The sequence below is a fragment of the Scophthalmus maximus genome, chromosome 3 (assembly GCF_022379125.1).
Source record: "Scophthalmus maximus strain ysfricsl-2021 chromosome 3, ASM2237912v1, whole genome shotgun sequence".
NCBI classification, from domain to species: domain Eukaryota; kingdom Metazoa; phylum Chordata; class Actinopteri; order Pleuronectiformes; family Scophthalmidae; genus Scophthalmus; species Scophthalmus maximus.
In genome coordinates this window covers 16,730,080-16,874,258 of record NC_061517.1, presented here as the reverse complement: position 1 = coordinate 16,874,258, position 144,179 = coordinate 16,730,080, and the positions used below count along the sequence as shown (strand labels likewise).

Sequence of the window (144,179 nt, the reverse complement as noted above, 5' to 3'; positions counted from 1 at the left end):
ATGGCTTCCTTGACTCCTCTCAAGCCATCCGTCTTCCCCGTCTTAAATGTGGACATCGGTGTATTTGAATTGACGAAGCCTCTTGGATGAGAAGTGAAACTTCTTCAAGAATCTACAACCTGGATGAATCAGAATCTCTGCAGATATGTTTATCTTTCTCATTCCTCATTAAATGTTTTCTCTCTTTCTTTTTTTCTTTTCCCACTCAACATCACCACCTCGCAGGACTTGGTCAAGTCGTTGGCCCTCCTGGAGAGCATATTCATGTCTTCCTACCCCAACAGAGAGGGGACACTGCCCACGCCTAAACCTGGTTGTCCAGGCCTCCACATGGCTGCTCTGCAGGCCTGGTCCCTGCTGGTCACCCTCTGTCCCGCTTCCAGACTCACTGTGCTGCTCGACCTGTGAGTATGACAAAGTCTGTGTTCACAATGAAAACAATCCATTTGTTGAAAAACGGGTGTTTTAGCATTCAGAGGAACAGGACGAGTATCAGCGAAGTCTTTCTGGAATTTATGACCACCTCCTGTGTACAAGCTTTAGGATGTGTACTTGAAATGAGAGAGACTCTGACTCTCCTCCACTTCCATTACTCTCACTTCCACTCACTTCTGTTAATCTTTAGTGACATCACATTTTGACTGATGGTGTAACAGCTATTCTCTCTCTCTCTCTCCCCATTCTCCCACCTGCAGTCACCTCCCCAAACTGCAGGCGTGTCTGCAGAGCAACGACGTCAACTACAGGATCGCAGTGGGAGAGACGATCGCCCTGCTGGTGGAGCTGGGGCGGGACATAGACGAGGTAAACACACAAACATGATAACAGTTGTGTACCTGTTGGACCCGGCACACAAAATGGAGGAAACACACAGGCTATGAAATAAAACGTGTGTGTGTGTGTGTGTGTGTGTGTGTGTGTGTGTGTGTGTGTGTGTGTGTGTGTGTGTGTGTGTGTGTGTGTGTGTGTGTGTGTGTGTGTGTGTGTGTGTGTGTGTGTGTGTGTGTGTGTGTGTGTGTGTGTGTGTGTGTGTGTGTGTGTAGGAATTTGAGGTGGAGGACAGTGAAAGTCTGTGTGAATGTCTGAAGAGTTTAGCAACAGACGGCAACAAACACCGAGCCAAGAACGACAGGAGAAAACAACGCTCCATCTTCAGGGAGGTGCTACATTACATAGAGGTATGTTTTACAGCTGGAGAGATAATCTTTATTAATAATGATTTTACATCGTATTAGTGAATCAGTCACTGAACATTTTCAACTTGTGCACATCTGCCCCAAATTATTTCCCTAGGAATGTAAACATCACTCATGTATCCATGTCTTTTTTTGGGCTTTGATTATGTGATGTCCCCTCTCGTCTCCAGCAGAACGAGGACTTCACGGTGGAGAAGATCCGGTTCGGAGTGGAGAGCGTTTACATCGACGCCTGGATGAGGAGAAGAATCTACGATGCCTTCAAAGAGATCCTGGAGTCCGGAGTCAGGCACCACCTGCAGGTCAGGAAGAAGAGGGGTCTGCTAATTTAGTGATCCCTGCATCTGGTGGCTAGTGCGACACGACCGCTTTTGTGCATTACTTCTATTGAGTGACACTAGTTTGAGACGTGTATGCTTTCACACTTCACATTTTTTTTCTGAATTTAATTTGTTTTGTAGATTTATAGTGTGTTGAGTTCTCTCATCCACTGTAGTTTTCGGCCTGTGATGTCGTTGCTGTCTTTTTTCAGGCCTCTGATTGGCCAAAATGATTTTGTGGGAGCGGATGAAGCCATTTTATTTATTGTGTGATAATTTAGTATAATTCATTTGATAATTTAACATCCAGCACTTTTGCAGTACTTCTACTGCAAATGGTAACAATTATTGGCTTATTAGAAAGGCAGTTGGAAAAAAAAGGAACACTTTGGACATTCATTTCCATAAATTCTGTTTATAATTGTTGTGTTTTTTGTTTTGGTGCAGTTCAACCCACTACTGAGAGACATCTTCGGCCTCGGTCCCCCCCTCATCCTGGACGCTACCGTCAAAAGCAACAAGATCTCACGATTCGAGAAGGTAACAGCATCTCTTTTGTCCTTGAGTGTCAATCTGCAGACACACACACCAGGACAATCCACATTCACGCCACATCCTTTTTGAACTGCTGCTGAAGCTGAAGTTCACAAAGTCATTCTGTGTGATAATCCCCTGAGACATATTAAAACACGACAATCTGTCTTCAACAGCATCTTTTCAACTCGGCTGCCTTCAAGGCCAGGACGAAACAGAGGAACAAAGTCAGGGACAAACGGGCTGACGTCATGTGAGAGAAGGACGGGGTTAAGGGATGAGATGGATACAAAACGATGCCTTAAGTGCTCCAGCTGTCCGACACACTCGGCAAACCCCCAAAAAGGGCTTTTTCACCTGCAACTAAATTCTCCAGATTCAAGATGGCCACCCTTTATTCTTTTACTCCCGTGGGCAAAGGAACTTTTTTACAATTGCTCATTGTTTCACACAGACCAACTGTAAATCAATGCTAAACTTCATTCCACAGAAGAGTAGCTGTTCTGTGCACATTTAATGAGATCTTCAGATGTCAGAAAAGGACTTTTGTACAATAAAAAAACCACAGAGGAAGTAAGGTATTAAGTCTCCCTGTAAGAGTCGGACATTTTGAAGCTTTCTGGTACATTTCAGATCTGTGGAGGGGTCACTGAAACCCTCTTTGGTGCTGATGGTTATTGTTTTTAATACACTGCTTTAGCTACTGCCCTGTGGTTTGACAGGTCAGTCAAATCACTTTTTTAATCCTAATTTCTGTTGCCTTGTCCTGGACGTAACGGGTCCTGGTTGAGCGGAATGTTCTGTAACGAAAACCAAAAAAGAATCCACAGGAAACTCTTCTTCTATGGGCGGAATTGTTCCTTGCCTCCCCCTCATTCGTCCTCTTGTCTCCACACAGTCACCACTACAGCTGCCAAACCAGAAACGGATTTTAACAAACAGCGCAATTTAGAAGAAAATGAGTGTGGTGTTTGTGTGCAATTGTTTTTATTGAATTTTATTTAACAACCATGAGGTAAAATAAAAACAAAAACAGAAAATATGCCTAATTAAAACAATGAAATCAATGAGCTAATATTGTCATAATTTTATTCATATTTTTGAGAGGACAAATACGTTTTAACCATTTCTGGTGGATAATTGTAATTGTCTTTCTAATTTATTCTAAAGAACAGCGGGAATTTTTAAGAAACTTTAAAACTGCTATGAACTGTTTACAGATACAATTATGGGAAGATTACAAGTATTTCTATTTTTGGGGGTTTTATTGTATTTTAATGCGGGTTTGGTGGGTCATACAATCTATCCGTGTGTGTGTATTGCACATAAACTGTACATAAGGATTCATGAGGAGACAGACATGTACTTGAACCATTAGATGCATTTGAATGATCTCACCTCTGATGAGCAGTAGACACACACACAGGCCTCTAACCAGAGCTGCTGATCACAGGACTTTGGTGGTGTTTATCCTCGTGGTTGGGTTGGCGTCTCAAATCCATTTGAATTAGATTCAAAAGGCATATTTAAGAGCTGCACGGAAGTCTCTGTACCTTGTTGGAAATTTCCAAGCTGCTGCTGAGACTCCCCAAAGTGTCTTATCAGTAGTTCTGGTGCTAAGGCCCAAGGGATCATGGATGTAATGAAATAAAGAATATGTGACCACTTTTCTTTGTGTCTCTTGTGGTGGTTGTGTTTCTATTCTGAAAAAGACTTGATTTAAGGAATGTTTACACACTGAGATTAATGAGGTAGAAAGTAATCAGGTTTTAATTTACCACAGAGATAACTTGCAGAAAATGTTAATGCTAGATTAAGACAAACTGTAGCACGGGCTGATTTATTCAGAGATTTTGCAACTTGACAGATAAAAACAAACCAAAAAAAACTTAATGATAAAATATCAACAAAATAAAACTGGTGAAAGGGTCCAATGTGCTCTCTGAAGCTGACACTGGAAAATAATGATATGACTCCACTGTTAGCAGTGGTGGAGAAATAATTTAAAAATGTGCTTCACAACAACCAAGACAAATCAATAAAAGGAGCAGAACAACAAATCTCTCAAACATAATCAGGTCATACAGGGGCAAATCTGAAAAACAACAATAACAACTTCTCTTCCTTCTTTCCTCTGCTATCATTTCATGATGATATCGCTGGTAACTAATAAATGTTCAGGAGGAAGGATTTGATGGCAGTACAATCAGTTTAATATGTATTAGAAATTAGTAATATATATATAGTTCCATTGGATCACTGTGTTTCTAATCTTAGATTTGGTTGGATTTTCCACTTGCTTCAATGTCTTTGGTGAAAAACAAAGCAGCTGTCAATTCTGTAGTGCCGTGCTCCAAATGTCATGTTTTCACTTAACTTACATTATATTCCTGTTTTTTGTGTTAATCCCTGGTGTATGTTTCCTATGTTTATTTGTCTCTTATCTACAATCGTGTGTTTTCATTGAGTTGAATTCTTACTGTTTGTATGTATGAATGTATGTATCAAATAAAGTGAGTTTATGAGAAAAAAACCCAGTGGTCCTCTGCCGCCCCCTTGAGGCCGCTCTCGTCCATCACACCCCTCCGCCCTGAACCGAGGTGGTATCGTCCGTTCACGGGATCAACATGGAGGCGCTGCCGCGGTAAAGTCACCGTTGAGAAATGTCGACTCGGGTCCCGGGGAGGCGGTGAAGTCCCTGACGGGGTCGAGTGGAGGAGGTCACCAGGCGACCTGCTGTAGACCGGACCTCACCTGTCGGAACCGGCCCACACCGTCACCGTGCTGCTGCCGGGACATGAGTCAGTGCCACCGGTCACCTGCACTGACTGGTAGTTCAGGTGCGTGTGTCTGATCGTGTGTGTGTGTGTGTGTCTGATCGTGTGTGTGTGTGTGTGTGTGTGTCTGGTCGTGTGTGTGTGTCTGATCGTGTGTGTGTGTCTGATCGTGTGTGTGTGTCTGATCGTGTGTGTGTGTGTGTGTCTGATCGTGTGTGTGTGTGTGTGTGTGTGTCTGATCGTGTGTGTGTGTCTGGTCGTGTGTGAGTGTCTGATCGTGTGTGTGTGTGTGTGTGTGTGTGTCTGATCGTGTGTGTGTGTCTGATCGTGTGTGTGTGTGTGTCTGATCGTGTGCGTGTGTCTGATCGTGTGTGTGTGTGTTTCTGATCGTGTGTGTGTGTGTGTGTGTGTGATCGTGTGTGTGTGTGTGTGATCGTGTGTGTGTGTGTGTGTCTGATCGTGTGTGTGTGTCTGGTCGTGTGTGAGTGTCTGATCGTGTGTGTGTGTGTGTGTGTGTCTGATCGTGTGCGTGTGTCTGATCGTGTGTGTGTGTGTGTGTGTGTGTGTCTGATCGTGTGTGTGTGTCTGATCGTGTGTGTGTCTGATCGTGTGTGTGTGTGTCTCTGATCGTGTGTGTGTGTGTGATCGTGTGTGTGTGTCTGATCGTGTGTGTGTGTGTGTGTGTGTGTGTGTGTACAGCAGCATGGAGGCCACACAGATCACCGGGGTGTATGGAGAGGTCAGCGGCCTCCCTGCGCCTCTCTCTGCCCACGTGAGTGAGGAGCAGCTCCCGGAGCAGAGGGTCTACACCGTGACCGCAGGTGGGCTTCCGTTAAAACACACACACACACACACACACACACACACACACACACACACACACACACACAATAATACAGTTTGTATGACATCAACTGCTTCAGCCAATCAACGTCTGTGATGTCATCACAGAGCGCGAGCCTGGCCCAGACCCTGGCCCTGACCATTTGACCTCCATGTCTAATCCTAACCATCTTGGACTGAAACCCTGAAATGCCAGAAATTTAAAATCCTGTTTGGATGAAAAGAAAAGAAGATTGAATAAAAATACGTAAAAATACGAAAAGTGATGTACTAAGATTGTCATCAAATTATGGATAAAGAATCTCAAAACTCACTGAAACTAAAATCCAAATCATGAAGATCACAATGTTGGACAACTTCCTCACTGGAGACTGAGCCCTAGCGTCGGGGGATATATATATGTTTTGTTATGTAGATGATAAGAATGGAGAGTTATTGATCGATGTGCACTGGCCAGTGTTTTGCCTCGCGCTCCCCAGTTGATGATGAAGATGGGTTTCACAGCATAACTGGATTTTTGTTGAGATGTTTGAAAAAAAAAAAGACTCATGTCCAAGTTGAATGTCATTTTACTAAGCTGAGTGAAAAATTGACATATTGGTCTGAGGGCGGAACAAGAGTGTTCAGCGTCCCCGTGTGGGGAATGTGAATAGACTCTGTGAATTTCTCCAGATTGTTTTGAAAGTTTGAAACTCGACCTGAAACTTTTGAACAGTAAGAAAATTTGTGAATCGTCGGAAATCTTGTTCCGGGGACCAGAAAGAGAGTTAGGTAAATTTCATGACGGTGGATCTACACGACCTTCTATCAGCACCGTCCTCCTGATTCTCCTCTCATCGGCACTTTAACTAGGATCCACAGGTGAATCTCACAGAACGTTGGAAGAGATTCCAAACGGCCAGCCTGAAAACAATCTCTCTGCCGAGTATCGGTGACCTCAAAAGGCGCTTTGCTACTGACACCAGTGATCATGTCCTAGAGGTTTAACAAGGGTTACAAAGTCCGGCCATCTGTCTCCCTCTGAGAATACCACCCACCCTGTCTGTTGTGCAGTGGCAGTGGATTGGGATTTCAGGGGAGGTGGGGACAGACACGCACGTCCCGCTCATAACACCACATGTTACCACGATTCAACTGTAACGGTTTGTTTAAATGTCCCGCATTCTTCAACAGATTTAAAATAAAACAGATTTGTATTATTTGACACATTAGAATTAGAGCCAGATGCTGACTAACAATATCAATATTTGAGGATTTGAGAACAGTCGAATTATGATATGCTGGGCAATTTTTTTTAACATAAGCACAAGACATGAAAAATATACTTTTCCAAAGCATAGGTTAAGTTTGTCAAAGAGTTGGTAAGGTGATTACAAAGGTCAGATATTTTAAAGCTAAAACAATGAATGTAATAATCAAAGACGATATTACATTTCAAATTTTGTTTTTCTAGTAATATCTTAAATGCAATTGCAGTTTCTTTTTTGCATACCTGCCAACCCACTCTGTACACTGATAGATATCTAATCTCTCTGTGATTGACCCGTATCTCTCAAATTATACCGTCCAGACAGATAACAAGGTGTTTTCTTGCCAAAATCCCCATTAGATGTATACAGTACATGTTGTTCAAGATGCATTGTGTGTCTACAATTTCTCTGTCTACCAGAGTGGAGTCAGAGCGACCTGGTCCGAGGCTCCAGACTTCGCTACTCTCAGCAGTGGACTGTGATCGCAGACGCCGACGACCACAGGCGCATCAGGACCGTCCTCCCTCCAGGGTCCTGTGCACCAGCGTCGGGAGAGTGAGTTGTCTCCTAATTCAAACAAACGCAGGGACAGTTTCAAATCTGGGTGAGAAAAAGTAAAAGTTTTGAGATCAAAGGCGAATTGGACGGCAGCTAAAAGAGCTTCTGTTTGCGGACCTCAAGTGGTTTAACTCCTGGCGTTGCTGCAGCGATGTCGCGGTGTATCCCACAGTGCACAGTGACGTCACTGTTGTGTGTGGTGAAAGGTGTCGCAGAGGTCAAACTTTTAACCAGAGAGGACGGTGAAACACCACTTTTCAGAGAGCTGTTGTCTTACACATTTTGCTGAATCAAAACCGGAGCTCTTATTTCTCTCCGCTGCTCAGGTTGCTCAGTGGACGCTCTCCCATTCGAGGTCAGAGGGCAGTTGTCAGGGAGACCGGTGGCCACCAGCTCCTTGAGGTGAAAAAAGGGGGTTCAGTAACATTCCCTGTTAGACTGGTGTTTTTTGACTGACTGTTGTTGTTTGTGGTTGCTGCTGCTCAGATATGGGACTGCAACGGCCTCAGGAAGTGCCTCAACCTGACTGCCCTCAACAAACATGGCCGAGTATATGACGATGGTGAGAAGTGTTTTTGTATATGATCTGTTTTTAGCCCTCATATTGTTGTGGGTTCATGTTCATGTGTGTGTGTATAATTACATTCAATTATTTGTGTGTGTGTGTGTGTGTGTGTGTGTGTGTGTGTGTGTGTGTGTGTGTGTGTGTGTGTGTGTGTGTGTGTGTGTGTGTGTGTGTGTGTGTGTGTGTGTGTGTGTGTGTGTGTGTGTGTGTGTCCGTCCAGCTCAGTTTGGGTGTCTGTCATGGTCAGAGTGTGAGAACAAACTGCTGTATGTGGCAGAGAGGAGCAAGAACACATCAATAGGAAAACATGAATCTGCCAATGGGAAGGTATTTTGCGCGCACACACACACAAATATGATGGAAATGATGACGCAAATGACGGCTATGATTTGAGATAATATTAAGCAGAGTGTACAGTGAGTCCAACAGAAGTGTAGAACTTTTTGTATAAGAAAGAGTCAATGTGTAAATGTCCTGTCCTTCTCTCCTGGCTGTCATTGTGCCTGAACAGGACAGGAGTGTGTACTGTGAGGACTGGGGCGAGGCTCTGACCAACAAGAGCATCCCGGTGATTTGTGTTGTGAACCTGCAGAGCGGCACGGTCGCTGTGCTGCAGGGCGTGCTGCCCGACATCTCACCTGGACAGGTGAGGCGGGCGGAGAACGTCATCGACAAAATCAATCTGAGCCAGCAGGATGTAGAATATATATATATATATATATTTTTGGGGACTGTAAGTTTGCTCAATATCCCAGTGTCTGTTTGTTTTGAAGTAGAAAAGCAGATGAAATGATTCGATGTCTTAAGTAATTCCGATAAAAACGAACAGCTGGATGAGCTCTTGGCTCTGTGTCCCTGCTACTTGTGAATGTCTTTCCTGTTGTTAATGTGTGTTGGTGTGTGTGTGTGCGTGTGTGTCTCTCCAGGCTCTGTGGGCTCCTGGGAGTCAGTCGGTGTTGTTCGTCGGTTGGTGCCATGAACCTTTCAGACTCGGACTGAAGTTCTGCTCCAATCGCAGGTTAGATGCAGCAGGTGCTTTGTTTTCTGTGTTTTGACAAAAAAACCCTGAAAAAAATTACACTACAATAGTTATTATCTATTTGTTATCATTCATGCTGAATCAAAACGTTTAGTCTCTATATAGAGTCTCATTCTCTTCACACTGTGTTTCAGGTCGGCGTTATTCAAGCTGGACCTGGACGGATACTGTGGTGAGTGTTTTGCTTTAGTTTGTCCCCTTCGTCAATTAATTACGCTCATTCATGGAATCTGATTCCCTGTATGTCCCCATCGCTCCGAACCAGAGTGTCTGTCAGGGTACGACCTGTCGGTGTCCTGTCCGAGGTTGAGTCCAGACGGGTCCACGCTGATCTATCTGCAGGGCCAAGTGTTCGGTCCTCACAATCAGTGCCTCAGTCTGCAAATGGTACACTCTCTCTCTCTCTCTCTCGTCTGGGTGTCTGTATTTTTGTGTCTTGTTCCTTCTAACAAGAGTTAAACAGTGGCTGTTAACCCTTCACAGCTGGACCTGAAGAGCGGGAAGACGTCCACACTGTTGGATGTTGTCAACAGACCGCAGGCTGGTAGGTTACACACAACAATATCTTGTGTTGTGGCTCGTGGGACAGCACAGTAGTGTTGGTCCAACACTTCTGTTTCCAGACGTGAAACATCTTTCCCAGACACTTTTTGTCCTTGTGCGTCTCTTCCAGGTGAGTGTGCAGGTGTTTATGAGGCTCTGCCGGCCTGCTGCTGGTCTGCAGACAGTCAGAGAGTGTTGTTCAGCAGCGCCCGCAGGAACTGGAAGGTAATGACCACTCCAGGGCGCCTGTGGCTCAGGAGGTAGAGTTGTTCGTCCACCAACCTGAAGGTTGGCGACTCGATCCCATGCTGATGTGTCATGGGGCAAGACACTCAACCCTAAATTGCCTCTGGCTCCTCCGGCAGTGTATGACTGTGTATGAATGTGACGGAAGAGGCGTTGTGAATAGCAGCGCTGTATGGATGTGTGTGAATGGGTGAATGTGACTTGTAAAGCGCTTTGAGTGGTCTATATGACAAGCAAAGCGCTATAAAAAATACAGTCCATTTACCATATATATTAATGGAATTTTGGGAAATATGCTTTTGTGTTTATTTTTCCTTCTTTTGGATTCATCACATCATCTTTACTCTCTCCTCGTCTCTCAGGATCTCTTCGTGGTCGACAGAAGATCAAAGAAAGTCTCCTCCCTCTCTGATAGTAAGAGTCCATCCTCCCCTCCACCGCTTCTTCCTCCTCCTCCTCCTCCTCCTCCTCTTCCTCCTCTCGCTCTTCTGTCCACATCTCCATCTCTTTTTTTCCCTCCTCCTCCCTCTCCTCTCTTTCATCCTCCCACTCCCCTCTTTCATCCTCCCAACTCTCCTCTGCTTCCCCCTCCTCCCCCCCCTCGTTGGCCTCCCCATCCACCCCCTCTTCTTCCTCCTGCTCCCCTCTCCCCTCCTCTCCCACCTCCCCCCTATCCATTTGCTTTCTCTGACCTTCCTCCTCCACCTTTTCATCCTCATCATCAGGAGCACAAGAGTGAACTGAGAGGTAGGACAAGAAAAGAGACATAGTGCCGCCATCAACATCCTGCTGGAAATGTTCAAACTAAAGGTCAAAAAGTTGCAGAAACATCACTTGAATGTGTAATGAGGTGGTTCAATATTAAAGATTCATACATGAATATAATTTATATGTTATAGCCTTTGTTTGGTTTTTATTAATACATAACACTCAGAGCTGCAACAGTTAATCGATAACTTAATTTATCGACAACTATTTTGATAATCGATAGTAGTTTTTTTGTTGTTTCTTTTAAAGGAAAATTTCTCTGATTTCAGCTTCTTAAATGTGAATATCTTCCGGTGTATTTTCTCCTCTACGACAGTAAACTGAATATCTTTGGTGTGTGAGCAAAACAAAACATCATGTTGGGGGTTTGGGAAACATGATCTACATATTTCACAATTTAACGGCATTTTTTGGACCAAACAACGAATCCATTAAATCGAGAAAATAATCGACAGATTAATCGATTATGAAAATAATCGTCAGTTGCAGCCTTACCCTCATTCATTTTGCTGACGCTTTTGTTCAAAGCGACTTACAATCATGTATATTTGACTCATTTAACAATCAAAGTTAAAAAAAAATAATTCAAATGAAGCTTCTGCATGTCATCTACATCTGTGATTTCGGTATAAAGCGGATTGACATAATATCATCCACACCTGTGCAAAATAATGTGGGTACATCATGTTAAAGCCCTTTAAAAACTTTATTGAGACCTTTTATCTCTGTGATTGTTGCTGCTCTATCGTTTTGCTCCTGTGTTCTTTCTTTTCTTTATCATTTCCTTCATTTTCTTTATGACCGTCTCTGTTGTTTCCATTTTTCGCTCCCTGTCCGCCATCTGCAGGTCTCTCTGATGTTCCCAGAGTATATGGCAGCTGGAAGCTGCTGACAGTCCAGAGGGACCTGATGGTCGTCTGCTGCTCCAGCCCCAATACACCACCCACTCTGGTCAGACAGCACCCACATGCACACGCACACACACAAACACACACACACACACACACACACACACACACATACACACACACACACACACACACACACATACACACACACACACACACACACACACACACACAATGTATATAAATAATGTTTTTTAACGATATGGTGTGTGTGTGTGTGTGTGTGCAGAGGGTGGGTTTCCTGCCCTCAGCAGGTGAAGCTGTGACCTGGCGAACCCTGCAGCAGCCCGTCCTGACCTTTGACTTCCATTGGACCATTCTTGATATTTCACCTCCACCTGAGGAGGAAAACACAGATTACTGTGAGCTTCTACAATACTAAGACTTGTTCTGATGACAAGCTGATGTCCTCAGCTCTAACTGTCTCTCTCTCTTACATCAGCTGCTCTGGACTTTGGTGCAGTCCTGGTCAAACCGACTCACCCCGTCCATGACGCCAGTTTACCTCTGGTCGTCTTCATCCATGGTTCGTGTCCACTTTTTTTTTTTTTTTTGTATTTCTGCTGACTTGATGGAAACATATTAAAAACAGACTATGTTATATCACAGTTTTGCTTTTGTGTGTTTGCTCTCCCAGGTGGCCCTCACTCCCAGTTCCCTGCAGAGTGGAACGCAACCACAGCTGGACTGGCTAAACTCGGCTTTGCTGTGCTCATGGGTGAGATCCCTCTCTTACTCTCAGATACACACACACACACACACACACACACACACACACACACACACACACACACACACACACACACTTAAAAAATGAGTTTAGCATTCTGGGAAACATGTCTATTTTTTTGTTGTTGCTGGGAGTTGGATGAGAACATTGATACCAATCTCATGTCTGTCTGTTAAACATGGAGCTATAACCTGGAGCTGCATAGCGACGACTCATTAATTTGCCTTAAATCATAACATCAATGTGAATTTTCTTTCACTTTTTATTTACTATATTAATTATAAAATAGAATATATTCAAGAACAGATTAAACCAATCCGCCTTTTTAAAGAAAAAAGGTAAAGAGTAAAGCTCTTAAATTCACATGATCAAAGCCTTGAGTGTTCATGCCTCATCATGAGTCATCTGTCTTCCCTTTGTCTCCCTGTCATGCGTCTCTCTATCTAGTTAACTACCGGGGATCCACAGGGTTTGGTCAGGACAGCATTTTGTCCCTGATTGGTCAAATTGGAAGCCAGGATGTAAAAGACGTTCAGGTACGGGCTCTTCCTCTTTATAATCTGGCGGGAAAAGGACAAAGTAGAAGGTTGGCAGCCTTTTTCCAGTCAGCACTGTGTTCCTCCTTCATCAGGATCAACCTGTAAATGATTTGATCTCTGTGACACACTGTCTTTTTTTCACAGAGGGCCGTGCTCACTGCGCTGCAGAGCGACCTTACCCTTGACTCCAAACGCTTGGCCGTGATTGGCGGTTCTCATGGGGGTTTCCTGTCCTGTCACCTGGTTGGTCAGTACCCAGATTTCTACAGAGCGTGTGCAGCCAGGAACCCCGTCATCAATGCTGCAACCTTACTGGGAACCAGTGACATAGTGGACTGGTGAGACATGCTTACACCCCACAGCTCCTCTACACACGATGCACACAAGCTTTATCTCCACTGTTCATTGTTCAGACCACTTTTGGGTTTGAATCTTCTTCTTCTTCTTCTTCTTCTTCTTCTCCTGCATCAAGGCGCTACACCAGTGTCGGCCTTCAGTACTCGTACGACCGGATACCCACCGCCGAAGCCCTGGCTGTTATGTTGGAGAAGTCGCCCATCACACATGCTGCTCAGGTCAGACACATGCTCACTTTAAATACAGACTTAAAATCATAATGTACACACATCCAGCATATACTCTCAGGCCAATCTTTGAAAGCTGATCTATTGTTACAGCAGGGGAACGTCGGCCTCTGGGTCATATGCGGTCCACAAGACTTTTTGATCAAGCCTGTGAGAAAATCCATTCAAAAAAGTGATTTAGAAATACAAAAAGCAGCAATTATTTCTTTCCCAAGATCTAAAGCAGTGGACTAACATGTGCCTCAGGCTGCTCCAGTCTGGCTCTCTGCCTGTCAGGTCACGGTCAGGGTGAAGGAAACACAAACATAGCTGTAATGTGTCATCACTGACGAGCAGCATGGCAAAAAAAAAGAAAAGCAGATCAAACCTTTCAAACCTACCAAAATTCCAGCATCACCACAGCTGTAAACATGCCGCTTGACTGGATGTGTTGCAAGAACAAAGGCTCATGGATAAAGTTGACGCTCAAAACATCATTCAATTCAATGTCGTCTGACAACTAAAAAGCTGAAACCTCATTCAGAAAGAACATTTGTGAAGGAACGGGACAAAGTAAAATTGCGCATTGTGTGCAAACACTGTGCATATTCTTCTTGGCAGGTATTAAAGCCTGCAATGATATCTGAACATGTTGGAGAGTTTTCAAAACACCCTCAGGGTCCGTCAGGTTCGGTCATGAAAAATAAACAAAAGGAATTCAAATTATTTGTTTGCTACTTTTAATGTGCCTGACATGAAATCATGGAGCTGCATAGCTAAAAAAAAAGAAGCTCTCAACGAAGTACAACAACTTCCCTCTAGTTGAGCTCTAACTGTATGTACGTCCTGAGGATTTTCCCACTCTGATGAGAGTTTGCATCTCTGTTTGAGAAGTTTCAAAACTGACTTTTTCAAAGACATGGTTCTACTCAAGACTTGTGTTCAGTAATTTAGTGTGGCCCCGAGAAGGATGTTCTTAAAATGTAAATTGCCCTTCATAGGGAAATGGTTCCTCTCCCTGGTCCTACGGCCGCATCAGCTGTGGTGTCGTCTGTCCTGCAGGTGGTGCTAGAGGACAAAAAGCCAGGAGGTCATAAGGATCCAATGTTTCTCCATAAATTCCATAGAAATCTGTCCCTTACGAGTTTGATATTCTTTTTGTACACTTGAATATTTTGAGCTGAATTAGCCGGACACCGGACCTTTTTATAGACCAAGCCACTGCAATGAGTTTTAACAGTGAAGTGAAGACCAGGAGTCAGTTCCATAGAGAAACTGTTCTTGTATGTGTCACTATACATTTGGACACAACAGAATCTGTCTATTTTTTGTGCAGATCAAGGCCCCAGTGCTGCTGATGCTGGGAGGCAGAGACAGACGAGTGTCTCCCCACCAGGGTCTGGAGCTGTACAAAGCCCTGAAGAGCAGAGCTTCACCCGTCAGGTACAACAGATACACCAAACGTACAAGTCCCGACAGTCCAACATAAGAACCCGACTGCAGAGGTTTCAATTCTACTCCAGTAGTCCTGTTGCTTTGCCTACCGCCTGTATATCAAAAAACATATAATACATCATAGCATTAAGACTAATAATTGTGATTAATGTGGACCTTATTTCTGCCAACTGTTCTGTTTGTCCTTCTAGGCTGCTGTGGTTTGCAGAGGACGGACATTCACTGTCCAGAGTGGACACACAGGCCGACTGCTTCCTCAACACAGTGCTGTGGCTGCACCAGCATCTCTGAGAACACACACACACACACGCTGCTGAACATTGTTAGAAAATTGATCATTTTCTAGTTTACTATCACAAACGTTGACACACGTCTGCCTTACTAACAAAACCCATTCTGTATGTTACAGTTTACCAGATTTTGTAAAGACATCCCAAAGTCTTTGTCATCGTATACAGTAAATTTACTTTACACAATGTCCATTAGATGGCAGCCTGTCCTCTTTCGAGAACGGCATACCGCATAGCAAATATCATATCATCTTAATCACTCAGCAAATATGCTATGACTTAAAGAATGAGTTCAGAAGTCCGTGTGTTTCATGTAACTTAGACGACCACATTTCAAAACGTGACATCTGAAGCCCTGTAGCCACTCGGCCCCACTGCAGAGCTGTAAACCTCCCAAACCACTCGAAATCTAATCTGGAGCCGTTACCAGAGGCTCTCGACCACCTTCCTCACAGGGCTGCCCGGATAAATAGTCTACTGCACTGCTGACCTTCGAGCCCAGTTTATTTTTGCCGCGGTGATCAGCTCCTCACTCGACTCCCTGAAACACGAACATCACAGATTTCAATTCACCGCTGCTCAGCATCCCTGGCCTTCCACGCGAGGGCGATTTGCCAATTACATCTGGAAGCTCTGTTTTCCTGAACCAACTCTGTCCTGCTCTCGTTGTTCAAAGAAAAGAACAGAATCTGATGAAATCTGGGACGAGGAAAAGAGGTGGCCGAGACATTGGCGGAGGAAAACAAAGCCTTGTCACGTGTTTGTCACTGCTTTGGTGGCCTTGTCGAGACTTCACGGAGGCCTTGAGAAGTCACACCGCTTTCATTTCCCAAACAACACGAGTTCCTTCAGTTGATACTGATACAGATTCAATTTAACAGATGCAGATTTTGGAAAATGAAGTGCCCGAGATAAGACTTGGGGGTGGTTTGATCGCTTCCAGAAGTTTCCCCTCAGCAGTCGCACCCTGTTGTCCCAGACACAGCGTCCGTATCAATTGTCCTCTCCACCAACACGTTGCTCTGTGGCCTTGACTGCAGCTGCCGCCTGATGGCGTCACTGTGATGTGGGTGTTGGGTGAGGTCACCAATTCGAGAGAGGGACGGAGATTGTGCTGACGAGGAAGTGACCGATAGAAAAGAAAAGAGGATCGAGACGGAGGCGAGCGGGTTTTCCAGCAAATGAACGAGCCAGAGCGATGCAGAGGTTCACGGCGTGCCTCTGTGGCATTCTGCTGTGTGGGCCGGGGGAGACAGAGACGAAGCTTTGTCGAGAGCTGCAGACAGGGGAAAGACTCGCGCTCATGCTGAGTGCATGTAGGAGGTAGACGGACAAAGGGAGGAAAGAGGGCAAGTGTGTTTTCTGACTCTGGGGGACAAAGAGCCTTTTGGAGTTGGTGTGTCTCCCCTCTCCGGCCGGCTGAAGAGAAAGTAGAACAGAATGGGACACTGAAGCCTGAGCGTGGTGCCAGAGGGGAGCTCGGAGGAACACGCAACACACTGCACTCTTTAGTTTTGCATACAGGTGGAAAGTTTGCCGTTATGGTGGCACCGGAAGGAATCGGCAAGAGCATCAGGATTGCATCCTCAGAGTATTAAGGGATACCAATGTCGTGGCTGTTCACCAGCTGCTGAGGAAACGGCTGGCCTGGATTCGTCTGAAGGAATCTCATGTCGTCGCACCAAATAACACTGGATATCTTGTTTGCTGAGCAGTAAAAAATGACCTGTTGAGGGTTTTGCGCAAGGATGAAGTGTTGCAGTAACTTCTGGACATCAGGAGGCCATCTCCTGGCTGTAGTATTTAGAGTTTACCCTGACCCCTGGTCGCACTGCCATGAAGCTACCGTTAAAGAGGCAGCAGACAAATTTGGTGCCCCTAGTGGTCCCCGGTGGCATTACGGTTTGGCCACTGTCGTAAAAAGACGCTGCAGTAGCGCGATGCCAGTGAGGACGCAGGTCCTTTTCGTCAACGGCGCTTTGGAGAGAACGGAGGCGAAGGAAGAAGTGTGTGCACTGAAGCTCCCACTTGGTTTGCTGGCTCCTGGCGGTAACTAGCGGCAGCGTTGGCGTCATGGCTCAATGCCAGCAGCCTGGCTACTGTCCAAAGCAGAAAGCAAGCAGAAAAATACAAATTTCAACAAATAACCACGAGTTGAGCATGCGTTAGGCTGGTTACGTTATTAACTGATGGAAACAGGATAGTTTTTTCCATCACTGCGGACAGATACTGGGAGAACGCTATGCTCGTCCTTGTTTTGGCCACACGGTGGGTGACTCAGTTAGTCCTTTTTCTGTTGTCATCACACTGTGCGATCAGTTTTACCATTAAAATGACAACTTAAAGACAAAAGGTTGTCTATTTTCACTTTAACCTGAAGTTTTATAATCGGCCCTGAAGGCATTTGAATTAGAGTAAGAAGTGAATGTGTCCTGTCGAATGGTGGAGGGTGGAAGGCTCTTGTTTAGTGCTGAGAGACTAAGACCCTCCGTAGACGAAGTCTGGCCGTAATCCTCGACTGAACTCAAATCCTCTGTGAGCCGTCGTACTGGTGGAAATGAGCCTTGGAGACCTCATAAAGTTGTGGGGCTGCGAAAGAAATGTATTGTGCTGTTGGGAGTCCAATGTTCAAAGTACAAGGAATAAAAAAAAACCCACCCCTGCACATTATGTTTGACTGGAATAGGCCGTAATTGGGTTTGGATTTGGTTTTGACATCATATGACTTTTATTCTATACTTCTAAAGGTCTGTTCACACGTTGTAATGGTAACTTCTCATCCAAAACCCCCGAGCCATGTTCTTCACCTGTGGACGTGTGCCAAGACTTAAAGTGCTCCAATGTGAGTTTTCTTTTTAAAGAGGCAGCGTGTGTAAAGTCTGACATGGTTCAATAAATCGTTGTTGGTTCCTCCTTTGTCCCCAGCCCACGGACTCTCTTCCTCCCCTCCGTCCGTTATTGTCTTTGTCTTGTCCCCAAGCACGTGAACACTGGCTTCAACTGGGGGAGGCAGTATTTTACCATCTCTGTTCCAATTCAGCCTTTGACTGTTTGAACAGGGAGGGCCCCGCTCAGGGAAGGAGGGACGCTCTGCCATGTCAGCAGTGCATGTGACGTGATCTTTTTAAAAACATTCCTTGTCATTTTCTCTCTCTCTCTCTCTCTCTCTCTCTCTAATCCCTTCCCTCTGTCCATCTCTTTCGTTCTCTGTCTTCACCTGCCTTCTTTCTTTCTTTCTTTGCTATGATAAATTCCGATGGATCACCACAGAATCGTACGTTTGTCATGGGGATTCATGGTTTTACAGTGCAGCTGGCCTGGACTGGGATGACCTGGGCGTCTATAACAGTCGGAGCTATTGTCTAATGTTGTGAGGAAGCTGTGGTGTGTTGTTGGCTGTGAGGTTTTTCTCTAAAGTCTTCGGTTAGGTCTGGTTTGTGTTTGCTTTAGGATTAAATTAGTGGTGCTAAAACTTATTTGGCATGACCACATTTTCCCTACATAAACCTCCATACTACTAAGGGACTGACGGTGGGATCTGTCTAACCTTCCAACAATTTGAACTCGAACCAGAATTTAATAATACAACAGAAAAGGTTTTGAGGAGTCACTTGTTACGTCTTTTGTCTTTTCTTTCAAACACCTGAATGGAAACACCAGAGGTTTGGATGATAATGCAAAACAACTTTTTAAGCTGGGATGAGATGGAAAAGTTGGTGTATCAATGAAAAGAAAAGAGTGCAATGGAAACAGATCCACAAATCATCACATACATGAAGCCTTAACTTGTGGAAAAACACATTATTTCCTTTTGATTTTCTCCAAATGTGGCTGTAATTCATGGTATATGTGGATTCAAATTTGACTTCTGATTTACAGAATAACTTAAGATGGAGTGCATTTGCCCTTAAATGTTCTTCAACCATGTAGAACAGCTAATCTATTAATCGTTATTGTTTTCCAAGAAAGCATTATGACTATGCATGTTTTCCTCCGTACTGTACTGTAAGTCCACAGTATCCGGCAGGTCATGGGAATATTCCCCCTCTGGTCTCCTTTAGTTGTGAGCCATCTGAACTTCATCACACACAAACCTCTTTCATCTCTCCTCCTCCATCCACTTGGCTCGCCTCCATCTTTCTTTTGTCACATTTATCTATCGCCCTGTTCCCATGCTGTGCGCTAAGCCACTTTTTTGTACCAGAGCCATGCAGGATCATATTGGGGGGGTTGGGGGGTTGGGGGGGGGGGGGGGGGGGGGGGGGGTTAACCGCCATTTCTTGGCTGACAGTTTGGGCCTTTCGCTCTCACAACTTGCTCCAAAGACGGACAAGACAGCTGCAAACCTGACACGGTCGATATCGCCTCATGTTGTTGTTGTTGCGGCTGCTGTTTGTTCCCGTGGCAACTATGGGGATGTAGGTGCGAACGACCTGCTGCTTGGAGAATCTGTGATACGACAGTTTGTTAATATGTCCCATTCCTTCACCTGAGTGTGCCGACGTGGGACGTGAGCGTTCATGAGGGTCTGAGGGATGATAGAAGAAAGAGGTCAACCACAGTTCATGATTCCGCTCTCCGGACCCAACTTTCCGGAGAAAGTACTCCTCAAACTTCATATCAGTGTCAGGACTCGGGAATGAGAAATATTCTAAACAAAAGCCATGAGTGTTGTTCAGACTCCCCCAGCTGTGAAAGGAACACACAGACTTAGAAAATATAAAACACATGAAGTTGTGTATCGACCCTCTTTTGTCGCCTGTAACCTTTGCGATAATTAAGTTGTCACCTCATCACCTGCCCCCCCCCCCCCCATTTTAAACCCCTTTCACCCATAACTCATCTGCTGTGAAGCCTGACATGACCCCATCAAGTTAAAAAAATCATAACAGCTGTAACTGTAGAAAAACAAAGTCTTCACTTTTTGTGCTTCCAAGTGAACGGACTCTCTGAACTCAGTCGGACGGCTTTGACCCTCTGATGTTGCTGTAAGATCTGATGTCAGCACGTAGGAAACCCCTCGCTTCGTCCAAACAGTTTGAAATTCCTTTGCACCTGCCTTACCTCTCCGATGCTTTGGTGTTCCCCAATATTATGACCCTGATTTTCACAGAATGCATTTACTAGATGCAAGTGCACATAGCTTGGATAGTTGCACATTGTCTCTGCTTGTCCGTCTCAACTTTGGCCTTTCTTAAACTCATGTCACTTTTGCAGCCTGTTAAAGATGAAAGCTAATAAACATGTCTATATACCCATGAAAAAACCCCCTTAAAAATCACTCATTACAGATAAAGCTGCACTCGACCCTGTCACTTCTTTTAATTCATGTTATTGTCACATCCACTATTGGTTGGTTGAATTTTTTGTCTTGGTAAAGTTATTGTTACTGTTGGATACAGGAGTCACTGAGGCAGATTTATTTGCAGATTCCTCATTGCAAATACTCCAACTTTTTACTTAGTAACCACTGTATTGGGATAAAATCTCTCCACTCGGACATAAATTCAGCCCACGTCAGGATCTTGTGAAATATGAGACAATTGATAACTTGAACTTGAACAAACTTGATTTATTCGTGTGCTCACATTAGTGTCAGCCATGATAGTTGTTCCTTATTGTCCCTTCTATATTGACATATCTGAGGAATGTGTTATAAGATCAGTTAATGTTTTTTTGTTAATGTTCATCCTGATGGATGCTGCTACAGTCAAAGTCTGATGACTGTGGTTTTTTTGAGCACAGTCGGAAGAAATGGCTAGAATTTAGTGGTCACCTGACAAACTCCCCGTACGACTCTATCAGACATGGACTCTAAATTGTGCCCAGACATTTCCTGGAGTTCCCATATGAAGAAGGAAGCAGGAGGCTGTGCAGTCGGACGCGTTCACAAAAGCAGGAGCATTTCCAGAACATTCAGGCGAGGGGTGGCGCCCGGGTAGAGCGCCCACCCGCTCACCGTGAATCCTCTGGAGGTTTGCCTTCTGCATTCTCACATGGGGTCATTCAGGCATTTTCTGGTCTGGAAGGAAACGTTTGGGAAAACGTCTGAAGCAACATATGGGGATATTTGTTTTTTTCTCACATGCAGCCTCTCCAGAAAATGTCTGGACCTCGGTGCATGTCTGAACAAAGCTCAAGACAAACACTCAGGGGGCATTGCGTCTGTTAACATCTTAACGTCTGTCTGTGAGTGTGTCACGTATTCTGATCAATACCGCTACAACCGAGCAGTCATCTTGTCAGCAAGGATTCCATTTACCGATTATTAAAACCTTCATTAAGTCGTGTTTTTGGGGGGGCATGTTTGTGCATGTTTTTCCGACCTTCGGAAGTTTTTTTTTTGTTCATTTCAGCCTTTTTTTGTGTTTGTGTCAGCATGTGTGTGTGCGTGTCTGTCTATACATGTGTGCAGATTGTGGGTGTATATTAATAATCCATGCAGTAGAGCATTTTGTAATGCGCGATGCATTATTCATTGATAAGAGATGGGATGCTCTTTCATTAGTCAAACCAATTGGGATCCTGCCATCCTGGACTCACCTATCATTACACTGCTCAGTGATTCATACTGTGTGTGTGTGTGTGTGTGTGTGTGTGTGTGTGTGTGTGTGTGTGTGTGTGTGTGTGTGTGTGTGTGTGTGTGTGTGTGCGTGTGTGCGTGTGTGCGTGTGTGCGTGTGTGCGTGTGTGCGTGCGTGCGTGCGTGCGTGCGTGCGTGCGTGCGTGCGTGCGTGCGTGCGTGCGCGTGCGTGCACTATTGTGTTGCGGAATATTATTTTGTCTTTAACTATATACAATGGATAGTAAACGTACCACAGGAACACATTTTAATGTATTTGCTGCTGTGTCCGTGTTAATGGATTTCATCTACATGTGCTGTCAGAAGGTTGTCAAATCCATATTTCATATTAGATAAGTGCCTTGCTCGGATGGTATCGGGGACCGTGGATATAAAATCCTAAAACGCATGCTGCTCATTAAAAGAAACGTGTGAAATGCTTTTAAAATATAAAAGCATAAATGTGAATTATATCATAAATATAAATTAACTGACTGAAATTTTACAAATAGAGTTAAGATGGTTGCATTCTGGTGGCAGATTTTGAGGCATTTCTAGAGCAAATGGTGAACCAGATCATATTCACACGATATAGACTCCACTGACATCAGCAATATTGATGAACATTCTTTTTTTCCGACTCTATAAAGTTAAACAGTACATCGTAGGAGGGACAGATGTGGATATAATCCTCTGTCGCAGAAGAGGTACAGTGTCCTCATTTATAATTTTCAAGGCGAGTACATTTTTTCAAAACGTATTTCATTCAGGACAAATCTTTGTCAAATGCAACAAAAGCCACTCACAGTCGTTCATGCCTGCACCGTGTAGAGTCACAGGTTTGAATGCGATTTCTCGCCACTGTCCGTCTCTTCACCTTTGTTCAGTTTCGGTTGACTTCCTCTTCTCGTGCACCACGTTGTGTCTTTCGTTTGGTCTGGCTGGAGATTAGTCTGCCATGTGCTGCACAACACTTGATCCATTAGCGGGGTGTTTGCCAAAGGCCTCCTGCTCCTTATGGGGTGGATCGGAGAAAGAGGGAAGTGCATGAATGTGTGTTTGCCCTCTCATGCACTTCCACGTGTGCATATGCATGTGCCTGTGTGGGTCTGTGTGTGTCTGCGTCCCTCAGTGTGGCTGGTGTACGGGTGGCTTTCAGACAGTGAGGGTGTGTGAGAACAGCGTGTGTGTGTGTGTGTGTGTGTGTGTGTGTGTGTGTCTGTGTGTATCTTTCATAAATGCAGGATTACCCTGTTGCCCCTCTCCGCACCAAAACAAACATGCAGGAGTTGAGTCCCACTTAATGAAACACACACACACACACACACACACACACACAGTATGTGTGTCACGTTTCTGCCCTTACTTTGTTCAACCTTTATTAAAAAAGTGTGTATAAGTGTTCAACCCTGTACACCGTGTGTATGTGTGGGGATGTCCATCCTTCTTCAGCTGGTTGTGTGTGCGTGTGTCGCAACAGCGTGGTGTTTGTGTATTGTCTGCTGTTGGTAAAGGGATGTGTGTATGTGTGCGTTGCGTCAATGTCCCACCTCATGTATATTCATCGGCTGCTGAAACTTTACTGCAGTTCTCATCGAGCTCTCCACACTTTGATCTCGGGATGCAAAAAAAAAAACACTGAGTCAGGGAAAAACTGAGGCTGCACACACAAACCCAGTGCTGCACACCGCATGGACACACTCCACTGCTACACACATACTGACACACAGGCATGTGCTCTTACCTCGGACATTTAAATTTAAAATTCACACTTTTAAACACATTGCTGTAATTGCTGACTTGCATATGAAGCCAAATTACTCCTAATGAAATATCTGATACACCATATCCTTGAATCAGAGAACCAGAATTCACAAAGAGGAAGAGAACAGTTTCAAATTCCCGTTTGTTATTCTTGCATTTATGACTTTATGTCCATGTTTAGTTTTCAGTGGGGAGCAGTGGTGGCCTGTGTCTCCACTCCCAACACACAAAACCCCAGACTTTTTTTTTTCAAAGCAATTTTCAGAGCAATTGAGAAACGCTGTGTCGTTGTTGTCGGACACATTCTCCCCATACTAGCCGCAAAACTGATCTCTGGGGACTGAGATGTCTGTTTGTCAGTAGACCCGCCGCTCTGGTCCAAACTGAAACATCTGAACAAACTCCTCGATGGGTTGCCATGGAATTCAGGGCAGAAATGTAAGACCTTTCTCTGCGGTCCTGAATGAACCGTCTCGAAAAATATATTGCATCGATTGTCATGAAAACTGATGCTCATTCACGTTCACCTCAGAATGAACATTAACCACAAATGACTTTATAATGTGAATGCCATGTTTCTACTATTTGCCTCACAATCATCGCAATGAAAGATTTAATAGTTGAGTCCTGTCTGTGGGCATTACTTTTACTTGTGAATTGTTTTGGCATCTGATACTGGACGTCCCTGATGGTACTTCATCGTCTCACCTGAACCTCAAACAGCACGTGACAAGTTATGGAAAGTAATGGTTCGTTATTGTCACAACGCTGTGATGAGAGATCATAAAGACATGATGAAAAGATCATAAGATTTGTTTAAAAACTGAGAAAAATGTACATTGTTAAAATGTCAAAAGCAATATAAATCATCTATTGTATATTTCATTTTTGTGTTGTGCTATAAAAGTGTTACCAGTGATCTGCAGATTAGTCTTAGTCTCTTAGTCCGTGATTGATTGCTTCTATCTCCACCCACATCTCTCAGGTACGTCGCTAATGTGGTTGTTATAATATTCTACGATTAGCATAATTGCCAAGAGAATGTTTTTATAACATTTGCGTGAGTAAAGAGTATGAGTAAAGTTTTGCAGGATGATCTGCAGGTTTTTTTTGTAAGTTTGTTTGTCCGTCTGTGAATTGTGTACACATTGGATTATTAATTTGAGTACATTTTCATACAGAGGAAACATCACCCTTTCAATATTGATAGTTTCCCCCCTGTTTCTGAGGTGAGTGATACACAGCCCCAACAATTCTGCCTACCTACGTTGTGAACTGTGATGTGTTAACGTGTCTTAATTAATTCACTCACTTATTTAAACTCCCGACCAATGCGGTTAGAAACAAACGACAGACTTTATTTCTTTCTAAAATCGCTTACTGCCCCTCTAGTGATAATTTCCTTTTCATAGGCTGTAGTTGTATTTACAGCAACATTTTCCTGTGTGTGTGTGTGTGTGTGTGTGTGTGTGTGTGTGTGTGTGTGTGTGTGTGTGTGTGTGTGTGTGTGTGTGTGTGTGTGTGTGTGTGTGTCTGTGTGTGTGTCTGTGTGTGTGTGTGTGTGTGTGTGTGTGTGTGTGTGTGTGTGTTTGTGTGTGTGTGTGTGTGTGTGTGTGTGTGTGTGTCAGATAAAACTCTATATTGAGATGAATAGACCCCGGGCTTGTGACCTTTTTATATTTAGTCTATGGTTGTCCCTGGCAGCCGGCATGAGAAACCCTGTGTCCTCAGCATTTCGGTGTGTTCGTCTGTCGGCGGGGGGGGGGGGATTCAGTGAAGGTGCCCGTCAAGCTCGCTAAACAATTTCCAGCACTTTATGCATTCCTGCTTTTCGCAGGTCCACAGGCACACGCACATGTCCGCAGTAGCCGTTTTATCGATTGTACCGTTTGTCAACTGTAACTGGAAAAAACTGCTTTTTTCTGCACCCGACTGTCTGCGAGCAAGGATTTCAAAGGTCATGGAATTCACGTTGTTTCCTTGCAAGGAGTTTTATGCGATCCATGCATGGAGAGATGGGGAATTTGATAAAATACCTGAGCAAGTCATAGACTTTTGAACTCGTAGAGTTGTTACGGCTCGAAATCACATCATCGATGTGCACTTTCCGAGATGCCACTGAACGAGGTGGTAAAGCGCTCCCTTAGAAAACGGCAGCTGTGGCACACGTGGTGCAGAGAAACCCACCGACATATGGTCGTGCTCGATGATCATTTGTGTTGCAAATGGATGGATGGTCTCTCGTTTCTCCTGCAAGATGCTCACTGGTTCCACCTGGCAGAACAGCGCAGGGTGACAACCTTAATGAGGAATAAATATTGATACGGGGCAAATTAATGCAGCATTGCACTGGGAAGCATAATGGAGGTTTGTCAGTCTGTTTTTTGTCCCATTCAATGTCCTAAATTATCATTCCACCCACGCTTATAGGTTAAATATGTGATTTTATGTCCCATCTGTTCACCTGTGCCTTCTGCTACATCCTTCCCTAGAGAGCAACCAGCATGAACAACAAAGGTCCAATAATGGGGATCATGTAAGGGAAGTTAAAAGAAAAGATGAAATATTAAAGTAATACAGTGAAAAAAATGTGCCTCTGTCCCCCTGAATATCCTCATAATAACGATGTAATGGAAACAAAATCCCCAGAATACCGTTTTCCTACAATAGTCCATAACTTTAGAGTTGAACAAAGAGGTCAGGTGAACCCAGGGCCATTTAAGGATGGTGATATTATAACAGACCCTGCTTTATTTGATTCCACCACAGGCACATTCTTCTGGAGCACTGGCCCATGTCTCTGAAACCATTGTCAGGCCCAGAGCGAAATGTGTCCTCTGCTGCTGCCGCGCAGACTCTCCGTCCTGCCGAGGAGATTCTCCTGTTTGTGTTTACTGAAGTGTCCCTGTGTGCGTGTACACTCCGAGAAGAGAAAGGGAGGCTGCAAAATAGTTGCGCGCAAAGTAGATAATAGCCCCCGAAGCATGCAGCCTCTGCTCCAGCTTGTTTGAAGTAATTCCTTGTTTAAAAAGTAACTCCTCGTCCTGCCTGTTTCACATGAACTGACAGGAGTTGTGCCTCAGTCAGCTGCTAAAGCCAGATTCTCCGTGGTGGTGGTTCGAGTTTCAGTGTGTGTTCGAAGTCATCCGCCTTCAAAAAAGTTCAATTCACAGATTCAAACTTTAATGTTACGATGAGACCGTGAGGCCTCATCTGAACTTCATATATAAATCTCTTTTGTGAGAGCGGCTGTAGCCATGCGATCCGTGTGAGAGCTGCGGCTCAGCTGGTTAAGACAGGATGGTTTTTTTATGTCTGCCCCCACGGGAAGAACGATGTACAGTGGGGTCCAAGATCTGAGACCACTTCCCCAGAATGGGTTTCATTTACATCCAAGTGACAAAGACCCGAGTGGCTGTGGTAGTTGTGATGGGAGCAAAGGAGGAGGTGATGTTATTCTAGGGTCTAATGTTACTCCCCTACGAAGTTGTGTGGCGGTCAACAACATGTTCATTTCCTATTTACAAGCGGGAGTCAATTTAAAAAATGAAATTAAATGGGCCCATTCCACGAATCTTTATTGTCTGGCAAAGGGGTTATTGCTGAAGTCCAGACATTTTCCCTGAAACTCCCCGGCAGGGCTGGGTGTGAGAACGTAATTGTCCGTGAATGTTGCTCCGTTCAAATGTGAAAGGCAAAGTTTGTAGAAAGGTGCGGGCTCAGTTTCCCCCGGATTGTCACGGAGTTCATGTCTGAGAACAGCTTATGTTTGCTTGTTTGTTTGTCAGCAGGATCAGTTGAACAGATTTCCATCCAACTCGGTGGAAGGATGTGACGTTGGCCAAGAAAGAATCCCGTAGATCCGGGAATTTTTAAATTTCTTTCTTTAAAGTTACAAATATATTTTTTCATCTAATTCCCAGGGAATAATTCATGGCTCTTGATTAAAACCAAGTTTTTTTTTTCCACTTCATAATAAAGGTTCACCTGTTTAAATGGCAGTGGTTTATTTTGGAAATTAACTAAATACTAGCCCCAAGACTTTAAATTGATTTCAAATACAAAATCAAATCTGCAGTTATGCAAAAGAAATAGCAGCTTCATTACTATCAACCTTTCCAAAAATAAAAAAAAAATGCCATGTGCTATCTGATATGACCTACATTTACAGTGACTTACATTTTTCAATTAACACGTTGGACATATACAGATCGCATTCCCTACTCTGCTTTTCCACAATTAAAAAGCCTTTCTGCCCTCGAGTCAGCGGCTTCCTTCCCAAACTGCCGTTTGTGGAACACATGACCTTCTTCTCCCTCCGTTCTTTTCTGTCGTTCCTCGCTCCATCCATCACGCCTCTGCTTCCTCTGTCAGTGCAGCGAGCTGTGAAGAGATTCAATGCTTTACAAACATGACCTGGGTGTGCAAAACATCCATATCCACCGCCATCCCATGCCCGTACCTGCCTCTTGTGTTTTGCACCGGGACAAGAGGAACGATCGAGAGCATAACCTTTAAAATTCTATTTGTCTTGAGAAGCTGTTGACAGAGGAGCTCGAGCGGCAGTGACACAGTTTGGTCACAAAAGGGAGCACTGTCTGTGCTTTGGCTTGTGGGTTGCAGAAATGCGCTCACATCAGTAGAATGGAAACCTACATAATGTAAAGCTGTGTGAAAACCAAATATGATGCTGATTTTATGGCCGGTGTAATTACATAGATCATAGGGTCGGTTGAAAAACATTAGTGGACTCAAATCCATCGCCGGGCAGTGAGGTTTGAGGTAAAGAAGTGACTGAGTTGAAACTGTTTCACATTCAGCAAAAAAGTATCATAAGAGATCGCAGAAGAGTGATCACATATCATATTCATCTTCAACATACAGATGAATAACATACAGATGAATAACGCAGCTGTGTGAGTGTTTCTCTGTTCTGCTGTGCAGGCAAACACTACCTTGTTTTGTGAGTTACCCAGTTGAACTAAACCGATCTCTGTCCCCTGATTGGGTTAAAATGCTGTTGGACTTTCCTTCTGTTTAGTGATAGGATCAACTTACCTGAGGCACTTTCTGTGCAGTAGATCATGTTCCTTCCCTTGGATTATTACACAAGCATATTATGTTGTTGTGGCTGTTTATGTTGATATTTTATAAAAAGTGTAACATTAGACACAAGATACTGATCTGTTTCCAATGTAAAAAAATGAGCTTTACTTCAAAGAACAATGTCCTTTATTGTCCTGCTCTTCAAGCTCTTTTTCTCCCTTTTTTTGTGTAAAATTCATAAAAAATATGTATTTTTCCAGCCTGTATTTTTCATTTTATACAGGACAGGGCAATAATAATAATAAAAAAGAAATCTGGGAGTGTATTTGATCAACGTGGCTTGACAGTTTAAAGAATTTTTCGTGAATGAATCAAACATAAACCTTCAAAAGGAGGGGCACAAGAAAAGTGACGGCCCCCTCCCACCCACTGGGGAAACTACACCCATGTTTCCAGTGCAACAGTCACTTGAAATATATGTATATATTTATTTTTCATAGTTATTTTAAGCAGAAATAGACAATTGTTTTGCTTGAACTTGTCATTATAATTTTAAAACTAATTGCACAGTGTAATGGAAATAGAAAAACGACACCACCTGCGCTTATACATGTGCCTATAAACCTTTCTTTCATTTGTGTTATTTTCTTGGGCTTGGTTTTTGCATTTACGGCACAAAAGAGTAAAAGCGAGCAAAGACTGACAGTGAAAGGAGAAAAACATTAAACAAGAGTGAACCTCAGACGGACATTCACTCCATGTAGAGAGCTCCGGGACTTGGGATGCTTCAATAACGACATGCAGTTTGTCTTTCTACTCCATCAGTATGTTACACAAACAGCTTATTAACTTATTAATAATACTGGACGTTTAACTCAAGGTTATTTGATCACATTAGGAGTTTTATGTTTTTTTTTTCTGCTTTGGACAGTGGCCAGGCTGCTGGTATTGAGTTAGCCATGACGTTAACACTGCCGCTAGTTAACGCTAGGAAACAGAAAACTAAGAGCTTCATTGAACATATTTCTTTTATTCTCCTCCGTTATCTCCAAAGTGGTGTTGACAACTTCCTCTGGAGCTCTGAGGAAAAGTTCCCGCGTCCTCACCGCCGTCCCGCTAGGGGAGCGTCTTTCAACGACAGTGACCAAACAATAATACCGCCTGGAACCACTGGGGGCACCAAAGTTGTCTGTGGCCTCTTTAAAGAAAATCCTTCACAACTTCCATGATGGTGTCAGACGTGGTCAGAGAGATGAGAGATTTGTGACCAAAGTGCAAAACCTTAATAAGATCACTGTCTCTCACTTTCTGAACAATTAAATCCCATTTAGACTGAAGCCAGGTGACCGGGCTTGCCTGAACCTGCCCCAAGAGAGCGGGGATGAGCTTGGATGAGATTGAATGACAGAGGAGGACAAGATTTACTGACGGGGGTTAAGTAAAAAGGGTTCCCTCTTCATTTTCTCCCTTCAACACTCAGCTCATTATCTCAAAAGCTGAAGATTTAGTGTGTGACAGTCTCTCCGTTCCTCCCTCCTCGTCTTGCGCCTCGCGCCGTCCTTTTGCCCCTCAGTTTAATTTAGCTGATGTTGCTCTTGCACCCTTCTGGCTGTGCTTCTCCGTCTGACTGCTTCCTTCCCACACTTTCTGCCCGATTCACCTCCCTCTTACTCCCCACAACCTTTCCCCGGAGGAGATAAGCAGTAAGCCTTTTACAGTACGATAGCTGTAACCACAATTTCACCCCACCTAGTCTTATCACAACCAAAATGAATGACTTCACTTTGAACTCCAACACAACTTCCCCAGTCTCCTAACATTACATATATATCCCCCCCCCCCTATATTTGCACATGTAATTTACATTTGAATGCATGTTTCTACCACCCGGGTCATGTGACAATGTCATTTAGTGTATTATTTGTGAATAAGAAACTATTTCTGAAGGGCCCCTCTTCAATTTGAGGCCCCCTGAAAAAGTTCTCCTCCCTCCTGTGGATGTTGTTGTGGTATGCAGCTGGTGAGCCAGAGTGCCTCGGATGGAGAATCTTTCCCCTTCGCCGGTGACGGAGATGAAATCGTAGAGGGCCGTAGAGCCGGAGAGCTGGCAGCGTTGATAGGAATCAGGTCGAGGAAATGCAGGTGATCCTCCAGAACCCACATCGATGGAAAACTCGACACCAGCACCCGCAGCTGAGAGAAGGAATTTGATACACACCTAATACACACACACACACACACACACACACACACACAACAGTACCTCAACACGTCAGCAACGCAACAACTGACACAAGAGGAATGCAGCGCCGGACTTATTCAGGATGCTGACCCAGTGACTGAGGACAACACTGCAGCTCACACCTCAAAAGCTCTTACACCATTCACTATTGTTTTTCAGTACTTTTCATCCAGGAGTAACGTGGATGTTGAATATATGTATATATATATTTGATGAATCGAAATTAACATTATCGTCTGATCGTTTGGTTTTGATCAAATCCCTTTGTCTTTTGGCTGCATTCATTCATTATTTGAACTAAGGGGAACCTTCATCTCACTGACCTGCTGAAGTTGAAAGAATCTCCATTTGACCTTTTTCTTCACTATTCTCTGTGCAATTAGCCATCCATCTCTGTGTCACTCTTTTTTAATAGATCATTTCAAACATACACTAACACGACAGTTTAATGCATTTTATCTGTTTGCACTTTGATTTCCACATCAAAGCCAGTCTGCAGCATCTCCGCCTGCATGCGACCGTCTGCCAAGAGAAACCTGTTGGTGTGTGTGTGTGTGTGTGTTTCCTGCATATAGCTATTCATGTTTGCAGTTGAGGGCTTTGTGGGCATCTGTGCATGAATCATTCATAACAAACTCAATATTAACCACAAAAGAGAAGGGCTTTCATTTAATATCAACCAGAGGTAACAGATGCTGCGCTCCAGTCGTCGCTGGGAAGTCTTCTTCTGTCAAAACAGGCGACAGAACTTGTGTCCCATTTACGTAAAGAGCAGTTCTGCTTTTATTTGTCCTGTCGGACGTGATGGATGCAGGGTTGTGTTTTTGGGTCATTTCCTCTCGCACACTCGCACACCTACTGGGGGCCTCTCTGTTGTGGTGGAGTCCTGTGTTCACGGGGGTTGTTGACACTAAATGCACGCGGCCTGATTACAGGCATGGTTCTCTCTCTGCTCTGTGCAGTGTGTGTACGTGTGGATTAACGTTTACCACCACGCGAAAGCAGTATCCTGATGTGTGTTCTTGCGTGTGTGACTTCACACCCACCCTCTGAAACTCAGATGTCAGTGTTACAGTCAGTGTACACTGTAATTATCTCCGGAGTTTCCCCGGTTATTTTCGGTGCGAGTGAGAGATGCTCTTCGTGCCGAGGCGTCGCACCTGCCAAGTTGGAAAAATAGAGTCTTTCCGCCATCACTCAGCTCCACTTTATCTTCTCCATTTGTAGCATATCGCACACCTTGTTTGTGTTGCGGCTGGCTTCCCGTGTGGACACTTGGAGTGCGTGGGAGGTGTGTATCAAGATAAGATGGTTGCACCTACTTCATAAAGCTTATGATAGATACTATGAATGTTATCATTCTTCTGTTAACCCTAAAGTCTCCTTCTTATTTACAAAAATGAAACTCATAGCTCGTCGTGACCCAACAACCTTTCAACAGAAACACGTACTGGCTGCTCGGCTGCAGCACATTGAATAAGCATGTACATTTAACTGCGAGTGTCCCTTTCAATAGGACTGCTTACAACACACTGTTATTAAAGCTAAGGCACACAATTGTTTTTGTCTCTCAGACCTTTTGTCTTCTTTTTAATAATGAAAAAAAAACCAGACAGACAGAAATACAGATAGATATCAGGTGGAAAATGGATGGATGGAAAATTAATTTAATTAACTTAAAAACCCACAACTTGAGCCAGTAGGAACTCCTCAAACATCAACAACAGCTTGAAAAGTCTGGTGGTCACACATTTATACAATGTATACACTAGTTTGAGATATTTCACGCCAACCAGCCTAATAACTAGCCGAGCAGCATAACCATCCTTGGAACAGTGCAGCTGGTGTGGCGACGCAGGTCTAGGAATCACTGGCGGAGCAGAGATTGCGTGTGATGCGTGCGTAAACGGCTGCGCAACTGTCTGTGTGTCAGCTGAGGACAGGTATTTCCTATAGCAGCGAGCCAAGAGGAGTTAAAGCAGCGGAGGGTCAAGCGCAGGCAAGATGTGAAAAAAAAATATTGGCAGAAGAGAAAAGGAGGGGGGAAAAAAAGAAGGGCCAGAGGAAGGGATTCAGAGAGAACTGATTTGAGCTTTTGCATTAGTATCCAGTGCAACACAGTCAGGGTTTTAAAATCTTGCACAAAGGATGAAGTTAGGTTGTTTTGCCTAAAAAACCGAGCACCTTTCAACCATAGGACAGGCGTGCGTCTTCATCAGGAAGAAAGTGGGATGAGTCTGGGATAATGACAGTGAGCGAGGGAGAGGTTTTTGAAGTGACTGGAAACCACCTGGAGACCGATGGTCACATTTAGGAAGGCGGAGGCATTTTTTTTCCGCGTGTTTGTGCACATTCATGTGCACGTTGTTATAGATGGAGAGGCGAATGCTGCGAAGAGGTGTGTGTGTGTTTGTGTGTGTGTGTGTGTGTGCGTGCGTGCGTTCCTCTTATTGTGGCTAGAGATGAATGTCGAATCTGAGGTCATTAGAGGGGGAACAACACTTTAGCTGACAGACTGTGACCAGCCGGGTTCGCCTGCCACAGTTTGTCCTTGGGACACTGAGGCAGGAGATAAAGCACTTAGACAGCTTTTATTATCCCACGCGAACCAATTTCTCCCTCGCCTCGTCTCTTCTCCTTCGTGCAGCTTTCCCCTCCATTGTCTGGAGAACATCTGAAAAGCCATACCCGCTGGCACTATTGGATACCATTCAAACGTTCAACCTACCTGCCTTCTTCTTTTACAGAACAGTGATCAAAGGATAGGAGGGGCCTGTTTATTGCTTATTTTCATGTCAGTAAGTGTCATCTCTTATATCCTGTCAAGTCACACACCCTAAACTGTAGATGTCAAATTTTGACAGTGACACATTTCGGGACGTTTGATTTTAGCTGCTTTTAACAAAAGGGAAATGAATGAGGAAGTGTTTGCTTCCTCACTGCTCTCTTCGAAGAAGCGATCTGAGAGACCCATTGAAACTCTGAAGCCTCCGACTAGATTTCTAGTGGGATAAGTATCTCGATGATTCTGCCACAACTACAGCCAATCGGAACGCAGGGCAGCGTGAGATTTAAAAAAGGCTTCATTTGTGTGCAGGATGACACTGAAGAGCAGGAGGATAATTTGGACTTTGAGCGGTCTCTTATGTGGGGCCGATATCGTGGCAAAATGATTAATGTTTGTGTGTGGGGGGTTGTATAAGTGTTTCTCAATCCGTGTGTGCATAATCAGATTTGTAAATGTGTAAAAGGATCTGCAAATCAGCTGCAAGGGCGGTCCGACATCGACATAGAGCTGCAGACAGAGGCTTTTTCCTGGTGACAGATCGTGTAGTGTGTGACCCCCTGTTGCCAGTCAGTCTTGTAGTATGAACTCGTAAGACTCCCAATGTAGTCTGAACTTGGCTTTACACTCACGCCATATGTTCTTTACGTTCACTTGGAAACACTTTTGCTTTCACTGCTATTGAATGACGACTCATTGTAGGGAAACAATGCAGAAACCCCTTCACACACTGTAAAAGGTTCCCTCATCTTTAAACTCGTGTGGGGCATCGTTTCATGGTAACAGTTCGTGTTGAGGCTGCAGACAGCATTGTAACACTGTGGTAGACTACACAAGGGCACTCGGAGCTATTTACCAGGGAAACAGTTTCCCACTATTATGGGTTTGAGTGTGGAATACAGGAATAATCCTCCTAATTCAGCCCGGAGATAAGGGTATCCGCTAAACAAAGAAGTTATAATAATAAGGCAATTTCTCTGGGGAAATTCCCACTAAGCTTCTCACAATCAGAGTATAATTCCATCATAAGAGTTTGGAGGAGGGTTTTTTTGGGAGCAAATTCACCACCACCACCTCCTCCTCATGTCCCCTGGTCACCTCATGGCCCCCCTGCTGTCCTTTCCTCTGATTGGATCAGCCCACACTCTGGTTGGCCGGTGACCTTGTGTGCCATTGGTCAGTTTTGGGACGCAAGGTATGAAACCATCAGCGGAGCTTCATTAGGACTTGGATGGAAGTCGCAAGTAGCCATGCACGCACGCATTCACACACACACACACACACACACACACACACACACACACACACACACACACACACACAGAGGGAGCCATTCTTGCCATTCCCCAGTCTTTCAAAGAGCTTAGTAGAACTTAAACACTTGACATGTGAGGATATTTATCCAACAAATAATCCTTTTATTTTTTATGGCACAATCTGTTTTTCGTTCTCTCTCTCCCCTAAAGGGGAAAGGAGAAGGAGACTGTAGAGGGATGGAAGGACACTGAAGGATAGAGAGGGGACAAAGAAGATAAATGAGACATTGGCATTCAATCTATTTTTATAAAATGTAACGCTTCAAATACTTTTGCCATGTATCAATGTTAAAAAAATGACTATTCACATTGTCAGTAATAACAATGGACTTAATATATACTGATATTGTGCTGTTGATTGGGCAGGTCCACTTACTTTACATGTACGGTTTATCTTACTCTGTATTTTATGACTTCTTGCTCTAGGGTTTGTTAGTTCGGTTTGTATCATCATTTTTGAGGTGTGTTTGCTGTGTGCGCTGCCCAGTTACTCTCGCAGTGTGTGTGTGTGTGTGCGTGTGTGTGTGTGTGGTTTTGTGTGTGTGGATGTGTGTGTGTGTGTGTGTGTGTGTGTTTGTGTGTGTGTGTTTGTGTGTGTGTGTTTACAGCTGTGTTTGCAGTACCAGGGAAGCGTTGGCAGTCATTTTTGCCACGTGGAGGTGAGCCAACTCGTGGTTTGTGTGCTCTGAGGGTGAAGTAGCATCATGCAGTGTGCCACACCTTATTTAACCCACACGTGCGCGTGTGCGCACACACACACACACACACACACACACACACACACACACACACACATGCACACACACACACACTCACGCACACATACACACAAGCTGGCAAACGCTGAACTGACTTTTCATCATACAGATTTCCAATGACTCATGTTCATACACTAACTGTAAGGTTTTTTTTCTCACCTGTACTTGCCTAAACTTATCATCTCCCCAAACGTTAACCTCAATTATATGCTTAAAAAATGTGACTGAAATGCAGTTTTATACATGTTTATTATGGCCCTTAATTCAAAACATTACACTGTTTTGATGAGTTAACACAGCAACCTAACAAGTGCCAATTAAGTAGCTCCTCTTTCAACCAGCGAAACACAGAAGTAAAAGTGCATTTGCAGGAGCTCATTTAAACGATAAGTCTGTACCAATAAATCTGTTATTCCTGTCAGCATGCATATAACTGCTGAAGAGAAATAGCATGCAATCAGCGGTCAAACTTATTTTCAGTGAAATCAATTTTCAGGCCACAGAATCATATTGTTCAGGTAACAAAAAAAGAAAACGTGATTGTCAGCTGACAGGAAGTTGGCACTTGTGAAAAGCAGCCGTGTGCAGCTCCTCTCGGCCTTGATGTCTGTTTGTGATCTTTTGCACTCAACTGTGTGGAATAATCTGTCATTATAAGCAGCTCCCCATAACCCCCTTGTCCCTCCTTCACGTGAGAACGTAGATTAGTCACCAAAAGAGAGTTGGAGTATGTACACAGACTCAACAACACTGAGTCTCAACACAGCTCAAGGTGGAAGGATATCATGGGTAGATTACTAATCCCAGCCCCATTGTGCGCTTAATCCATCTTCTCTAGATCTCAGCGTGGATCAGCTCCCTTAGACACTTCAAGGAACTGGCTCTCTGTCACCGCCCTTCAGTTGCCGCGGTGACACTGTCAACGCCTGTCAGTCACCGCGGCGACCTGTCAGTTGTCGCAGTTAGTGTGCCGCCGTCCTGTCAGTCACTGCTGTTTGCTTAGTCGTGGGGATCAGACTTAGTGTTTACAGGCCCCCCGAGGTCACCAAGGGACCATGACCTTTGACCTTGTGCACCCTAGATATTTTAAGGGTGTCTGCATGCTTCTGGTTTTCATTCTGTGTGTTTACCTGTGTTTTCCTCCCCCCCTGTTAATTATACAATAATTTTGAGTCACTGAAGTTGAACTTGACCTTTATTACCTCCGTCGACGAGGTAATATGATTGGTTCAGTTTTGTCTGTCTGTTTGTTTGTTAGCTCAAAAGTTTATGGATAGATTTGCATGAATATTCGAATCAAAGATAGGTCAGAATTAAGGTTAAATCTTCAGAGGGATTCAGATCTTTTTAGGGAGTAGCATTTGGAGCTATTAAATGTTCTTGAATGTGTTCGACACGTCTTCTCGCCTACTTCAAATGTGAGAGGTTTCTGTTCTTGGCACTGCTGGCAGCGTCATCAAATCCTAGTCTTGTTCCCAACACGTTAACTACATGACTTGCTTGTGGTTGATGTTACATGTGGACATGTCAGTTTTATGAGTAGGATCTTTAATCTCGATTGTTTGTTTTGACATGCGTATATTATTTTTAACAACATATGTACAGTACATGTGTCTCTGGGAGCCCGGATATGAGGGTGTGTTCTAGGACATCAAGGTCCTCGATGAGTGTTAGCAAACAGACAGGCCCTAACAGTGGCAGCCTGCAGGTACTCTCTGGACATGTCTCCCTCCGTCTGTCTGTCTCTCTCATTGCTAGAGGAGATTGTGGTTTAAAATAACTGTTTCATCTTCTGAGAAGTTCAGGTGAATGATATCAAATAAAAAAAGTAGCTGCCCTATCATTTAGGCAAACTGTGATAGTTGCAGTGTCAGTTATGCCACAAAAATGAATTGATTCATTTAATTTATTGATTATAAGGATAGCACAGATTCTAGTGGGAAAGGGGAGAGAGACTGGGGGATGACACACAGCAAAGGGCCGCAGGTCATAACTGAACCTGGGCCACTGCGGGGGACTCGGACCTCATGGGACACCCGGAGGAAAAAAAATCAAAACTTTGTTCCAAAGAGGAAAAATATTTTTTCACTAGTCCACAGATGTTGATGTAGCCATATAGTAGGTTTTGCTTATGTTATTTGGAAAGCTGTGCAATGGAGCTGGGAAATGAGTAGATCTAATTTTCCAAATGCGTCTTCTCTTGTTTTGTCTGTAAAAGTATTTCCGTTGTTGTGTTTCTTTTTCTCCTATTCATGTTTCTCATCATGAAACCATTTCCAAGTTAACTTTCATTTCATTTAAATCACTCTTTGTTTCACCCTTATGTCCAACATGAGGGAAGAATGAACCAGGCCACACACCAATGTCCTCATGGAGAGAGAGAGAGAGAAATGGAAACTGAAGGAAGGGACGAGTGTTGAACTGTAAGGCCGAAGACCATCTCCCAACCCACACTACACTGGAATGTATTGCAAATTATGAATAATTGAATGCAAGGTCAATGTTTGTGTCTTCCTTTCATCATGTTGGTGACTATTTGTATAGTGTGTGCATCTGGACATGGGTCAGTCATGCTGTGTGTGTGTGTGTGTGTGTGTGTGTGTGTGTGTTTATGGTTCATGTGTTTTAAGAATAGATTTTATATCAGGCCCTGGGGGCAGGCAGGCTTATGCAGATCCTTCTTTACTGCCTGGCTCATCTCTCCGGCCCCTAACCCTTAACCTTCGACCTTTAACCCCTCACCAGATATACTGACAGCCAAACAACAAGTTAACCTCAGGGACTACTGGTTGGTAAAGGACATTGTGTGTGTGTGTGTGTGTGTGTGTGTGTGTGTGTGTGTGTATAAATGTGTGTATAAATTATGATCCTACGTCAAAACAAACAATATTATTTTATTTCAATTCATGAAATGTTTACTGATTAAGGCCACATTTATAAGTACGATAATTTATTTTGTATATATATATATATATATATACAAGTGAAATTACAAGTACATCAGAGACAAACATCTAGTTGTCCCCAAATGTTTTCTTTTCTTTTCCACCCTCCATCACTTCTCTTTCCTCATTACCTTGACATGTGCTTCCTCCCCCATGCTGTTGGTCCACGTTAAATGAGTTTCGAGCGAGCTGCCCCGGGGCAAGAAAAGCTCACAGGTAACCTCAGCCCCATCTTTCTTCCTCCTCCTTGCCTTCGTGACGACCCAACAGGTCCCTACCTGTCCAGGTGAGCCCATTGCCCCATCGCTCTTACACCTAACACTGTTTTTCTCTCTTCACTTTGTTTTAAACTTGAAAAGAAAAATGAAAGATATCTATGTAAAAAAAAGTCCAATGGAAGTAGAAAAAACCTTACAGGTTGTTGAACAGTGGAAATGTGATATAAATGTGAGTTAACCCTTAATAGTTAAATAAAGTTACATTTTAACATTTGAAATAAAATGCATGAAGAAAAATGCTATTACAAGTATGTCAAATTTGTTGAAATGTCTTGAAAAATAATAACAGACATAACGGTATGATTACAATATATGTGGCTATATTTGAATACATTGACGGCAAATCCCTCGGTGCTGACGGTCTAAAGATGAGACACTGAGTGTAAATTTCAACAATGAATAGTAAGTGGTCTTCCAACACACCTTTATTTCATTTAATCCTCGGTGATACTGTATTCGTATTGATGCGTTGCTTCCATTAAGTTATGAGATTTCAAGACCAGAGGGTTAGGGTTAGGGTTAATTCATTAACATCTGCTTTTGAAACCCGAGGCTGCTGCTGCTTGAAGTTGCAACCTTTCTCCAAACTTTTCCACGCTGAAGTGATTCCATCCGTGATTGGCGTCTGGCCTAAAAACAGTGTAAAACGATCTGTTTCCCTTCATCGGACGTGCTGGCTGGAAACCGATTCATCAAAAGACGGTATTTTCCTCCAGATCTAGTTTCTAGCTCTTTTAGATAAAACATTTAAGATTCATTTGATGATTGGCATGTGGCCTAGATGAAGTGTAAGTGGAGCCGAACTCTACCTAAACAACCTTTTCTGTTAAATATCTGTGACAAATACGTGTCACAAATCCTGTTTTGTTGCTTTTCTTTGGGGGAGTATTTCACATGTGGTTAAACTTCACATAGAGACATATCAGTAACATACTGCAGGAGATCTTGGCGGGGGGGGGGGGGGGGGACTGAGTAAACCCCTCTTGTCCTTGGTGATGCTGTGTTGCTGCTGGCGACGATGATTCATAAGCCTGCTGAAATTTGACAATATTAAGAGATAAAACAGAAGTCATATGGCTTCTTTTTCTAACTTTCAGTTGCCAACCATCACAGGGTAGGACTATCATGCTATCACGTCTATGTGTATATCTTTGCTGGATTAACTCCCCCCCCCCCATTCGTTGAATGTCCCCATCCTCGCACACCCATGAAGCTTCTAGCTAGTGACTGACTTCTTCACATTGATGCAACGGGTTCACAGTCTGCCAGCCTGGCAGCCCCAGTGTCAGGTGCCCAGCTCTTGGCTTGCTCGCGTGTATTTTTTTTCTCAATGTTAATGTGTAACAACAACCAAACGCAGGCCACGTGCCATTGTTAGTGTCAGGGAATGTTCTTAGCAGATGACACACGGACAAAGATTTAAAGTGAATGCACTTGAATGAGCGCCCCACCCCTGTGATCCATCATGTTCGCCCTTCTCCAGCACGGTGAGATTTTACAGTCCTGTCAGTGCTGAAAGGTTTATGGCGCCTCGTGGCTCAGCCCGGCTCATTCCATGATGAAATAACTTGGCTGAGTGAGAGGATGCATCTGAGCAGGGTCACTGGGAAACGGGAGGAGGGATGCACTGACCTACACGTGTATGTACAAACACAGATACGCTCAAGCATTCACATAAACTTAGCAGGAGCACATGAACACATGTTCATATACTGTACCAATCCCGACACACGTATAGAGAAGCATGCGTACAAGCCACGGCACGTCCAGCCTTACAGAGGCCCGTCTGAGCAGGTCTGGAATGTATGATGTGATGAAGTGCTCAAGATACTTTACACTCGATTATTGTTCATATTTTAGTTTTCGTGCGCTCTCTCCTCCTCCATTATTTACTGCATACCTCCACTTCATATCTATTTCAGGTTCTACCTCAAACTTTACTTCTTGACCTTCTGTCTCTCTGCAATTGTTCCGACCCGCTCTGCTTCCACACCCTCCCGACATTTTTCTTATTCTGTTTCCCTGTCTGCTTTTTCATTATAGTTTTGCTTTTGCACACACACACACACACGGACACACACACACACACACACACACACGGACACACAAACACACACACACACACACACACACACACACACACACCAATGAGGCTGTGCTAGGCTCAACAGCCTCGGGGTATGAAGCAGAGGTGAAGAAGGGGGAGCAGAGGGAGAGAGGTAAGAAAACAGGAGAATACCATTACTTTTAGTTTCAGAGCAGAGAGAATTGAAAATATTGATGCATTTTTTATTTATTTTACACACAAGCACTTGTTTCAAGCCTTCATTCAGCAATAATCACGATATTTCCAACTTACTTCAGTAAGATTGTCTGTTAAATTCAGTCATAAATTGAATCATTTAAAGCTTGTGAGAGGTTGCTGCACCTCGTGACTATGTGACGTGCTTTTCAAATGTATGTCTACATGCCATGCATTTGTAATCCGGCCAATGAAACTACAGTATTACAAATACACTCAGTTACATTTTTGCACAGCTCGGTGACTTTTCACACCCTGTAGTTTGAGGCCACGTGACATAGTTCGTCGTATGAGTCGGGGGACTTGTTGGTGAGGTGGTTATGAATGTGATTTGGTACGTGAAACACTTTTTTAAGTTACTGTTATATAGTATGCGACAATCTATGGTCATACATCGACTCACTCAAAAGAGTGTCACTGCATCTCGCCAGGCCAGCAGATTTCTTTATATAGTGCGTTGTCAGAGTGGGAGAGAAATATAGGAGGAAAAACCAACTTGACATGAATCTTGATGTAAAGTGCTTCGTGACACTCGTTTACACTGGAGGGACTGTCCACTCCATCCCCATTAAGTACTGTGTGTGTGTGTGTGTGTGTGTGTGTGTGTGTGTGTGTGTGTGTGTGTGTGTGAGAGAGAGAGAGAGAGAGAGAGCTGACTGCTGCAACAGCATGACCTATATTTAAACTCATAAGGAGTGATGCATTTTTACCAGCTCAACTTGCGTGTGTGTGTGTGTGTGTGTGTGTGTGTGTTGGTGCGTTGTGTGGTAGAGGCTAAGGATATCATTGAAACTATGACCTTCAAATTGATAGAATTTTACAAACATGTTGTCCCCTGTTTCCTTCCGGATTGAAAAAAAAGGTTGAAACCTGTTTATGTCAATGCAGGTCAAAGCCCATGATTTGTTGATGCAATGCTAATGTTGGTCTGCACGTGTCCTTACCTCAGCAGCAAACCGTGGGTTCTGGCACTGGGCCTTCAACGTCGCAAAGTCAGAATGTTTTAAAGATGTGAACAGCTGTCTCAATAGATCTGGGCCCATGTTCATTACGCATCTGAGAGTAGGCAATTCCTCATACAGTTTCAGTTTTGGACATCCATATCAAGCTTCCATACTGTTCCACAACCTTGGTCGGGTTTTTTAATCTGTTAACCCCGATAACAAAGAGCCAGTTTGTCTGCTGCAGATATGCTCCTACGGGTCGTAACCCCGTGTAGATACTGAGGAGAAGATGATACAGAAATATTTAATCAAGATGAATTTTATTGTGGTTGTCCTCAAGTGATGGTCGCCTATTGAGGCCATGCGGTGTTATGACAAATATAAAGGATGAAAAAAAATGGACAGAAAGCAATAATAAGACAGTGATATAAGGAAGTTCTCTGTCAGTGGCTAAAGAAGCATTGCAGTCCATCGCGCTCACAGACTCGACATGACGTCTGTGAATGTTCGGAGTCTGTCTATAACAAAGCAAACAGTGTAAAAACACATTATGATAATGAAGCTGATTTGTTATCTCGTTTTTATATTCATCTGATGTGCATGAACGCTGGCAGGTGTAGTGACTGCCGAGCCGCCGCTTAGCTTTTCACTAATTTTACATATTGTGAGTCATGTGTGGTTCACTGCTCTCAAACACACACACACACACACACACACACACACGCACATGGATGCACCTAAGACAGGAAAAGTTTCTTTTGAGAAACGACCAAAAGAAAGTGGAAAAAAAAAGCCCCGACCAATGTTTGTTTGGAAAGGAAACGAAGCAGAGCAGAACGACCGGCTGAATGGGGAGACAGAAAGAGAGAGTGGGGAGGTGAAGGCAGCGGCAGGAGAGGAAAAGCAGCGAGTGATAAAGGAGAGGCAGGAGGTGTGTGTGTTTTAGGGGTGAGAGCAGGAACTTTGGGGTCAGACCTCCCCCAAGTAGCTCCACAACAGCAGCAGGAGGAAGACGGGGGAGTTGCAGGCCACACAGACCACAATAGATCATGACAAATCACACATTCCAAATTGCTTCCGATCTGAAGAGGGGATGAGTTGCTTGGCTCTTTGGCTGTCCTGGTATCTGATGTTTTCATTTCTGAGGCCCTCTACTGTTAAATGGCTAAAAGGGGTCATACTGTCCTTCGTCTACATAAGAACCATCCGCGATGAAGTGGCTCCTTTTCATTCCTCTCTCACCGGGAGACAGATAATGAAAGAACTCTGCTCTGATTGTCCCCAACTGTTGTCCACATGGAAGACAGACGCCACTAGATAAAGCCCAAGGAGGTTACTATGGTAACTCTTCTGTATCTTTATAATATATAACATATCTATATTTAGACTATCAATGTATGAAATAAAGTAAAGCCATAAATCTCAGCATCAATCAAAGTGTAACTGGAACCACAAATGATCCTCTGAGACAGAGGATTATAGTTGGGCAAAATTAATTTAAAGGCTTAATTCCTCATAACATATTACATGCAAATATTAATTTTATCACTGATGACACAGCAGCAAAAGCGCTTAGTTACATTACTCGTTTCAAATCATTTGAGTTAGCACAGCTACGTCAAGGTGTCTTGAAAGAACTCCAATGCCAAAGTTATTACAAACTAATCATTCTGGGTTAATCTGAACCGAAACATCACATTTAGTGCAAGACATGGTCAAACACATTGATCATTTAACGCGTCAACAAAAACGTCGACTGGATCGACAGACGTAAAAAGACAAGAAAAAACTCACTTGAAGAGAGAGGAACATCAATCACTTCATCGCGGATGTTAACTATGCATTAGTAGATTCTTGCCTTTTAACGAAGACGACACATTTTCTTGTTCGACGTCTCTTTTGCTCCAGACACAACAATGCACACGTGTGGTCAGAGGCTCTGGATTTCTACACCTGCACGGGTCATTTCTTTCACACTGCAACGGGCAGTTAACACTGAATGAACAGCACTGAATGGACGTGTGTGTGTGTGTGTGTGTGTGTGTACACCGTGCACACACACACACACACACACACACACACACACACACACACACAGCTGCTCCTGTGTGTTTCTGTCATGGTGTTCTTGCCACAATAATGTGTCTGTGTTCAAGGTGAGAGACGTGTGAAGTGTGTTGGAGCAGAGGGAGATAGAGTTTGTCTTCACCGCCGCTTTACAAACACTGTGAAATATTTTAAAACCGGGCAAAAATCTAAATCTTTCTGCAGTTCCACAAGTAAAGCCTCAGTGAAAACAGAGCCTTAACAAGATGAATTCATTAAAAGGTTAAAAACACGAGTAGTCAAACATGTATTAGTCTCGCATATTAATGTAATGTAATCATTAATTTATGTTTGCTCTACATGCAGCGCAAATATAGCAGTGGCCTTGGACGTGGAAGAGGCAGAGAGACGCAGACATGGTGCACATCGTTGGAAGGGCAGCAGGATGCCGTCTGAATGATAGATAGGACCGAATGTAGAAATGAAATGAAAATGAGTTTTTCAAGGACACTAATCTGTTACCCGGCAGGATAGACTGGTGTGAGGGTTGAAGGAGTAAAAAAAAAAGAGGGTTAGAGGTGTAATGAACAATTGATCTTGGAGAGAGGAGAGGAGAACGGGGAAAAAAAGTAAATTGTGAAATGGGCTGAGGACGATAAAGTGAAGAAGTCACCCTCGTGGCAGAGGAGGGAAGGGGTAACAAGTTGACACAAAAGAAAACACACACACACACACACACACACACACACACACACAAAGTCTAGATGTGATTTTATTCGGCACATAGTTGACTGCTTTGATCAACATCATTAAGGCAATTGTTCCATCCCTGCTGGCTGCATAAGCGATAATAGAGTGGCAGTTTTCATATTTTAGCCTCTGGTGGTGCCTATTAGAAGCAAAGTCTTGTGTAATACAACATAGTTACGTAATGTAGCATGAACAAAGACAGATACTTTTGACCTTGCCAGCTAGCCACACCTTCTTCCATTTAGTTTGCAGATGCGGGTTGACGGTATTAACCACATTCATCTCTTCACTGCCACGGCATGTCCTGATGGGCCGCACAGCAGGTAAAAGTGAACTGGTTTGAACAGCCTGTTCGAGCCCTCCACCTGCGCTCATGAAACTGAAGTTACAATGCAAATCTTTATTCTTGGATCATAAATCAACACAAGGGAACAAGAAACACAGTCCCTTCAACTAGACAAAAATGGGATACATAGGTAAGAAAAAAAATTTAATATTCTATAAAGTGTTTTACACAATTTAATTTGACACAAAGTAAAAGATTCACTTCTTTGACAAATCTTCATCCCTTGATGGGACAGTTCATAATCATAGTCATTGGCCCTGAAATACTTTTTTTCCCCATCCAGTAATTACATGTATTATGAGCGGAAACAGACTTTAAACTTGGCATTATGATGTTTAAACTGATTGCACAGTGTAATGGCGATAGAGGAAGGACACCATCCACCCTTCTATTGGTCCCTTATAAGTCTTGCTTTCACCATGTTGTCCTCTTGGACACCGGCTTGTCACGCCACCGTTAAAATAAACTTTTAAAATGTGATGAGCGACTTTTCTGCATGTGTAGAGGTCTTGATGACGTGGAGTCCTCCCAACTGAACTACTTCTCAGACCCAGAATCAACATTTAGTGGTCAAATGGTTTATGAATTACTCTTAAAACAAAGCCTTGCCCCTGCCATTGTTTGGACTGACACAAGGCCTATTCTTCTCCTCGCTACTCCTCGTTTGGAGCTACTTTTAGCCTTTTGGTTCATTTTGTGAATACTGCCCCAAATCCAGATGACTCACATGCTGTAGTCAACACATGGTCACCGGTCAAACAGAAACCAGGGAGTGAGGCAGAAGGAAAGTGTGAGAGGGGAATGGAAGAAAGAAATTGGGGAAATACAAAGAAAGAAAGAAAGAGGACTGGGGAATTTCTGCCATCATTGTTAATGGATGGAGCAGGCAGACATCTGCTTTAACCATGGGGGGGTCACCGAGCAGGTTAACTGTTAAAACGCAGAGATGCTGCCATATGGAGAGGAACGGAGAACGGAGAGGGAGTGTGAAAATTAGGCAGGACATTGACTGTTAAAACACACCGGGGTTGCCATATGGGCAGAGTAAAGAATGAATAAAAAGCAGGAAGAGGAAAAGAATAATGAAGTCGTGGAACTGGTGACCACGTTCACCCTCTGAAGCCTCCTCTATGAGTTATATTCATGGGACATGGAAGCAAGCGCATAAAATATCTTAAAAGTTCAGATTCAGATTATATTATTTTATCAACAGAAGATTGAATTCTTGAATTGAAGTCTTTGTGTGATATTATTAAGGATGTGCAGAATTATGGGTAAAAAATGAAGGCTAAACGATGTCAATACATACACATTATATAAAATGAGCAGTTACACATTCAAGTGCATCTCCGTATACAACTTTATTCCACTATAACTTCAACAGTCGGGAATCTGGCCTGTATCACACAAAGCGCAGGAGAGGAAGAAAAACAAGTGGAGGAGAGGAGAGAGAAAAAAGGAGCGAGGTCGTGTCCGTATTTTTCCTCTCACCGCTTTTACAGGTGGATTATGAAAACAATGTGATGCACCGCGTCGAGCGCAGGAGTGAACAAAACAGAACCAACACGTGGAGAGTTGACATAGAGGAGCAAAGAGTAAAGAGAAACAATGAGGGGAAGACAAAGGGAGAGAGAAGACAAAAAATGCCATGGGCGATAGAACCGAAGAGAAGAGAAATATGAGAAGAGAACTATGAGGAAAGTAAATGCCGGGAGCTGATTCTTATTGCAGCAGGAGTTTTAGGAACGCTGGCCAGTTTTTTTCGGCTATGGGGGAATTTTCATTCCAGTTTCACTTCCACTACCATGGTCCTTTGAGAAAAGATCTCGTCCCCTTGTCCACACCTGATCTGCTATAACTGAGCAAATCTCAGGTCAATACAGAGCGACGGGCCATGGACACGCCCGAATCACAGGTCAACCACATGCAAGGAGCACGAGGCCACGGTCAGTCTCACCTCTACGCTGATCTGGCTCCGACCAGCCGAAATAGCAACAAGGCCAGAAATAAATGACATTTGGATTCGTGTTTGATCCGCATACAAAGTGGCCAAAATGTTGCCTGGTGACTTCGCTGAGTTCAGCCGAGCTGATTTGACATATAAACCAAAGGACAGACGGAGAGTTTAAAAAAAACACACGTTGGAAATAAATGATGGAATACACCACCATGTCCAAAACATCTCTTGCCCCAAAACGTGCAAAGCAAACCTGTCGAGATCCCAACATGTAGTTAAATACATGTATGTGGGTTGTGTTGGCAGCCAGACGGGGGTGAGCTGTCATCATCTGCGAGGGGGCTAGAAGGGAACTTGCAGTGAAGAGGAATGTGTCTCGGTGGCGGATGGTGGTGCAGGTGGTTCATCTTCAAATGAGAGGTTGTTGGGAAACGGGGGCGGCCCTTCCAGGAAACGTCAGGAGCAGGTTTTATAGGTGTGTGTGTGTGTGTGTGTGTGTGTGTGCACGCACGCACACAAAAGGTATGAGGGTCAACACATGATGAGTACGTTTCACTGGCTCTCACGTCTAAAAAGGAAGTATAGGGTTTGAGATATGTTTTACAATGGAGATCACTGTGTACTTGCTGCTGGTTACCTCCACCGATGAGGTTATGTTTTCACCGGTGTCAGCAGGATTAATCAAAAAAAACCCCCTCCTGAACTGATTTCCATGAGACTTCGTGAAAGGATGAGACACGGGGCGTGAAATAAGCTATTCATTTTTGGGCCGTATCCAGACAAAGGGGTGGATCTAGGTATTTATTTTCACTTTCTTTGACATTGTGAGCGTTTTTTTGAGACTTAATCAGATTTCCCAGGGAACGATGCGTGGATCTGGAGGAAAAACTTGGTGTAGCTTGATTGAATTTAAGGGGATTGTTGGGCCTTGGTGGTGGTACGTGCTCTGGTGAGGGCCATTCTAGTATTTACACATTGGTTCAGCCCAAAATTTAATCCTTCAGTTCTCTTATGTATTTTACTTGTAACTTTGATCCTTTAGGCAACATCTTAGCCACGATAAGGATTAAGATGTGAGTTGCCATTTCTTATCTCAACAGGCCGTGCCCACAATGTAAATCTACTTTTATATTAGTCACCCTTGCCTGGACTGTAATACAACTTTGCCAAGTTGTTTTCAAAGTGGGTTGATGGATGTTGCTGGTAGTTTTGCTTGATGACCTCTTGTGTTAGAAAATGCGGAATATCAAGTTGATTGTTTGAAATTTGCTACATTTTGCAACAGTATATGGAAATTTGGTTGTTTTATGTGAAAATCGAAATGGAAGTGAAAAAAAGAGATAATGAATGAAAAAACAACTTCTTTCCTCCTACTAGAACTACCATTGTATACTGTACATGTATACTGTATGAAATACCACACAAGAGTCACCTTATGTGTCAAAATTGCGTCGACTTGACAATGGCCGGTAATGGTTTGCAGTAAGAAAGATAACTGTGTGTTGAAATTGGTGTGTTCTTGGAAGACCTCGGGAAAAGTACAACAGGAATGCAATATTGGATGTTTTTGTCGAAGTTGCTGACTGTGGACAAATAGTGGCTCTCCAATAGGAAGCTACTGGAGCATGTAACAGCACCATTCAGCAGCAGATTAGTGTGAGTGTTGAGGTCATCTCACAGTGTCAGGTCCTCTACAAGACCACCTGAACCAATCCACACACATTTACTGTACATTTGTCAGTGTCAGACACTTAGCTTCTGTTAACCATGATAGTACTGTTCAAATGTATTCCCTTTTTTTTTACACACTGAAAAATAGTTGGAGTTGAGGATTCTTTAATGTGCTATACATTTTTGTTTTTTTGCGATATTAAGTAAGTATGAAAGTATTAAAGGTTTGTTTATTATGAGTGTAGGAAGAGTATCATTATGTCTTAGGGTTAGGGTTAGATAAAAATGTGGACAAGAAAAGTGAGTCACGGGAGAGTTAAATTAAAAAATGACTTCATGCCCCCCTTTAACAACAATATTTACAAGTAGGTGAATAAGAAGAAACGACAGAGACATATTTTTAGCGCACAATTTTAAAATTCTAAGACCAAAAAAGTACATTGTACTTGATTAGCTATAATTATTTATACTTTCCATTGCTGGGTGAGACGGGGTGAAACGAAGGGTGAGGCGGAGGCTGCTGAGTGAGGAGTTTCCAGAGGACAGCAGCACCACTCACATCATGGAAAATACTGGCAAAGACAAAGAGGCTGATGGGAAGAGACCAGGAAAGGTTCCGGCCGGGTGAAACGGGGAGGAGTGAGGTTAGTGAAAGGTTGCTGACGGTAGAATCTCTCCAGAACGGAACGGGGCTAAAACTGTAGCAGCGTCGCTCGCAGCGTGGAACAAGGTGAATGAGAAGCCAGGGACGGACACATCCAGCTGGTCCTGAAGAGTGGCACGGATGCACCGCAGTGAGGCAGAGTCGGTGATTCACAACACAGGGGCATCAGGTAACACAGTGCCACTCTGAAGAACACACAAGTGCTGCTGTTAAGAATATGTTTGCCAATTATGGCAGTATGATCAGCCAGAGCCACAGCAAACCACCCACAAGAATCGGGAATATTGAAGGCAGTAATCATATACACCGGATAAGCTTATTTAAGATAATGTACAAAGAAAAGATGCACCATGGATCCCAAGTGGCAACCCACCGTGATGTGACCCACTGGTTTGTGTGCTGCAGTAACCAAATTTGGAGGAGTGGGGTGTGGCTGTAAAATTATTTGGGGGGGAAAAACAACTTTTAAAAACAAAATTCTCTAGTAAACAGTAGTAATTATATCACAAGATATTATCTTAAAAACTGAGCAGCATGGAACTACCAACTCTTGATACTAACACGCCGACATATAGTCTTGAATAAGTCTTGGAATATCTATTATTATTTTCCATTTTCTGAATCCAATAGATACAAATTGAACCACGCTGTATGCAATAAGGAAGAAGATTGTGCACGGTTTTGAATGTCATTTACAGCCAGCAAATCTTCTTTTTTTTATTTTGGAAGAGATTAGAAGACGAAGAAAAGAAAAATTAAAAAAACTAAAACATGATGTAAAACAGGGCGGTAGTTTGACAGAGGAAAGGAAGCTAATCAAAAAAAAAATAGGAGGAGGTGAGGATAAGTAAAAACTATGTTAGGATAGTTGATGGGGGAGAAGAGTTTGGGTGCCAGGAGAGGATCTGAAGTTCACAGCGAGGGTTTCATTATGTTCTGGGGGCCACAGACCTTTTCAACTGCAGGAAGAGGTGAAGTGGAACAAAAGGGGGGATTGAGGGAAAGCTTAGGGAGCAGATGAAAGGATAAGGCACGACAGGAAACCAGAGCCAATTTAAAAACTTATTTGATGGACAGTGCAATAGATGGAGGAAAGGCATGCAGTTTCACAAAGAGTAGATTTGGGAAGGTAGAGAGCAAAAAGGTCAGAGAATGAAAGGTACCCCCTGCTTTGAGTGTTAATACCGTTAAATGACAACCAATAATGGCCATTTAATGGTGGTGACAACATGTAAGTCCAGAGTTTATGTTTGTTGCTAATGTGTCAAATATTAAAGGAAATCAATAACATGAGCCGCAGCAATTTGTAATGGTTTAGACAAATAATGTCATCCTGCCGATAGAAGTGTGTATGTCTTAATTGTTTAATTATGGTGACTTATTATTATCACTGAAAATATCAAGTGCATCAAGAAATGTATTTATTTATTTATTTCAAATCTGAGATCTGGACGGCCAGTGACATCAGGACATGGCATGTCACGAGCAGCCACACACAGGAAAAGATGACATTTTTGAAAAACTGTTTTTCAGACCAAATTCCATGTTAAACGTTAATCCTTTTTAGCCGCTGCCAGATTATACACCAAGTCACTGTAAGAAGAACCAATACAAAAGAAGATCATATCTTTGTTACAGTTCTTTTTCAGATGCCCCCTTCACCAGTCAAATGCTTCAAAGCGCAGCGTTTTACTCCATCACGTTTCCGCCGGGCTGATAATCTTGAAAGATTAAAAGTAAGTTGCTGCCTGAGGACTGTGACCGTTCCTCACTTCCTGCAGCTCTCCATCCTGTCCCCTGTGCTTATGTACTCTGCAGGTGGGCTTTTTGCAAAGTTGATGGCCATACCATGTTGGAAACGTCAAAAAGGAAATGCACGAGTATGACTGTACTGTGGAACTTTGTTCTTTGGCTATGGCTCATTAAAAGCAGGAGGCTGCCACACAGACTCATACAAGAGGTGTTGGTGTTCTGGATAAAATTTTCGGGCCTGTTAAACTCCAAAAAGGAAACGATTGTTATGGGCTCTTGTTAAGCAGTTACAAATCTGTCATCCGGTGCTGCATTTCCGAATTAAAAGCTGCTTTTAGCTTTATGTGGCGAGTATAATATGACACAGGTGCATGTGGGGCTGCAGGCAGGGAACAAGCGTCCTTGAGCGAATTATAGAGATGAAGGGAAATGTAGGGTGATATGAAGGAGGCGTAAAATGAGTTGCAGCAAGAGCAAAAACAGAGAGACTCTTTCTTTCAGTGCATCATTGTTCCCTCCACTTGCTGGAGACGAGATAGAAACGGTCAGTCTCATTGGTCAGGAATGAGGTGGGTGTCTGTGACTGATGACTGGCTAACACCTCTGTGACACGCTCTGTCTGTATTGGTTTATGATCTTTTTTTTGTCATATGTGATGAACACTGATATCGAGGTGAAAAATTGCCAGATTCAAGGATTGTCTCTTCATGACTCTGAAGAGAGCCGCTAGGAAATAATCTTCGTTTTCAGAAGAACGTGCTTATTTTCTTTAGTTTTTCATTTGTTACTTGTTCCGTGGTGTTATTGTGTCATTGCCAACCCAAATGGACCTGAGTGTCAAAGTACAACTGCGTTTGAGGAAAACACAAAAAAAACGTTTCGCAAAACAAAAACAATTCACCAAAAAAATGTAGCCAGATTAGCCAGATAACGAAATCATATCCCGGGTACCCTGATGTTGCTTTGTGGTACCGGCTGATGACATCAGTGTTAGTACTGTCTGTCTAGACGCTGCACATCGCCATGACAACACAAGTTCTTTCTGTCTTAGTCAAAGTTTGTTTATTGTGATCGTTGCTTTCTCCCCTCTCCGTCTTTTCTTCTTTTTTCTTCATCTACACAACTTCTGAGGAAAAGTGTGAGTGAGTGACTGTGATGGCCGCTGCTGCTGATGATGATCTAAATGCCTTTAATATTATCCACATGGGCCACCTTAAGATCTGAGTAGCTAATGAATATCATTCTCTGATACACATGAAATGTATCACTCACTCCCGTTCTGGCTTTTGCGACTCTGGGATCCCAGCAATAATGTGGTTGTGTGTGTGTGTGTGTGCGTGCGTGTGTGTGTGTGTGTTTGCCGTCAGCTTTTGATGTGGAAAATATGTTGGTGTTTGCTTCTCTCTGTGATGGAAACTTCCTCGTGGTATTTTACAGCGGTCAGTGGATTGCATATTTTGCTGTACAGCCGCCACTTAACTAAGATAAACAGTTTTTAATTGAATCATCTGTTGTTCCGTCCTGCTGTCAAACAAAATTCATTCTTGTGATTTCTGATTGAAGGAGACTTAGTCTGAAGCCTTTTTCAGCATCCCACTGAGGCACTGATCCTATTAGATTCTTTCCAGATTCCGATGAAAAGGTATAAAGATTGACCTGGAGACTTGTGACGCAACCAGCGGTCCCAGTGGACAGTCCATAAAATACCCGCTCCCCACCAAGGCACGCCTGCTGTAAAATTGCATTGTGACAATTTTACCTTTAGTTTTTCGCGTATCTGTCTCTAATGGAGTGAGCTTTAGTGGAGCAAAAAGTTTCCCACCTGTTTCTAGTCTTTCTGCTTAGCTAAGCTTACTAGCTTCACGTTAACTGTACAGACACATGGGTTGAATTGATCCTCTCATCAAACTCATGGGAAGAAAATAAATAAGCATATTTCCCCAAATTTCAAACTATTCCCTTGAATGTTCAAAACATTTGTAGAACAGAGTGCAATACCTAACTTGGACTTGACAAATCCATGTCAGAGGATCATCACTGTGGATTCAGTTGCTGCAGTTTAGTGATAATTTGACTTTTCAAGGATTCAAGACCCTCACTGAAACCCACTCTTACGGTCGGCACCTGCACTTTTCTCCTTTGCCTTTTCTTTTTTTCTGTAACGCTCCTGCAGGTGTGTCACTTTATGACAGGACTTAGTATTTAACAGTAGCTCTGTCTCAACGCTCACCTCCGGTCTGCTGGTGAGGAAATGAGGTTGGAGGGTTAGTAAAGATCTGACAAAGGAAGCTTTTAAAACATGTAGCGGAAACAATATCTTGACATTGACGGAATTCAACTTTTGGCTTCATAGATAAATACACCACGACTTACCTCATCATTTATAATCTATACTTGTGTTTTTTGTTGCCAGTTTGGCTCATGATCTTTGAAGTTTTTTAGTCCTGATAACCATTGCACTGAGGGCTTCTTCTAAACTGCTGAGTTATTAACCTTCCAAATGTTGACTCAGCTTTCTCTCTGTTTAGCATAAATTGTTGTATACAATACAATACAGTTCACTGTGGTTTTCTTTGCCTCTTCCCTGACCTTTGGATGTATTATTATCTTTTAAATCCATGTCCAAACTAAGACTTTATTTCTTGTTAATCTTGAGGTTCGGGGATTAATCCATCCAGTTCATCACGTTGTTATACAGTTATCTTATCCTTGATTTACATTCTATCGCTCCACTCTCCCCCTGTAAAAACACTTCTGTTTGTGTTGACAGAAAGTGTGTCTGTGAATCCAGGTCTTTGTCTGATGTGCTGGCGTGTGTGTGTGTGTGTGTGTGTGTGTGTGTGTGTGTGTGTGTATGTATACTCAGGCGAGATGTCTGGGACACTGGCCAGCAAGTCCCTGGTTCTGCATGTGTGTACAGTGTGTGTGTGTGTGTGTGTGTGTGTGTGTGCGTGTGCGTGTGCGTGTGTGTGTGTGTGTGTGTGTGTGTGTGTGTGCATTTAGACAGAAGTAAACGGCCATGACTCTCAACCGTCTCTCCAGGGGCCTTACATAAGCCTATTTAGCCTCCTGAGGGGATCCTCACCTTCCTCCTCATCTTCCTTACCCCCCTCCTATTCACTCTCCCTCTTCTCGCTTCATCCTACCAACTCGCCCACTCATCCCTTTAGTACGCAGACTTCAGCAAAGGGTTTTACCCGTGCTTAAGGATTTTTTTGGGGGCCAAGTCTGTAATCATGTCTGGCACAAGTTCCCAGTTTGGAACAATGGTGATGGTGAATCCCCAGTACGCCTATCTATCTGTCTCTCTGCTCTACATCTCTTCTTCTGTCTCAATCTTTCATCCGATCCGTCTGGCGCCCGTTCTTTTCCCCTTTTAGATCACTTGTCTTATCCCCTCTGCGCACATTCAAGTTCTCCCATCCTCCATAAACCCCATTCATCCTACATTTGCCTCGATCCTCTCACCCAACAACCAGCATTCACCTTCCTCTCCTCCCTCCAGCACTTAGACTCAATCCTTCCAACCCCTCCTCTCCCTGGGGCAGCCCCATTCAATCCCTCCATCCAGCTGCTCCCTTATCTCCTCCCTTTTTTTTCTCTTTTGGGTCGTGTGAATCCCTACTCAAGTCTCCTTTTCATATCTCTGAACTTATATTTTTATTTGTCATCCTTGCATTTGTCCTCATTATTTTTTGAGGCCATCCAAATGTGTATAACGGTTTTATGCCCAAGGTGACCTGACAGCACGAATCAAAAAAATAAATCCATATTTGTTTAACTATTTCATATGGTAAAGAGGCAAAAATATTTGAGTAACATTTGGTATGTTTGCTTTGATTATTGACAAAAACAATTATTTTATTATGGTAAAAGTTGCTGATTAATTTTCAGTTGATCAACCAATTTGTTGACTAGTGATTTATAGCCATGTCTTTTATTTACAGAATGCAAATCGAGAAGTTCAATAGTCTGAGTGCCCTTGAGTGGAATACTCCAGTAAAATGCGTAGTACACAGCAAGTTAGTTAAAAAATATAATGGAAACACTCATTTTAGTCTTTAAAATAAAGCAAAACATATGTAATAAATGACAGATGCTGGATATATTGATTCATGACTGATTTATTTTCTATCACCTTCCAACTAGGCAGTAAAGAAACACATGGATATGCTTCATTATAAAATAAAAGATAACAATTTGATAAAATGGAACAAAGCAGAAATAAAATAATAACTCTAGTGAGATTTATAATGTAATAAATTGAAAATGAATGTATAAAAAACAACCACAAATATAATTTAACAATAGGCAGAACTGTACAACAATGTGCGGTACACAAAACGTAAGCACTGCTTCTCACTTCTTTGTTTTAACCTTGGAGACAAACTGTCCAACACCTGAGACATCCGGAAGATTTACAATGTAGCTTCAGAATAGGAAGATTTTTTGACCCAGCATTATTCACAGCATTGCAAAGAAAAAATTGCAGTTGAGCTAAATTAAAACAACTACATCTACATCAACTACTGGAACCACACTTTAGTGTACAGCTCTCATCACATCAAGGATTTAAGTTTTATTTGTGTCCAAACAATTATACACAGAAAAACCCCAACAAGACAACAACCTTATGAATCTTCATGTGGAGAAAAGTCAGTTGATGTGAACAAACATCGTCATGAGCAGTGGGATCCTCCTCGGCTCCAACTCCTCCTCAACAAACTCTGCACATCTGGTCTCTGTGCAGAGCACACATTTCACAATACCAACAACAATTACTTCGGTAAAACTGTTCTTTTATCCTAAATGTTACTTTTCTGTTTTCATTCATTCATTCATCGTCTACCGCTTTATCCATTTAAGGGTCGCGGGGGGTCGCTGGAGCCAATCCCAGCTGACATTGGGCGAGAGGCGGGGTACACCCTGGACAGGTCGCCAGCCTATCGCAGGGCCACACACAGAGACGGACAACCATTCACTCTCACATTCACACCTACGGTCAATTTAGAGTCTCCAATGAACCTAACCCCATTCTGCATGTCTTTGGTGTGTGGGAAGAAGCCGGAGAACCCGGAGAGAACCCACGCATACACGGGAAGAACACGCAAACTCCACACAGAAAGGCCCTGGTTGAACCGGGATTCGAACCCAGAACCTTCTTGCTGTGAGGCGAAGAACCTTCTTGCTGTGAGGCGAAGGTGCGAAGGTGCTAACCACTACACCACCGTGCAGCTACTTTTCTGTTTCCCTCAGATAATAACAGATATGTGTTTCCTGTATTTGGATCCAGTCTGATTTCCTGTGAACATTTTGATTTCACAGGGAATCAAAATTCAGCTCCGGTATTGGCCTCTGGTTGCGAGTTGACCTCTGACACAGCTGCTGTCACAGCCTCAAAGTACCTGAGAGGACGTATGCTGACGCTGGATGATTGTGTAGATTGACTGAGTGGCAACCAGAGTGGTTGAGGGGTAGTTGTGCAGAAAGTGGTTGTGATCCTCTGTGTTTGAGAGATGCTTCAGTTCCTCTTCAGCCGAGTGATCTCCTGCTGCAGCGTCCCTGAGGCTCTTTGACTCGACCCACTCATAGGGATCTGATCAGCTGCCTCAGTGATCTGATTTGCTCAGTGAAGATCTTCTCACTGTCCTCCATTTCTTGTTGAAACTCCTCCATGACTTTCTTAGTGTCATCAATTATTTTTTGAATGTTTTGCCGATTCACACCAGGATTTCTTTGCCCCTCAGTCCTTTCTGCTGCAGCCGAGACTGTGTCGTAGCATTTATGTTCATCCACAGAGCAGAGACAACAGATACACTGCTGGCCAGTGTGGCTGAACATCTTCATCATGCAGATGTTCTCCTGGAGCTTCTTGGTGGGGTCCACCAGCTTGTGCCTCTTTAATGGAGGTACATCGTAATGAGGCTGGAGGTGTTTTACACAATAAGAGGCCAAACAAACTAAACAGGACTTGTCAGCTTGCAGTTTCCTCCCAGTGCAAACATCGCAGGCCACATCTTCAGCTCCAGCATAGCAGTGATCAGCAGGAGCAGCTAGGAGCCGAGACTTCTTCAGCTCCTCCACTAAATCAGCTAACATGATGTTTTTCAACAGGACAGGCCTCGGTCTGAAGGTCTGCATACACTGAGGGCAGCTGTGGATTATCCCTTCATCCTCTATGTCCCAGTGTGTTTTAATACAGCTCATACAGTAGCTGTGTCCACAGGGAATAGTCACTGGATACTTCAGTATATCCAGACAAATGGAACAACAGATGAATTCCCGCTCCAGCTGAACTCCTTCCTGCGCCATTTCACCTCTCAGTTACGAACGACTCTCTGACTTTCAGTATCTTAGAAGTGGACATGTTGGTTCCCCCCATCTTCAAACTGTAGAGAAGGAGACATGTTTCTTTCTTTCTTTCTTTTTTTAAACACACAAACACAACCTCATCCTGAAGGTAATAAACTCTATGTGGGATCTGTGGGTTTAAAGATGCTTCCCCAGTTTTTCAGGATCAGCCTGAAAAGAAAAAATAGTTCAGGTAAATGATGTAAGAGCAGAAGCATTTATATCTATGGTCTTGGGTATGAATGCGTTAACTGGAGAGGCCTTAACTATTGTGCCATTTGATTTATTCTGCCCCCCGTGGAAAGGTAAGTTAGACTTGATGCTCATCAGACAGACAGTGGTCATCACTTCCTATTGTTTTTAAGAAACATGACAATCTTTTGCAAACGTTATGCCCCTGAAAAACAGGGAGAAGTAATCACAAAAGTGAGAACTTTACTCTAATAAAGTTGTGCAAAAATACAAAAATAGTAAAACAATTTACAAATAAACATCTAAAGGAGACTCTTTTTCAGAAAGTACACACCATTTTAAGTTCCAATACTATGCGCAATATTTCACTTGAGACAATTGAATCCTCACTTCTTTTTAACTGCATCATTATCGTTTTCATACAAAAAATGTTCAGCCATTTTTTCGGCCCTCTTCTCTGTCCACAGTTTCTACCTATAAACTTCATTCGAAAATCAAAACGTTGAGCTCGAACAGGACATTCCAGCGTGTATTACATTTTTTCATATCTGTCATACTTTCCGAAATATTCAATTTTTTCCAGGTGCCGTTATTGCTCCATAGAAATGTACGGAGGGAAAGTACAAAGTTTTCACATTTTCCCACTTATGCATTTTCAATTCTCATCTACTCATTCATACTTTCAGCTACAAACTCCATTCAACCCTTACAATGCTCCACATCTTTCAGACATTCAAGGTATCGTTCAACTTTCAAATCCCATTTTTGTGCTCTTTCACACAATGTGACTGTGTCGGCCTCAGACATACCTCAGAAATTGTGCTTGTCTTCACGACTGGTGGTCTTGGTCCGGTTTTGTATTTTCAAATGTGGTCAATTAAATCTAGTGTCACGCCTCTGAGTCTGCTATAATTCAAATGTGATTCTGAGAGGATTCACTACCTGTTGTATGCGATGAGATCACAGATCACAGGAGCATGTGTGCCTTTGATCCTTTGACCGTTGACCTTTGACATCACATTTGCATCATAATGGAATGTTTTGATTTGATTGTCTTTATTTTACAACTGCACTAAATTTGAATCCCCCCCACCCCCCACCCCCCACCACACACACACTCTTGTTTCACTTCAGCCGGTTTCCCACGGTGCAGTGTGAGTGTATTTGGTCTGTGAGCGCCAGGCTTATCTGTCTGTCCTGTCATAACAGCTCTGTTTGTGTGTGGTATGCATGGGGTGAGGTACATACATGCGCGCGCGCACACACGCACACACACACACACAAAAAACTTGGGTACTTGGTCCTAACAAAAGGTCAAAATGGCCTCACACCAGACTTAATTTTACACCAACAGATAAAGTAGCAACACTAAGTGACAAGATCTGAAATTATCTGAAAATTCTGACACACACACACACAGACACAAACGAACACACACATACACACTCCAAAGTGAAAAATAAAGTTTAGCACATTCACTGACCTTGAAATTTTCTTTCAGCGTTTTCCGTTTTGCTTTAGAATCGCTCACTGACCCTTTGAGTACCTTTTGTCCTTCCATGTGTTTCTTGTATCCAGAGGTGTTTTTGTTGTTGTTTCCTGTTTTATTTTGAAGTCACTTTCCTCGGGTCTCCTCACTTCCTCTCCCCCCGTGTCTTGTTTCTGTTCTCTTTACTTTGTCCTGTGTCGTCCCGCCCCTGTGATTGCCTGCACCTGTTCCTGATGTGTTTCACCTGTGTCCAATCAGCCCGGCCCTCCTTGTGTACAGTGATTCCCTTTGTCTTGGTCCGTCTTGTTCAGAGCTGCCTCCTGTGCAGTGTCGTTTCCTGGTTCTGGTTATCTTGTCGTTTTTTTGGTTGCCCGTGTTTTTTCCTCAGTGGATTACTTTTCTTGGCTTTTTGTTATTTTTTTCCCCCTCTGAACACTGTAAGTCACTTTTTAGTCTTCTCCTTTTATCCGATCACTTTGGTTCCTGCATCCTGCATTCTGGTCCTGCCTCACCGCCACACCTGACAGACTTCATGTCTCTGGCCGGCGCTGCCTTAGGGGGATGGTTCAGTGATTTTGAAGTGGGGGAGTTACTTATGCATAGTTAATATGTTACCTGATGGAGATCAGCGATGTCATTTAACGGAGTTTGGAGGAGAAGTGGAAGTAGCGTCCCACTGCGGCAGAGGGGACCACCGAAAAATGTCTTTTTCGCCACATTTTTGAATGCTTAGCTAAAAAAAAAAAAAAAACGTTCAATTGTACACTGGAGGATGTATTTTATCGCTGCTTCAGTTTTCCACCAGACAGCCATATAAGTTTGCACCTTTTTTTCAAGCGCACTTCGCCGCGAGTTGGCACAGTAAATACCTGGCCGAAGTACGCTTGAAAAATAAGTGCAAACTTAAACGACTGTCTGGCGGCAAACTAAAGCAGTGAAATAATTCGTCCTTTGGCGTACAATTGAACAGATCTTCTTTTTTTTTTTAAGGTAACCTTTAAAAATGTGGCCAAAAAGACGTTTTTCAGTGGTCCCCTGTGCAACAGTGGGACGCTACTTCCGCTTCTCCTCCAAACTCTGTTAAATGACATCACTGATCACCATGTCCATAAGGTAACATATTAACTATGCATAAGTAACTCGTACAACCCCACTTCAAAATCTACTAACTGATGGGAGAGCAGTCAAGATGTGACCCAGGATAATGTGACGGACATCTTTCCGTCTCTTTTGCTCCTTCTCTTTTTACCTTGCCCACTGTATTGAGATTCTTATTTTCTTTCTCAGTGGCCGTGGCCTGCAAGAACCGGCGGACGAATTAAATTGAAGATTGGAGGACAAAGAACACTTGCAGATGAAAAAGAGGAGAGGTGGTCGTGCGAGCGAAGAGGTGAGTGTTGAAGTCACATAAGAAACTGGTGCAGGTGAGGAGACGGGCTGGATGTGAAATTGAGGCTCATAGGAAACAGCGACGTCAGGGAAAGTCCACAAGATAATGTTGTGCCATCCGATCTCACTTGGCAGTGAAGTCCCGTCAGCATTCCTGCAGTACAGAAGGAATTTAAATCGCAAAGTGGGAGGGAGGGAGGAAGGGAATCTGAAACGTATCAAGAACAGTTTCAGAGCCTTAAAAATGACATCTGTTACATTTGATGGCAGGCCTTCGTCTGGGGAAAATGTCCACACGGCCAATGAAATTAAGAAAATACAAAAAATCAGTAGCCTCTGGTAGTAATGGTGAAAGATGTTGCAGTGTTGTTGTTTAACAAAAGGCTGCATTATTATATTATCATACAGTTTCCCATTTGACTAATAGTAAACAGGTATCAAAATACCACTGTGTCAAACATAGTTTGTCTGTGAACTCAAATTAAACATTATTGGAAAAAAGTGGTGATGTGCAAGAAAAAGGAGAGAAAGTGGTTTCAAAATAAAAATGAGAAATGAGAAATCATTCGTGACTCTGGAAATGGATTGAAGAATTTTCATTGTCAATATTGTGCACTTGACTTCTCTTTACAGAAGCGCAGTACGATAGTCTTTTGACGGCAGCGCAGTCTAAAAAGACAGGTGTAGGTGAGAGGGAGAAGCAGAGGGAGGAAGGCAAAGAGTTTGCAGAAGGAGGAGGACATGCAGTGATGGATGGATGAGAGAGGGAGTGTACGTGGAGATAAAGAGGTGTACTGTGATGGACAGAGTTGAACCGTCCAGTCTACCAGAGCTTTGGAAAATAAATGATAACCAACCCAGTGGAAGTCATTACGAGAGGCGAGGAACAGGTCTTGGCCGAAAGCTGACACAGTTCCCAAAAAATCTGAATTACACACAAAAAGAAACTTGTTTGTTCAAAGTTATCTGGTGTGTATTTGTTTCAAATGTGTACAGAGACAACCAAGTCTCTTCACAAACAGAGTATTGTATTTATTGCTCTTATATCAAATTAACTCGGCTCATGAGAGGGAGTGTAAAATAACTCAACATATGACATGACGTATGATGAAGAGGACAGTTTAAGGATGATGTGGAGTTAAAAGTGGAACCGAGGAAACGTTTTGAGTATATACGGAGACAGAGGAGTAATTGAGGGGAGAGGAGGTCAGGGCAGAGGAAGGGTTAGATACAGGAGCTCCTGATTACACTGTTTGGACAGGCAGTTTATTTAATTAGAGGGGCTGCGTGTCCTGAGCGATGGAGGGAGTGAAGGAGGACCAGCCGGGCGTGTTTACCTACATGCGCTCCATGATTCCCTTCCTCCCATGAACGGGAGGACCCAGTCATGGGTGGAGAAATGCGAACATGAACGTTTGATGTAAAAGTCTGATGATATGCTTGTTTGTGCAACTATTTGTACCACTAAGTTTTTCAGCAAATCTCTTGTTTCCTTAATTTCTTATACTAAATAACCTACTTTGTCAGCAGCAACTTTGTTAGGAACAAGGGAATATATATTTTTTTAAAGGAAGGAAGAAACCTGAATTTCATTTATTTATTTAGGTTTTTCTTTTAACTTGTCGCCTATCTGAAGTTCATCAGTTTGGTCAAAAAGAGTCAAAAATATCCTTTCACCTCTTCAAATTCTCTCAGCTCAGAACTTTTGGGTCATCTCTGGCAGTGTGTAGTCTGTGTCATTCAGTCCTGTGCTGTGGCTCACTGGCTCTCGATATTGTGTTGACCCTTCAATCCTGGGAGGATCGCCCAGAACTCTGGGATTCATAACGGTGCACAGGGAACAGTTTGTCCTTCTCTCCCTCCTTCTCAATTTTTCTCTGTCTCTCTTTCTCCCTCACACACGCTTTCTTTGTCTTTTTCCTGGATCTCTGTTTCTTATGGCACAAAAATGTGTGTGAGATGAGAGAGAGAGAGAGAGAGATTGCTGCGGGCTCAAATTTCAGAAAGCCAAGTGTTCTCAAGCCCGGCAATTACACACATTGCAGGAAAACATACATGTCACACACATGACCTCGTAGTCCGACCACAAGACTCACGCTTTGTCACAGTTTCCATAACGTCTATGCACATGCAGCATACCTTTTGGTTGCCACCTGTCACTCCCATGGAGGCCTGTATATATACACATGCACAAACACACACACACATACACCAACACACATGCACACACTCAGCGAGGTCAGGTGGCTTTTCCATCACCACAGCTGTGTGCTCTCCGCAGCAGTGAAATGATTTCAGGTCCAGTGTTGGCAGGCTTTGATGAGTCTAACACACCACTGAGTTCTGGTGCATTCTATCTGCCTACAAAGGCTCTGACAGACGCCTGCTTGACGCTTAATAGGCACCACAACTGCACCTGCTTGATGTGTCACACACACACACACACGCACACACACACACACGCACACGCACGCACACACACACACACACACACACACACACACACACACACACACACACACACACACACACACACACACACACACACACACACACACACACACACACACGTTTCCTATATAGATTTACAAGCCATGGTAGATAACAGTACAAAGAAAAATGTACTGGGTTCCCAGTGGCCTTGAAAACGTCCTTCCTTGGTGGCAGAAGAAGCAACACAAAGGACTTCAACGTTTTTTTGAAAATAAACGGATAGCTGGAGAGAAAGTCATTATTCTAAACAAGGGACATTAGAAGTAGTCCTATCAGACTGAGCTGTAATTTGTGTGGCTGCACACAACATAAAGACCTAAAGCTCAGTTTTTAATCAGAATGCCTTAAAGGGGCAGTAGGCAATTTTGGATAAAGCTTGTTTCGAGCTCTGGCCCGGCCTCGGTCCTGCGACCTCGGGTATAGGAGTCCGACGCACTAAACACTAGGCCACTAGGCCACTAGCAAGCAGGTCTCTTAAGATGTCGACGAGTAATGTTTACAGACCGCACTCGAATTGTTGTGTGTCGCGGTCCGCACCATTTTTTGTTTTCGATTTTCAGAACCAGGGCTGAGCTGAAAACCCGGGAATATTCACAGATTTTTACAAAATGTGTATCGCTTTAGAATCGCGTACTGCCCCTTCAATCCAAAAAGACACTTGTTTTGACTTAAAGACCAGACCTCTTAAGTCAGTGAAATCCTATTGGCTGGTCAGTCAGGGAGTGTTTCTCATCCAGTGCTGATGTGTTGAATCATTTTGTATAATTATAGGTTAGCCATGGAAGAAAAATGAATTCTTTCCGGACTGTTTGGTCTTCTGTCCAATGTGAGCTTCATTTCTCTTGGTCGCAGTCCTAAATATAACCAGTCAGTGGGTTTTCTTGCTAATGGAGTCTTCCCATATGTAACTGGTACAGCCAATAATACTGGTCATGTTGGACAGTTTTGGTTTAACAACCTTAACAGCCTCCGGAATTTTTTTAGAGTTTTGGTTGCAGTCCTGCATGAGACCCTCTGCAGCATCTGTGTTTTGGTCAAGCAGGAAGCTATAGGAGTGTTTTGAAAAGCAGAATCTATCAGCTCTTCTCTTCTCATCCTCATGGCCTAAATCATTAATGAGGTGTGTGCTACTGCCTGCACCTCTCCCCGGTCAGTCCCGGGCCTGCTGTGTGTGTGTGTGTGTGTGTGTGTGTGTGTGTGTGTGTGTGTGTGTGTGTGTGTGTGTGTGTGTGTGTGTGTGTGTGTGTGTGTGTGTGTGTGTGTGTGTGTGTGTGTGTGTGTGTGTGTGTGTGTGTGTGTGTGTGTGTGTGTGTGTGTGTGTGTGTGTGTGGCGCAAATCCCCATTTTCTGTGTGAGTGTGTGTTGGGTTTAAATACCTTGTATGTCTGAGTGTGTAATGCAGCTGTAAATTTTTCCATGTGCATTATAACATGTATGTGTGCACGTATTTTGTGCATGTGTGCACGCATGTGTGTGTGACTGAGTTATGCGGACTCTGGGGTCTTTGAAGTGTAAAGTAACAGGCCTTTTTAAGTTTTGGATGTGAAATATTTATTTGAGCAGGAGTGCTGCTTTGGGAGGATGAGTTGAGAGAAAGAGAGAGGAGGACAGAGAGATTGACTTTAACCGTTTGAACAACAACAGTTGTGGGTCTACCCCTAGGTCTCCTCCCAGTTGGACGTGCCCGGTAAAACTCAAAATAAAAGCGCCCGGGTGGCACCCTGACAAGTTGCACAAATCACCTCCACTGACCCTTTTCCATGCAAAGGAGCAGTGGCTCTACTCCGAACCACCTCCGGATGTCCGAACTCCTCACCTTATCTCTGAAGATAAGGGAATTATCCTGGCTAAACTATCGCGAAGGAATGATCAGGTAAGGCAGCTGCCATCCTTTGTTTATGTTGGAGAAACATCCTGGGGCACCTATTTCCCTCTCACACAAATGTCTATGCTGACAGGTTGCCACTTAGTTTGCAAGCGCCAACGTAGGGCACTGTCCCACTACACATACACAATTACCACCATTCCACCATATTTGATTATCTCCACCTCCCCATTGCCTCACGTATTTGCATTTAGGGTTTAAGTTTCTTCAGTGTGGGTTCATGTTTATCGAATATTGTGTGTCTTAGGCTCTGCCAGGGGTCGTAAATTCAGAGGCAGCCCTTAAACAAACTTCCTTAGATTTTACCCTGGGGCATCACACAAACAGACCCGCCCAGCTAAAGTCAGGTGTGTGTTATTGTTGCCATGAATTGTTAAAACCTGGAAACATGTCTTTGCTGAATTAGCCTTGATTTTGCAGTGATTGTTTATTATTTCTTTTCAGGTATCACATGTGGTGTTGCACACAGAATACTCTCAATACTCACAATCATGACAGTAATTTAGTTATGGAGAGAAGGTGATCTTGACTGTGCATGTCTCTCTGTGTGTGTTTGTGCGCGCGCGCTTGCCCGTGAGTATTAAAGGGTAATCTGAGCAATTTATTCGACAGCACAAAGGACAAGAGAGGCTGAGACCTTTATTGAGAGCCATGTGTACTTTGTGTACTTTGTGTGTGTGTGTGTGTGTGTGTGTGTGTGTGTGTGTGTGTGTGTGTGTGTGTGTGTGTGTGTGTGTGTGTGTGTGTGTGTGTGTGTGTGTGTGTGTGTGTGTGTGTGTGTGTGTGTGTGTGTGTCCAGACATTTACATTGACAATAGCCTGTTGAGACCTGGGAGGAGACTGGCTTCGTTAAAAGAGGCCTTGAACAAACAGAGAATAGAGATGGAAGGATAGAGGAGGGAAGGAAGAGAGGGAGGGATGGAGGCGGGGGAGTATTAAGTGGGGTGTAAGAGAAAGGGAGTGTGAAAAAATGGAGGGAAAATGTGCAAATGAAGGAAATATGTATGTACAGAGTCATGGGGATGATGGAAAAAAACACCAGACTCACACATTTGGGTGTGTGGATGTAAAAATAGAGGGAGATAGAGGTTGATGAACGAGAGGATAAAAGAAGCAAAGACTAATTGGAGGCGGGGAGGTAGAGAAAGGGATTAGAGAAGCTGGGAGGGAGGGAGGGAGGGAGGGAGGGAAGGAAGAGAGGCATGGAGGGGGGGAAATGAAGTAAGAATAAAAAAAAAGATTAAAGATGGAGGAATGGATGGAGCACAGAGGGAGGAGACAAAAGAAGGTTGGACTGAGGAGAGTGAAAGAGTAGGATGAGAGGACACCGGGACTGACCAGTTGGATCAACGATGGAGGGATTCAAAGGGCATGAGGCAATTTTAGATGAAGGAAGAAGAAAGAAAAGGAAAACCACAGGCTTCTCTGAATAAAGGTTAACGGACGGAAGACAGAGGCAACAGGGTCAAGTGTGTTTGTGTGTGTGTGCGTGACAGAAACACAAAGAGACAAGAGACTTTGCTTTGCCGTTGCTCATGCTTCCCTGTTTCTGTGTGAATGGAAAAGTGTGAGGGAGAAGGGAATGTAGCCGATGTGTGTATGAGGGTGTGTTGACGTATTTGGAGTAATAAATCAATAACTGATACATAAATTATAAGCAACAAAATTTCAAAAGGCACCAGCAAAAACAAACCATTGGAGTACTCAAAGGCTACAGGAGGGAAAAGCTGTGCGGGTCTTCACTGCAGTGTGCTCTTGTGTTGGGGGGTTGGAATTGTGTGTGTGTGTGAGTGTGTTTCTGTTGTTGCAGTGGAAAATATGTGGCAGCTCAGATGCGGAGCATGACATTTATACGCGCTCATGTCCGGTTTGTGAGATCAGGGAGTGGTTACGACTCGTCAGACTTTGTGTACTGTACATAGTTTATACAAAAGACAGAGAGAGGAGGAGGTAAGTAACCAACCAAAACAATGGAAACCATGTTGAAGGAGAGTTGAGGCACGTTTTACAGGATCTGTTTTATAATTATGTTCATCAAGGTTGTGATATTTTGTAGATCTTCTTGTTTACTTTATGGCCAAACAAGGAGGAGGGAGGTGGTTTGGGGTGCAAACACACATCAACTTTTGAGCGCTATTTATTTGTCAATCTATTTGTCGTAAGTATGTAGAAACATCACGTCACTCAACAATGACAACAATGCCCATTGTTTTTAACATGTTTGATCCCACTGACTACCAATGACACATTTCACTTTTCTGCTGCCCTTGACCTTCTCTGAATGAGTTGTCCTATTCACAAGGCAGCCATTGTCTCCCATTTATATCACTACAATATGTAAACCACCTCATGTTAGCATGTAAGTTTACCCATGTTTCAGTTCTATAAAATACAAGTGGTAATGTATTCTTGGGGTGAGATTAAGAAAAGTCATCATAGGCAAGGTTGTGTTTTAAAATTAATGGAAGCTAATGGATTCCCAAGTAAATAAAATAGTTAATAGCCACAGATCATATGCATGCCTTTATGTAAGGTCCATAATTGCAAAAGATATGGTTAAAATCCAGTTTTCACCAATAGTAATTCATATTTTATTTCAAAATAGACAAAAAAAAATTGGAAAAAGGAGCTCTCTGCATATGGGATGCATGCAAATGGCCCAGTGGAAATGTTGTGGTGCAAGTGGGAGGCTGATGGAAACAGAGCAGTTTGGTCTGTAGGAGTGAACTTGACTCTGGGTGGAGAATATCAACACTGTAACCTTCAGTGCAGAATGTATGAATGCTGGTTGAACTGTCCATGCCAGACTATAAAGCAGTTTAATTCAGCACAGCCGGATGAAAACTGATTACAGGAGAAAGAGACAATCAACAGCTTCCAACAGAGAGCACATCTGTAGATACTCCGTCAATACACAGTGTTTATTATTCACCTGTTTCCAATAATCTCATCTTATTCTGCCGTACTTCATTCTACAACCTGCAAATAGGGAGACACGCAGCTCAGCTGTCCACACACTAACACACACTGGAGTCTCTAAAGACCTACCGTGTATGTGTGTGTGTGTGTGTGTGTGTGATAATGAAAGCTGCTGACTGGCAGTTGTGATTGGCTACCTCTGAAGCCTCTGGAGATAACTGACTGGATGGTGCCAGCTAGACGCCAGACAGACGGCACACACCCACACTGTGTGTGTTTATGTGTGTGTGTTTTGTGAAAAGCAAGTGTTTATTCATGTGTTTGTGCTTACATAAATGTACCTTTAGCAGGTGTGTGTGCGTGCGTGCGCGTGCATGTCACTGATACCATGCCCCACCCCGCTGTCTGAGGCCTGATCGTAAATGCAATAAATTAGTCCATGTTTGTGTGAGTGTGTCATGAAGTGTCCGTTTTCAACCTTGTGCTCTTTACTCTCTGTCTTTATCTCCCTATTTGTTTTGTCAGTCTCTTCGCCTTATCAGTCCGTCTGTCTCTCACACATTCCCCATCATATCAATATTTTTACATTGCTTTGTTGTGCGGATGCCATATAAGTAAATCATTGACATATGTGTTGGTATGTATACTGTATACTAGAGACTTACATTGACATCACTTCTAAAGTAGGGTCACTGGCAATTTTATTAGTTCATTCTTTATCCATCATTATCCTTGTATGTTCAGGGAAGGCTGTTCTTTGCACCTATATAATTTTAATTGCACTTTAGAGAATCCTCCATGTACAGTTATTGGTTAAATGCAGTGCTAATGGAAACAGAGTTATCGATCACAAAATAGTTAAATGTGTCATTTTATTAGCAGTGTTTCATCATTTGCTTTTATCTAAGCTCTGCAGCAGTTGTGGGTATATGTATTTTAAATATGAACCGTATGATCTTGTTCTGTTAGTGACTAAGCTAAACTAAGCTAACAAATTTGCTTGCTGACAGTAAGCAAACTCTTTAACTTGGGCAATTTACTGAGTGAAATGGTCAACAAAATGTCGTGTGGTAAACAGAACAAGAGCCTTCTTAGAAATGATAATCTTTCCCCAACATTTAGGCTATTATTATTATTTTAATTGTCTCCAATCAATATTCAAATTACAGGAAAGAGACACGAACTTTCTTCAGAAAAAACAAAATCTTTAATATAACAAAGTAATGTGTGTGCAACTGTGGCCAGTGCTGCCGACCATCTGTTGTCATCATATTGTCAATAATACAGCTAACAGGACTGATTTGGACATTTGGATCATATATGATACATACCAAATTTCTTAAAGGGAAATAAAACAGGAGGATCAACAATGCTGTAGACGTTAAACGACGAACTCCTGTTGACATCTAAAGAATGTGTGAAGTTTGTATGGGTGCTTCATGCTGCATGGTTAATTGCCCCATTATCCCAGTTTTACCCTGATCCTTATTACGACTAGATGAATCAAAAAGAAAAAAACGATCGCTGAGACACACACACACACACACACACACACACACACACACACACACACACACACACACACACACACACACACACACACACACACACACACACACACACACACACACACACACACACAGAATTCTGGACCTTTGGGGATAAAGCCCGTTGAATCATGATGCAGGAGAAAGACAGTGTGGCTTGATGACAGAACGAGGGAGTGACTTTTTACCTCTGGACTGTGGCAGAGGGAGTGGCGGTGAAAGAAAGAAAGAGGAGGGTGTGAGTGTGTTCGTGTATGTGTATGAGAATGAGAGAGGGAGCTTCGCTTTAATACTGAGCAGTGAAAGAGTATGTGTCACAGACAGCAGGCCAAAGGACACAGCGTAAAAGTTGGACTAAAAGGGAGAAACGACTGAGGAAGAGGAAGACAGGGATAAAGAAGAGACAGAGGAAGAGTTGGCTGAAAGCAGCTTCTGTCTTCCGTCCCACCCACTGACTGTCTTCCCCTCCTCTCTGACCGGCCGGGAGCGAGAGGGAAAAAAAGAAAAAGGAGTGCAGAGAGAGAGAAAGAGACAGAGAGGGAGCTCAACCTCGCTTGCTCTTTCAGCGCAGGACTCAGGAATTCCAGGACCTTTGGAGTTGTGCACACACACACACACACACACACACACACACACACACACACACACACGACCTTACCCACACACATGCTGGTTTTCTTGTGGTGATACAAATCTCAGCAGGACTCAGAGAGGGAGTGGAAGGAAGACACACAGAGAGAATTTGAGAGTAGCCCTTTTCCAGCCCTTTCCTGTGGACTATTTGACCATGGTGGCACCTGCCAAGGGAAAAGTGACTGAAGACTGAACCCGGGCGCAGGCGGAGGAAGCTGCTGATGGAGGTGAGATTTTCATTAACTGACATAATCCCTAAAGCTCCAGCCTCTGTTGTTTTTTGTCTTTTCTGTCAGGCTCATTGTCAATACATATCTCTTGAGAGGTTTTAATTTAATGAGTAACTGAATGGTGGTTCAAGAGTGAAATGTGTGTGGGTGTGTGTGTGTGTGTGTGTGCTGTGTTTTTAGTTCATTAGATATTAAAAGTGGAATGATTTCTGTTTCCTAAATCATATTTTGGAATAGTGGGGAATTGCCTTGTGTCGGTGTTTGTGTCGGAATGGTTTGTGCACTTCTGAGTTAACTCTTCTGCTCTTGTGGTTTCCTATCTGTGTTGATCATTGGGGTGACTTCCTTGAGCAACATAATAGCATTGCTGTGTGGATGTGTGTTGCACTTTTTTATTTTTAGAGACATACAAGTAAGAACGTTATGTGGGTTTGGTTTATTTAATTGCATTTGATCAGTAGGTGATTCACATGAGCATAACATAAGGAAAGGAGAAAGAGTTGGCGTGTGTGTGTGTGTGTTGGATCGTTTATTTCCTGATGATCCACCAGTGGAAGCTGGGGATCATTATTGCTTTTGCAGATAATCTGTCCTTTTCAATTAAATAACACTTAAGTCACATTTTGAGTTTGAGATCATGATAAGGTCCATAAATTGTTCCTCTCATGGCTTGGAATAATCATTGTGTTGAGCCTGTAATGCTTGGAGCCTTGCTCTTCAACAGTACATGTGTTTTTGAACTTTATTTTGACCTGAAGTCGGTGGTGAATAAAGAAAGCAGTGGACATACAGAAGATTAGAAGTCTTTGGTCCTTTTACACCTGCAGTTATTGTGTCTCCTTCCTCCATTCCTCCATCCTGCCACACTCTGCCACTTTTGTTCTCTAATCTCATTTATTTTTTCTGTGGGTTTTTGCTGAAATCCCACAGCTAATGACAGAGGCTTATCCCATGCCACTCTACCTCAGTATCATCCTTTCTCCCGCCCCTCTCCTTTCTCTTCCTCATCCTCTTTCTGACTATTCATCTGTCTGGCTTTGTAAAGCTTTAAGGGTGTCTTCCCTTTCATACCTTTCATAATTCTTTCTCGCTATCACGCACCATTTCAGTACTTTCCTTTACATTGTCACCAGTATTTTTGTGCACCGCTGGGTGCGTACATGTTTTTCAAGCTCACAGGTTTGCATTTTGTCTGTCATCTCACCTTTTCAGTCGCGTAATCCCAGGTCTCACAGGTCTTTATAAGCCCTCCACCCCAAACCCACCTTAACCTGCACACTAACCCTTCCATTACCATACCGCTGAACCCACACATTAACCCCTTGGTTTACCTCTGCAGGGAGGGGCGCGCTGGATACTTCAACAAGGTATTACATGTTAGTAGTTGTGTGTTCTTTTGTAGTTATACACAAACGTCTTGGTCTGTCATCTTGGTGACATTTTAGGTGATAAGCATGGAGTTTGGTTATAGCTTAAACACATGCCTGATGATTTTAATGGATCCCTATGACTGACAGTGACTGTAAGTCCATCCATCCTTTAGCTATATAGCTGACTCTTATAGCCTCTTTCCACCAACAGGGAACAGGCTTCGGTCTGGTTCACGCACCAAGTGTTGAAAAGTTGGTTTGGGAGCTGCCACCAAAGAGATAGGTGACGACATTGGTGGGCGTGTCATCGATGCAAGGCTTTTTAAAAATATACCATTTGTCTTGCACGTAACAGTCTTTTACGTAATCTGTGCGCTCCACCTTCTTGCTCCTACTGTTTACTTCCAGTGCATATCTTTCCACTGTAATACACAGTGACAACCTGCTCTTGGTATTATCACAATTGATTGAGTTTATCTTTTTTTTATCATGACCATTAGTTAGGGAGTAGTTTTGACAAGATTGGTTGGATTCCTCATCCACATTCAAGATATATTCATCGGATAATACTCCGTCGTTGTTTTTGGGTGTTGTTGAGTATCCTTAGTTGTCTCTCTTTGCATTGCCTGTTCAGCCGTTGTGGCAGTTACCAGTTGATCCAAATACCTGGCTCTTCTTCTGGGATTTGCAAACACTCACTGCTGCTGATGCAAGTTTACAACACATCCCTTCCTGTGAGTCAGGACGTTTCCTCAGCACATACAGACATGATGTCTAGAGCAGCATAGATAAAACAGCTCTCGCCACCTGGGTCACAGGTTGTATATATTCTCTTTATGTGTCCGATCATTTTAGAGCAGAGAACGGCAAAAGTGGACGTTTATTTAACCCAACAGCTCCGATGTTCTTAAGGTGGGTCTGACGATTACCTGGTGATGAATCGTCCACCAAGGTAGCTTCATGGTTGAGGTGACTATACACTGATCCACTGCCACACCTAAAAAAACCCATTAACCCACATTTCAACCCTTCCTCAGTGGGAAAAACCCATTAACCTTCCTTTTAACCCTTTCTGCTGCCTGAAATATACCTACCACGTCAGCAGAAAGAAGGTAACAAATGTGTAAAGCATGAACACAAAGATTTAGTATGGTTAATCATGGTACATTACATACTGTGTACATGTACTGCATTTATTATACAGACCATTCTTTTGGACAACCAGCGCTGGTCTATTAGCTCTGTATTGGTTCATTATTTGTCTTTTTCTCTCTCTACATTATAGATAGATAAGCTACAGGGAGCTAATGAGTCCAGGTGTCAAGTGAGAGACAGAAAGACAGAGAAACTGGGCAGCGATGTCAGTTTTCCCTTTGTTCGCAATATTTAATGAGTGTCTCTGCTCTCTTGAAATATTGACTTTTTTCCCATATAGCCAGAGGGGACAGAAGGGAGCGGAGGTTGTTCTCTCATTCAAATAAAAAGCTAAAGGCTGTTAGCATCAAACTTTCATCGGTTTATTTTATTTATGCTTTTTTCCCCGTTCCTTCTGATTAAAAACCCCAAAAAACCCAAAACAAAACATGATAGTTGCTCTTGATTTTGAAGCTGTGAAGGGTAGTGTGTGTGTGTGTGTGTGTGTGTGTGTGTGTGTGTGTGTGTGTGTGTGTGTGAGAGAGAATGTCACTGTAATATTCTATACATTATGAGACCAACATGTGGAACCATTTGCGTGTGAGTGTGTTTAGCTTAGAGAGAATTTATATACATTTTTACTGTCCTACTTTTAGTGCAATTTCACAGATTTCAAAAAAACTAGGTCACTAGATGAACTGGTTTTAACAAAATTTTCGCTCTGATATGATGTCTCACGTTTAAAGGTGTTTCCAGTACTCTGGGTCCTCTAGTGGTGAGCTCTGCTCATGATGTTGTGAAGCAAAAACAAGAAACAAATCATGTAATGTACTGCGCCGCAAACAATCGTGAGTCTTCCAACTGCTGAATATATAAATTGTCAGACTACAGAATATTCTATAATATATTTATCACCAGTTTGTATAGCATCCCTGTGTGTTAAGTGTTTATCTGCAGCTGACAGTTCTCACATTATCACACTTCACCTAGTGCATTGTAACCCCCAGGCAGGAACTCTGACTATTTAGAAGACATGGGATATGGTGGAAGATAATAGGTCTCATGTTTTAAAGGTGTCATTTGATATGTGTAGATAAGCTAAACACACGGATGGTTGGTTGACAAAAGGGATGAACCTGAGGTCAGCCAAGATCATTTCCCCTAATTCATCTGTGTGCTAACAAGGCAGACAAAGGATGTCAGATATTCTAACGAAGATAAAAGTGTAGATAATTACTTAAGTGATGTCCAAGCTCACCCTTTGAAAAGGTGGAGTTCTTAACACACAAAGAAAATTGAGAGAAGGCACAACATTGCATCTGAATGGCAGCTTTCTTTGGTAGAGATATAGATTTTTAGTAATTCAGAAAAGGAATAATTAGGTATTAGTCAGACCTTCTAAACTTGTCACCATCAGACTTGCTGCCTCTTTTTCTTTTCACCCTTTATTTTTTACTGTACAAATATAATTGCTCTTTAAGACATTTTTGATCCTCAGGGGCTGTTTTACTAAAAAAAATTAAATATCAATGGTGAAAAGTGTCAAAATAAGCCAGAGCAAATTATAATGATCATGTATATTCTATAAGGCTCTCATCAGATGAACATATTTTTCACTACCCGACTTTTCTCCCTCCTTTTAATTTGGATTACAAAACAGTACCAAACTTGCAGCTGAGGAGAACAACATGATTTATTGGACAGCGCTTGTGTTGATTCCTTTTGGCACGCGACAAAACCACACTCCTGCTTGACTTGGACGCGTCTCTTCATTCCTTGTGTTTACACACACACTCACACACGCACACACACACACGCACACACACAGCGAGAGAGACAGATGCTCAATTTATGGTTTACTTAATCCATTTTTCAGAAACCAGATCAGTCACTTAATATTTAACAACTAAATCTCAGGGTTCGGGTGCAAAGTGGATAAACATGTGTTTGTACATTGCTCTTCGGTAAGAGACTTTAAAGTATTTGATAAGATTCATCAATAAACCTGGGTATTCTACCAACGTCAAACGAAAAACCAGAATTCTTTCTGGACCATCACACAATTTATGACCACTCTAGTTACACGTTTGTAACGTGTAACTAGATATTTTTAGATTGTCATTGTCCTTGGTTCAGAGGTTATTGGATCCTATTTCACAGACTGATTTTCATTTGGCCTGAGACTAAAAACATGTTAATAGTCACATTTGAAGATGCTGGTTGTCAGTCAATGCCACTTCTAGACAAAATATGAGTATCACGTAAAAAAAATCCACATCAGTCAAACACCACATCAAGTCTACAGACAGCAGTCTGGATATACTACTTCATGATTTATGAAAAACAATGTATCATAAGGATTTATTTTGGCAAACAAGGTGATTCAAAGATACTCTGCAGCCTCCTGAAGGTTTTACCCAAAACTGTCTTTGTGCTGCCATTTTACCTAACGCTCCTTCCAGTAACTCCATCCCCTCGTACACACACACACACACACACACACACACACCCTGTCCATCCTAATTTCTGCTGTCTTCCTTGAGTGCTGCTCGGGTCCATCTATCGCTGTTGCAGAACAGCTTCTCCTTTGCCAGACTGACCTGTAATTGCACTCACGATTTGTGTGTGGATGTGTGCGTGTGCACGAGTGTGCGTGTACGAGTGCGAGTGCGAGTGTGAGTTTGGACTGTCTTGTTCTTTCGCCTTGAGAAGTCATGCAGTGTTCAAGGTGATGTGAAATTAGGAGGCTTTACACAGGAAGATAACGAGATTCTCACCATCTCTGGCAAACACACACACGCACACACACAAACACAAACGCGCACACAAGTAATTACACATATACAAGCCTTCAGTAGTTTCAGAAACTGTCTTTGCCTCACACGTGTATATATATACACACACACACACACACACACAGGCACACACACACTCACTATGTCCCAGAGGAGTGCTCGAGGGGCTTACGCAGGGGATTTTGCTGTTCTGCAGTGTGCCTGTCAGATAAGAAAGGAGACACGGGACTGCCTGGTGACACGCTACTGAGCTCCCTCTCCTTCCCCTTCCCTATTTAACCTGTCACTTAGCCACCTGCCATCCTCTGCTGCCACTGGTGATGACACACACACACACACACACACACACACACACACACACACACACACACACACACACACACACACACACACACACACACACACACACACACACACAAGGAAGGTCAGGTATCTCATTTGGTAAACTCATAACCATACACAACCACACACGCACTCGAGCACACTCTGGCAGGGTTTTTTTTTCCGCCGAGTTCCCTCACCTCTCTTCATCTGACAGGCTGGTTTGGCTCGGACCGACCTGTTATGAGAAAGCCACTGGAGAGTATCACCAGAATTGTGTTTTGACATTAGAAACTGTCCTGAGGTGTGATTTAAAAGTGGGTGAATGATTGTTAGCTTGAGGGCAGAACACTTTGGACTGCTTGCTTGTGTTACTGTTTTCTCCTTTTTGCTCTCATGTTTTTAATGCCATTACCATTTCCAACTTGTCTGTATCTTCCCTCCCTTTCCTCAATTCTTCACTCATTCCCTTGGCCTGGCCCTCGTCCTCGTCCTCTCTCCCATTCCCTCCTTATTGCCTCTTTTTATCCCCCCTCGCCCCTCAGTCCCTCCCCCTTTTCCTCTCCTCTCACCACCTGTAATCTGCTTACTGCTGTTCTGCAGCTGCTCACGGTCACAGATGGAACAAAAACAAGAAAAGACCCAAAGAGGGAGAAGGTTTTTCACCACTGCTGTTGAATTTATCAATATTATTTTCTTTTATTTTGATACCAGATTTTGGAGACGCTTACCAGTAGATTGTTGCCAGTGGAGATTTTGGTGCAGTAGTGATTGATCGGGTCCACGGATGAGCAGCGTGGTTTGAAAATGGGATTTTGCCAGCACCTCCCATCCTCTCTACATCCACTACTGTCAAAGTCTGCAGCACAGCTGCTGTCAGCCCACAAACAGCCCTTCATTCCTCTTTGTTTTACACTGCTTCTGTCTTGTGCCTTCCAGTTAGTCCCAGACTCAACCCTAGTTTTCAGTTTTCATTATTTGGGCCTTGCTGGACTTTTAGCAGTCGAGAAAATAAAAGCAGGTTGTGAAAAATACCAACACCATGGTGACTTATAGGACTTGATAATAGCTGGGACACCCTGCTGAAAAGACATTTTCAAAATGTTCACCTCACCTCTGTTCATGTCTGAATGGGATATGGTGCCCAGGTTAAGATCAAGACTTTGAATGAATGAATGCAATTCTGTTTATGCTAGAAGAAATGGTTGATCTTACCAGGTTGCAAAGAGCATTAGCTTGCCTTTGCAACTTTTATCATGTGTATGCAACTTGAATCTCATGCAGACATTTGCACATTCTGTTTTCCTGGCTCAGCATGAGAGGATGTTTGTGCTTCCGCTTTTGCCCCTTCACCAGTAAAACAAATCTGCAGATATCTATTTTTCGTGAGCCATCAATGGAGCAGCTGACAGAAAGCTGTGAGCCAATAAGAAGTGGACATTTTCCACATATCTCCCAGTAAACCCTCTCTGATTGGTGTTTGGCTTTGTTTGCTGAAGATCCATTTCAGCAGTGACGTCTTTTACTGACATTCACTCACGTAGTGAACTATAGGGGACAAAAGAAAAAAATATATCTTCGGGGCTGCAACCCTGGAACCCTGGCCACGTCATGCCCATGACTCTTACATATTTATTTCTGCTCATACCTATGATCAGTCTTCAACCTTCATATTCTCTGTCTGGACATTTTTCTCCTTTCCATTTCACACAATGTGTTCAATCCTGTCGGTCTTAGCCAGTTGTCCCCACTCATCCATCCACCCTCCCAATGAAAACCCTCTTGTCTACGCCCTTGGCCTCTTCTGTCTCAACCAGTTACCCCCCCCCCCCCCCCCCCCACCCACCAGCACCACCACCCTCTTTTCCATCCCCATCCCCCAGCCTCTTGGCAGCTCCTCCAGGCAGGCTAATTGACTCAGTCCCAGGAGGTGGGGGATCATGCCACATTTCTAATTTGGCTTCTCCTCCTCCAGATAAAAGCTACATCCCTCCATCCTTCACCCCCCCCCCCCCCCCCCCCCTTTTATTCAAGCCCTCTGTCTCTATCAGTCTGTCCCCTTATTTGTCCATTTTTTTATTTTAATCCTTAATTTATTTATTGCGGTTACGGCTGAGCAACATTTTCATGTGTGTACTTTACTTTTGTTTGCCTTCTTTTGTGCATCTTTCCTGCTTGTAACTCTTTCTTTTCTTCGTTAAGCTGGGTGGTAACTTCCCTGCCAACCCCAAGTACAGACTTTATAGACGACTGAATACATGAAAGGACAGAAACGCACATGCACACTCAGAGCACAGCGCCCCGCCTTCGCTCGCCATGGGGTTCACCTTCAGAGAGCCTCCATCTCCGCAAACCGCACCTGGGGACTACAGTGGGTGTGTCTCCAAGTGTGTGTGTGTGTGTGTGTGTGTGTGTGTGTGTGTGTGTGTGTGTGTGTGTGTGTGTGTGTGTGTGTGTGTGTGTGTGTGTGTGTGTGTGTGTGTGTGTGTGTGTGTGTGTGTGTGTGTGTGTGTGTGTGTGTGTGTGTGTGTGTGTGTGTGTGTGTGAACCAAGCTTCATCCAACTAACAAGCAGGCAGATGGAGAACAAAGACATTTTGTTATTGATTGATATCACACTTCAGAATCAGAAGAAATAATGAAAAAACCTCTCTGGGTTTTCCCAGTTTGGGAATTTGAGATTTTGCTCTTGTGCACATCAAGAAACAGAATATATTTGTGTGAACCTTTAGAGATCTCTTGTGTTTATGCTGCATTGCATTCATACTATAGGTTTTTTGCTTTTTGAATGCATCAGTGCAGGTTGTTTCTGTGTGTGTGTGTATGTCATAGGATTTAAAAGAAGGGTGTGTATGTGCCTCGCTTGCAATTTTGTGTTTGTTTCAGGAACATTAACTTTTAGTAGCTAAAGTAGCAGGAAGAGGCAATTTAAGGAGCATTGACCTAAGCAGAACTTTTTACAATCCAGTGACTGATAATTAAATGACAAATACACTCATGGCAAATATACACATAGCAGCACAGCGCGAGTCTGGAATCCTGGCAGGTTCTGTGTAGGAAGCATGTTTGGTATGTGGCAGTAGCTGTGGCCATTAGTGAAATAGCATTTTCAGATGGAGAGATAAGTTATTTTAGCCGGAGGCCTGCAGGACATGTAGAGAGCTGCTCCTTACTGTACAGTTTGTGGAAATACTTCAGACCTGCTCTTTCTGTATCTGTAAAAGATTCTGATCCTAGATAACAAGTGTGAGCTGCTTGGGGAGATTGTTCTGGCTTTTTTGGACTTTTGGATTTGGGTATTAAATTTGCCACACATGTACCATAACAGAAACATAATGGGCCTGTCCCCTTTTTCCCATGAAAACTAAAACTTTTGAATCAGGTCCAGAATTAATTTTCAAAAACTGACCGCACAAATTTTATATTCTTTTTCCTGAAAACGCAAAAGATGTTTATCTTCTGAAGAATATGTTCAATAATCAGAAAAAAACAGTATGACAAACAAGTGACCAATAATATAAATACAGAACATTTAGGTCTATTAAAGCGGCTATTAAAGGGGCAGTACGCGATTCTGGATAAAGATTGTTTCTGTCTTTGTTGTTGTTGTGATTGTACTGTCCTGTCCGGGCCGCGAACCTGGTTCCTAGGTATGGGAGTTCAACTAACCACTAGGTCAAAACCGCAGAGTTGCAGCCCTACCCGCTAGCACGGCTCTAAAGGTGTCGACGAGTGATGTTTACAAACTGCGCTGGCAGTGCTGTGTGGTGCGGTCTGCACCAAAACATGTCTGGCTTTAGAATCGCATACTGCCCCTTTAAGGATGTTTGGTTCCCTGTCCCACTGCACACATTTGTCACAAAACCTTTCCGCAGCCTCTTGTACTTTGTCCTGCTACAATGGCCTGGTTATGACATTAAATATCTCAAGTGAATGGTGATGACATAAACACACATTAGACAGAAACCCATACCTGTTTTTACTGGCAACAATGAGAAGTTGCCATCCTCGAATAGAGAGCTGACGGTCTTGAATGTGACCACTGACTATGGATCTGGAAAAGAGAATTGGCTGGTGACTTGTGAGGGGGTGAGGAGGCTTCAAACAGTCTTTCATGCTCCGCACCCTATGTTTATATACCGCTCAGTGCAGCCCTCATTAGCCTTGGATCTGTGTGTGTGTGTGTGTGTGTGTGTGTGTGTGTGTGTGTGTGTGTGTGCACGCGCGCTTGTCTTTTGATGCCTGCTTTAAATGTGAATTTTTAGGTTGATTAAAGAAGAATCTGTATCTTCCATACAGCATATGTGCATCTTCATGCATGTTTTTGTAAACCGGGACAAAATGTTTGATTGATTACTCACATTCCAAATGGGACTGCGGCGTTGAGTTGTGCAAAGAGGAGCTCAAAGGAAGCAGAAAGAAAAGAGAAGGGAAACGTTTTTCGAAGACAGTGATGAATTAATGTGAGATATGTTGCAGCAGTTTGCCTCCAGTCATACATTTTCTAACAGTTTCAATGATGGAATGAAGCCATAGGTCAGTGTGATTAGAGCTATTGATCTCAGAAACGTGAAGGCAGTGTGTCACTTTATCTTCCACGTTTAACTGTTTCTTCTCTGTATGCGTTGCTTAACGTCTCACCTCCTGTCCTCCACTTATCATTCCATTTGCAACCCTTTCCCCTTAATGACAAAGATTCAGGAGAATGGATGGCAAAAGAAAAAAAAAATTGCAATAGGGAGGAAATACAACCAGATTAGAAAAAAAAATCTTCATTTGTACCCATTTGCAGACATGGTCAGTGTCAATAGGTCAGTAACAGATGACAACATCGACCTGAGGGCAAAACAAACACACCCACCTCCGTTTCTCCCTGTTATACCTGACATGATGATTGCAGAAACAATATGATATATAAAAATGGCATCATTAGAACAACTTTTGAACTTTCTTTTGTCCACGCTATCTTCACACAACCTCTACTTATTTCCTTAGTTCATTGTTTTCTTTCACTTGAGAGGGCACGCGACGCGCCTGGGTCCTTTCCTGCTATTTCTGGATGTTCTTTTGTTCTTACACACATAGTTTGCCATTTAATGAGTCCAGTGTGTGGTTGTCTATTTTCTGTGCAAGCACTGCACATATTTATGGAGTTTAAGATGTGGTGTGCACATTAGAAGAAAACTGTTAATCTCTAGAAAATAACCCTTTGTCAATGTGGCAGCTGGCAGACATACTGAAACTGACACTTCAAAATGCACAAATGTCTCCAGAAAAGAAAAAAGAAGATTAATTCCTGAAAGGCATCTGTTTTTGGTGTGATGAGGTATTCACTGTGTTTCAGTGTGTTTCTCTCTCTCTCTCTCTCTCTCTCTGTCCATTTCTGGGTGTTTGTGTGTGCGTGGCTTTGTATTTTGACAGTAATGGTGATAGATGAAAGTCTGAGAAATAATGAATGACCAGCATCTTGCCGGTAGTTTAGTCTGTGCGCTGCACATATAAGTGAAACGGAAAAAAAGGAGCAGGCTGTGACATGCTGAACAGCTGTTGAGTTTACCAGCACACATCTTCACTTCATACACAAATATGAACCACACCATATTCGTACAGCTTGCAATGGCTCTGCCTTCAACTCTTAGGAAAGCGATCGATTGCAGGAAAGTAGAACACTTGAAATTGTAATGAAACCTCACACTGAACATTTAATATCAGTATTTGTCTGTAGCTATTGTAAGACAAGACCTGATGGCATCTCTGCCGACGCCTCGTTTGTTTATAACCTTGTACAACTAAGAAAACTGGACTCTGAACGTGTCAATGGAGCTTTTCACTTGTTCATTTTTTTCTACCAGATTAGGTTTTAAAGCCACTTCAAAAAACATTTAATTAATATTTAAACGTTTCAAAGTAAAGGGACGAGCAAAAGCTAGAACCTTTCTGGATCATGACGCTGCAATTTGTGATGGTTAACAATGGCCACAAAATGTCAGTGAGAGTTTGGTTCACACAGGCTTCTTGAATGGTACATCAGTATTTTCTGTTCATCATAACACATTAAAGAATATATAAAAGGAAAAGGAAAGTCATCTTTGTGCCACCACAGACTTGCTGTATATTTCTGCACTGATCCACAAATCTCCCTATCAAACTTCTATGAAACACTCACCCCAACACATGCATACACACATTTGTGAGTACATTTTGCCACATTACAATCGTCCTCATAATATTATAAGTACAAACATAGCAAACTGTCTAAAAAAACCAGCTGTCGGTGGGGATGCTGTGTGGCAGAAGAGGGTTAACATCAAGGTAAAGCTGAAAAAAAAGAAAAGAAAAGTCAAGCACAATTATTAGCACAAGTGAGCGAGACCCATCTGAAAGCTAATGAACCGTGGGATGTAGAAGTGAAACCGCTTCCATCCCATGCTGTGCTGTGATCTCTCAGTGAGCTGTACGTGAGGTCCTGTCATCCATCCTCCACGTGAACTCCGAGAGCCCGTAAATAATCTGCAAATTTGTCAGTTCATCTCCGTCGCACTATCGCCAAGATAAACTGCACTTGAAATCACACATTGGTGCTTTAAAAAGGGTTACACCACACCCATATTACAATCATCCAAATGACCCATGTATTTGTGTGGTTTGATGATTAGAATGTAGGGGATTACATTAAATACTCATTAAATACATTATCTAAATGCAAACAACTCAGTGAGCTCACCTGAATATGTGGTATCTCAGACGTAAATTCCTTGATTAGTGTGTTTTTTTAAGTAGTGTATGTCATAGTTTAAATTTAGAGAAAGTAAATGCCAGCCCGCATAAAGTATATCGTAAAATATATTATGTCAAATTTTGAGAAAGAAAAGCTTGACTTAGCTTCTACTTAACATTCACTGAGAACATTGAGAACCTTGATATTTGAAGGACTTTCCTGATGTATGTGTGTTCCTGATCTTTCAACCTTCTGAGATAAACTGCAAGATTTTACATAAACATGTGATCCTGTAGAACAACATGTCATGATGATAGGAACTGCAGTAATGCATGTGTATTTTACGTTGAATATATAGACCCTGTCGTGTACAGACAAGTTATTGTTGGGATTGTGAACGTAATACCATCTGAATGTAATAACAACTGGAGCCAACTGATGCCATTGTAATTAGGATTTTGGACCTGAACAACCGCATTACAACTGAGAGACGTGGACTCTGAGGGCAGAAGCTTGCTCGGGTCCCCAGAGGACATCCCTCTTTGTGTCAAACATCCCAAGATTATTAACTTTGGCTCCGGAGCACGGCAGGAGCCTGGCAGAGCAGCTGCAGGTGATCCCCGGCCCCGATCTCCTCGGCCCACGGGAGGTGGCGATTGAGGTCCTTCCAAGGTCCCGCCGGGCTTTTGGCTGGCCCCTTCGCCCACCTTCCTCTACGTGCCCTCCCAGCAGCTCCGTGAAATGGCTGCTCCAGTCACAAAGGCTGTGTTAGACCGTGACGCCACCGCTCCGTCCAGTTTACTCCAACGGCTGACATTGATGTCAGCTCCGTCCTGTATAACTGGTAGATGGTTATTAAGATATATCCTCAAAGACAACCTGAGCAGACGGCTTAATAACTGGTTTGCAGCACAGGTAGGCCTACGCTTTAACTCCGTCCATATAATGCAAGAGAAAGAAGGATGAAAAAGGAAGGAGGTAGGCAGGGGCAGCGCTGCTATCTTTGGTTTCTGGCCCCTCGTTCTCATCTCTGCTCTTCCTCCCATCCTGACATGAAATAGTCATTAGGTGTAGTGGTAATTCAGCCCGGCCGTCTTTCCACATTAGCTAATGTGCATCAGAAACGTCAGGAGTGTGTATGTACGTGTCTGGTGTGTTCACGTGTACAGTATTTGGTACCTTGGCTACGCAGGTCCGTGTGTCAGCATCAGGATGTGTATGGCTCTGTCAGGACCACTGCCTGCGTGTGCGCGTGCGTGTGTGCGTGTGCGTGTGTGTGTGTGTGTGTTTTTAGTGTGTGTGTGTGTGTTTTTAGTGTGTGTGTGTTTCTACGTCAGGCGGTTTCGCCTGACAAGGTTTTCTGTTCTACGGTCGACAGGGGCTAAATAATAAAAGGCACCAAGAACAAGCAGGAGGAGAGGGAAGGACAAGACAGATGTACACGAGGAGGAGACGAGGGGAGGCAAGAATAGAAGCAGGAGATGTGCGGTGAAGTGGTAGAAGGAAAACATGAAGGAACAGGACCGAAGAAAAGAAAGGTGCAGCCTGTTCAACTCTAAAACTTCAGACATCACTTTCTCCTCTGAGTCTCCTTGCGTCGTCTGTTCTCTCCTCTACTCCTAAATGAAAATCTTCATACCATCTCTCATCGGCAGCAGCAGCATCAGCAGATCTCTCCTCATTATGGAAAGGGGGCGGATGTTTGGGGATGGGGGAGGTGGAGGCGGGCCTGTAACTGGTGTTATGTTGGCATCGTGTGCCTTGAGTATGAATAAGGTAATTTCCCCGTTTGAAACAGGAACTCCCTGCACAACGTGATGGAGATAGAGGAGGAGGAGGGGGGGGACTGAGACAGACACAAAGGGAAGAAAGACATCACAAGGTGACATCTGATGTCAGGTTCCTGTGTTTGCCGCCTCTGTGTCTGTGTCTCCTTGGGTGTGTGTGTGTGTGTGAGTGTGTGTGAAACACAGGTGCATGAATCTCTGTATGCTTTTATTTGATTTCTACTTCATATTTTTAATTTATGTGCACACTGAAAGAAAGTCAACGTTATCATACACCGATATCTGGTGAAATGTACAAGCTCTGCTGCGCATTAAGCTGCTGTGTGTAATGACAGTGTGTCAACAGAAAGTGTCAGCTATCTGCCAGTGTTGCGTTTCATTGATTCGCCCCGATCTGAGACAGCTGTACTCAGGGGCCCCTCAGTAACTCTATACTTAGAGCGCGCGCACACACACACACACGCACGCGCACACACACACACACACACACACACACACACACACACACACCTGGGCACAGTGAATCCTGCCCCAAGGGCGGCTTTGAGGAGGACGGCTGTGAACGGAGAAGGAGGCTGAGATAACGGCAGGAAGAACCAAGTGTTACAGAGAAACTAACGGGCTGCAGCGCTACTGTGTGGCAGCTAGGCAGAGCCAGCTACTGTAAGTGCTGCTGGTTAGTGAGTAGGTACAGTAGACATGGTGAACAAGACAGCCCCCTTTTAGTTTGTACGGTTGTGCCAACACTGCTGCATTGATACAAGGGAAGAAAATGTGCATTACAGTCATCACGTAACGGGACCAATTCACCAGAGAGGCTTCTTTCGTCATGGAGGTGCGTGGCGTCTTTTTATACGTGTCTCAGAGGAGCCAGACTGTCTGATCACAAGTATAACACTGCGAACCATTATGAACATTTGCGCTCTTCAGACACATTGGAGTCATACGGTTGATAGTGAAGAACAGTGTCCCATGGGCTAACTGCGGCTCCTCGCAAAGCTGTGATGTGGAATAAAGACATGGGAGGTTGGACACAATTAACCATAATCAGTTTTAAACAGACACAGCTGGAGTTGTGATCATGTGATTTAATATTCTACTCGAATATGCATTAAATTAACAGAATTCAAAGCCTAAACTTAAAAGATCAAGCAACTCAAATTTTTCTTTCAAACAAATAAAGATTTACTAATTAAACTAAATTGAATATACATTGTCATACAGTGCTATTACATTACAAAGATATAGATATAAAAAAAGAAAAGAGATGTATACCTCACCAAACATTTTGTAAATCAAAGGAGGTTTTGAAACATGAAGGACACTGTGTCATTTGGCCTGACGTGTCACAGCAGCCCTCTTCCGCGTGTCCTTTTTTTGTGTTTCACGATGAGCATGCTGTGGGAGATTTACATAAATCACATTGACTGGACTTGGACGTGGCCAGGGAAAAATATTTTGTGAGGTCATTTTCATCTTAATAGAGCCCTGAGCCGAGCTCGCAGGTTGGCCAGGAAAAGCAGCGAGAGATCTTCTGGAGGATGGCAATGGAGCATTGTGCAGACAGAATGACTGGTATGCGTATGTATCTACAGTGTGTGTGTGCGTGTCCCTGCATGGACGGGTGAGTAGGCTGGGCACTGAGGCGGAGTTTGGACAATTAAAGGAATTCCTGACTGCATTCTTTCTCCCTTGAAAAACTCCCATACATACCGTTATTGGTTGAGCCCCCCCCCCCCCCCCCCCACTCGAGCTCTCTCTCACAGCAGGTCTCCCTCTCTCTTTAATTCATACGCTCACGCTCTTCTCTTCCTCCCAATCATACTGTCAGTCTGTTTCATTAACTGGATCTTTATCTCAAACTCTCTGTTTTGCTTCTCTGACTGTAGAGAGAGCATCTATACTACTTAGAATCCCTTTGACAGAGAGAGAGAGAGTAGACGTGACTCCCAAAAATCCTCTAATCCGTGTGTGTGTGTGTGTGTGTGTGTGTGTGTGTGTGTGTGTGTGTGTGTGTGTGTGTGTGTGTGTGTGTGTGTGTGTGTGTGTGTGTGTGTGTGTGTGTGTGTGTGTGTGTGTGTGTGTGTGTGTGTGTGTGTGTGTGTGTGTGTGTGTGTGTGTGAATCCTCTCAGTATGACAACACCACACACAGTGAGGCTTATTACCTTCTTGCCGCTTACCTCATTTGGTGTGTGTCTTGTGTTCCTCGGCTGCTCTTCGTTCATTTGTAACCAATATGTATTAGTGTGTGTACTGCATGTACTGTACGCAGGAAGTTTGTAACTCATATTAGCGGGGGATTTCAGATCCCTTCGCACTAAGTGACTAAAGAGACTTTATCTCTAAACGCATGCTCATCTGCACCCTGCGTATTCTCCAAACTGCTGACAGCAAACGCCCCGTGTTGTTCCCGAGTTTCAGCAATGTTGCACTGCGCTCATGAATTTCCCAGTGAGCAACTCCGACGGACGAGGCGCTGATGGTCGCGTGTTTTTTTGTCTAATTCACAAAACTCATGCGTCAAATCTCTCCTTGCTCTCTGCTCGACTCCAGGCATGTTGACACTTATGGAAATGAAGTGAGCTGGGGATAAGGGGATTTGTTACCAATCCCATCTGTCATCTTCCTAAGTGGTCTCAAATCCCAGTTTGCACTGTTGGATTATATACTAGTTCTTCTGAGGGGATGATGAGCTACACAAGGACCGAAACCACACACAGCCAGTCACTTTCCAGTCAACTAAACTGGAACAGTTTCCAGCAACCTCAACAGCTTTTGCTGTGAGTTTTTTTATTACTGCAAAGAAGTGAATTCAGACCATTTCAAATGGCTAACATTGTGGTATCCACTAACTAGTAAATATACAGGTAAAGTCAATGAATACTTTCTTTTCTGATACTAAATGCTGTACATTTTCCAGACGGTTGCGAGTTTGTTTCCTAATTCGCCACAATCCCGGGTCACATCCCACATGGTGCCACTTACACAAGAAGACGACAATACATTAAACATGTTGTCAGCTGAGGCACTGCCGTGAGCCAAAGCTGCCTCGGATTTGTAACCAATCCCATCTGTCACCTTCTTAAGTATTTTCAAACTCAAATCTGTTGATCCTTGCTGAAGCAACTTTGCTCCCACGCTGTAGTGAACTCCGACCATCGTTTCGTTGCCGCAGTTTCGACAGTCGTGGTATCACATGGCAATACAGTAAATCGGAGATCCCGTTTCCGTTTCTCTTTCTCTACCATGTAGAGTGGGATGAACCCAAAACCTCATCTTCTTTTGTAGAGTGAGGATCTTCATCACAGGATGATGTTGAATCCATCATTATGTCTGAAGAATGAACTTGTACAACTCAAACTCTCTATCAAAGTGTTGAAATTGTCTTGAATTCACAATGCGACTGAAGCAAAATATTCAAGTAAACACGCAATCCAAAACTCACATTCACGTGTTGTTGCCCCCAGTGTGTAGAGGTCCAGAAACACGATGGACATGTGCAACAAAAGAATCAGAAGAATCCTTAACGGGGGGTGTGTTCTGTGTGAAAGGGATCAGACACATTTCACATTGTGATTCTACATTGTGGCACTTGTGGCCACAAGTATCTACAGTTGACCTTCAGTTTGCCTACAAAGGCTTGCACTCATTGCTAGCATTCCTCATGGGGACCACGGGGACAGTTGTGCTACGTTAGCCCCTAGATGTCCCATTCGGTTTCAATGAGGAATCTTGATAATGTTTGCAGGAAACATGGGGACAATAGAGTCATTTTCTCAGACTCTTATAGAACCTAACTTCTTTTTGTAACCAGTGGAGTCGCCCTCTGCTGGTCATCCTTGAGAAGACAGGTTATATGGCACTTCCGCATTGGCTTCACCCTCTCGACCCTGTGACTATATGTCCATTTTAACACACAGTCTACGGCACAGACACAGTCTCTCTAATCCGCCCCAAGATCAGGAACACAAGCCACAGTGAGACTGAACTGGCAGACTGAAGTGGTTAATTGGCTAATTAATCCCACGAAGCCCCAATCAAAGAGCCAATTAGCCAGGGACACACGCATCCTGACATGGCCAATTAGTGGCAGTGTTCGGGCCGAACTGGTTAAGTGTGTTAATGAATTAGGCGGGGTGGATGAGGGGAGCGCAGTGGCTGGTGTGTGTACCACTCCCACCGCTCTGTCTGCCTGAGAACCACACACCGCTGACGCTTCTGTGTGCGACTATTTGTCTGTATGTGTGTGTGCGTGTGTACTGTATTATGAAAGATGTTTCCTTTACTTTGAGTCATCACTTTGTTTGAAGAGCTACAGATGCTGATCCGATCCAACACTGTATCATTGTCAGAGAAATTGTGCACTTTGCAAAGTAGGTCATTTCATATGTGTAGTACGAGCTCAGATCTGGTTCATTAACAGTGGTTTCAACTTACCTTCAGTGTGGGATGTATATTTTAATCTCTATCATTTCTGATTGTAAGTATATAGAAATCTACTTTTAACTTAATATTGCTGTATATTATATTTCACCCTACAACTTTCATGTTACCATTTTATGAGGAGAGTTGTAATCTGGCATGGCATGGCAGGTTTAGGAACCATATATATATATATATGTAAGTGTGTGTGTGTGTGTGTGTGTGTGTGTGTGTGTGTGTGTGTGTGTGTGTGTGTGTGTGGTCTTTACATTAGCCAATGGGGATAGAAAGCAATTAATCTGTTCACCCACTCACAATGTGGGGACTTATCTGCCATCAAGGGTCAATAATGTGATTAGATTTTAGGTTCCAGACATAGTTTTATGTTAAGATTAAACGTTTGACCAAAGGAGGGGGGGGGGGGGGGTAGGCAGGCAGGCAGGCAGGCATGTAGTGATTATGGTTAATACGTGGGTGATCCTTGAGGAGATGGATGTACTTTCCTATGAATGTGCTGGATGTACAGTTGTTTGAACGAAATAAAAAATAAAAAAACAGATAGAAAGAATAAAAGAGTGAGAGATCTATTCTCATATCCTAATATGTATTTAAGCTTTGATGGATCTGTTTGGCCAGCAGGTCAACTTGGGGTTTCCCCTCTCTGTGCCTGGCACAGAGTGTTTGGGATAAACACTCCTCTGGTGTTGGTGGTGTCAAGGGACAAAAAAAGAACCTGTCACTTAAAAGTAATCCAATTAATGGCACACCTATTCAACTCGCCATTTTTAATTCCTCTCTTTTTTCTTCTTTTCCTTTCCTTTATTTCCTGAGCCCAACCAGTCCCACAAGGCACTGGGAGACTGCTGCCCTTCTTTAATAGTGCGACAACGTGTGGGATTCTCTCTTGCCAGCAAAACGAATAAACTTGTGAGTCTCACAGGTAACCAACAGGAGACATTCACGAGCTTTCATGGTCTGGTATTCATCCAGTCACCGCTGCACTGCATGTGATGGAGGTCAAAGAAAGTAGGAATCCAGACATTGACAACATACAGTCAAATGTCACAGATCGTTACCCTGACTGATGTAATGATGTGACCTTCCGAGTGGGACTCTGGTATTTGGCAGTCCGAGAGCGGCAGGGTGGCAGAGGAGTGAGAAGTGTCGTCGGGAGGGAAGGAAAGGAACAAATGAAAGGCTTTATGAGCGGGCGGTGTTGTTCTTTCCTCACTCGTTCCCCTGGGACCCGCCTCCCTCTGCGCTCCCTCTTCTCTGTCTCCACTTCTTCCTCTTGTGGTTTTATCATCCACCTCTCCTCACTCTCATCTCATCTTCCAGCTCCGTGTTTTTTGTTGTCGCCCCTCTCTGTCTACAGTGCACATGTTCTTTGACTAGTCCAATTAGGCGCGTCTGGCCTACAGCTCAGGTTTTTGTGGAAAACACTCTCTCACAGAAGCCACTGCAAAAGTATTTGTGACAACTATAGCATTCAGTGATTTGTCCTGATCCAAAGCTTTGTGGCCTTCAATAAATATAAAGTTACACATAACATTTGATGTCAGGCAGGGCTAGTGTTGGCATTACTGTGATTTGATTGGCCAGCGCCCACGCTAAGCCGTTTGTCGAGAGCCAGTGATTGGCTGCTGCCTGCACCGCCGTACAAGCTCAGCTCTGCTCAACTTCGCAGCGCAAGCAAAGCGACGGAGCCACAATACAGTTGGGCAACGCAAGACATGACCCCATTCACAGTGAATGAGCAGCATTTCTGCTGACGTGTGATTCTCCTATTTTAAAGAAAAATTCTAATCGAGTAAGCTCCTCAGCAGCAATATCCTCTACAATAACATGCTCACTAGCAGAGGCCATTTGCACTTGAACATCAGTGAATGCATCGCACCGTGGAGGAATACACCACTGTCCACATTTTCAGTGTTTCCAGTTCATGTTGTCCTAATGTCCGTCTGAGCTCGGCTCTGCGTCAGTCAACAGAGAGAGGGGTTAAGTGGAAGCTGTTGCTTGCGTTCTCCCCCTGAGCATTCACCCACATGGGCTCGGTCTAGTCTTTCTCTATAAAACTCAAAACTCCTCAGCACATGCTCCGAAAACCCTGTATGATTTAGTGTCTGATCTGAAGTAAGACAAAGGAAGAAGGCCCACATCCAGAGACTTATTTCAGATGAAGAAGCCGGGCTTATGAGCAGTGGAGTCTTTCCATCTCGTGTTGATTTCCCAGACAGATCCCTGTTGCAGGTGCGGCGTGTTTATCCAGCTTTAGACAGAGTGCAGATACAACTGGTAGTCGGTGTGAGCAGATCCTACAATGTCTGATGTGTTTCCCATCTGAGGGACGGAGTGGATGTGCTGGCCCGGAGGCTGCATTAGGAGAAATCCGTTGAAAGAAAAAAATAATTAACCGCAATGGGTATGGGCTGCCTTCATATTAAGTTCAATTTAGGTTTGGGTTTTATTTCATTTCCTTTCCTTTTCTTTTTTTTGAGGGGGTCGGAAAAGAAAAGGAGAAGGAAGAGATAAAGGTTCATGGAGGATGGAAAGTTGATCTGTCCTTAAGAGAGGGTGGAGGAAGAGGAAAAGAGACACGAGAGGGTGGAAAAGTTGTGGAAGCAAAAGGAGGAAAGACATGGAAGACTTCACGGAGAAGAGGCAAATAAAGATACAGATCTCATGAAGTGAGGACAGAACAAATAGGGGCAGGAAGAAAGCAGCGAGGAGGAGGGAGGCAGTCCCCCGCTTTTGTGGTCGTGAACTGCCGCCAGATTGTGCATGTGCGTGAGTTTGTGTGTGTGGCTTCCCCTCACCACCACAACTTATTCACAGCTTTGCTCCCTCATTTTTTCCTCTCACCAGCACTCAGTGAAGTCCTGACCATGTATTTACAACGTTGAGAGGCACCACCTATTTTACAATCCTTCCTCAAACACATGGCAAGAGGAGGCACTCTGCTGCTGTGCGGCTCCGCTGACCGACACGCCGGGTTCACTGCGGTCGGCCTTGACAGACGTCTCCCACCATGCATCTGTCTTACATTAGGAATCAACCCATTGTGTCGTTTTTGCCACAGTTACACTTTTGAGATGCAAAAGATAATGGGGGGGGGGGGGGGACATCAACTCACTAACATGCTTGCGTGCTTTTTCACTGTTTATAGGAGAATCCACCAGCCATACCCTTTGTTTCTGCTGCCAGGGCCAAATGTAAACCTCACATCTGTGAAAGAGGAAATTATTATCAAACTCAATTAACAACTCCATGACAAAAAGAAAATGCAGAAGAAAAAAGAAAATCAAAAACCCGAGCAAGTAACCTAAGCAACGTTGTAACTTTTGCACAACATGAAAAGTTTGTGGCGAAAGGAACATTTACAACATGTTGGCTCGTTGTGCCTGTATTCAAAATTTACAATTTTTCTTTCAAGAGCCGTAGCCGAGATTTGGTAAACCACAGGCAGTGTTCTTTCAATATCCTAATACACTTGTAGACCAGCCCATGCGAGGGTTATATGAGGTTATATGCAACACACACACGCACATACGTGCTCCAAAGCACACACACACACACACACACACACACATAGTGGTCACTGGAAAGTCCAGATTGGTAGTGTTATAATGAGTGACAAAGCTTGAACTGAGAATTAATTTTACTCTTTATTCTGTGTACTGGACTTACCTACGCCAGGCAGCTTTGAGATGGTATCCAACGTGTTAGAAACCTTTATTTAATATTTTCTTTGGTGCAGTTTGGTCCTAGTCATTTTACTTCACATCCTTCCTTAAATGTCATCATAACAGTGATTTTATGCAGATTAGATGGAAAGAGGACACATGAAGGAGTGAGAGCAAAATGAACTGATTGAAAGACAAAGAAACGTTTAAAGAGAAGAGATTAAAATATTAAGTGTGACATCATCTATTTAAGTGATTTAAACATGCTAGATAGTAAAAGAGCTGACGCCAAAGGGTTGAAAGTGAGGAGAAGAGCTAATGCACAAACAGAGAAACAGAGAGCAGGACAGAGAACGAATCACGGGGAGAATCTGACTAATGATCAACACATGTATGAAACGAGTCACACAGGCCTCGCTTCAGTGTCAGAGTACAGTCCGCCTATTATGTGAAAAAATTGATGACCACTTGTATGTGGAGGAGGTCACTTCCAGTGACAACACTCAGAGAATTGCCCCCTGACTCAACAGTTACCCTCAGCTCCATGGGTCACAGTCTCTTTCAGCTCATTGCTCTGGTTGCCTGGCCCACAACTTTACTGTTTTTGTTCCCTCTCACTGCTCCCATCAGCGTTGGTTTTGGGTGCAGCACGCAGCTGCTTTCAACTAAAAAAAAGTCACTGCGCTAGGAAACTCACTGTGCACTACAGTAGACTCGTGCAGCACCAAATGGCAGACGGACAACGTTAGTGGTTACATGGTGAACACGGTGGAGCATTTAGCAGCTGAGACACAAAATAGTTCCCTCGGGAGTTTGTGAAGACCAAAAAACAGAGCACACAAAAAGCAAACCTCCACCGAGGCTGAGAAATCCCCCCTCGCAGTGATAGGATCACGATCCGGATCCCTCCCCAAATGGAATCACCCGTTACCAATGCAGAGGCCTATCTTTGACAACATTTCCATGCAAACCCGTTAATAACTTCAAAAAAAAAACCAACTTAACTAAACATGTTCTCCTCGGTGAGGGTAAAAAAACAAAAAACAAAACTATGAATTCTTAATTTACATCAGTTTACAATCAAACAACTCCAAATCACTGTGTATTGTGACTCTGTATCTTTTAGATGTGTAAAGAAATGTTAAAAATAGTTTCTTAATAAGGATGACATATCTACTTAAAAGGTGTTTCTGTTGCCCCAAGTGATCAAAACATATGCATGTTTAACAACTCTTTTGATAACTATCAGTGTATTTTCCCAGTTAAACAGTGATTTGTAAGCATACTTGTTCATGTTTTAACACACACACACACACACACACACCTCACAAAGACAGAGGTATGAGTATAGCCTCACACACAAACACATAAATCTTCTTCTCCACGTGTTATTTCAGTCAATTTGTTTGGCACGTTTTGGAGGAGATATATGTTGTGCATTTCAGCCAACGGGGGAATTCATATTAAAGCAATAACGCATGAGGAGAACCACTATACTGTTGTCTTTTTTTTCCTTTTTTTTCACTGGAGCGGGTTTGCTGCGGTCCCAGTAAGGAGGCTGCAGGCTGTGTATTTAATGTGTTCAGGAGCAGTCACGTTGGCCAAGCTGGCTGCTGCAGCGCCTTGGCGTGAATGTCTTTGTGGTTTTATTTACACAGAGAGAGGGACTGTGCGCCCATTTATCAGGGCACACGGCGACTGTATGAGGCGTATCAGCAGGCCTCTTGAATAATTACAGTCTCTGCTTGAAACCAGGTGTCCGAGAGGGAGAGACAGCTGACGCATCCTTTCATTCCTTGACAAATTAGCTGAGATTTGGACTATAGGGGAATGTAATCTAAAAATAATCAGCCATTTAAAGGGTAAACGGTTTCATTGTTAGTTCTTTCCAAAGAAGAAATTGTTCCCATAAAAACTATTGAGCTGTGTAGATTATCCAGAGTAACAGTTTTTTTAATGGCACAACACAAAAACTCATACTGGATGAAGAAAAGCTTCTCTCTTACTGTACGTTCTGTGAGACACACACAGATACAGAGCTGTGGCCTACAAGTTCCACATGTTTACACGGCCAAGTAAACTGGGGCTCGGAGTTGAAGTCATGAGAACTGCGTAATTAATCTTTTTAAAGGGCTGAATGCTAAGAGGGAGCAGTGTTTGTGTTTGTGTGTGCGACTTGGCTGACGTTTTCTGGAGCATTAGCTTGATCCATCATGTCACTGGTACAGTGTATGTCGTGTCTGACAGGTTTAATGTGTGGATGTACTGTACTAGTCAATCAGAACGGGCTTTTGATCGGTGTCACTTCTTCTCGTTGTCTTCTTCCCTCTGGACTGCAGCTTTTTCTCTCTCCGATTTCTCTTTCCTTTGTCACATACGTTCATGTTCAGGTCCACATTTCATAATCTGGTTTACTAGCCGTATTGCATGATGCAACATTGAAGATGTTTTCATGTGGGACACATTGTGTAACTGACCACCTGTTGAAAGTCTCTTAAGGTCAAGTGCAAATATCCAAAAAAACAAGATCACGCAGATTAGGCAAGAATCACTGTTGCTGTCCCGCGATGATTTATGGAAAGTAATGGAGTTCAGGATGTTCTCCTGAATCTCATCTGTTGACTTCAGTGGTCTCTAGCAGATGCGATGAAGATAGTGCTAATCAGGTCAGAGGTTTCCATGTGTCACAGCACCGGCGCTTCTTCACGATTGTCAGGATGAAAGCTTCGAGTCGAGGTCACGTCAACTCCACTTTTCACAGCATGTTTCCTTAAAGGTCCCATTGTATCGAGTCATTTCGCTGTTAGGGAAGGGCATTAATGAGGCAACGCTTTTAACTCCAGTTGAGCTATGAGTTATGGAGATAAAGGTTTGATTGTCTCAGAGTTTGTGATGACCTTTCTGGTGCCTATACTTCTGCAGCATGACGTTTCTGCTCTTTGATGCACTGTTGCGTTGGACTAATGTAGGGCCTTCGTTTTGACAATATCTCACCCATAGTCGACAGTGATGGTCGTACCTCCAATGTTTCGAGATTTTGTCCAATCAAAAGCAAGCCGCATGTCGACTGTATGTTTCAGTTTGTGTTTCTTGTGAATGTGGTCGTGAACTCAACTGTTCAAAGTGACTAGAATACAGCAGATCTGTCGTGAAAGTAAAAGTGGCTTCATCAGCCACAGTTTCAAAAGGGCCTGTCATTTTGTCGTTTCTCCTCTAACGTTTGGTCAGACTGTGTCTTTCATCCTTCTCTTTTCAACCTCCTCCTCTTTTCAGGTCTCTGTGCTTCTCTCAGTTTCACAGTTTAAACAGCTTTGTTTTTTTCCCCCTTGACACGTTGGCTCCAGAAAGAGGGGAGGAGTGGAGGGAGGGAGGGAGGGAGGGAAAGAACGAGGGGTTTGGAAGGAGCCAAGGCCGAGGGAAATGACAGTTTGTTTGGTCAGGCCGGCCTATTACTTAGAACGCTCTAATCTTCCTCCTCTTGGCCGACTACCTGGTTGGGGCCTGGAGAAAGAGGCTGTGGTGCAGCAATGACTTCACTATATTTGTCGACTAAGTTGTTTATTTGACCCAATTCTGCACCATAAATAGCAAAAATTACCGGGTCCCTCCTTGAAATAGCGACAGCACACTATTTCCATGATTTTTAGTCTTAAAATAGGGTGACGCACAGCTACCAGCGGGGCAGCACTGATTGAAAGGCAGAAAATGTTTGACATCATTGTAATCTGGGGAGGTTAGAAATGTCATATTCATACAGACACACAGATACATAACATTTTTCAGGAAGCCTCCAGATTGTTGTGTGCCTCCCGAACGCCAGCTGCGACTGGACAGCTTGAGCTGATGTGCTTGCCTAAGGCAGAACAGGCTTTTCTACCTCTGCTTAAAGTTGGCTTCAGATGAAAATGAAAGGCATACTGCATACTTCTACGACAATATAGATTCCAGATTTTATATTTGAGTGCGTTTAGACATTTTTTACAGTGTCTGCGTTTGTTCTCTGTGATTTGGGGGGGCTGTGTTAATGACAGCCGTTGCCTCTGTGATAACGAGGTGATTTCCCACGTTTCCCCAGCAACCTAAAATGACACCCTGTGTGTGTGTGTGTGTGTGTGTGTGTGTGTGTGTGTGTGTGTGTGTGTGTGTGTGTGTGTGTGTGTGTGTGTGTGTGTGTGTGTGTGTGTGTGTGTGTGTGTGTGTGTGTGTGTGTGTGTGTGTGTGTGTACTCGTCTTTCTACAGTCGTCAGGGCCACTTCTGGATCAAAACCATGTTGATAACATTTTGTGTGCTTGTGTGTGTGTGTTCTGCGATAGCTTTTTGACATTAAACACTGAGATGTTGATAGAAAAAAAGCCTTTGAAATTGGACTCTTTAGGAGCTCGCATTTGAATTCGCATTTTGATTTGCGATGAATGACCCATTGTTCCAGTGAGAAGTAGGTCCTTCCTCTTCTGTGGGTCAACAGAACAAGTTTTAACAGCTCAACTGCCCAGTTGTGGGTGGATCTGAAAGACAGTCCACATGTCAGTTGAGTTAGCAGTGACATGAGCTGTCATCCGGGGGGAGTGTAGCTCTGAAATGAACCAAACATGGACAAAAATCTGCAACAAAGTGAAAGAAAAAGAATGAAATGAAATGTTAGGAGAGTGTGTGGGCTCTGTGGTTTCCCGTGTATCCTGCTCTTTTTTCATCATCTAATCATTTTTTCTTCTAGTTTGACTTCCTCTTCCACTCTTTTATCGCCCTCCCTGCTCTTTGCCTGTACTTTTAAAGAAATAACTTTCCAGGTGCGTTATGGGTGGCCTCCGTTTCTGTTTGTAACTTGGTCTAGCCTCCAAATTCGATGGTATTATATCTGCTGCACATCACCTCACGTTTCACTCATCTCCTCTCATAACTGTTTAGTCATTCACCCATCCTCCTTTTTGCTCCCCCCCCCCACTAACTGCCGTCAATTACGGGGTGATGCTGGGGATTTCTGGCCCGCCAGACACAGACAGCGCTCGGTGCACCTGAGATATATGGACATGTGTGAGTGTGTGTGTGTGTGTGTGTGTGTGTGTGTGGGAGTTAAGTGTTAAGTGTCTGAGTGGCTGTTTTGACAGCCTAGAATCTAAAAGTGAAATCACAATTACGGCAAAGCTGAAAGTACTTGAACCACAAGTGTAATCTGCCATAGCAGTTACGACCACAGGTTGTAGCTGCTCTGCATGTCTGGCAGAGGAAAGTGAGCTACTTTTTATTTACATGCCTCTCATTGGGAAAGGGATTGTACATGCAGGTGTGCATGGTTCTGTCAGTGTTTACTCAAAGGTTTTGTGTACAAAGAATCCAAAGTATGGGGCATTTTCTTCCCTCACACCGCAGCGAGTAAGTGGGACAATGCAAGTGTGTGTTCATGTGTGTTACATATTGCGATAAGCGGAGTCACCTGTGTGTGTGACGTTCTTGAAAAATCGGCTCATTCTGAGCCTGTCCCAGATTTCCCCTGAGGGTGTAAGTGTGCACTCACACACTAATAACTGCACAATCTAGTGTCTCAGCGACCCCATGGGAAGTGTACCAGTGTGTGTGTGTGTGTGTGTGTGTATTATTAATCCATGGTGGTGCTGAGCGCAGCCTGTCTGGTTGGATCAGTGCCCATCAGGATCAGGAATCATTTCGTTGGGTCTGCTCACTGCTACCACATCTCAGGCCTTAATGAGGGAGCAGAGCACTTTGGTGTGTGTGTGTGTGCGCGTGCGCGCGTGTGCGTGCGTGCGTGCGTGCGTGCGTGCGTGCGTGTGTGTGCCATCACATGTGCTTTTCAGCAAAAATGTCTTTCCAAATCCAAATGTTCCCATATCTATCCGTTTTAAGTTTGGAATTTAAGATTTATTCTAAAAAAACCTTTGAAATAGAAAGTGTCTGTCAGTTAACATCTCATTTCTCTTAGCGTATCAACTAAACATGTGGAGGAGCTGCTGACATACTCTTCATCACTTATTAATGAGTTGCTTTATCCCCCATTAAAATACATAACTTACAAATGTCAACATGATTAAGGATGAAAACAGGAAATAGATTTGGAGTGGCACATTTTACGGTTTTGAAATTATTGCAAAATTCACAGAAGCTATCACACAAATCTGTGGTCGGTGTTTGATTTCGAAGCACAATTGCAATGTACCAGAAGCTTGGAAACCTCTCTAACCCTAACCCTAACCCACGTGGAAAAGGCCCCAGATTCTGATAAAACTGTGCTAAAAAGTGCTGTTGTGAAAACATCTTCGGTGGCATGCAAGACCCGACGCATGTGTGGGCCTCAAAAAAACTGTAAATGTGAGTTCGCTTTTTTTACAGTGTGCCTGCTGAAGTTTATAACTTCCATCTTTTACTAGGTGATTTCCCATCTGAAGGAGGGGTCCCTGTCTTTCATCTGTCCTCACTGTGATCTGTGCTCAAGTCTCTCAGAACAGCAGCAGCAGGTCTGATTAAAGTGACGCTCAGAATTACAGGGTCTGTCCCAGATCAAGATCAGACCAAGATAGAACTGCATAAAAACAGTTTTTGCACCATAGAACAAGTGAGACATCCATCCATCGTCTACCGCTTTATCCATTTAAGGGTCGCGGGGGGGCTGGAGCCAATCCCAGCTAACATTGGGCGAGAGGCGGGGTACACCCTGGACAGGTCGCCAGCCTATCACAGGGCCACATACAGAGACGGACAACCATTCACTCTCACATTCACACCTACGGTCAATTTAGAGTCACAAGTTAACCTAACCCCATTGGGCATCTCTTTGGACTGTGGGAGGAAGCCAGAGAACCCGGAGAGAACCCACGCATACACAGGGAGAACATGCAAACTCCACACAGAAAGGCCCTGGTTGGTTTGAACCGGGATTAGAACCCAGAACCTTCTTGCTGTGAGGCAAACTTGCTAACCACTACACCACCGTGCAGCCCCAAGTGAGACATATTCTCACAAAATAATTGCAACCATCACTGTGTTTGTATCACTAAATATTAGAAGGAACATTTTGACATCGCTTTCCTTGTCCACAGCTAGTAGAAACATGCCTTCGTAAACTGGTGAGCAGCCAACTACAGATAATAGTGGTGGGAACTGGCAGAGCAATGGGAATTCTACCGAGAAACGCTGCACTCGTGTGTGTGTGTGTGTGTGTGTGTGTGTGTGTGTGTGTGTGTGTGTGTGTGTGTGTGTGTGTGTGTGTGTGTGTGTGTGTGTGTGTGTGTGTGTGTGTGTGTGTGTGTGTGTGTGTGTGTGTGTGTGTGTGTGTGTGTGTGTGTGTGTGTGTGAGAGACAAAGCCGTGGTCATGCAAGGTGCAGTAATCCACTCAGTGACCTTCAGAACCTGGTCTAAGGTGTGTGTGTGTGAAAATGTGTCACTAAAGCCATGCTTATATTTGAAGGTGGTCTTATCCACCCGTCCACCCTGTGACCCTCGGAGCCAGATGGTGTGTGACTGCCTGCCTGTGAGAGTGTGTGAGATTGTGTGTCCCACCTCAGAGCCTGCTGGCACTACAGTCCCCCCCCCTACGACCCACCCGCACTGCCCTCCTGACACGCTAACCCAACACCCCCTGCATCCTCCATTCTTTCAGTTGGGTGTGATCACATCAAAGTGAAACAGGGAGGATTACAGGTTTCTGTGCCCCAAGGATTCCCAAGCACCCCCCCCCCCCCCCCACACACACACACACCCCCGCACCCACACACACACACCCACACTCTTTTGCTCTCTTTCCCTTCTAACTGTAACTCTCTCTCTCCCCTTCTCTTTTCTACTCCTGTCACTCTCCGTTGGGGCCCCATAATCCCTGTGGTGTCAGGAGGTCGGGGGACCGTGGCATCGACGACCCGTCAGGACACATAAAGCACAACTGGATATGGAAGGCTAGCATGAATACAAAGTGTATGTTTTCATCTACTGGCTTTCGTTGTGCTCTCTTCTCTTTCTATTTTCGCTTATTTTTTCCTCCGTTCCTGAGTTCATTTATTTTTCTTCCAATTCAACCCTTTCATCTTTCTTTTCCCACTTTCTCTCTTTTTTGGTTTATTCCCAGCTGCACAGATGCAGTATCGCGTTACTGCTGTCACCCAAATGATACTCAACAAAACCACGCAAGTGGCTTTTTGTTTAACCCCATCTAAACTTAATAGTTTGTTTTCAATTCCTGCTGCACTACTGTGGTTTCTGTTAAAAGAAAGAAAAATCACTATGCGTTAACAAACTCACATACACACACACACAAGCACATTTAAGATTAGTATGATGTTAATGCTGCCATAATGGGCTCCATAGTTGCAATGATGCTAATGATCCACTTAGTCCCGGTATGTGTTTTATGTTGGGTTGGTATGTAACACCCAGAGACCTCAAAATACACAGAGAAAGGAAAAAAAGTTTGGGTTTGACTCACTGGTATTTCATGCTGCTAATTTTACAGGCCTGGCATCCAGGCCCAGATATTTCTGCATCAGTTAAGCAAATGTTTATAACGCAACACTTGTGAAGTTGGCAGGTGTCTCACCACCTCAACATCACACTCATTTTAGTGCAATGGTTGACCTGCTGTAAAGACACGCCATCTGGATCCACTGGTCTTTCTTTGCTTTTGAACAATCCGCCTGTCTCTGCATGTGTCCTGCAGGAGACAAGAGACTAACCCTCATATCATTCCACGCAACAGTTGTAATATGCCTGTATTTAGTTGAAGTATGACAGAAACGGGGGCAATTGCACAAATCTCAGTAAATCTGTAACAAAGCCAATTTGGCCCAGAAAGAAGGGCATTAACAGTAAATACTGTACCACACATGCGTGATGCCTCCTGAATGGGTCATTACCCCATGTCCTCATCCGCATGGAGGAGATCTGCAGAAATGAATGGCTAGTTTTTACCGGTGTGATAACATAAATGAAGATTAATTCACATCAAAACCATTGAGTATCTCTTCCTATAGATTGATCCAAAATTGTAGTGAAAGTGCATCAAACATATTCAAAGTCTTCAAACAACACCACAAACATCATTGCATGCTGGCCCTTGACTGTGAGGCTATGACCCAGGATCAGAATATGGTCAATTCTCTGTAGTGCATTTTCAGCCTGTTCATCTCTCATCCAACTAGGAGGACACTCAGTGGAAAATACTGTAGCTCTGCCAAACAAACAAACAAACAAACAAACAAACTATTATGGCACTATTAGTGCATACCTCCGCCAAGGCCCAGCAGTCCCCTTATTAGACCACACTTAAATTTGCTGGATTGTGAATTTTTTTTGGGAGCTGCACCAAATTGTTCTCATAAATATCAGTCCCTCAAAATCCATGCATTTAGTGGGAATTTGTTTAAAGGTTTTTGCGTAATCCTGCTGACAAACCAACCAACCAACCAACAAACAAATAAAAGGACGGGAGGTAGCAAAGGTTAGGCCAAACCCTTGGCAGAGTTAACAAATGATAATGAAACCCCCTTAATGTTGGTATTTACTGCCACACATTCACTGGCCACGTTCCTCTCTCAAGTGTATAATATATATATAATGCTACAAAGCTCACTCGTACACCAGAGAGATTAGGAGATCAAGCTGGAAGCTGGTGAGCTTCAGAGCCACAAGCCAAAACACACGTTGAGGCATTAAAATTACAGTGTGAATTCATTATTTTGCTGAGTGATTCTCTTCCAACGATAACCCTGTGCATCCGCAGCACTTGTGTTCATAGGCACTGATTGAGAAGTTAACAAAATAACATTAATTTCACTGACGCATGACCATCCAACACCGGGGCACTTGTATTTTTCTTTCATTGTGGGTGTTTGGTTTTACTTTGCCTTCAAAAAAGATGTATCGCTACATTAATATTACTGTAATAAGCTTTGGAAATTGGAATACCTCATCATAAGAACCTGGAGAAAAAAATATTCTGGGATTCTAGCCCTTAGTGTACGATGCCAACATTCCCTCTGAATCTGCTTCTGCAACAGAAGCATAAGGTGGCCAAGATTCTTGTCAGCTGCCGTTTTTGCAACAACACTCAGGTTATTGTTGCTGTCGAGTAGATTAAAGCAGCCTCCCTGGGAAAATATGAGAATATCCTCTGGAATTAGTTAAGTGCTATAGAACCGTGTTTATGTAATGTAGCAAACACTAGTGTTTTTGTTGGACCAGAGTGAGGACACGTGTGGTCCAGGTGTATGACGCTGTGCATCATACATACATACTTAGAATTATATAACACAGAGTCAGTGCATGGTTAACCAGCCAGCAATGGTCATTCAAAGAGGTCTAGGGTGACAAGTGCAGTGTTACTACTCTTATAAACTCATCTTTTGAAGAGCGCACTCTGGAATTCCACAATTAGCATTACTTAAATAGTCGTACATATATAAAGTAATTAGCGGAGTCATGTGAGCATCACTTCATCATCATCTCATCTGGTTTCACAACGTAGAACACGAGACAATAGTCAGTCATATTCCAATCGTTTCATGAAAGCAGTGATCTCTGACTGTGGGAATCAACCCGATCCAGCCAACACACTACAAATTTGCAAAATAACCTGTTGCTATTTGATTTTTCTTTGTCAGTAATATATATATATATATATATATATATATATATATATATATATATATATATATATATATATATATATATATATATATATATATCACTTTCCCAATTTAATGTGCAGGATAAAGCCCAATGTCCAAATATTGTACAAAGTAAACATTCTTGATTTACTTTTTTAATATAGTCAAATTACTTTGCTGCAGACCTGCTGCAGGCTACAAAGTTAAAACAAAGTGAATTTGGAAACTATATATGCCTGCATCTAAATTCAATAATAAATGGACAATAAGACCACAGCGGGAGATTCCTCCATGGGAGCAACCGGCCTGAATGAGGCCCCACCGCAATCCAAAGATCATTTTGGTTCATTGACTTCCAATAAAACAAGGATTCACTAAGATGCTGTTAGGAAGCTAAGCCCCTCATCTGCTTCAATGGCACAGAGGCTTCAGCTAAGACAAAAGCCTTTGTCAGGATCACAGTGCTCACTCTGCAGCCTGTAGAGACATCAGACTGGTTTATGACAGACAGGTCAGCAGGGGGGCGGGCAATGGGCTGAAAACATACTGCACCAGCTCCCACACACCCGCACGTACCGGTACGTTTAATCGTGCCCATGCCCATGTTCATGTCAAGTGCTTAAAGGATTGAAGCCAGTGTGCATTGTGTGTCGTGTCCAAGTATGCCTGCATTTCACACAATGCACACTTGCCTTCAATCCACACATACACACACAGAAATACATACGCAGTCCCCCCTAATGTGGGACCCATGACCTTTCCATACCCAGTGAGAGTGGGTTTCTAGGTGTGTGTGTGTGTGTGTGTGTGTGTGTGTGTGTGTGTGTGTGTGTGTGTGTGTGTGTGTGTGTGTGTGTGTGTGTGTGTGTGTGTGTGTGTGTGTGTGTGTGTGTGTGTGTGTGTGTGTGTGCGTGTGTGTGTGTGTCATGGTTGCCAGGCGCAGTGCCGCTCCTGCCATTGGAATGAAGATTAAAGGAGTGGGGGCAACTGGGAAAAAAGATAGACACACACAACACAGTAAGAGTGTAACTGAGATTTTGGTATCAGTGCACTAATCTTTTAAATTTTACACTTTGCGTCGTATTCAGAGTTTAGTCTATTAAATGAAGTCCCACTGTCCTAAATCAACACGGTCCAAGTGAACAATGCTGACTGATCTTGGGACATGAGCTGTGTCGAGAACAGCCACATCCCCCCAAAAGCTCCTCGAGGAGTTTTTCATTGAGTTATAGTGAAACTAGTGTTTGTGAACATGAGCACGCTTTATCAGTGGACAGTGGAGGATGGCTTTATGCTGGAGGAGTTGTTTTATAGGTAGAATGGATGCTTTGATACTAGCTTTTTTCCCCTCGCGAGAGCTTGTCATCAAAGGAGGACTCAGCTGCACCGAGACTGTACTGCAACAAACCACAGCAAGTTTTCTCTGTGAAAACTAAAAAGGGAAAAAGAAAACAAGAAAGATCAAGACCCCTCGAAGTGCACAGACCTCCACCAACGCTGAGCAATCCCCCACCAAAGATTCCTCTTCTTGGAATTGAGATTGAATCACCTGTTACCAGGCCTGAGAACTATCTTTGACAACAGCTTAATACCAATCAGTCCATAACTTGTTGCGTCGTCCTGCCAACAAATAGACTAACAAACAAACAAAACACATACTTGCTGAAAAAACATAAAAAGTCATCAGGGGTAAGAGTGTGATATTCAAACTCCCTTTGTCCAACCCGATGGGAGTTATTTGATGTGAACACTCTTGAGGGTCTTCAGGCTGGCACGTGTACAGCTTCTCAGTGTCTGATATTAATCCCAAAAAAGAAGAGAGATTTTTCGCTCTCGTCTTCATGTTGCTTTTAAACAAACCTTTCTCCTCGTGCTTTTCATACACTTGTGTGTTCACCGGCTGACTCTCATAAATCGTTGACCCACACTCCAACGTGGATGTGTGCAGAGGATGATGTCAAACCCTCATGTGGTGTAATTGTGTGCCAATTACCCTCTTACTGTATCTTATCAGGCTCCACGTCGTCCGCACCAGCATGCAGCTTTTCTCTCGTGACTGTAAAATCTCTCTCTTTGCATGTTCGTCTCTCTCTGTTTGTGTTCGCGGTGGCTTTTATCCAAACTGCTATCTACATACGTCAGCGTACTCTGTGACATCAATATCTTTTGAGGCATGTCATGCGAATGAATGCCAAGTCTTGAGTCTAATTATTGTGACTCGATCTGTTCACATTCTGTGTTTGAGTGAACAGTATGGTTTTTGAGGCGTGTGAGATTGTGCAGCCAGTTTTCCGTCCAATCGTAACTCAAATGTTTTACTGAACGTTCAGATGGAGGCAAAAGAAATCGTCAGTTCATCAGTGATTCAGCATTTCCATTAAATCACTGCAGAAGCAGCGCGCACAACAAAGGTTACACGATGAGCGTCGGTCAAACATCGGACGATGGAGAATATTGTGGAAAACATGAACACTTATTAAACGAAGGGAACTTTACAGTCCAATCTGTTCAGTGGACTGTGGACTTCAGCGGATGTCCACGCTTGGCGCCACAGATTTGACAACCGACAGCGAAAACATGGTTTCGCGTTTTTTTCTTTATTTAAATGCTATATTTAAAATAATCATATCGTATTGGGCTAGTTCATTGTACCTCATCCTGCCGTATTGCCGTTGGTTGGCATCGTGGCAGCATGATTTCAGTTCTACATTTTGATGCAGACTGTCTTTAGTCGGCAAAACCTTGACCTGGTCCTGACAGTGTGACCCAGGAGCAGCTCGTGAACAGAATTTCTCTATAGTCACTGAGCTGCTGAGGTTTAATGTTCTCAACAGAGGTTCAATAAAGTCACAATGAAAGATTATAACAAATCTCTCTCTCTCTCTCTATATATATATATATATGTATATGTATATATATATCACATGTACCAACATAGATATACAGTAGCACATAACACACAGTGAGAAAAACACAGTGCATGTCCCTGCCCATTTCCACTCCCCTCCTCTTACCTCCCACCTTTCCCTCCTCCCCTCGACCCCTCCCTCCCTCTCCCTCCCTCTCTCCCTCTCTCCCTCTCTCCCTCTCTCTCTCTCTCCCCTCTTGAATTAAGTCCATTATTCCTGCCTGCACGCCCTCTGAGCACTTCCACTCTGCTCAGCTCCTGTGCGTGTGTGTGCGAGCGCGCGCGCGTGTGTGAACCCCTTGCGTGTGTGTGTTAAGAAGAGTTTTATGTGTGTGCATAGGGTTGTGTGTTTATCTAAGTGGAGCTGGAGTGCAGCGGTTCATCAGTTGAGTCGACTGCAGACGGGGGAATACTCAGATCTCACTGTGCCGCCGTTTAACTTGCACTCTGGCTTCCTTTTGGACTTTTTTCTCCCCCCAAAGTCTCACTGGACCCTTTCGCAGCAAACTGTGACTCTGCCGCTGCTCTTTCTCTGCCCTCCAGGCACCTCTGCCACCACTGGAGTTACTGAAGAATTCTTTTTTTTTGCCAGGAATTTCTACCTGCCTCAAGCTTTGTTTTTTTCTTATCCTTACAATTTATGGATTTTAAAATTCACAATCAGTTCTTTCCACCCGATTCCAGATTAACGCCTCAGTACATCCCCAGTGAATTCAGACATGCTCCAGCACAAGAGAGGAGCTCAGTGAATGTGTTCAGGTGTGTGCGCGGCACTCTCTGCATTGTGAGTGAGTAACCGAGGGGCCTTTATGGTCACATGGACATCTTGATTGCTTTTTCATTGCAATGGAAAAACTATGAGAGTTTGAATAGCAAAAACGCGGTACTGTAACTATGGAAACGGTCAGTGCTGTCGGAGGCATTTTGGGCTCAGGTGGATGCTGATCCTGACCAGGAATGTTCTGAACTCTTTTGGAATTTGGGTTCCCCTGGAAACGGATGGAAAGGTGAGTTCATCTTGACTGTGATCCAGTCGGGAGCGCTCTGGGTCACTGCTGACATCTTTTCTATTGTTTCAATAATCAAGTTAATGGTCTGACACAACTCTGCTATAATCTTTTTTTTGTTGTTGTGTGGTATACACTTTAAACTTGTGCCACTGTGTTTTCAAAAAACTGAAACATCTCAATTACAAAATGGTGAAATAGTAACTCGCGAACTCATATGGCGGAACAGTGCTATTCTTGAGCACCGCTCGAACCCAGATATCGTTTTACAAGTCATCGCTGACGACGTGTGAGCTCCCTCCTGTTCCATTCAACACGGCCAAGTGAGATGTCTCCCCTCAGAGCTCTGTTTGGAGCAGCTCCAGTCAGGAGACCAGAGGCGGCTCTGTACGGTCCTGACTTACTGCTGCTTCTGGGTCTAACGCGGCCAAATGGATGGCTCCCAGCGACCGGCAGGCTGACATCGCCTCAGCGGCTCCTTCATTGTCTCTCTCTCCTCAGAGCTAACTTCAGCAGACAAGAGGTTTGAGCTGCATGACCACTGCGAGGCCGATATTTGTTGTTGTTGTAACATATCAAGTTGTCCACAGTAATGTAAGTCCAATCATCCCTCCACACTAAGGCAGAACTGACGAACAAGATTCAAAGAACAGAGCACAACTTAAGCACCGTGGACACAGTAGGTTTGGTTGACTCAAGTTCTTCTTCTACTCCCCCCCCCCCCCCCCCCCATTCAGACTTTGACCACTGAAAATAATTCAGCCAAACAGAACAAATGCTAGCTACAGGCTTGCAGGCTGGGAAACTTTCCATTCACGACGCCGGGCCAGATGGCTCTGCACCAGCAACCAGCCGAGAGCTGCAGCCTCCGCAGCTCCTTCGTTCACTCGCTGTCAGTCGGAGCGGGCTCTCGGCCCCCGGACCGTCTCGCTCTCCCTTTCTCACTTTGGCTCAAATCCCATTAAGACTGGTAGTCGCTTCTATAGCTGCTTTACTCTGCTTGTTGTATGTATTTCGTGTGCATGTGTTGAAACTCTCATTTACGCATTTCATCTGGCTTTGTCCCATGTGACCGTCCACCGAAAAGAGGACATTGCTTGTAAGCTGCATTACACAGTGGGAGTGTGTGAGAGAGCCTCCTTTGAATTCTGTTTCTAAACCTTCATATGACTGAGCCTGTGTAAAGGTTTGTTTCAAGCAAATCTTCACCTTCCGTCTCAGGTCTGCCTCTGAAAATAAATAACAGTTACGGGTCATTTATTTTAACACAGTTATAATAAATAACGTGACCCTGTGCCTTCCGTCTAGTTTGCTCTGAGCTGGTGGTCTGTCTTTGACAGCTTTTGTTTCTTTTCCTAGTGTTCGGTGGAAATAAAAGGCACAGCTCAGCTCCCCGTTCTCCTGTGCAGCAGCAAAAAAATGCTCTCATGCGTCCAACCGATAATACTGTCACAGCTTTGTTCCCTGTAGACTTTTGCTTGCTGCGCTCCTCTTTTTACTGCGGCTCCCACCCTTGGACTTGTCTGTAAAACCCCAGCAGCATGTTGACATGCAGCCACACTTCCCCGCATCTCCCACTCTTCCAAAACCCAAAGCTCCCAAGTCTTTCTTTTCCCTCCCCTGGAAATGAAGCGACCAGGCCCACAAGCCAGGCAGATTCGTATCTGAGCTGAATCAAAAGGCCGTGATGCTTTAAACGCTACAGTAATGTAGGAATGTACTGTAAGGACACTGTCCCATATGTATTTCCCTGGATGCTTTCTCCAACCCTAGATGTCACGATTACATGCTGAACTTTTTTCAACAGTGAACTTATTTACAACCTCGACCTTTACACCAAGTCTCCAAACTGAGATGAAAGGTTGTTAACTTTGTAGGGATGAAATAGGAAGTTGTCCCCTGTAAGTCTTGACAATGGGAAGGACAGTGCACTTGGCACTCACCCACAGTCCTTTGTGTTCGTAAAGCACTTTTTATGATACACATATCAGGTTTATGGCAAAGAAACATAAAGTCGAAGTCAAATAGCAATAAATTGCAAATAAAGAAACAGTGGGTGGCATGAATTACGTGTCTGCAGCCTCAGTGCATTTCAGTTGAGTTTCATTTAGTTTCATAAAAGTGTAATGATTTAACTCTTACATGGTTAAATGGATTGAACATTTTTATGCAAAGCTCAAGGGTTTCAAGGTGGGTGATTGAATCCATGAGGCACTGTATGATGAATTCAACGCTCTTGGTTTGCTTCTTACATCCTTCTTAAATTGAATTCTTAAATTCAGGCAAACCAGCAGCCACCTCCCCCCTCAGTGATTTTTTCTTCCTCCTGTAAAACTGCGAGCCCTCCCTCCTCCTCACCCTCATTCTTCCTCTTCATCCCTCAGTCTATCCATCCCTCCCTCCATTCAGCTCTCCGTCGTAGGGAGGCTTAGACTTGTTGGTCACAAGCCAGCGAGAACTCTTTTCTCCACGCAGGCAAAACAATTGGCTCCTTTCTCTCCATCACCTCTCGCCTCGCTCCTTTTTCTTTTCCATCCCTCCCTCCCTCCCTCTCTCCTTTGCATTCTCTTTTCTCTCTGTGGGGCTGCATGCAGGCAGGCGAGCTGTAGGGCTGAAGTGGTACTGTACACTGTCTGAATCTTGCTCGTTCCCTCCCCTTTCTCCCTCCTCCTCTTCTAAATCTTTGTCCACCCTCCCTCATTTCTTTCCGGTCATAACCTTTTGCTTTCCCTTTCTCTGACTCCGTACCTCCATCTGCCCTCTCTCTTTTCCCTTTGCCTCCACAATTCACCATCGTCTACCTTCCTGTTTCTCCTCTTTTTGTTCCTGTAAAGAAGGTGCAGGACAGAGAGATGCGTCCTTTTCATACCACTCCCCATTTCCTTTCTTCATCCCTTCCTTCCCACCTTTTCTCTCCTCTGCCTCGTTAATACTTTGCTTCCCCCTCTTCTCTCTCAGTTGTGCTTTTCCCCCCACTGTCTCTAATGTCCCCTCTTATTGTCTCTCTGTATGCCCCTCTCACTTTCTCATTTAACTTTTCTTGCTCCCTTCTTATTCTCCCTTGTCCCCTTCCAACCCCTCCTTACCCTCCACTCACACTCGAGCAGTATTTTATTGTCTTCTTCATGCCCTTCCTCTCTTTCCTTGTCTCCTTGGGGGTCTCTGTGTCTCTTTCTCCCCATGCACTTCTTCTTCTCTCTAACCTGTGGTAGTGGGGGGCTACAGGTTAAACTGCCGGTACACATTTCCTCATTATTGCATGTGGTCCTGTTGGATTGCACTCTAACCTCACTCTGAAAAGCCTGTCTCACCCTGCAGGCGGACCGCATTGTTTGCCCGTCTCTATTTAGGATGGTTTTTGACAGGACGGCTTGTCCCCCCCCCCCCCCCACCCCCCCAGGAATCTCTCTCCTCTGTCTTTCTCTTTATTTTTAATCCACTCCCTCTTGGCATGCCCCGCTCTGTGTCTATTGATGCTGAACTGAATGCAAGTGTCAGTGGGTCCAATGGCTTTTTTATTAAGATGCATTATGGAGCATGCGAGCAGTTTGTGTATATTTGTGTGTTGAGGAGCGGGACTTTTCGTTTTTAAGTATCTGTATTCTTGCACTCATGCATACATGTACGTGTCGGTTAGCGTACCCGCGTACACACCCTGCTTTCTCCGGGGAGATGTGCGAGGAACACACACACGCACACACGCACACGCACACGCACACACAGAGCTCAGGGAGACTCAGAGGAACAATAGGACGCTCGCTCCTTGTATAGCAGCCGACAAGAGTGTGTGGGCTTCACTGCTGCCCCTGTCTTTCCCAGGGACTGTGACGTACATTTCTGCGTGTGCGTTTCTGTTTGTGTGTCACTGAGCTGCGACTGACGAGAGCACTGACGTCCTTTTCTCTGACATGCTGCATCATCTCTGCACCTTGAGAACCCACACACAGTCTTCTTGCTCTCGCCTGAAACACACACAAACACAATTTAATAATATATTTGACACATACAGTTAGCTCTTTGACATTGACTGGGAATGTTTTCTAATTTTATTTATTTTCCTGAATTCTGTTGAACTTAGTAGTCCAGAGCTTTAAATGCAGTCCTTTACAATTTAAACCGTACAACATCTCTTTGAGTGCCGCTGAAACAGGGAGTTGTGGCAGAGGTTGTGTGGCCTTCAATGCTTGCATTTGTGCTTTTGTCCACTCCCGTGTGTGTGTGTGTGTGTGTGTGTGTGTGTGTGTGTGTGTGAATATACTGCAGGGTATGCGGGAGTTTATGTTCCTGTCCAGCACTGTCCTGTTGTATTGTGGCCCGGGCGCCGTGTGCCTATGAGAGCTCTCCTGTCTCCACGCCTCAATAGCTCCATTATTTATAAAACTCTGTGCCAACAGCCCGGTCTGTGAGTGCAGAGTCTGTGTGTGTGTGTGCCCTCGTCTTCGTATGTTGCAGTTTGCGTGTGCCTGAAAGTGATCGCCGCAGCTCCCTGCGGTTCTTGAGTCAGAGATGCTGAAACTGGTGTGTAAAGATGTGCCAACTGAAAATGAGTGAGGTGCATTTTTGAGGGGATTTAATTGAAAATTCCGCTTTCTTCGAAGACCACATGAAAACTGCACTTCAGTCAGACCTCACTGACCATAGAGGGCAGGATTGGAGGAGTTCCTCAAACCACATCTCTCGTCACCAATCGTACTTTTTTTCACTGCGATAAACAAAGTGCGGCACCGTCGGGGGCATTCGAGCTGAGTTTGAAGGGCTACATTTTGTTGCAGATGTTACATTAACATCTGGTGTAACACATTACCAGCTGAGTCGGGCAAGTAGAAGCAGGGTGTCATGGCACTCGTGTCACCAGAGGTCCAATTGCACGCTGTGTCCAGCTCGTACATGGTTCCAGGTTTTGAATACTTGGACGGATTTGGAGAGACTGTTTCCAAATCAGCTCCAGTCATTCGTGTTCACAGCTTCTAGCGTCAGGCCAGTGCAAGCGTGTCAAATGTCAGATGCTGTTGGTTCCACCTTAAGTATTCTCAAGCCTCTTAGTTGAAAAAGTGTTCCATGAAGAAAGATAGAAGATCAGGTCTGCGGCACAGAGTTAGGCCTGATGTTGGCCGAGCGGGTGGTTTCACAGAGCACGACGCTCGTATGGGAGTGATGGAGGTAATTTGTTAGATGGGCCAGAAGAAACTGACTGAAAGTGAAAGGGGAGAAAAGCAGACTCGCTGCTTGTTCCTGACTGAGAGCCGACTGTAAGGAGTAGTATAATAAAGGAGACTGTTTCTACTCAAAGGCTTTATTGTCCCGGGTGACCGCAAGTACTGAAAGAGAGGTGTATGTGTGTGTGTGTGTGTCCCCCCCCCGTGCACCTTTCTTTTTTTCTTTTTTTTCACTTTGTGTTTATATACATCCCGGCACATAAACCAGTAACCTCATTACTGCTCCTGCTGTGGCAGAGTTGTGGTTTGCAACAACACACTCACAACAGAGACATGGGGTTATTGGGGTGGGGGGGGGTTCCGAAAAATAATAACTCTGTCACTTAAAATCTGACTCCAGTCCTCTGTTAACTTTATACACATTCTTCTTCTGTACTCTGTGGACATGCCAAAAACTGACAGCGAGTCCCCGCACAACTCAGGAACAGAGACCGTGGAAGCTATGTGTAAACCAGATTATGAAAAAAAAAGAAGTAAACATTTTGAAGGTTTGAATAACTCGCAATGTAATTCATCTATTACTGTGTAATTCAATATTGACATCAAATCTCATTACATAAGCCAACAGTCTTCGGCTGTGTGTTGCCCGACTCACTCACAAGTGACTTTCTGTTAAGCGGCGATTCTGCACATCGTCCATTCACATCACTGTCGGCTCATTACTCCTCGGCAATGGAGAGAACTCATCTCGTGACATCGTCTGCCAGTGTGGAGGGAACGATGGAGTGTGAGCGGGCATGAGGGAGGGAGGGAGGGAGGGAGAGAGGGAGAGAGAGGGGAAGCCGCTCTGAGTTGGCAGTGCCACAGACACAGAGAGATTGTGCATGGCTTGGCAAATCTCTATCACACAGTCACAGTCTTCATCTGTGTGTGTGTGTGTGTGTGTGTGTGTGTGTGTGTGTGTGTGTGTGTGCGTGTGTGCGTGTGTGTGCGTGTGTGTGTGGGTGTGTGTGTGTGTGTGTGTGTGTGTGTGTGTGTGTGTGTGTGTGTGTGTGTGTGTGTGTGTGTGTGTGTGTGTGTGTGTGTGTGTGTGTGTGTGTGTGTGTGTGTGTGTGTGTGTGTGTGTGTGTGTGTGTGTGTGTGTGTGTGCTCCCCCTGTGTCCTGCGGTAATGTGAAGAGATTATAGTGGTGTTGCCACAATGGAGGTTGGCATTTACTCTGCCTGGCAGAGGCATCAATCTGACTCTGACTAAATATACTTCAGACGCCTGTGTGTGTGTGTGTGCGTGTGTGTGCGTGTGTGTGTGCGCGCGCGCATGCAGGGGCATCCCTGGCACGGGCTCACATAATGCTTGTAATGTCCATTTGTAAATCCTCTCCCTTTTCTGTCTCTATTTTTAGGTGTGACGTTTGTGTCCCATCGCGGGTGTGAGAGGTGAACCTGGTCGTCCTTCACGGAGGAGCAGCGGATATACCCAAACAAACGTTCGAGAAGCGAGGAAGACATTATAAAGAAGACCGGAGACAAAAACTCCGCTAAAGCACAAACAACAAGGGACAGACTTTGTCTTGGGCTTGTGAGGTTCAGCTGATCCCGAATGCTCAACAAAAACCGCTGAACATAAGACATTAATCATCAGTGGATTCAACAATATAAAAACTACAGTAAATTCACTTGACAGACTTTGCAGACACAGTTTCAGTCAGCCATTGAAAGAAAGGAGATTGCTCTCAAACGTGTCAAGATGATGACCATGATGATGATGATGGCGGCCATGATGGTCACCTGCAGCTCTCTGTTCCTGCTGGGTCTGGCCGCCGCCCACGCGTCCTCCAGCACCGTGACCCGCGCGTCCTCGGCACCTTCGCCCTCCTCTTCCTCTTCGTCCTCGTCCTCCTCACCGCGCATGAAGCTCTCATACAAAGGTAGAGCCCAAAGCTTTGTGGGGGAAAGTTGAAGGACACACACACACACACACACACACACACGGTAACGCACGGACATGATGGAACACCGAGTTACCGGCTGAACTAACTGAACTGAGTCACCAAGGACACGAGGCTCGAGGCCGTCTGCCCTGATGAGATATGTGCGCCCTTTAATTCCGGCTGAAGGTAACATGTAGGTTGGGAAGATAGCTCAATATTTTAGTTTTGTTTGACACATGAAGGACTTAGAGAGATCCTGACGACTTCTGAAATAATAATGATCGTGCTCAGCCAGCAGGAGAGCGGAACACAGCAAGCGGCAGCAGCCCTCTCAGTGTTCAGGAGTGTCTGGTTGATGAGGGGGTTTATTATAGGATGATGTGCAGTTTATAATAAATAAAAAAAATGTTTGGTAATAAACATTAAAATTTGAAAGTTGGTGGTCATTGAAATAGTGATGCGCTCTGTCGTTCAAGTCCCAGGGCAGCTGTTTTTTGGCTAACTAAGCAGTGCAGTGTACAACTGTATCAGTCTGACTGTGTTATTAGCATGATAGCAATATTAGCCTTTTTAAAATAATATATGATATAATATATGTGAGAACAAGATATTTCCATCAGATGTCAAACATTGCATTCTAAATGTAAGCATGCCAATGTGACATAGCTAGTGTTCCAGAAGTAAGAGGCCTTCTTTTAAACAAAACTGAGCTGCGAGCATTATTAAGCACAAGTATTCGAATAATGCTGATTTATCAAAACGTATCAACTTACTAGGCTACATAGCAACAAACGTAACCAACACAAAGTCATTTCAATTCATTTCAAAGATGTCAACTTCATGTTTTTAACATGTACTAGACAAAAGGCACCTCGAGTAAATGTCATCTTTCTTCTCCGGGCCCTCGAACCTGACAATGACACAATCGCTGAAAATGGCACATTTCTATAAAACGGGGAGTCCCTGATGTCATGCAGGCGACTTTTGGGTGGTGTCAGAACCTTAATTAAAGTTATACATTCACATTAGAACAATGGAAGACTAATAAAGCCATTTTAATGTCTGAGCAAAGGCCAGAGTCTTTTCTTTCTTGAGCACTTGGTGTAAGCCCAGGCCAGCAGGGGAGGATGCAGCCTCTTTATTTCTCCAGCTTCTTAGGCCAAGAGCACTGCCTTTTTTTTTTGTTTTTCCACTGGCTCGGTCTAATTATTATAGCATAAGTTTACAAATACAAGCTGAATTTTCCTAGGCACTGTTCCCTCAGAATGTATTCTTGCCAGTTTGGAAGCAGCTCTGACACTCAGTCTTTTCCATTGAAACCAACATAGTGTCATTACTGACAGTGGATTTTGTCCTGACTCGTAATAAGCCACTGGCCTCAGCACACAGCTCAGTTATGTTGTCTAAACACTGAAATTAAATGGCAATCTTCTTTTTCAACCACATGACATGTAGAGGCCCTGTGCCCAGCCAACAGATTTGGATCTGATCACAAATTGATTCATTGATTGTTGGAAGTCCTTCTGACGTCATTGTATAATGTTACTTACAACTTAAGAGAAGAGTAAGTTAGGTCTAGGTTGACAACAAAATGGGAATGGGAATAGGAAGAGGGTGTGTTCCGCTCATTTGTCCCAACACGATAGCATCCATTTTGACAATTTCTGTACATTTGTACAAAGAGAGGCACATGCACACACTCACACCGACTCGCACGTCAAATCCTTCCTGCCGGGTGGAAGTAGCAGAGGGACATAACAACAGTAACATCGTGTATGCCGTGTATGTGTGTGTGTGTGTGTGTGTGTGTGATTTCAGAGTTGCAGCAGTTCCATGGCGTGCGCCGGTTCGAGCTGGATCGCTCCTGCTGCTTCAGTGCTCTGCTGCTGGATGAAGAAAGAGGCCGCCTCTTCGTCGGGGCCAAGAACTTCCTGCTGTCGCTCTCACTGGACAACATCGCCAAGCAGGAGCACAAGGTGGATCGTGAACGCCCTCAATTGACGTTATTGCTCAACTTTCGACACTTTCAGTTTGAAGTGCATTTAAAAAATGTCCATTAAAAACAACGCAGTATAAAACCTACTGTATCTTTACCGGTGACATCCTGTATTTCATGATCAGGACGTATGATTGTCTGATTCCGAAGAATCTTTTATCACTGAAGTTATCGAGGTCAAGCAGCACATGGTTCACGAGTGTGTTGCCGTGTGACCTGATGCGGAGAAAATAGTCAGAGGTATGGAAGGATTTTTTTAATGAAAAATGCCCCTTTGAACATGAGTGAATCATATCCTTGCACATATGAGACTACTCAAGCGAGTGGCCTCACGTGCAAAGAGGGGCAGAAAGAGAAATGTGGGATCAATAGAGAACGGTAGAAAATCAAAGCAGTGGACAGAGATGAAAAGCCAGCATTTATCCCAAAAAAGTGCTGTGATTGATATCTAAATGAAATACTTTGACTGACGCTGTAGGCCTTTGTAGTAGGAGCGAGATAGCTGTAAGTTACAGAAGGACACATTGTAGTATATAACAGACTCGATATACCCACCGACAGAATCGCCCAGTGCACTTCAACGCATGGAGACGCAAAAAACCCCACAGCTATACGAGCAGAATACAGCACAGCTGTTTGGAGTAAATTACAGGTTTGGTGCGTTAGAATTGAAAACTAGGTTGTTGTTTTTTTACGTTTATGGTTGAGTTTGATTTATGACCTGGGGGTGCAGAGCTACCACAGCCATAGCTGTTTTTCACTGAGGTGCAGTGAGACGGTGGTGAGGAGGGACGACAGAGAGGTAGATCGGAACGGACAGGTGAGGAAGAGAGAGAGCAATTGGGTACAACAGAAGTACAGAATAAAGCCTAGACTTTATTCTTCCAGACCTCCAGGTGTCTCATTTGACGAATGCCTTAATATGATCAATCTAGAGGTGACAAACACTTTATGAACGTTAGATAATCTTCCAAAAAAATGAAATGAAGCGGACTCTAAATTAGTCAGTGTAATCCAGACAAAAAGATTTCAGCAAGAGACTCATCTGACCGTTGCCTGCTGTGTTTCAGATCTACTGGCCTGCTCCTGTCGACTGGAGGGAGGAGTGCAACTGGGCTGGCAAGGACATCACTGTGAGTCTTTTTACATCACTTAATATTACCCGCTTCCAGTTTCTACTGGAGTTTTCTACTTTTCTTCACCAGAGACAGCAGATCTGTGCACCTCCGTATCCCTTTTCTTACCAGTGATGTTGGATTGTTTTTTGTTACAAAAAAGAAAAGTAAAAGAAAAAACTTCAGAAGAATAATTGATATTGTTAGTTTCCCCGTAACTTGTGCAAACTGTCCCACAACTGTCATCAGAGTCTGACTGAGATTCTCCTGTTGTTGAATTCCGATTGTTACATGGAAATACTGTACGTGGCGTGTGATGAGCACAGACAGACTCGAATAATCGACATAGGCGTGGCGGAAGATAGTGTGTACTGGAGATGAAGGACAGGACGATAAGATGCACATCACGTGGACGCTCCATATAATCCATCGTACACAGTGTTAAATGAGACGACGGAGGAGCTCCTCGCGGAAGGAAGTGCACTGTCCACCATACCCAGCCCGACACAATGGTACCTTTTAATTCACTGGAGTCATGGGAGTCGTCACAAGACACAAATACCACGTTTAAACGTGTAATAATAGGTGCAGCCCTCCTACATGTGGACCTGCCCTGTGGTGAGATCACCTCCCCTGCATCTGTTTGTTCTCAGCTCCACCTGACTGAGATCTGCTCGGTTTGATGCGACGCCAAAGGGCATTTGTGTTTTTCCACAGCAGTTCACCGCCGGTGTGGGTTCAGTGGCTTTATGAAGGCAACTAATCTCTAATGATAAACTCTGTAATTTGGTTATTATAATTTGGACATAAGGAAAGAGAGTGGTCTGTGGCGCTTCCTTGAATGGCCAAAGTAAAAGTAGCTTTGAGGAGTCCTGGTGAGAATCTCGTATCTCTAACACACTTAGACGTTAAGTGATGATGCTGTGGTGACAAAAATAAGGTCAGATCAAGGGATGAAATCTAATAGCCACCCCACTAAATATATACATGTTACATTAGGTTGCAGTTTAAACTTCATTTCACCAAGGAAGACATTGCTGAGGTCAAATCACCTTTTCAGGAGTCATTGCCATGATAGGACGTACGATCACCGAGTGACAGAGGAACAACAAAAAAAGGAATTTATTCAAATTATTTAATCAAATACAAAGTAACCTGGTTTCTTGGAGGCGTGTAAATGGTGGGTGGGACCTGACTTACAGCATACATGGCTGCTGCTGATGGAGGACCTGCTGTGACACTGTCCGGACGGTGCCGACGTCTCCAACCAATGCCACCCTGCTTCTCCTCCGGGTGCTTTGTCAGCTGCCAAAGAATTAAAAAAAAAAAAAAACACGACTTTCTATTTTTAATCTACAGAAGAGAAACCTTTTCGTTTCAAGGAATAAGTCGGGTAAATACTGCACCTGATGATTATGTTTCTAAATGGGACGTTCTGCATATGGATGGAGTCATTGATGGTCAGTGAAGCCCTTTATTTAGAGGCCACAAAGGAGCCTATAGACCACCCAGGATTATATCTCACACAATTAGCTAACTCAATATGAACTGTGTGTGTGTGTGTGTGTGTGTGTGTGTGTGTGTGTGTGTGTGTTTGTGTGTGTGTGTTTGTGTGTGTGTGCGTGCGTGTTTTACATCAGCATGAGCACATGCCCCAAATTTGTCTTCAAACTGTTTAATGTATTTACGTTAATATGTTTGACAGTACGTGTGCGTTTCTTCATGTAGCCGCGTATCCCGTGTGTGTGCCCGTCTTTGTGTGGACGTGCGTGTGTAAGACCTTCGTCAGTGTGATTACACAGCTGTAGCAGACAGACAACGAACTCCATTCATACACAACGCCAGGCTCCAGTTTCACCTGACCAGGAGTCTGTCTGAGTGTGTGTGTGTGTGTGTGTGTTTGTGTGTGTGTGTGTGTGTGTGTGTGTGTGTGGAGAAGGCAAGGGTAACAGTGAGAGATGGGGAGTGGTAGAGAGAATTAGTGAAATAGCTCCAGAGGAAAACGGGTGCAGTGATGGAAAGAGAAAGAGATAAGAAAACAAAAGCAAAGATTGGGGGGGAACTTTGTCGACAAATCTTGCGTTGTCAGCAGTTTTTTTTCTGGTCAGTTGAAATGTTATTTTTATCCTTTGTTCAACACTCAGTCCCCTCTTCTTCTTCTTCTTCTCCTCTACGCTCACCCACACAGTGAGAACTGAGCTGACCTCGCACTGTTGACCCTAATTACAGAGAAGTGTGTTTCTCTATAGGAAGAGGCCGACGTCTCTCTCCCCCACTGGATCTCTTCCTCTCCCACTCGCCTCACTTTCTCTCAGTCCCCCTCCACATCCATGTTTGCTCTGCATCTCATATTATTGGAACACTTTCCTTTTAAACCCTCATGAAGGGAAAGGACATCATCCTGTTCACTGTTAACTCGTTGTGTCACAAACAGCAGTCACAGGCATGTTCACATATTTCACAGCACATAGCTGTACATCGACACAAATAAAGAAGGGGGGACATTATTGGGTATGAACAACTTTGACGCATGTGACAGGCCTAAGAGTTGCCCGCATAAAGACAAGTACTAAACACTTCACTATTCACACTCACACACTCATCGACCGCAGGCAGGCCACCTTACACGGGCCCAGACACACAAGCGCAGACGCATGCACATAAACACAGTCAGACAGTGGCAGTAAACATGCGAAAGGTTCCCCCAGACGGTCGGTCTGACTCGGCGCTCCGACGGAGGCGTCGCTGTGCAGCTGGAGCCGCGTTCGAACCCACAGGGATGACGGAGCGTGCGTGTACGCTGTCACGGAAGCACCCACTCTGTCACTTTCTCTGCCTTCAAAGACCCAGTAACAATCAACCAGTGGGAGTGAAGAAGAAGAGAGTCGCGTCGGTATCCATCAAATACATCTGTTCACAGCCAAAAGGTACATTATTCTCAACCAATGCAGGAGTCAGGAGGTTTGTTGCAAGTGAGCCTGCGATGTCTGGTCCAGTATTGTTCGACAGACTCCCCTGACTTGACTGAGGTTCAGTCAGGCTACATCCATACTACAGTACGCTTTAAAAGAGCATATCAAAACTATAACAAACTCAGTCCACACCAGAGATTGAGCTCCATATCATTCTCAATCCCCGTCCATACTAACGCATATAAAAAACGTATATCACGAGACCATTCATTTACACTGAGCGTGTCGGTGTAAACAGGCAGCAGATTGTCTACCCTGCAGTTGGTTACTTAGTTGCAGAAAATATTATGGGCGAGGAAGGGATTTTTTTACAAAAGAGAAGTGTAGTCTTCTTTTGGGCCGACGACGAGATGGAACTAGTGCCTAAAGAAAGTATTTACAACATTTTTTGCATTCACCGCTGACAGTCGAGTCGTGACTGATAAGAACCGATCAGGAACCGAATGCGGGTGTGACTGTGTTATTGTTCCCTACCATCTCAGCTTGTTCCCTACTGCGATGCCTCCCCCCGGAGTTCTCTTACTAAAACGGAGCAAACGGCGCTTCTCAAGCTTCTCGATCAGCATCAGCCCTGGCACCAGGCATGAACGCGCAGTGACGCCTTTTGAAGTGAAAATGTTGTAATGCGGATGTAGCCTTAAAAACTGGAGAAGATAATATATCTCTGAACATAAACTTGAACTAAAAATGTTGAACAACTTTAGATTGTAGCTGTAGCCCTATCTATTGAATGAGGCTACTTAGTGGCCACCAGATACGTGAATGTGAAGCAGAATGCTCCTGGATACACCCCAAGTGAAATCATTTGACTTTCCAATTATTCCAGATTGGTGTTGTGGTGGGAACCCACTTTTTCACACACAAACAATACTCGCAACTGCGCCCTTCTATCCCATTCATGGAAAAAAAGAAGATGTAGATGTGTTCTACAGTGATATTAATTTATCTGTACATTTTGTAGGAGGTCAGAATCTAGAGCTTGGTATGTTTCTGCAGAAATATGTTGGACGTTTGATCCAGGAAGTGCCAAAAGCATTCCTGGGCTATTACACCGGGCTCTGTTGTGTATCTAATGGTTGTCTACAGTGGGCTGTGTGTTCATGGCTCTGTGTTCAGTCAAAGGCTCTCAGTCATTAACTTTATGAAAGATTCCTGGATTGCTTGAACTCTCAGACAGAGTCGGGACAGAAAAAAGAAAGACAGACAAAAGCTCTGTTTCTGTACAAACGTTTACAGTCATGCAATAGAATAACCTATGGTGTTTAAATGGTTTGGAAAATAAATGACATGCACTAGGCAATGTTTGAATGTAATAACTATTTCATGCCATTTCATGAATGGGCGGTGTTGTATTAGAAAAAGAGCAGAAGTTTTTTTTTAACTTCGAGATGATATATCATCATCACCTATAATTCTGTTTCCCACTTTATAATATTTCTTTCAAAAATACTAGAGTGAAAACCTGTGTGAGACAGAACGACAAAGATGGACAGAAGGAGTAGCAGGAGAACGGATAATGACTGAAATAATTGATAGGTAGATCGAGTTAATCATCTCTAGAATGGCAGGATAAAGAGAGAGAAGGGGAAAAAAAGAAATCCACAACCGAACAATACAGCTTCACAAGACACAAGGGCCCAACGCTCAGGCCGCCGTGAGGTCACTGCCTGCGTTTTGCTCACTGTTTCTCCCAATGAGTCAGTAGTAGGTCAAAGGTCGTCCAGTGAACCCTTTAGCCTCTGCACACCCGCTCAAACACCCACACACACACACACACACACACACACACAAAATGAGGAAACGTGATTGCTGGCATAACTCACCTCCCTTTCCTCTCCTCCTTCCTCTCTGATCTTTTCAAGGTCTCTCAAGCATCTTTTCTCTTCTTGCCATTTCTTTTCCTCCGGCTGTCTTTCTCCATTGTCACATCAAAGAATTGACTTTGCTCTGCTGACTCCCTCACCTTCCTGCCCTCTGACACGCACGCACGCACGCACGCACACACACACACACACAACAAAAACATTTTTTATGGGAGTCCATCTGGGAGAAGGAGGAGATAATAGGAATCCTGGGAAAAAGACTGATTGGAAATGGGCGAGGTTGTGCTTTCACAGAGAATTGTGTTGGTTGTTGAAATAGAGAATTGTTTTACTGTGTGTGTGTGTGTGTGTGTGTGTGTGTGTGCGTGTGCGTGTGCGTGTGTATGTGTGTGTGTGTGCGTGGTGTGTGTGTGTTTTCCCTCTAGGCATAAATGTGTGTGTCAAACGTTGGTGTACCCCCTCTCTTCATGGGAAACAGAGGTCTCCTGTGTTTGTCAATGGCTTAATCAGCCCATTGATTGGTTGAGCACCTTTACATGTGCACACACACACACACACACGCACACACACTACCAACTGAAACTCTTAACTCCCTGGTGTGTTTCAAAGGCTGAAAAGCAGGCCTTTGTTCTAAACCAACGGGTGTGTGTGTGTGTGTGTGTGTGTGTGTGTGTGTGTGTGTGTGTGTGTGTGTGTGTGTGTGTGTGTGTGTGTGTGTGTGTGTGTGTGTGTGTGTGTGTGTGTGTGTGTGTGTGTGTGTGTGTGTGTGTGTGTGTGTGTGTGTGTGTGTGTGTGTGTGTGTGTGTGTGCGCGCCAGGCCTAATAAGCCACAATTCCGCCTGGGTCACTACTTTCACAATCTGGTCACAACAGAACAGACGGGTGACAAAAGAAATCTGATTAAAGAAGAGTGTAAATGTTTAGATTACAGATTAAAAAGACAAATTGACATAAATTCCTTGAGTTGTTTTTTGTTTTTTTTACTTTTACGGAAACCTAAAAATAGTGACAATCCTTAGTCCTAAACATTAGAGTATTTAAATACAACAACAGATAGATAGAGAGAGGGACACATAACATTTAACAGTGCCATGTTGGATATAATTGTAAGATTAAAACAAGACCATCATGAACAAGGTCAATCAGGCAAAAGATTATTCGCAAATTAAATTAGGAAGAATCATCAGACTTTGAACTATCCAGTTATTAAAAGGATCAACATGGGTGGTTATTCATTATCCCAGTGACCTGTGACATATACACGTTTAAACCTCCACTGACACCCGGGGATCCAGATGTGTATGTAACTTGATCGACAGACAGATGTTACCGCGACTCGTCTGGGGAGAAGTAGTCAGGAGAGGAAAGGAGGGACGGTTGCATCGGATGTGAGAGCCTGTGTGTGTGTGTGTGTGTGTGTGTGTGTGTGTGTGTGTGTGTGTGTGTGTGTGTGTGTGTGTGTGTGTGTGTGTGTGTGTGTGTGTGTGTGTGTGTGTGTGTGTGTGTGTGTGTGTGTGTGTGTGTGTGTGTGTGTGTGTGTGTGTGTGTGTGTGTTTACAGGAGTGTGTAAAGACAGCACGGTATTGATGAATAGAACTTTTCGGAAAATAGTTTTTCAATGACAACACAAAGACTGATACTGGTAGTCATGGTGTTCACGCTCTTATCACTTATAGTCCGACCTGGATTTAGACTTGGAGTCTGGTTACATCCCACTGTAACTAGACTCCAGGGTGGACAGATGTGCCTGTGGGTCAATAACCTGCTGTCTAGATTAGAATAGGAGGGAAAGGAGAGAGAGGGGCAGCGATACTGAAAACTGGTCATGTGAAAGAATAAAGCAGGGTGAGATTTAAAATGAATGTATGGAAAGGGGTCTGCTATATGAATTAAAAAAGACAAGTTTACCCCTGGCTTCTGTTCAAAATCCCCTTCACTAGGGGAAACAGAACACAATGATGGAGCTAGCAGCCTAAATGCTTTAAAAAAAAATCCCAAATTTCAACGCGAATGTGGATCATGAAATTACACAACATACTTCTTCTGCTGTTTGTTTTTTTGTGGCGTTGTCTTCATGGGGAATTGCCCATTTTAATCACAGCGTTCCCCTCGCCATGTCAAATCAGAACAAGCCCCCGGAGTTTGCAGCAGGAGATTGTCCGAGTCAGACACGTTCACACCGATAGGGAAAGTTTCCAGAACATTCGGGCGAGGGGTGGCACCTGGTCGGAGTGTCCACCTGCTCGCGGGGAATCTTCCAGACACTGTATTCTCACACGGGCTCTCAAGGAGCGGCTGGCTGGGACATTTGTTTTCTCACATGCAGTACAGCCCCCTCCGGAAAATATCTGAAATTTAGTGCATGTCTCAAAGCAGCTTAGGTAACAAAGCATAAGGCTTCCCCCCTTTTGGTTTGTTATTCTCTTAGCTCACAGGCACTTATTGTACTTTTGACACACACGCACACACACACACACACACACACACACACACACGCACACACACACACACACACACACAGACACGCTGCAGCCGGCACATAAAGGCTGTCACAACAGTTGGTCGGAGTCGGAGCTGAAGACTGAACAGTGTTGTCACAGGCAGACGGAGGGAGAGGAGCTATGTGAGGAATGTTCTGCTTTGTTGGGGGATCCTTTCTTTTTTTCTTGATCTATCAGGTTGATTTATTTTGGTATGTGGTATAGGTGACAATGTACAAGTGACTTGTTTTCTTTTAGGGATACATCTTTTTGAAAAGCAAAAGTACTGGTATCCCCTTGCGGGAATGCTATCCCTGTACTGTGTATAGTGATGAAGCTGCATTTGCTTCAAGCATGTAGGGGGAAAAATTGCTATTCATGGGTAAACTGACACTGTGTATATCCGTGTGTGTCTTTCAGTCCGACTGCGTGAACTACGTGAAGATCGTGCACCACTATAACCGCACCCACCTGTACGCCTGTGGAACTGGGGCCTTCCACCCCACCTGTGCATTTGTAGAGGTGGGAAACAGGATGGAGGTGAGGAATAGACTGTCCAAAGCAAAACCAACGCAAACACACACACACACAGCCCGCTGAACGGCAGCCTTCCATTATTATCTTTTTATTAAAATGCAGAGACATACGGTGACCAGTGAAACACCACAACTAGGATATGTTTTTATAACGTGGTTTCTTGTCTTTGATGCACTCAGTTAGGAGTTAACAGAGATAAAGATAATGCAATCTAATTAAATTGGATTGATTGCAGGAATGATGTACAAGACTACATGAGCTTGGCGTACAGGCAAACTGCCAACTGACAGTGCAATTACATTACATAACACTTAGATCAATGTTACTCACGATACTTACTATGTATCTATCAAGTTCAACACAATAGTGACTGATAACGAAAACAACTACTGTATATGCGATCACACCTTCAACACATTGTTTTCTCTCTCCGTCAGGACCATGTGTTCAGGATCGACCCCTCCCAGGTGGAGGACGGGAAAGGGAAGAGTCCGTATGACCCTCGCCACAATGCTGCCTCTGTGCTCATTGGTAACTTGAGCCTTGCACACCGACATCGTTCTTCTTAACCTGAGATTTATCCTAACTGATTCATTTAAGCCAACCGCACAGTTGGGCTCATGCTACCCCTTGGTCGTCATTAAAGGGTCTCATGACCGATCAATGACTTATTGATTCATTCTGTCTCCTAGGTGATGAGCTGTATGCTGGCGTGGCCACAGACTTAATGGGGCGTGACTTCACCATCTTCAGAAGCCTGGGCAGACGGCCCTCCATCCGCACCGAACAGCATGACTCACGCTGGCTCAATGGTGTGTGTGTGTGTGTGTGTGTGTGTGTGTGTGTGTGTGTGTGTGTGTGTGTGTGTGTGTGTGTGTGTGTGTGTGTGTGTGTGTGTGTGTGTGTGTGTGCGTGTGCGTGTGTGTTTGTGTGTTTATGGGTTTTTTTGGTGTAAGAAAAGGCGTCAACTTTTTTTTTCTCTAGACTTCCATCGTTCCACTGAATCTAATACTTGCTTTCAATTGCTTTACCCGTATAACGTTATGTGACCTTGTTCCTCTCTGTACCAGAACCCAAGTTTGTTGGTTCCTTCTGGGTCCCAGAGAGTGAAAACCCTGATGATGACAAGGTATTTTTCTTCTTCCGCGAGACGGCGGTCGAGGCCCAGGGACTTGGAAAATCCACCTACTCCCGAATCGGACAACTCTGCAGGGTGAGAGATTATTTCATTACTTAAACGAACAAAGGCGTGTCGACCTGATTATTACTGTTTTGAAATGAGTTCCTCCTCTGTTAAAACAAACCTCAACGTGGAGATTGACTGGTGCCCATTCAATGAACTGCCCTGGTCTCCTGTTTCACACAAAAAACACATTTAAACGTAATATCCTGCTGGGCGACTCTTGACTGTTCTGTCTTGATTCAGAATGACATGGGCGGTCAGCGGAGTCTGGTGAACAAGTGGACGACATTCCTCAAGACCCGTCTGATCTGCTCGGTACCAGGAGCCGACGGCAGCGACACGTACTTTGACGAGCTGCGTAAGTTCCCCGTGCTGTCAGAACTGTATGTAACGACTCATTTGTGATGCTATGAAGTATGCAGTAACATTATTTATGTTTGAAGGGAAGGCCCCTAGTAGAAAAAGTCAAGTAAAAGTTGTCTCAGGTGTCTTGTTGATCTTGAAAGCCTCAATCAGACCTCAACAGATGTGGTACTGTGGTGTGAACTTTCATATCAGCTCAAATAACAAAGTGGCAAATTAGTCAAGATGCTGTGGTGCAGGGGTTCCTGGCTCACTGCCAATCCACAATCAGCCGTATGATAAAGGAACCAAATTCTTCACAGACAGCAAAACAAAGAGTTGAAATTTGGGCCAGTATTTAAACCTTGATTTTCATACAGAGGTACATTATACGGGTGTATACATATCAGAAAGTCGAGGGCAGCAACCTCAGTGGTAGATTACCATTCAGCCCCACATTCCTGCAGATTTGAAGAAAGCACGAGTGAGATTAATTGGTAATAGATTCTGGTCTCATTCATTTATTTTTCCTGTGGGTTCATAGTAAGTTGCAGGCTTGTCTCTGCTGAGTCTTCATATGTCAAAAAGCAACCATGTGTTTTCCTTTGACGGGATTCAGGCTAAATGCATCAGGTATGGATTGTGGGCAGAACCCAATGTTCATGATAAAGAAACAGCCTCTATGCCTCTACTTTAAAAAGGAATGGGTTCACAAAGTTAAAGCACGTCAGCGACTATTTAAATCCCTGGACATGAAGCAGGAAGTGTTAACCATGTTTGTTTCTTTGTATAAGTCCTTTTCCATTCGCAGCTTAGCAACCATAAATAGGCATGGCAGGCATGTGAAGCTTCGGATCGCTCCACCTGCTGAGTATTGAAAGAGCTTCACTTGACACCTCAAAAGTTAGAGGATATTGCCTTTTATTAACTTTAAAAAAAACTTGGAAGAAATAGAGTGAGAAATCGCTCAGGTCACATGGCTGTCAACTTATCAAGAAAGATAATGACCAAAATAAAGTCGACTGAACTTGAAAATGATTGGCTCTACATACTCAATAGGAATCATTCATGAATTATTAAAATGACTGACGCACAATTACTTATTCAAACAATGAAAACACGGCAGTGCACCATCTAACAAACGCAGCTGCAGCCGTTTCGGCTCTCAAGATGTTTTTGATCGATCTCTGACTCTACCTGCGATTGGCCTCGCTGCATTACCCCGTGACACAGTGAAAGGTGAACTAAGTGGAAAAATGTGTGCAGACGCTCGCTCCACCTGAGGCTACATCTGTCCAGCACACTGCCTCGTACGAACAATGAGCCTCTTATCTTGACCGCGAGTTTCTCTGACCACACCTGAGGCCAGATCCATAGAAATAACATCGCTGTACAAATATGTGTGTTGATCCAAACCTTTTGAAAATAACAAAATACCAGCGGCAGACACACTTTTTTAAACACTCCTGTTTTATTAGACTCAGAAGACGCTTTGTGGCAGACTGCGAAATGAAAGACGTAGCAAAAATATTTGAATGCGACTAAATCTTACTAAAATCTAAAGTTCTACAAACCACTGCACGAGGCGGAGGTGGATTTTGTTCCATGTCATGACCCTCTGTTATCAGTGAATTGTCTCTTTTAAATTGTTGGACATGGCCATAGGGCTTTGTTTATCTTTCTCTCAACCTTTGACCTACCACCACCTGACCTGAGTTTGTGTGTGTGTGTCCGTCCCCAGGCGATGTGTTTCTACTGCAGACAAGGGACCGAAAGAATCCTCTGGTCTACACTGTCTTCTCTACATCCAGGTCAGAGTCCATTCGTTTTGTTTGTGCATGTACAAAGGAGGAGATGAGCTATGTACGTGTGTGTGTGTGTGTGTGTGTGTGTGTGTGTGTGTGTGTGTGTGTGTGTGTGTGTGTGTGTGTGTGTGTGTGTGTGTGTGTGTGTGTGTGTGTGTGTGTGTGTGTGTGTGTGTGTGTGTGTGTGTGTGTGTGTGTGTGTGTGTTTTGATGTATCTAACGCAGCTTCCCCTGTGCCCCAGCAGCAGTGTATTTAAGGGCTCAGCTGTGTGCCTTTACTCCATGAATGACATCCGGAGGGCCTTCCTGGGGCCCTTTGCTCACAAAGAGGGGCCTAACTACCAGTGGGTCCCCTTCCAGGGAAAAGTCCCATATCCGCGCCCAGGAATGGTATGTCAATAACAGTAATGACACCTCAATAGAGCAATGCTAACAGCTTTAATCCATGATCAAAGCACATGGACAAAGGTTTCATACTTCCATACTTTCCATTCTATGCTACGACTTTTTCGGGTGAAATATTGTCCATAAACTCCATATTTTACAGCTAGTTACTTTGTAAATTTAGATTTTAATCTAAATGATCATGTGCTTTGCTATTTATAACAACACTCTATAAAGAAGTTAACATTTGCTCCCTATTGAACTTTATTGAACACCAATTGCTTATATTCTAATTCACCAGTAACAATTAAACCATATATGATGATAATATTCTTATGCATAATGAGCACTATTGTCTCCTCTATGGTAGTTTTTTTTTGTTTGTTTTTTTGATTCAATTCAATAATGTCAGATCTATACATTAATGGAGTAAAATGATGGCAAAACAAAACATTCATGCCAATGATTAAATCTTAAGGAATGGATGTAAATAGAAAAAATAAGTTTTTACTAATTTAAATAATTAGATCCCATGTAATATCTTTGAGATATGTAATTGTGGTCTGAGCTCTGCATTAGACCCAATTTCATGCAAAAGCCCCCCAATGTCCCACCAATCAATAAGTGCTTATTGGGGCCCCTTGCATTCTGCTGAGCACACAAGTGAAGCGTCAGCAGGATTTGTTATGCAGCGCTCCAGCTGTTCCTGCCGCAGCAGAACAATCCCCATTGTACGACTGCAGAATAGTTATTGTATTTGGCCTACAGTAAACCCCCTCTCACGACATCGTCACCTCACTGGGTTGTAAAATTAGTGGAACAAATCAAATTAAAAGGAAACCATCATGCTTACGAGGGAATTATGCAAAACTGCCCTTAAAGCAGTTATACACCAGATCAAAAAATTGTCCACTCCGTGAGAACTGTCGGATAAAAACCACAAACACTTCGTGAATCAGTAAAATATAGTATTTTAGTAAAATTCAAGTATTCTGGAATGAAAGTGCTGGACTGGAATTTTAATTAGAGGGGAAAACTGGACTCTGACCTGGAGGAAATCTCTCTCACGTCCCTGTGACCCATCAGGCCATAATCACCTCTCTGTGGCCTGCTGAACTGTGGCTCTCAGGCCAACTGCAACGTTGACGAGTCCGACATTTTATCCCATGAATGACAAATGTACTTGTCAGATATGGTTCAGTGTGGAATACTTGAGTTCAAGCATGACAAAAGAGTCTCTGAGTCTCATAATCCTGTTCACCAGAGCTCTTACAGTAAACGTGAAGTGGCTGGATTATTAAATTTCTGTAGCATGCCGCAGCTAAATCCTTTTAAAAAATATCAGTATATTAATATACGTAAGTGCACGTTCACACATTGCCTGGACCGATTCCCAGTTGACGTTCAGCAAGTGGTGCGCCACAGTGGAACCAAAAATGCACAAGCTAATATTTACAAATGACAAGTTTCTTTAAAAAGAGATTGATTATAAAATGACCTCATGCATTAAACTTGACTTCATCGCCCCCCTGTAGTGTCCCAGCAAGACGTTCGGCAGCTTTGAATCCACGAAAGGTTTCCCGGACGATGTGATCCAGTTTGCCCGTCACCACCCTCTGATGTACAATCCGGTCTACCCCATGAGCCGACGGCCCGTCTTCGTCAGAACCAACGTGGACTACAGCTTCACGCAGATCGCCGTGGACAGAGTCAGCGCCGCCGACGGACAGTACGATGTCATGTTCATCGGCACAGGTGAATGACTTGTTTTCAGATCTGAACCTTACCGACATTCGACCGTGAAAGTCAAAAGACGGCACAGTAAAAGACTTTGCATGTGTTATTTCAGACAAGGGGACCGTACTGAAGGTCATCAATGTCCCCAAGGAGAGCTGGAACAACATGGAGGAGCTTCTACTGGAAGAGCTGGAGGTCTTCAAAGTAAGAAGACTACGATAACGCTTTTTAAAAATATATATATATCCCCATTTCTTGTAGATCTGACAGCACTGTACATCACAACACATCAAAACTTGTTAAACTGTTAAATCTTGTTAATGTTAATTCATTTGCCTTTAAAAATAACAGATGATAGATTACATGCAGTATAATGTGGTAATTCGATTGCGGTTATCTCCTCTGCTGTTCAGGACGCATCATCTATCATCAACATGCAGATCTCATCAAAACGGGTAAGTCTGTTACAATTAGAATTATAGCAAACTATACTGAATTTACTGAAACCCCCCAAAATACTATGGCACATGCACAGAAAGCTGGATTGTTGCTTTTAGCTGAGTGTGACTCTTTCTAAAACTCGCCCCCCTCGACCACCCTGTCACTTCACAGCAACAGCTGTATGTCGGCTCCGACACCGGCATCGCCCAGGTTCCCCTCCACCGCTGCAGTGTGTATGGGAAGGCCTGCGCCGAGTGCTGCCTGGCCAGAGACCCGTACTGCGCCTGGGACGGGACATCCTGTACTCGCTACCTGCCAAACACCAAGAGGTCTGTGACATACACACCCATGACACACACACACACACCAGATGACCATTCATTACTGTCAATATATTTATAGCTGACCAATTAGAAATGAAGATGGTGAAACTCATATTTAACAACATTCTACAGGCGTTTCCGTCGTCAGGATGTGAGGAATGGAGACCCCAACACGCTCTGCTCCGGAGGTAAGACTCAGTGCTCATTTCAAACTATGTATTGATGTGATTTACAGCTCCAGTGTTGTCCAGTTACAGCTCAATAGAGTATCAACATGCTGACGAGTGTTTAAGGTGCAAAATATCTTTTATATTATCTTTTTATGTAAAGTGCATATTTCTGTCGGGTCTTTTTGTAGCAAAAGTCGGAAAGCACGCCAGCAGTGATGTGTTTGACATTTCCATCAACGGCAACAGTATTGTGTGGAATGAACAGTGGCTAAACTGTGTGTTCTCCATGAGTAGCGATGGCTGCCCAGACAAAGAAATCATCACTTCACACGGAAAATCAAACATGGCCATCGCTAATTCTCCAAAAGTGAAACCATGAAAACTCCAGAAGCTTTGATCTCTCCCCTTTTCCGAGCCGTGCTGCTCGTCGATGAGGGTTGGATTGCTGCGGAGGTTTGTTCAATAAATAAGAACAAAGCCTCTCTCCCCCGCTCTTGCTCGGACTCACTGCGACTCTTGGCATCTGACGTCTCGCTGTCCCGGTGCCAAAAGAAATCCTCCCTCCCTTCACCTCTGCTGACCCCTGTGCTCCCAGACCACAATAGCGGCATTCTGCTGCTATCTGTCTTTCTGCCACATAACTGAATCAGGCTAATCGCTCAGACTGAAAAGAGCTCCTGGGTAATAAGATTACATCATGTGGCAACGCAAGGTCGGCTTGTGTAAAACTAATGAAGGTCAGAGTAATTGTCTCTGATGAGAGTGGCATGGCGCTGCTCAGGAATCGGTTTGACAACGTTCGCACCATTGTTTCCCCAGTAATCCGTGTCGTGCTGGTGGTTACAAAAAAATAAATAAATGGTGGTTTTATTCTGATCCAGTTTGGATCTTGAAATTTGAGAATGCAAGCCCTCACTGATGTCTGATATTTAGGTACAGACATAGGGATTTGTATGGACACACTGCTGCACAACAGCCGCACAATAGAAGTCCTTGATAGATATTACACATCAAACCCATAAATCAAAGGTCCGGAAGCCCCCCTCCCCATAAACACTGACACATACTCACACATGTTGTGCAGGATGCTGTCATTATGTGTGAGTGTGCTGAACGTTCCCGTCAGTGCCCTCACAGAGACTGTCATTATCACCAGCGTTGACTCAGACTCCACCGCCAACAAACAATGTGGACTACGTGTTTCTCTCGTGACGCCAAGTCGCAAGCAGTCACGAGTCAAGGACCGAAAAAGACCTGGTATTTTTTTGTTTGAGTTCGAGATCAGGGTGCGTTCGTGAGTTCTTGAGTGATCGGCTCAGCATGGTGTCTGTACTATCCTATCTTTCTGTGGTCGGTCCTGTCCGTTCTTGCCTTCTCTGGTCTTTTAAACCTTTCACTCTTGACCTCTCTGGGATGTCAAGAGCCTTTTCCATTTCTGCCTGCGCCCGTGAGCACATGTTCCGAGGTACAGCAGACTGATGGTGTCTTTGTCTCTGCCGCCCCCTGCAGACCACCATAAGCACCGCGTGGCGGAGAAGAAGTTGTACGGAGTCGAGGGAAGCAGCACTTTCTTGGAGTGTATCCCCAAATCCCTTCAGGCCAAAGTGACCTGGACCTTCCAGAAAAATACACAGAACCCACGAGAAGAGGTGAGAGAGGGGGGAGAGGATTTACAGTAGTTTGTGTATCATCAAATTAGAAAGTCTCTCTCTCATTTTAATTTGACATTTTCTTGTGATGCTGGCAAACGTTAAGGGTCTTTGGAAGTTGTAAATTACATCCATATTGAATCGTGTTTCCGTTTTCCAGGTGCGTCTTGATGACCGCATCCTCGAGACAGACAGAGGCCTTCTGATCCGCCGGGTCCTGAAGAGAGATGTCGGCATCTACCAGTGCCACGCCATGGAATACGGCTTCACCCAAACTTTGCTAGGCATCACCCTGGAAGTCATACCCTCAGTGTCCTCCTCAGTCTCCAATCTACCCTCTGACGCCCCTGTCCGCAGCGGAGGTGGGCCAGCAATGACCAACCAAAAGCTTTGGTACCGGGACTTCATGCAACTGGTGGACCACCCCAACCTGAACACTGTCGACCAGATATGCGAGCAAGTTTGGGCACGAAAGAACGCCGGCAGTGAGCAGGTTGATAAGGTCTTTCCTGCTCCTGGGAAGGACACGCTGTCTGCGGGTCCCGCTGTGCGCCCGGCGAACAAGAAGTGGAAGCATCTCCAGGAGATAAGGAAGGGGAGAAACCGCCGGACCCACGATGGGAAACCGAACCCTCGTGCACCGCGCAGCGCGGGGGAGTAACGGCGTGGAGAGCGAGATGCAGGGAGAAAAATAATGACTGAGCGTGACAGAAAGAGACTGATAGACCAAGTACTCCTGGAGGTGTTCACACACACACACACACACACACACACACACAAAAACACAAACACACACACACACACACACTCACACACACACACAGCGCCTCCTCTATTGTGTATATTTATCAATGGATGCTCCCACCATACTGTACACCAGTCCCAGAGTCCTCGTCCCACCGGCCAGCCCCTGCATGTGCTGCCTTACTGCCCGAATTGATTCTGCACGACCCCTTTAGACTGTTCACTAGCATAGTTGCGTGTTGAAGCAGGTACGTAGAAGTAAACCCATCTATATCTGCGGGCAATAAACTCACACACTCACCTGTCCCTACTCCCTTTACCACTGACTGTAAACGGTGGGTTTCATGGCGCAGGATGACCCATCTTCATCATCTACACGCCGGCCAAACATGTAATATGTGGACAGTGGGTCACGGTACGAACACCCACTCTCTGGGCTACACCACTTGGGGGAAGAAGAAAAAAAACAGCCCCACAGTTTGCTATCTCCTCACGGATTTTTTTCTAATCTGAAGATTTAATACAAATGTAGACAAATGGTGGACTTGGACGCGATGTTCACAATGGGAAAGACTGAGAAATGTGACAGCTGGAATATTCTCGCATGTTGCAGTCTTTAACTGGAAACACACAGTCTGTGTGCAATTGCAAAAAGCCTACATACGGTCACACAGTCGAAACGTTGTTTCTACATGAATCGACTTCCTGTGGTGCTCCCGGTGCACATATTTCTATTGAACTCACTTTTCACACGGCTCCGTGCATGTGCACATTACATAAAGCAGTCACAGATGACGTAGAGATGTCTGCAGTGTGGGCCAGCCTGTGGAATAGATCAGCATGGTGCCGGACCGATTTCACTATAAACTGCATACTATTTAGCGGGTTTCTAAGTGGTTTCCTTAGGCACACTGAGGCACGTCGCAGCAAAATAAATCACACAGTACAATTCAGTTATGTTTAGAGAGCAGTCGTATCTCGCCAGATGTGATTATATTGCTTTACTGGTCCAAACCACTAGAGAATGAGGGGTGAAAAAAACTACTGGCATTCCATGATGTGAGAGAAAGATGAGATGTTTACAGTACACAGAAGAAGAAGTCCACCTCTGAAGGCCCTTATCGTACCTGGATCACATCTAAACACATTTTAACTGTGTCTCGTGTGGCATCTCTGACAAACTTAAATATTATAATTAGCATTGAAAGTGCATATAGAAAAAAGGCGTTAATCCAAAACCTCACTATAAAATTCATTATTTATTGATTTTTATTTGACTGTGTTCAATGGTTTGTATATTAATATAAAGAGTCATGAACACAGCGGTTTGGGTGGAAAGCATGAAAACAACAACCAGGAGGAAGACGAAAGATATTAGTGGACTCCGAGTATGACAACCCACATTTCTGGGCTTCAGTACAGTATATATATTTGCATGATATTTATGAGTGAAAATATGATATTATTTTTGTTTCTTTTAATACTAAATGGTACTTTTACTCTTTGCTTTTTTCTCCCACTGTTCTTGCATATGTCGTTGCTGAAAGATACTTATATGCACCTAGAATGAAATGACATTCAGCACCGATACAAATGACAGAAAACTGTTCCTCTGTGCTACCCACAATGCATTTCACCTTTGGCAAAAAAACCCAACAGAACACCTTCCCTCTGACTTCATACTCTGTTGTGGTAAGTGTACAGTCACTACTATTGAATTTTGCTGCTTACAGTCATTACTTCCTAATGGACGATTAGTACAATGAGGTCTTCCTTCTCTCTGTCTTTAGTCTGATCTCTCTCTGTGTATAGTCTGTAAAGAAACCCTGTTCGTTGGTTGTCTGTGCTAACATGATGTGTGTAGCCTGCCCCCTAGTGTCCATTGTGTGTACATGCTCCGATGAGGAGCCTACCTGTGGTACCATTCTTCATTATAACCATAGTCTTATCAAAATGAAAGAAAGCCACTGACCTTGTAGGATAAAACATTCAAATATGTTTTGCATTCATGATTTTAGTGGTGGACACGTGGTCTAATTTGTGCTGCTGCCGTACATTTCTCACAAACATAGCGGCTGTAAAGCATTTCCAGTATACTCGAGACACAAATGTATTTTTGTAACAGCGTTCATACTTCTGCATTGGGCTTTGGATGTGTCCATTAATTCACACACAGAACTGTGAGCCAAAATGGCGTCCGTGTTAAAGTGAAAGTTCTTTTGGATACCGGGAAAACAGGAGGCAACACAAACTAGGTCTGAGTGGATTCTAGATGTATGGAATCGTTGTTGTTATTCATATATCTTCCTTATAGAGATGTAATTAACTCATTCAAGAAATCTGAACCGACTGACCGACACCTGTAAAAGGGAAACTCTGCATTTTGACGGCACATTCGGCAAAAAGTAGCCGTACAAAAAAAAAGAAAGAAAAAAAAAAAACGGCGTTTAATTGTGGGCAGATGTCGTTGGTCCACTCATGTGCCAGTACCTGTATCTCCCCACAGATTTATTTAGACAAGGCTACTAATTCACTCACCAGAGAGATGTAATGGAATTAGTCACATTCCTCGTTTTCCTTAAACAAAACATTTTACATTGGTAGTGATGTCAGACTTGACCGAGTCTCCCCTTTTACCCAAGCTGTTGTTTTGTCCTCTTTTAAAATTGCATGACCAATGTTAGTGGCTAAATGCGTTTGACAATGGTGTGGTGGCAAGAAAGAGCGAAAGAAAGAAAGCACAATGTTGAATATTATTATTATTCCTATGTATTTAAGTGCAAAGATAAGCTGATATGTTGTGGTGGATTTTTATTTTTCTTATAAATGTAGATTTTGCATCTGTATCGTTCATGTTCTGCTGAAAAAGGACTCATCCTCAACAATTTTTTTTTGTACATTCTGGCCAAATGGGGAAACTCTTCCTGAACAGTGTCCAATTAGAGTCTTTGTTGTTCACTCAGCCCCCCAATTGACACTCCTTATGTATCCCACGCCATGTGACACACCCCTGTATGACAGCACAAGGAGCGGCTTGTGTGTGTGTGTGTGTGTGTGTGTGTGTGTGTGTGTGTGTGTGTGTGTGTGTGTGTGTGTGTGTGTGTGTGTGTGTGTGTGTGTGTGTGTGTGTGTGTGTGTGTGTGTGTGTGTGTGTGTGTGTGTGTGTGTGTGTGTGTGTGTGTGTGTGTGTATGTGCGTGTGTGCGTGTGCGTGTGTGTGTGTGTGTGTGTGTGAGCGAGAGCGAGAGTTATGGGGGAAAGCAGAGCTCTGTATATAATGGCAAAAGGAACAGTGGTGTGCATGTGTAGAGTGATCTGTTGGTGAAAGTTCAAAGGTCAAGGCCAAAGTTAACATGGTGCACTGTAATTCTCCCAGAGGTCTTTGTGAAATGTCATGTTTTTGATTAACACAATAAAAATATGCAGTTACTTAAAAAAAAATATATATATATTCCTGATTTGTTTGGAAATATTGGGGGTGGAAATTATTAAAAGCAAAAAAAAAGTAAACATTAAGGATCACGATGATCATTCCAATGTAGGAATATTCTGCTTTTCTATTTAAAATTTGTGTCATTGCGATTTTCCATGAATGACATATAGTCAAGCATATGTTTTAATGTGCTTCGTCCCAGGACTGGATCCTAAACAATGTGATCTGTTCTTTGACCACATGGTGGCAGTCATGCTATGATAAAGGTAGAGGCTCACTTCTTTTTAATGAACTTTGTCAGGTTTTACATTAGGCTACTGTTACTGTGATGCAAACAGTGTAAGGAAAGGGCTAATGATGTTGGCAGGCACTGGAAAACTTGGATAGAGTAGAAGTGTAGGTATTTAAATCAGGTGGAGTTTATATTACAAATGAAAACAGAATTAAACATCCGTGTGTTCTGGAGACAGTTGCACACTGACAGACGTTGGCGCTCACTCGCAAAGTTATCGCCCACGAAAAAGAAGAAGAACCAGCGAACCAGAGAATAGAAAGTGGCAACGAGCGACAAGCAGTGTGTGAAAACAAAACGATATGGGCAAGAATCGAAGAAAGCAAAAAGAAAAAGCGTGGGGTTCGAGAAGGTAAGAGAAAAAAAGGCTGAAATCACTGTCGAGTGATGCTTTCAAATGTCTTAAATCGACACACCTCACCACCTGAGCCTTCGTGACTTATACTATGTATTGTGCTGTGTGCTTCCAGGTTACTTTTGCTGATGTGTTGTCCCATGGTCAAGAGAGCTGAGGCGTGTCCTCCCTCTTCAAGTGAGTATTCTCCTGAAACTGCATGGATACAGCCTATTTATCACCTGATTCCTCGTGTGTATTGTGCCGTGTGTTTTCAGGTTACTTTCGCTCATGTCCCATGGTCAAGAGAGCTGGAGTGTGTCCTCCCTCTTTCTGTAAGTATTGTAGTTGAACCAGAAAACAGTGCTGTAAACACCACATCCAATCAACATCAATGATTTTGTGACGTCCTTGATAATATTATGATTAATATATATATATATATATATCATGATTAATATTAAGATAGATGAAGTGATTGTGACAACGCTGTTGCGGGCTCTTGCATTTTCATGGCACCTATTGTTGTGGGCTGGTCTGGGTCACGCCGTGCATATGTGTGCATATGAGTAGAACACTTTACTAGGATGTAGGTTCTTTTCACTGCTTTTCACTTTCAGCAATCAACAAATCCTAGTTCTGTGTTTTGTAATTTCTTTCACATTTCCGTCAAACCATTTTATCAACTGAAGTCAATACAAAAATCTAAGATTAGTAAAATGGAAAGAAAGCAACATTTTATTTGGTCTCCTTAAAAAAATACATGAATCTCCTGAGGATCATTCATGACCTTTGAGGAAGATTCTGTATCCGCACAATCATGTCAAAAGTAAATACTCAGTCATTTGGTTTGACCAAACAACTTACGGTGGATAATTGAACAGATGACATGAGCTTGCACAAAAGATATACACACACACGCAATACTTTTAATAAGTCTCCTCCTGAAGTGAACAAAGTCAAACATGGCTGGATCGTTGGGAAACAAATATCAATGGAGCATGATTGTAAGACACCAAAGAAGTGTTTTAAGGAACAGAGACATAAAAAATGTAAAGTAAACCTCAGTAAGACTAAGGGTCCCGGCTCCCACCCCCACTGTCGCTGTTTCTTACCCTGACCATTCCCCTTGTTCCATCTGTATATCAGTGTCTCCATCTTTGACATCGAGACCCACATTCTTCATACTCATATCATCATGACCCGCCTGTCAGCGCTGGGAACACTGATCCACACAGGAGCCCATACAACGCAAAACACAGGCACGCACACACACACACACACACACACACACACACACACACACACACACACACACGCACACCATTGCTGTTCCCTTACACAAGAAAAAAGTTTTCACATATGTTTAAGTGTTCAGCGATGCACACACACACAAATGCAGTGTATGCAATGTGGTCACCAGCCATAAACACATAGGAAATGAAATTGGGTCCATATTACTCAAACTGGCAACCCATTAGTTCCCCTGTGTTTTCAGTGGCCGTCAGTATTCTGCATGTGTGTTGAAATGGCTCTGCAGTGGTCCGTGGGGTACAAATTGAGGGCTCATTTCCATCTGCTGTTTTACTGGGTACCACTTGCCATTGTGTGTGCGCGCGTGTGTGTGTGTGTGTGTGTGTTTGTGTGTGTGTGTGTGTGTGTGTGTGTGTCTGTGTTGTCTTGCACTTTTATCGTTGTGAGGACTGTGATTTAGACCTTGAGAGTGAGGACATTTTTTAAAAATTAGGACATTTTGTAAATTCGTGCTTCTTTAAAGGGAAGTTTTATGGTTAAGACACTGACCCATTTAGAGTTTTTTTGAGTTAAGACCACATGCTTACATCATACATTTTGTTTGTCCCTGAAAAAGAATGTTACTTTGAGCAGGGTCAAGATGCAGCCTGCTCTCATGAAAAGCTGTGCCTGACTCTTAAAATCACTTTCAAATAGGTTTCGTTTTGAACAATGACGTGTTTTTGTTTGTATTACTGTATAACCATCATTTGTTCCATTCACACATCTCATGTATTATTCTGCACCTGCAAACCAACATTACAGACATTCAAGTATTGTAATGGCGCAGTTTGGCGACTTCGTCTGTGAATCTGAAAGTCTTGTACAGCGAACTAAATTAGCGAGGGTCCCTGCACGCATGGAAGTACAGTGAACATGTATGTACTGTCTCTCTTTGTGTGTCCTCATCTAGATATATATTAGTGTGTACGTGCGTGCGCGTGTGTGTGTGCGCGTGTGTGTGTGCCATGCAGGAGCCTCTGTGCCTTTCTGTTGCAAAGCAAAAATATTTCCATATATAGTTAAATGTATTTTAAAAAGGTGAATGCAACTTTGGCACAGATTGGCCTCTGCATGAAACAGGATATCACATGCACGTGTGCACACACACACACACACACACACACACTCTCTCTCTCTCTCTCTCCCTCTCTCGCTCTAATTCCCCTTATATGCACTGGCATGTTTATATTCAATTTGTCGCACCAGTAAAAGAGAATAGCGAAAGCTTTTTTAAGTCCTTCCCATGCCATTCAATACAACGTTAAACACAGACACGAATGGAGCCAGTCACATGCATTCTCCATGGTGAGCTCATACCAGAATTTAGATGACAAAGATGCCATTTTGACCTAAAAGTTATTCCACATTATACGACAGTTTGCGTCAATCAAATAGAGACAGAGAGAGATTTTTTTAATTCTTCCTGAAGTTGTGTACTATAGTGCCACCAGACATTGGATAATTGTGTGGACATCACCAAGACAGCCTTAAAGACAACAATATCATTAAGAAATATGATTAATTAATTCATTACAACATTAGAAGTTATCCCTGTATTGGAAAACATCTGAAACACCTTATTTATTCAGCATCGTCTAAGTGTCAAGTAGTTTGAAGGAATTAAATGCACCTGGTATTAATAAAACAAATAGGAAACTTTGAGGAATCCTATATTACTTCTCTGGAAAGAAGCACAAAACATTCTAAAGTCAAATTAACAGTCGAGAGGATTACATGACAGGATTACATTTTTCCACTCTGCTCTTTAACAACCTAGGTGGGCTTCCAAAGTGAAACAGTAAAATACTTACAGTTTATAGGCAGAGTGTGCAGTCATGCGTACGGACAAGGGATGAGAGTCAGAGGTTCTGGGTTTCAGTCTGTCTGACTGTAAACCACCTGCTGATTCAATAATACGAGAGCATGTTCAGAGATGCATGGATAAACACCGTTCCATTACTACATGCTGGATTGTTCAAATGAGAAACAGGAGAACGTGCATCCCTGGGACTGCATCGCTGTCTTGTACAGTAAACACATTGTATGGCAAATGTGAGGAGGGTCAATGAGCCATGAGAATATATAACTGCTCCCATACCGCTGGTTGTATAATTCTTTTGAAAGGGATTAAACCGATTGAGCTCTAGTTTACGTGGATCCGTTCTGAATAAACAGACCGATTATTTTCCTCCAGTCATCGTCTTGTGTTACAAGTCAGGAAAATGAAGTCGGATTAAAGCTTCCATCTTCCACAACAAATAGTGACCCATTCCATTCAAGCATTTACAGTTGTTATTTGACAAACGTTCATTTATGCAACACTCTTTAGGCTTTTTTGTAGAATGGATATAACCTCAACCTAAATAACACACAAATGTATTAAACAAATATTCAAGATATAAAATGAATAAATTGCCTTAATTGTCAGATGGTTTTATATTTTTGGATGTTTGGAAAATCCATATGAGGCCATCTGTTATGGTTTTGTCGGCGGGCCATTCGAGTTTTCCTAATGTGACACTAGTGACTGAAGATATTGATTTGCTGAGGTGAGGTGATGGAACATTATACGAAACCTAACCATTGGAAAACATCTTATTCGTTTGGTCTGTCTCCTTTGAAACCAAAATAATTCACAATTGCATCTTTGAGACACAATTAACCCCGTCTTGCCTCTCTTTCAACAACACGCACACGCACACACACACACACACACACACACACACACACACACACACAGGCAGTGAAACAGACTGACAGTTCCAATGATTAATGAGCCAAATTAACTGTAATTACCTCGGTGATTAGCCTGAGCAAGTTAGAAAGCCTGTTGACACAACGGAGACTAACTAACCATGGTCACTCATTCTCTCACTCTCTCACACACACACACACACACACACACACACACACACACACCCCTGACCACTGATTGATTAGCAGTGATGGAACCCTACTGCTCTCCCAAAAATGAGGCTTTGGCGCAAAAAATCCATAGACGCAGAATAAAAACTTCAAAAGGAGAAAAGGGAAGATAAGACAGAAGAATATTCCCTAAATAATCTCAATCTACTACCTGCAGCACCAATAACCGAGTGATTTCATTGGAGTTTTAACGGTGTTGTATCGGTTTACCAGTGTGTAATGAGGCACCTCCTTGTCTCTGTTATGTCAGGTATGTATCATAGAAAGCTGGCACTATGAATATCAGGCTGTGAAAGTGCCAAAGTGAAATGCCCCCAGAGCAAAATCAGCTCATTTGAGCATCTAGGTTTCGTCGTGTCCCTGAATCACACCTCGTTGGATCACCTCTCAATGTTGGAAACCTGGGTTTAAGTGAGTTGTTCATACCTTCATGCCTCAAAGACAGAATTCTGTTGGTCGTTCATCTGCGCCTCCCAGATTGACCCGCGTGACTTCTTTATAATTCTGTTAACTTCTCGGCCATGGTCATAGTTCAAGATGATCACCACTGATTTGACATTGGTCTAATTTTGAAAATACTTGGGGCTCAAGACTAAAAGTTAGAAAATGATTTGCAAAGTCTAAGCTACAAGTATGACATACCTGAAACACTGACTGAAACGGATGGTGATGCAGTAGCATCGTGGGAACAGTTGACGCTGAGGTTCAGAAGGAAAGAAGAAGAATGCATGGAATCAAAAATCATATGTCTAATCTAAAAACAGTCTATATCTGAAACATTGATTCTTTTTTTCTTGTGCTATCCACTGTGAGCATGAAATATTAAAGACGCATAATTCTCTGGAACATTTACTCTCACTACAGGAGCTTAAAATAAAGCTGACCTCAAACCTCTGATAACATTTAAAAGAATTCAAATAATGCAAGTGTTATGCTTTGTGTTTAACCCAAAAACATAAGAAAAAAAAATCTCCATTTTAAAAAGGAACAAAAGATGGGACCTTTAAAAAAAATTGAACTGATCATTTGATGGTACAATACGTCAATATGTCATATAAAATACATGATACAAGCTACTGTATATGAACACGAACAGCCTATTATGAAGTAGAGGAGCATAAAACCCAACGAGGACAGAGACAACCAAGGGAGTGGGCCACTTTCAGGATAAATGTGTGCGAGCTCGTGAAACAATGAGCCGCATATGTCAACAAACAAGCCACATTAATATACAGCACACGCAGACGCATCAACGCAGAGCGACGATGCCTCAGTCAGACCACACGGGTGCTCGTCGGAAGCGGGACTTCCTGCCGGTGAAGGTGAGACCGCACCTCGAGGAAGGAAACAGCCGAGTGACCACACGGCACACATCCTGTGTCACATACACATGGACGCACTTCACCCATAGACTGTACTCTGCATGTGTGTGTGTGTGTGTGTGTGTGTGTGTGTGTGTGTGTGTGTGTGTGTGTGTGTGTGTGTGTGTGTGTGTGTGTGTGTGTGTGTGTGTGTGTGTGTGTGTGTGTGTGCGCGCGCGTGTGTGTGTGTGTGTGTGTGTGCGTGTGTGTGTGTGTGTGTGTGTGCATGTGTGTGTGTGTGTTGAAAGAGAGAGTCAACAGTCTTGTGTGTAACACAAACTGCATAAGAGGCAGCGTCACACATCAAGATGGAAGGCAAGAGGGAGAATGAACAGCCTGAAAGACCCAGGGAGCTTTTATGTATTTATTTGTATTTTCCTATTTAAGCCGTTTTTTACTTTTGTAAAATTCTGTTAATCCTTATGTCTGTGCTCTGGCAACGTGCTTTTCATCGAGTGTCTTGCCAGTAAAGTGTCATTAAATCGAATGAGAGGGAAGGAGGGATTCCACATTTTTATGGCATCAACTATAATTGTGAAGTGTGTAAGAAAAATGTCTCGTCTGAGGTGAGCAGTTCCAGAAGGGCCTGCTTTATTACCGAGTCCAGCTGCTGCAACTC

General features: G+C 43.6%; 4 protein-coding genes across 12 annotated transcripts in view; 3 read left to right on the top strand and 1 right to left on the bottom strand.

Moving 5' to 3' along the window:
- The window catches only part of ifrd2 (interferon-related developmental regulator 2), a 10,932-nt gene extending 7,212 nt beyond the window's left edge, over positions 1-3,720 (top strand). For 2 of the 3 annotated variants that reach the window (XM_035646311.2, XM_035646313.2), the window contains 6 exons: positions 226-404; positions 696-804; positions 1,044-1,178; positions 1,367-1,498; positions 1,964-2,056; positions 2,227-3,720. In XM_035646311.2, the coding sequence (XP_035502204.2) occupies positions 226-404; positions 696-804; positions 1,044-1,178; positions 1,367-1,498; positions 1,964-2,056; positions 2,227-2,307 (729 nt within the window). In that variant the 3' untranslated portion in view covers positions 2,308-3,720. The remainder of the gene's footprint in view (positions 1-225; positions 405-695; positions 805-1,043; positions 1,179-1,366; positions 1,499-1,963; positions 2,057-2,226) is intronic. The other variant, XM_035646312.2, reaches the window with a different exon arrangement.
- Positions 3,721-4,638: 918 nt separating this feature from the next.
- On the top strand, positions 4,639-18,033 carry zgc:136971 (S9 family peptidase). Of its 2 annotated transcripts, none has more exons than XM_035646303.2 (22): positions 4,639-4,890; positions 5,530-5,648; positions 7,340-7,475; positions 7,805-7,880; positions 7,965-8,040; positions 8,264-8,370; positions 8,555-8,689; positions 8,970-9,061; positions 9,217-9,254; positions 9,348-9,469; positions 9,566-9,626; positions 9,756-9,850; positions 10,234-10,285; positions 11,487-11,590; positions 11,777-11,909; positions 11,990-12,073; positions 12,185-12,265; positions 12,725-12,813; positions 12,961-13,154; positions 13,289-13,391; positions 14,716-14,822; positions 15,026-18,033. In XM_035646303.2, the coding sequence occupies exons 2-22, from the start codon at positions 5,531-5,533 to the stop codon at positions 15,123-15,125; spliced, it is 2,103 nt and encodes a 700-aa protein (XP_035502196.2). In that variant the 5' UTR covers positions 4,639-4,890; position 5,530; the 3' UTR covers positions 15,126-18,033. The 2 variants fall into 2 exon arrangements, with proteins under 2 accessions (XP_035502196.2, XP_035502195.2); XM_035646302.2 differs by having other exon boundaries at positions 5,527-5,648.
- Positions 18,034-49,560: 31,527 nt separating this feature from the next.
- sema3b (sema domain, immunoglobulin domain (Ig), short basic domain, secreted, (semaphorin) 3B) lies at positions 49,561-136,197 on the top strand. Of its 4 annotated transcripts, none has more exons than XM_035644190.2 (19): positions 49,561-49,668; positions 60,571-60,673; positions 113,692-114,216; positions 116,038-116,195; positions 117,286-117,348; positions 125,026-125,145; positions 125,580-125,673; positions 125,835-125,954; positions 126,213-126,355; positions 126,569-126,683; positions 128,409-128,478; positions 128,718-128,862; positions 130,392-130,611; positions 130,706-130,797; positions 131,007-131,048; positions 131,206-131,363; positions 131,490-131,545; positions 133,037-133,176; positions 133,337-136,197. In XM_035644190.2, exons 3-19 carry the CDS (start codon positions 114,036-114,038, stop codon positions 133,835-133,837), a joined length of 2,418 nt encoding a protein of 805 aa, XP_035500083.1. In that variant the 5' UTR covers positions 49,561-49,668; positions 60,571-60,673; positions 113,692-114,035; the 3' UTR covers positions 133,838-136,197. The 4 variants fall into 4 exon arrangements, with proteins under 4 accessions (XP_035500083.1, XP_035500082.1, XP_035500080.1 ...); XM_035644189.2 differs by lacking the exon at positions 49,561-49,668 and adding an exon at positions 59,559-59,720; XM_035644187.2 differs by lacking the exons at positions 49,561-49,668; positions 60,571-60,673 and adding an exon at positions 69,700-70,376.
- Positions 56,382-59,412, bottom strand: LOC118316403 (E3 ubiquitin/ISG15 ligase TRIM25-like). 3 transcript variants are annotated; one of them, XM_035644197.2, is made up of 2 exons: positions 59,278-59,412; positions 56,382-57,640 (listed from the first exon to the last, which is right to left on the bottom strand). In XM_035644197.2, the coding sequence occupies exon 2, from the start codon at positions 57,561-57,563 to the stop codon at positions 56,838-56,840; it is 726 nt and encodes a 241-aa protein (XP_035500090.1). In that variant the 5' UTR covers positions 57,564-57,640; positions 59,278-59,412; the 3' UTR covers positions 56,382-56,837. The 3 variants fall into 3 exon arrangements, with proteins under 3 accessions (XP_035500090.1, XP_035500089.1, XP_035500088.1); XM_035644196.2 differs by lacking the exon at positions 59,278-59,412 and adding an exon at positions 58,604-58,757; XM_035644195.2 differs by lacking the exon at positions 59,278-59,412 and adding an exon at positions 58,604-58,734 and having other exon boundaries at positions 56,382-57,773.
- Positions 136,198-144,179: the final 7,982 nt, after the last annotated feature.

What these genes read in the sequence shown, in the direction of transcription:
- zgc:136971 (XM_035646303.2), top strand. Translation starts at nt 5,531, where the DNA reads ATGGAGGCCACACAGATCACCGGGGTGTATGGAGAGGTCAGCGGCCTC. An exon ending in TGGCCGAGTATATGACGATG is followed by an intron (nt 8,041 to 8,263) that starts GTGAGAAGTGTT and finishes GTGTCCGTCCAG; the next exon opens with CTCAGTTTGGGTGTCTGTCA. An exon ending in AAGTTCTGCTCCAATCGCAG is followed by an intron (nt 9,062 to 9,216) that starts GTTAGATGCAGC and finishes ACTGTGTTTCAG; the next exon opens with GTCGGCGTTATTCAAGCTGG.
- LOC118316403 (XM_035644197.2), bottom strand. Translation starts at nt 57,563, where the DNA reads ATGGCGCAGGAAGGAGTTCAGCTGGAGCGGGAATTCATCTGTTGTTCC.
- sema3b (XM_035644190.2), top strand. Translation starts at nt 114,036, where the DNA reads ATGATGACCATGATGATGATGATGGCGGCCATGATGGTCACCTGCAGC. An exon ending in AGGTGGGAAACAGGATGGAG is followed by an intron (nt 125,146 to 125,579) that starts GTGAGGAATAGA and finishes TCTCTCCGTCAG; the next exon opens with GACCATGTGTTCAGGATCGA. An exon ending in TGCTGCCTCTGTGCTCATTG is followed by an intron (nt 125,674 to 125,834) that starts GTAACTTGAGCC and finishes TCTGTCTCCTAG; the next exon opens with GTGATGAGCTGTATGCTGGC.